The 119,046-nt window shown below is 54.0% G+C and overlaps 3 protein-coding genes, 1 long non-coding RNA gene and 2 other non-coding genes across 10 annotated transcripts; 3 read left to right on the forward strand and 3 right to left on the reverse strand.

Moving 5' to 3' along the window:
- Window positions 1-6,887: 6,887 nt before the first annotated feature.
- Window positions 6,888-6,993, reverse strand: LOC116659341. The gene has a single exon (XR_004314693.1). It is a non-coding gene; the product is annotated as a U6 spliceosomal RNA (small nuclear RNA).
- Window positions 6,994-25,390: 18,397 nt separating this feature from the next.
- On the forward strand, window positions 25,391-74,970 carry NSD2 (nuclear receptor binding SET domain protein 2; the record flags this gene model as incomplete). The annotated part of the gene is given in 23 exon segments (XM_032492494.1): window positions 25,391-25,987; window positions 26,803-26,965; window positions 35,035-35,201; window positions 35,657-36,142; window positions 42,627-42,758; window positions 42,760-42,772; window positions 45,337-45,455; window positions 47,335-47,416; window positions 48,480-48,604; window positions 57,947-58,078; window positions 58,517-58,640; window positions 59,417-59,617; window positions 60,378-60,557; window positions 60,862-61,018; window positions 61,149-61,354; window positions 62,349-62,452; window positions 63,523-63,558; window positions 63,560-63,793; window positions 64,603-64,719; window positions 70,404-70,545; window positions 70,785-70,891; window positions 71,384-71,585; window positions 72,016-74,970. Coding segments are annotated over 23 exon segments (4,098 nt in total), but the record flags the coding sequence as incomplete, so codon positions are not given.
- LOC116659372 lies at window positions 70,169-70,293 on the forward strand. Its single transcript, XR_004314736.1, has one exon.
- A 361-nt stretch (window positions 74,971-75,331) lies between the features above and the next one.
- Window positions 75,332-100,469, reverse strand: NELFA (negative elongation factor complex member A). 3 transcript variants are annotated; one of them, XM_032492540.1, is made up of 11 exons: window positions 100,086-100,469; window positions 81,789-81,960; window positions 80,430-80,591; window positions 79,154-79,243; window positions 78,209-78,339; window positions 78,048-78,117; window positions 77,713-77,804; window positions 76,971-77,082; window positions 76,257-76,534; window positions 76,071-76,170; window positions 75,332-75,965 (listed from the first exon to the last, which is right to left on the reverse strand). In XM_032492540.1, the coding sequence occupies exons 1-11, from the start codon at window positions 100,293-100,295 to the stop codon at window positions 75,781-75,783; spliced, it is 1,602 nt and encodes a 533-aa protein (XP_032348431.1). In that variant the 5' UTR covers window positions 100,296-100,469; the 3' UTR covers window positions 75,332-75,780. The 3 variants fall into 3 exon arrangements, with proteins under 3 accessions (XP_032348431.1, XP_032348442.1, XP_032348451.1); XM_032492551.1 differs by having other exon boundaries at window positions 77,713-77,801; window positions 100,086-100,438; XM_032492560.1 differs by lacking the exon at window positions 100,086-100,469 and adding an exon at window positions 99,672-99,944.
- Window positions 100,470-108,365: 7,896 nt separating this feature from the next.
- Window positions 108,366-113,010, reverse strand: LOC116667566. Its single transcript, XR_004324433.1, has 2 exons — window positions 110,909-113,010; window positions 108,366-109,798 (listed from the first exon to the last, which is right to left on the reverse strand). It is a non-coding gene; the product is annotated as an uncharacterized LOC116667566 (long non-coding RNA).
- A 597-nt stretch (window positions 113,011-113,607) lies between these two features.
- On the forward strand, window positions 113,608-116,461 carry C2H4orf48 (chromosome 2 C4orf48 homolog). Of its 3 annotated transcripts, none has more exons than XM_032492577.1 (4): window positions 113,608-114,334; window positions 114,915-115,073; window positions 115,278-115,366; window positions 116,348-116,461. In XM_032492577.1, the coding sequence occupies exons 2-4, from the start codon at window positions 114,941-114,943 to the stop codon at window positions 116,411-116,413; spliced, it is 288 nt and encodes a 95-aa protein (XP_032348468.1). In that variant the 5' UTR covers window positions 113,608-114,334; window positions 114,915-114,940; the 3' UTR covers window positions 116,414-116,461. The 3 variants fall into 3 exon arrangements, with proteins under 3 accessions (XP_032348468.1, XP_032348476.1, XP_032348462.1); XM_032492585.1 differs by having other exon boundaries at window positions 114,328-114,465; XM_032492571.1 differs by lacking the exon at window positions 113,608-114,334 and adding an exon at window positions 114,516-114,627.
- Window positions 116,462-119,046: the final 2,585 nt, after the last annotated feature.

Raw genomic sequence — 119,046 nt, forward strand, 5'->3', positions numbered from 1 at the left:
AGAGCCTTTGGAGGGAACGAGCCCCTACATGCATTTTGGTTTCAGGCTTCTGGCCTCCGGAACTGTGAGAGAAAGACTTTGCATTGTCCTGTGGTACTCTATCAGCAGCCTGAAGCTGCTAGAACAAGGGGAAACCAAACCTGGAAGCCTGGCACTCAGTCCATCATGAGGTCGCACGGGCACCTGGAGATAAACGTGGGCTGCGTGTGCCCCCAGGGGGACTCAGCCAGCCTGAGAGGGGGTAGAGGAAGGCTTCTGGAGAAAGTCACATCCCAGCTAAGACCTGGCATGGGGAGAGGAAGGGAAGAAGTCCAGTCTGGTACCCTGCCCAGGGGTAGGTGCACGTGTCTGTCCAAGGGGTGTAGTCCAGTGAGGAGTGAGCTTTATTGACTGGGAGCACTGGGGAGAGGGCTGGTGGAAGAGGCAGAGTGTGATGGCCTCCTCATTCCTGCAAGTCTGATGCAAGGCTCGCCAAGAAGTGGGCTTTGTGAGGGGGCACTGGGGAGCCATAGCAGGATTTCTAGCAGGTGGGTGACATGATCAGTTTTGTGGTTTAGGAAACTTCCCTTGGCTGGGTGCAGAGAATGAACTAAAGGGGGAGAAAGTGGTGGGGAACCAGTGAGGAGAAAACTGCTGCCCAATTCCAGATAGGAAGCCGAACTAAGACCCTGGTAGGAGCGGGGCAGGGTGGCAGGAGAGCAGAGGCTGGCTTAGAGGAGGTTTTAGGAAGTGGAATCCTGGGGAGGGGTGAGCCCCAGGCTGGCTGGGGTGGAATCTCCAGGACGCAGCCCATGGCGGGGTGGGGAGGTGGGGAAGATGGCTCTGAGGTTGCCCTTAGGAGGGGACTATGGTCCGGGGCTGTGGTTTGTTCCTGCAGGTGACCACTGAGATTCTGATGACGGGCACCTCAGGCCTCCGGGGCTCCTGTAGGTCAATCTTGAGGCTGATGGAGAGAGGGGCGGGCAGAGAAGGTGGGGAGGCCTCCTGTTCAGGCCTCTCACCTGGGATTTGGGTGGGGGTGCGTGGTTTTTCAGCAAAGCTTCAGTCTCCACGTCATCTCCCTGACAGGGACCCTTGCTCAATGGAGGGTTGGCCCATGTGACCCTGAGAGGCCTCACAGTACTGCCGCTAACTCCTGTGGGCTGGCCCAGTGAACGGAAGTGGTCCTTGGGCTAGGCAAGAACTGAGGAAGAATTGAGCCTTTAGAAAGGCAAACTTCCAGCCTGGGGAGCAGAGCGGTCAGGGCTGGGAAGGGGCTGCCAAGAAGGTCTGGGGGTGTGAGGCTTTGGCCACTGCTTGGCTTGGGCTCTGGGCCTCCCCCACTCCCCTCCTTGGAGGCAGGGGCCACCTGGGGCATGGGAGGAGGGGCGGCTTGAGACCACTGGTTTCCACTTGGAAGCTCTCTTTATTTGGCCAGGGATGGAGAAAGGCTGGGGTCAGAGTGCATGCATCCCCATGGAAACAGCAATGAGCCTGGCCCCTGGGGGACCCTGGCCCTGGTGGGGGATGGGGAGGCCAAACCGGGGCTCAGGGGCTCCTTTGGTTAAGGGGCCTGGGCTTTGCCTTTGGCAGCAGCTCTTGCAGGGAGGTCTCAGCCATGAGCTGCAGGGCCTGTGTGGAGGAGGAGCAGGGAGGCAGAGTGGGCTTTGGCTAGGACCACACAGAGAACATGGAGTGGACTGTGCCCCCTAGAACTGTATGCCCTGAGTGAGCGGTTAATGGCTGCAGACTTTGAGACCAGGGGACTCCCAGCTCCACTTGACCCCTTGTTCTGTGGCTGCATGGCTGGCCTTAGAGCTAGCAGGCAGGCCTGGGGTTCTCTGATTCTAAATGCCTTACCTAGTTCGGCCTCAGCCTGAGAGGCTGATGGGGGCGGGGCAGCAGGGGGGAGCTGAGATGGAGAGCAACTGAACCCCAATAGGCCAGAGCAGGGCAGCCATTGCCCTTGGAATGCCTCTCCTCTGTGGTTGCTACTTGATATCAGTAGATTTCCAGTCCCTCGGTTTCCTGCAATCTCCTCTCTAAGTATAGTTTTCATTCTGAGAAATGTTAAGACTCTCAAAGAGACCCAAACAAGGTTCGGCCCCAGCTGCTGATATCCTTGAGTGCCCTGCACCTCTCTGTGCCCACCAGGCTTGGGTCTTCCACCATCATGGCCCTCCCCCATCTGCAAGGGGGCAAAGGGGCAGATGAGAGTCTCCTCACCCAGGAATCTACCTGTCCACGGCTTCCTTCAGTCCTGTGAGGGGCTCCTGTTCCTTGCACTGATGGAGGGAGTCCTGATCATCAGAAATATGGTCTCCACAGGGTGAGGACCCTGGTGTGTGCAGGGCTGAGGCTGCCCAAATGGCCAGACTGGATGAAAAGGGCTTAGGGCCCAGGGAGGCCTGCACTCAGCGGGAAAATATCAGCCAGCACCAAATAACTTTCTTCAAGAAAATTTAAACACACACTTGCATGTTTTGAATAAATTTACATGTTGATTGCACTATTCTAGAGTTTTTTTTTTTTTTTTTTTTGAAGAGGAGCCTAATTCTAAATCTGTGAAATCAAATGAGATCTGGTGGTACTTGTCTTGTACTGCAGGGATTTAAAGATACTGGGGAGATGGGCAGTTTTCAGGCTTGTGCTGCAGAGGGATCCAGGGCCCAGAAAGAGTACCTACTCTCCCTACAGCCAAGAGATGTGGCAAAATGCAAATGTGAATGGACCACCACCCAGCTAGACACCTTCCAGTGGCACCTGGTGGCCGGAGGTGAGTCCTGGCAGTGACTGATAGGGGAAGGGCTTCTCTTCTGGTCGCTCAGGCTCCAGTACCCTGCAAGGGTGCAGCACACACAGTAGGATCTCACCATATAGCCTTGGATGGGAGGGTGAGCAAGTCTGTAATCCTTTTCCCCTGGGACACTGCGGAGGGCCTCTCATGCTCTGGGGAAGCAGAAGCTTGCCCTGCTGGAGGTAGGGAGTCTGAAGTGCCAACTTCTCTTAAGTGAGTGTGGCCTACCAGAGTCCTGCACTGGCAGAGCTGACCAGGCCTTTGTATTCCATCCCTTCAGTTACCAGATGTGGCTGCCCCAGGAAAGAGAGACCAGCAGGGAGGTGGCTCTCTGCAGCTGGCGTAGACCTTGTAGGAGCTGGCAGCTGGAAGCTGGGCAGGAAGACCTTCCTTGAATGGGCACTTGAGGGGCACATCTCTGTGTCCACCGTAATAGTCCACTGTCCTCACCATAAGCCAGGGTGATCTTCTCAAAGCTAGACCCTGACCACTGGTTGGCACTCCTAGGCCTGCCCTGGGCCTCTTCCCCACCCCAGCCTCACAAGAATGGCATGAACCCTAGCAGTTTCAGGGGCTGGAAGTTCTGCCTCTGACCACGGACTCCCCACTGCACCGAGACCCAGGCCAGATCCCAGCTTGCGAGGTGCGGGGAAGGCTGAATCCACGCCCTGCAGATATTCTGCAGGAAGACCTCACTACCATCGCGACGGCCAGCCTCTCTCCGGCCTGCTTTCCCCTCTCCCACTTGGTGTTTGTGATGCAGGTTCCGGGAGCGCAGGTATGGGGGCCGCTGCACCCTTTTCGGCAGTCCTGGGAGCTCCCCCAATATTGCTTTCCTGCGAGTTCCAGCTGTTTCGCGTCCAGGGGCGGTTGGAACCTGACCTCCGCCTTCCCGGACTGGGGACCCGCGCCAGAGAGCCTCCTGACCTGGGAGCCCTCTTCACGCACCGAGGCAGGGGCGTGTGGGTGACCAAGTGGGTGACCACTTGGGTGTCGGCCTGCGGCTAGCACAGGCCTAGCCCGCGCGCGGCCTTGCGGGCGTAGGCCACGCGGGGAGCCAGGGCGGGAGCGGCGCCGCTGGCCCCCTATCCCGGCTCCACGGCCGCGCGCCCCGAGCTGGGGCCGCGATCGCGCGGGCGGCCTCGCTGGCGACGATTGGGCGCGCGACAGTGACGTCACCACCCCGCGCGCGCGCGCTCCGGACTCTGGCTCCGGGCTTTCGGTTGAGCCGCCTCCTGTCGCGCGCCTGGCCGAGTAGCGGGAGCGGGGCGCGCGCCCGGAGCCGGTCTGAGGCGGCTCGCGGGGTCCCGCGCTCCCCGCCCCGGCCCGCGCCCTCGACCCTAGGCCCCGGCCAGCGCCCCCGACCCCAGGCCAGCGGTCCCCGCCCGCGTCCCCGGCCGCCGCCCGCAGCCGCCCCGCCCCGCGCGGATTTGAAAAGCCCGGCCGCAGCCCCGCGAGCGCGGCAGCCAATCAGCGGCGCTCACTTTCCCGCGGCTTCTGCGAGGCGGCGGCGGCCCGGCGGCGGCGGCGGCGGGCGGGAGGCGCGGGGGCGGGGTCGGCGCCGCGCGCGGAGAGCCTCGGCCTGGCCGCGCTGCGCCCGCCGCCGCCGCCGCCGCCGCCGCCGCCGCCGCCGCCGCCCCCTCCCCTCCCTCGGCCCTCCCTCCCTCCCTCCCCCGCGGCCCCGGCCCCGGCCCCCTCCCCGGCCGCCGCCGCCGGAGCCGCCGCGCCGGAGAGCCGCCGCCGCCGCCGCCGCCGTCGCCAGAGGATGCGCCGCACAACAGGTCACTGGCGCCGCCGGCCCAACCGCCGCGGGTTGGAGGGGCGGAGGGGCGGAGGGGCCGGGGCCGGGCCGGGCCGGGCGGGCTAACGGGGCCGGGCGGCGGGCGGGCGCGGCCATGTTGGGCCCGGGGCCGGCGGCTGCACCTGTGCCGGCCTCCGGGCCGGCGGCCTTTGTTCGCGGCGGCGCCGAGCGGGCCGGGGCCGGGGCCGGGGCCGGGCCGGGCCGGGCCGGGCCGGGTGGCGGTGGGAGGGGCGGCCGGGGCCGGGGGCGCTTTTTGTCTGCGGAGGGTCCGCGCTGACACCCGGACGCCGGCCGTTGGTCAGCGCGGGCGCCCGAGCCGCCTGGCCTTGGCAGGTGGAGGCGCGGGGACCCCGCCCGGGGCTGCGGGCCCTCGGCGCCCGCGCTGGGCGCAGACAGCGGCCCGAGGCCCCCGGGCGCGCAGCGGTGCGTCCCCGGGCCGAGCGGCCGGCTCTGCCCGACTCGTGAGAAGGGCGGTTTAAAATCTCGGCTTTTAAAAAAACTAGTCCGAGTTTCGGCCGAAGGAACAGGACCCGGTGCAGCGTTAGTGTTTTTCTCCTTGTGTGCCAAGACGCGAGTAGATTTGACATGCGAGTGGAAACTTAGTATCACCACGGCGTTAATCACTCCTGGGCTGGTGGTTAGAGCGCGTGTGTGTGCGTGTGTGTCACAGAACCTGTGAAAGGAAGACCAAGTCGGTGAGGGTGAGTGCAGAGCTAGGGTAGGGAAGTTCTTCAGTCCTGACAACCGCGCTCAGACGTTCAAGGCCTTGACTTTTGAATGACTTAAGCGCCAAGATGTGTGTTCCCTAATCACTAAACAACTTAAAAACCTCACGTGGGTACCACGCGTTGAGTATACTGACTCTTCTTTTATGTACTTTAAAATAAGATTATTAAGATGGAAAATAAGTTAGACACCATCCCATCTCATTTATGTAACCAGGACTTTAACTTTTTTATTTTCTCAGCTGTTTTAAAGGTCCTGTTACATATTTAAATATGAGAGCAACAATGAAAAAGCACAGCTCTGATATGCAACGTGAAGGAAACAAGTCCTGAGAGCACAGGCTCTTGGCGGTGTGCTTGCTGTGCGCTCCTGCACCCCACAACCGCCCTTAGTTCAAATCTAAACTGCCGACTGGAAGTGCAGAGGACTCATGCCCTAAGCACGATTACTTTGAGTCATTTCCTTTTCTTTTCTTTCATTTTCTCAGACGCCCAGCAGCCTTCAGTCTTGGGCCGATGGTTGGTAAAGTGGTACAAAAGTCCTCCCCCCGAGACTGCGTGACTACCGTTGAGGCTGGCCTCTGATTCCAGTGGTAAACATTCCAATTTAGGAAAATCAGATAAATAACTTTATGAATTTCAGAAAATCATGAGCTTATTATTCTTGTGTGTGCACATGTATGATAAATGCAATGTGGTTTGTAAATTAACATAATTTGAAGTTATGTGGAGAAACATAGAACAAAACAGTAAGGTAAACAGGCTGCCACATGTGGCTACTAAGGCTCATGGTTTTTATTTAGCTGATTTACACTGGGCTGTTAAAATAGCATTTACTTAAATGTGAGGAATCAGATGAAGATTATGTCAGAATTGCAGGAATTAGAAATGAGAAATTAGAGACCCGTGGCTTAGTTTCGGAGGAGTGAATGGAGCCTTCCACCTGTGTGGGACCTCTCCTACAAGTAGTCCAGTGTTAAAAAGTTTACTCAAAAAAAAGTTAACTCACATGGCAGAATGTAAACTAATTAGTTACTCCCTTTTTTATGGTTTGCTGCTTCAGTGTAAATCATGTAAAAGTAGGTGGGATTAGACTCACTGAGAAGTGCTGGTGAGAGGGTAGAAGACACCAATAGAACGTGTGCTATAGGAGACATGGGATTGTCACTGAGCATGCGTCAAAGGGTGTGCGAAGATGATGCTGAAGTTCATAATCCACATTTATTTTGCCCTGGTCTTTAAATCTGGCAAATAACCTTTCTCAGTAAGTACTATAATTAATCAGCGGGAACTGAAGATGCAAGGCTTTCTACTCACGTATTCTGGTACGCAGGTTTGCTTTGTTTTGATGAACTTCCTGGCTGCAGAGTGTATGCAGTTTGGGATAAGCGTCTTAGTGCTCTGAGCTTCACTCTTCTCCGCCAGACTGAATAAACGTGCCCTTGTCCCTGAATATGTGGTGCCCTGTCCTGGCCCGAGCCTCTGCGTGGACTTTTTTTTTTTAACAGTTCTAAAAGTTTTATTCCTGGAGATTTGACTCTCAAAGCTTTCAAAAAAGAATTCACTGCTTTTAACTAAAGTAATAAAATGTACGGACCGCTTTGCAAATTTGCGTGTCACCTTGTACAGGGGCCGTGCTGCTCTTCTCTGTGGCGGTCCAGTTTTGGTATTTGTGCTGCCGGAGCGAGCACTGTGTGGACTCTTGTTGGGTGTGGACCAGCTGTCTCCCTTTTTGAGCGCAGAGGACCCAGCCTTTGATGGCTGTAAGTGACCTTTCTCCCCTGTTGTATGAGCTTTTGGAGGTAGGATTCGCAAAACCTTGGGCAGCCTGGCCTGCACTGGTGCCTCCTCAGGGCAGGCCTCCAGTGAATGCTGAATAAATGGGCGTATGATTTAGGATAAACAACACATTCTAATACCAGCATCTGGCCTGTTTGTGTTTCTTTTCCTTAAGTCATGTTTGAGGGGAAAGGGACCCCCTGGAAGAAGCTGAGTGTGAAAAGTCAGGGGCTGGCTGTGGCCACTTTACCTGGGGGAGCCAAGACCCTGTTGGCCAGGCAGGGCTATTTCCTTCCTTTTCCTTTTTCCATCATAGTCAACTCAAAGGTTAAATAAAAATTAATGATGAAAAATTGCAAGCATATGAGTACAACAAATAATTGAACAGACCTGTACCTACCACTGAGATGTTTCTGCTGAACCTCTCTGCGTCACTGGGCAAAGTAAAAAGAGTGTAAAATATACAAAATACAAGAGCAGGCAACATGGAAGTTGTAAAGGATTATGTTTATATTTTACAAAGTGTTTTTATGTGATCTGTTAATTTCCTTTTCAGGAACTGTTATTACGGTAAGCACTTTGGGGAGAAAAAGACTTAAATTGGTTACCCCGGGGACTTGTCAGCATTTTGCATTTGTCTCTTGGTTTCAGTATACAAAGGAGCTGATTGATTTGATGAGATTTGGTTGCTAGTTAAATAATTCAAGACAGACCTCAAATTAGTTTTGTTCTTGAGTCTGCCTTCCAAAAAGCAAACGGCCAAAGCTCAATTTTCAAAGCATCTTAATTTTTTTTAATACTTATTGGTTTCAACAAGGTATATGATGATAGAAACTGCTAAATGCTGGCTGAGCTGAGTGCTGGCCTACAGCTCAAAAACCCTAGTAGTGAGACTTCCCTAGTGGGTTTGTAGAGAGACAATGTTTGGTCTTACTGGAAGGAGTTGGGAGCTCAACTTTTAACTTGACTGGTTGTCATTGAAAGAGTTGATGATATGAATTGTTTGTTGTGCTGTTAAGGGTGTATTATATCAGCCGTGTTTTCACATTTTGATTAATTTTTCACGTGTGTTTGCTGTTGTGTTATGGAGGCTGGCAGGTCGGAAAGTGTGTTTCTGTCTCCGGCTTTACTAACCTCAGTCAGTACTCCACACCCTGCCTGGTCTTTCTAGAATGTAGCTGTGATCATGTGAGGCCCCACTCTTCAGGGATCTCTGCTGTCCTTTGGGGTTCAAGACCAGTCTGTCATTGGGCTTCTTGTTTTGACCTCCCCTGACCTCTTCAGCCCGTCTTGCTGCTGAGCTCTTCCCTTGGGCCTCTGCGTAGTCAGATTTTGTCCCTGCTTCCCACTCCTCCCCTCCAGTGCATGTGTGGGCTCAGCTGGCTTTTCCTGTTAATTCCTTCTCATTCAGCTCTCGGCTTGGACCTCCCTGCTAGAAAGCAACCCCAGACTCCCTGCCTGTCTGGAGAGCCCTCATAGGTATGTCTTGAGCACATTGTGTTTCGCCTGCTCCATTCTCACTCTGCTCCGGCCACCCTGGCCTCTGGCCTCCTGGAGCACCGAGGCCATTCCAGGCCCCAGGCAACTGCACCTGCTGTGCCTTCTGCCGGGACACCTGCCTGGCTTGCTCTTTACTGCCTGTAAGGCTTTACTCAAACTTCCCCTTCTCGGCCCCTTCCCTGACACTGATTTAAGACACCCTGCTGCGTCTGGCCCTGCCCATCTGCCTTAGCTTCTATTCCACAGCACTTATCCTCTGACATTCCAGGCATTTTCCTTTTTTGTCTCTCTGCCTGGCTTCATCGAGGTGTCTGTAAAGGCAGGAATTGCTCTTCTTTTGGCTTTGATTACTGTCATATGCCTCGTACCTGGAACAGTAGGTGAGTGACTGTCAGTCAGAGACTGTTTGAGTGAACAGACTCTCAGCCCTCTAGTGTGATGTCTGGCATGGCACAGTGTGTCTCAGCGGTGGTGTGGATGAAGGGAGTGGCATGAGGGTGCTTCCCTGGAGTGAGGTTGGAAAGGTGGAGGGCCATGGGTAGTGACAGGTCAGCGAGGAGAGCTGTGGACCAGTGCTAGAGAACAGTGTCCTTCCCAAGGCACAGGAGATGGGGTAGGAAGAGTGGACAGATGCAGGAGGTGGGGACCGAAGTCTCTTCGGTGGGCTGGGGCCCACGTGGGGCCCAGAATAAGAGGGGAGGGTGGCCCAGGTGCCCCTGCTGTTCACAGGGTGTGAATAGTATGTGAGGAGACTGGGTGGAGAGGGGACCATTTTATCTCACCGTGAACCAGTGGAAGGGAAGGTAGGCCTTGTTTCTGATCTGCCTCTCTTCCTTCCAGAAAGAAACTCTGATCTCACCTGCCAGCTGAAAATGTGTCTGTGGTGCATTCCTCTTCACCCAGAAGAGGAAGCCCTAGGTCCTGAGCATGGCGTGTGGTCCCTTGTGTTTTTCCAGCATCTTCACTGGCCAGCCCCTTGCGGCTGCTCTGTGATCTCATTGTCATGCCGCTGCCGCTCTGGTGAGGAGCTGCGCTGGCCCCACGGGTCTTCCCTGAGCCGTGGCTTCTTCCCAAGCTGCCCTGCTCCCCTTGAGCCCGGCCTTCGTCTCTGTCTCTGCCAGCGTTACCGCCCCTGCACTGCGGCGCTCAACGTGTTGGTTTTCTCTCCCCGGCGCTAGGCCCTGCCTCGGGCATGGGGCTCAGGCTCCTGCCCCTCTGTGGACTGTGGGTGTTTCAAGGCAGCAGCCCTCTGGGCTTTGGGCAGTGCCTGGTATTCACTGAGAGTTAACACATGGAAGAGATACTTTGGAGTCCTCAGTATTCCTAAAGAATTTCGGTTTGTAAAAATTGAATTCCTAGATTTTCTAAGTTAAAATATATCTTAGAAATAAGAGCCTTCTGTGTTGCTTCCCCCAGAAGATTTGGAGTGGGTGCCGTCTGTGCAGAGCTGCTCCCTCTGTGGCTTTGAGGAAGAATCCTCCTTCCCTCGCCTCATGGAGTCCTCACAGCAGGGAACTGATCCCTGAGATGCGAAGTGCTGACCCAACTCACAAGGCTGTAAGCCCTGGGGCTCCTGCAGGGCCTGACCTCTGCTTCTGTGCTCTGGGGACTGACTGCTTGTCCTCTTGGGGGGCGTTTGAACATACACTGTCCACATGTGAATAGGATGGTGTGCCGTTATATTTTTGTTCATCAGTATGGCTTCTGGTGACATTTCTTTGTTCCTTGGGAATTAGCTGTGTGCCAGCGATGGGCCATAACCTGTGTCCTTGGTCCCAGGGACTTTACAGACCTGAGTGGGTGAAACAGGAGAGACAGCAGATGAAAGACTGCATCTCTGAAAAGCCCGTGAGTAGTCTTGCCAAAGGGTTGACCTGAAACTGATCAAGCCTTTATGCCCCATAACCAGTTTACAGGAAACGCAGGGGGAAAGGAACACATGAACCTACCCTGCAGGATGGCCGTTGGCAGAACTTAGGATTTGGGCAGTAACCAGGTCTCTTCAGCAAGTAAAACAAGGAGTCTCTGGATGATGGGAGGTTGGAGGCACATGGACTGACCACACTATGTAGGGCTTATTTGCATCCAAGGCAGGCCAGCTAGGTAGAGATGTAAGTAAACATCACTTCCACTATTTGAGACAGTTAGAAATTGGAACACTGGCCGGATTTGTTATTAAGGAATTCTTTATTATGCTTTTTAACTGCTATAGTGGTTTTAAGAAAAGCATTTATACTGTGTAGAGCTGCGTACAGAATTTGTCAGTGAGCGGGGAGGGTGTAAGTTCAGTGGTACACAGAGCGCACAAGGTCCGGGGTTCAATCCCCAGTGCTGGCATTCTAACTAGCTAACTAAAACCTAATTACCCCCACCAAGAAAAAGAATGAAAGTAAAAGAATTTGCCAATGAGATGATACAGCAGCTGGGATTTGCTCCACAGTTCTATGAAGAAGGGGCAGCGAGGGTGTGACTGGATCAGGACTGGCCTAGGTGGACGCCGGGCTCTACCTTTACGTGTATTCAGAATTCTCATGACAAGAAGCGAAAAGAAAGTCGTGAAGGCAAGGCTGGGCACAGCCAGCAGCATCTGTAGGGAGGTCAGACCTAACTGGGGTCTGGTGTCGGGAAAGGCTTCCTGATGGGATCGCCTCGGGCGGGGCGCAGAAGAGGCCTGGCAGAGGGCGCGTGTGAGGATTCCGGACGAGGGCCTGAGACGGAGCGGACCTAAGGCTGAGTGGCTGGAGCAATGGGTGTAAAACAGGGTTGCGGGGCAGGGGCGGGTTGAGTTCTTTTAGCTGTATTGAGAATTGTCATCCTAAGAGCAGTGTGAGGCCCTTGAAGGGTTTTAAACAGGGGTGTGGGGTGTGTGTGTGTGCGGTGAATCTCTGCTCTGGGAAGTGCGCTTCTCTGTAAACTGGCGATGGGAGGATTAGGGGAGTGAGTGGTGGGCACAGGAGGCCAATCTGTGCTTGCTGTCTCTTTGGGTTAGGGTCTTCCCGGTTGTCCCTGCTTTGGGTGCCTGGGAGGCTGACCAGCCCTGCCCCCTTGAAATCTGGTGTGGCCATGTGACTTGCTTTGGACAATGAGGTGACATGTCGCTTCTGACGAAAGCTCCGAGAGAGACGTGTGCTTTATCACGTCCTCTTTTGCATCTGATTGCGGGAGCACACAGACACGTGCTGTGAGCGAGAAAGCAAGCTCTGGGTTGAGCCGTTACTGCTGCACAAGCTTGCCTAGGGGTTCTCGAGGTCCGGTCCCCAGAGTGGCAGCACTGGTCACCAGGAGCTCCTTAGAAATGCCCGCTCCCGGGCCCCCCCTTGAGCTGCTGAGTCAGGCTCTGGAGTGGGGTGCAGCGGCCTGTGTTCTCACAAGCCCGCGTGGTGCTGCTCCCTGATCAGCCAGTTAGGAGCCTGTGGCGTCAGTCCTTGTGGGGGGTGGGCCCGAGGGGAGAGGTGGTCCGCATATCAGCGGGAAGAGATTCTGGACAAAGCTGATAAAGCCTGTTGTTGGGATAGGAGGGAGGTGTCAGCGAGGCCCTGAGTTTTGTTGGACGAAACCAGATGGCGGAAGCACAGTTTGCTGTCCAGACTGTAGATTTTTGTGAGCGTTTGCATTTACTTCCCTTTCAAGTTTCAGAAACCAGGAAAAGCCGAGCAAGGAGATTTAAAACTCCCACTAACTCCTCCACTCAAGGATCAGGTCTCGGCAGAGCCCCCATTTGTGATGGTGCCCTCCCTGCGCTTCTGACCCTCACTTGCTGTCCCCACCTGCCCTCCCACGTGAGTGGAAGCATGACGCAGGCAGCACCCTTGCCTTGTCCCGGCCCCTGCCGCAGGTGTGCCTCTGAGGGTGAGCTGGTGGTGTGCTTGGGACTGGGGTGGCGGGCAGGGCCTGTGCCCGTCGGTGTGGCCTGGGTGCTGAGGACCCTGCTTCTCCAGGTTTGAAGTCCTCCGCGGTGCAGGCCGGAGCTGGCCGGAGAGGTGGAGGAGCTGTCTGACTTCACACAGCTTCCTCTTCCTCCTGGAGAGAAAAGGCGTGTTTTGGGGGGGAGCAGCTCTTCCCGGAATGAGAGCTGCAAGAACGCTGCTGTTAGGGTTCTCTCCTGTTGTTCTGTGTCTGAGATTGTGTACTTTATTTGTGGAAGAGGAGTTGAGATTAAGTGTCATATTAACAGTTTATTGGATTCTTTTCTGTTGAGTTCTGAAATCCGTATCAAGTATTTATTTCTTTAAAATTCAACTGCTTACAACTTCTTAGAGAAAACACTAGCAGTTCTTGTCAGTCCGGTGCCTACCTCTGGAGGCCAAGCTTGTGCGGTTCCTTGGACACCGTGTTAGGGCTCTCTGTGAGCGAGCAGGTGACACCAGTCAAGGGTCAGGACAAGTCACAGGTGATTACCCTCTCCACTTCCTTTGCAGAGGGCCCTGTTCATTTTTGCAGGCTGATAAACTTCTGAGACAGAGGAAACCTAGGTCTTGCTGGCCCACTAGAAATGAAATGTTTCAGCAAGATCTTGCCCTGGCTTCACTTTTCCGTCTCTTGAAGACTCCAAGGTGACTCCTTGGGGCCAGGCATAGCACTGGTGTGTGAAGGACACCCTGGGTGCTTGTGGGGAGCCTCTGCACTCTGTCTGGTCTGTCCCTGTCTTCCAGAAGCCACTGCTGCCTCCCCTGGTCGGTGCCGACTGCTCCTCTCGTTCTTGCTGTCGGTTTCAGAGCTGGTTCTCTGTCCTGACCGGATTCTGGCACCATCCCCACTGCCCTCCCTTTGTGAGTTCCCAGCACGAGGATGATGTAGCAGAAACTAAGTTCTGAGCTTCAGCCTAGAGGCTGTAGAAATCTTACTTTTATATGTGTATATACTTTATTGAAGTATAATCAGTATACAATGTTGCGTTAATTTCTGGTGTACAGCACGATACTACAGTCATATAGGAACGTATATTCATTTTCATACTTTTTCACCATAAGTTATTGTAAGATTTTGAATGTAGTTCCCTCTGCTATACAATATAAACTTGTTTGTCTGTTTTATATATATTAGTTAGTATCTGCAAATCTCGAACTCCCAGTTTATCCCTTCCCACCCCCTTCTCCCCTGGTAACCATGAGTTTGTCTGTGGGTCTGTTTCTGTTTTGTAAATAAGTGCATTTGTGTGTGTTTTTAAGATTTCACAGAAAAGTAATATCATACGGTATTTTTCTTTCTCTTTCTGGCTTACTTCACTTAGACAGTGATGATCTCCAGGTCCATCTATGTTGCTGCAAATGGTATTATTTTATTGTTTTTTATGGCTGACTAGTATTCCATCGTATAAATATACCACAGCTTCTTTATCCATTCATCTATCGATGGACATTTAGGTTGTTTCCATGTCTTAGCTATTGTAAATAGTGCTGTTATGAACATTGGTGTGCAGGTGTCTTTTTGAATTAAGGTTCTCTCTGGATATATGCCCAGAAGTGGGATTGCTGGATCATATGGTAAGTCTATTTTTAGTTTTTTGAGGAATCTCCAAACTGTTTTCCATAGTGGCTGCACCAAACTGCATTCCCACCAGCAGTGTAGGAAGGTTCCCTTTTCTCCACACCCTCTCCAGCATTTATCGTTTGTGGAGTTTTGAATGATGGCCATTCCAACAGGTGTGAGGTGATACTTCAATGTAGTTTTGATTTGCATTTCTCTGATAATTAGTGATATTGAGCATTTTTTCATGTGCCTATTGGCCATTCTTATGTCTTCATTGGAGAATTGCTTGTTTAGGTCTTCTGCCCATTTTTGGATGGGTTTATTTTTTTCTTATTAAGCTGTATGAGCTGTTTATATGTTCTGGAAATTAAGCCCTTGTCAGTCTCACCTTTTGCAAATATTTTCTCCCATTCCATAGGTTGTCTTTTTGTTTTGCTTATGGTTTCCTTTGTTGTGCAAAACCTTATAAGTGTAATTAGGTCCTATTTGTTTCTTTTGCTTTTATTTTTATTGCTTGGGTAGACTGCCCTAGGAGAACATTGCTGAGATGTATGTCAGATAATGTTTTGCCTATGTTTCCTTGTAAGAGATTTATAGTGTCTTGTCTTACGTTTAAGTCTAAGCCATTTTGAGTTTATTTTTGTGTATGGTGTGAGGGAGTGTTCTAACTTCATTGATTTACATGCACCTGTCTAGTTTTCCCAACACCACTTGCTGAAGAGGCTGTCTTTACTCCATTGTATGTTTTGCCTCGTTTGTCAGAAATTAATTAACCAAATGTTTGTGGATTTATTTCTGGGCTCTCTGCTGTTCCATTGACCTATATGTCTGTTTCTGTATCAATACCATGCTGTTTTGATTACTGTAGCTATGTAGTATTGTCTAAAGTTTGGGGGGGTTAGAAATCTTATTTTCAAGGGTGTGTAGTTTTTTTGACACATCATTAAGGCAAAATAGAAAGCTTGATTATTATTAATAATTTTATAATCAGAAAATACATTTTGTGAAAAATTTGTCTGAATCAGAAAAGTAGAAGGCAACTGACGACTCTGATCTTGCCAATCTAACAGTTAGGTCTATTTCCGGTTGACGCTTTCCGTCATCAGACTGGGCCATGCGCCCTGAAGACAGCCCCTCTGCACGGCCGCGGCAGAAGGTGGCCGGCCAGGCTCTGCTCTCGCAGCTGTTGCTCGTGGCGACTGTCTGTGTTTTTAAATAACTTGCTTAGTTTGCTGAGTTGAGGACTTTGAGGTTTATATACTATGTGTCAAGTTCTGTTGGCGGGAGATACGGATTTAGCTTTCTCATCCCCTGGCCTCCCACTTCCCCCTCCCCACTTCCAGGTACTGTGGCGTCTGGGTTGTCTCTTCCTACCTAATAAGCTATTCCAGAACTTAGTGGTTGAAAACCTGACATTTGTTTACAGCTTGAAGTTTGGACACGGTGTGCCTGCGTTAGCTTGTTGCTGCTCTCTGCTGCCGAGAGCCAGGTGGTTTCATTTGTGCTGCCCGCTGGTATTGGCCACAGCCCACCAGTTCCCTGCCCAGGGCCTCCTGTGAGGCTGCCTGGGCCCCCTCCCAGCATGGTGGTGGCTTCCCGAGGGAGGAGGAGAAGATGCCAGCGCTCTTTAGGGCAAGACTGGCTGCGGCCAGTCATTGCGTTTGCCGTATCTGCTGGTGAGCGTGGTCACGGGCCCAGGCCAGCCTCAGGGTGGAGACATAGACTTTATCTCTTGGTGGGGGAGTGGCAGAGTGTTTTTGGCTGCCTTTAGTCTACCACAGTTTTAAAAGAATTTTTGGTTTAAATGAATATTAATTGTTCTATTATTCAGCTAAACCAAACACTGAGTGCTCTGCAGGATGAATGCAAGAGACCACATGGTTTCGAATGAGGGTGGATAACAGGTCACTTGCAAAGAATCAGAAACCCTGACAGCATCAGCTCTCTTAAACAGACAAAATGTACACAGAAAACCCCAAAGTAATGAAGCAATGCCTTCAGATTTTTGAGAAAAATCATTTCCAACCTAAATTATACCCAGCCAAGCTATCAATCCAGTGCAGGTACAGAGCAGACCATTTTGGCATGCAAGTTTGCAGAAAAGCGCTGCCTCCCACACCTTCTCCAGTAACTTCCACCCCCACTAGAAACCATGTGGGTCTCTTGCATTCATCCTGCAGAGCACTCTTTGAGTCTCTTCTACCTTTTGATTCTGGGATGTCTTGAGTAATTTCTTTCACAATTTAAAAAATCTTGACTCCAGTTGTTTACATTTCTCCCCAGTTTTATTGAGGTGTAATTGACAAATAAGATTGTACATATTTAAAGTGTACCATGTCTAGAGACCTAATGCACAACATGATAAATATAATTAGCACTGCTGTACGTTACATATGAAAGTTAAGAGAGTACATCCTAAGAATTCTCCTCACGAGGAAAAAATATTGTTTCTGTTTCTTTAATGTTGCGTCTGTGTGAGGTGATAGGTGTTCATTAGACTTCCTGTGACAATCACTGCATGAAGTGAGTCAGATCATGGTGTGTGCACCTTAAGCCTGCAGTGCTCTGTGTCGGTCGTGTCTCAGTAAAACTAGGGGAAAAGGCATTAGGAAAACTGGAAGAATGGAGTGCGCAGTGTAACGATTGGACGTGTTGTGAAACAGTCTCCACAGGCGGGTTGATTAACACGTCAGTCCTCTTGCCCAGCTGCCTTCCAGTGGGAGTGTGAGCACGTGCAGGAGTCACCCTCTTGGTTTGTTTCAAGTGTGTTATTAATTGCAGTGACTCTACAGTGTATTTTTAGAACTTACTTTGTCTTAGAGATGAAAGTCTGTATCCTTTGGCCAACAGCTCCCCGTTTCCCCTCCCCCCAGCCTCTGGCAACTACCCGCTGTACCCTCTGCTTCTGTGGGGTGGACTTTCTATTTTATATTCCTCTCTCTGTCTAGCTAATGTCATGTAACATAATGTTCTCTGGGTTCGTCCATGCCTCAGATGCCAGGACTTCCTTTTTGATGACTGAATCATGTCCTTCGTGTGTATAAACGACATCATTTTCATCTGTTCGTGCACTGACGGACACCTAGGTTGTTTCAGTGTGTTGGTTCTTGGGAGTCGTGCTGCGGCGAACACAAGTGTGCAGATACCTCTTCAATACCCTGTTTCTTCTCCACTGATGTGTCCCCATGGGTGGGGTTACTGCATCACCTGTAGTTGTTTTTAATGTTTTGAGGAACCTGCACACCGCCTCCCACAGTGACTGCACCGTTGTGTCCCCACCGGCAGGGCAGGAGGGCTCCTTTTCGCCGCGTCCTCACCAGTGCTTGCTGTTTCTCGTCTTCTTGACGACAGTCCTTCTGGCAGGTGTGAGGTGGTGGCTCACCTTGGTTTCCACTTGTGTTGCTTGAGGCAGCAATGAGCATCTTTGCGTGTGCCTGTCGGCCGTCTGCATGTCTTCGGTGGAAAAATGGTCAGGTCTTTTCCATAATTTTTTAAATCTTCCGTTTCTGGAACTCCTATTATGTGGATATTTTGTTGGCATGATTTTCAGATTTTCTTCCTTTTTCTCTCCTGTGTTTCTCCTTTCCTTTCCCCTTCCTCACTTCTCTTCCCGTCTCCCGTGTCTCCCCCCTCCTTCCTGCCCTGCCCCTCCTTTCTTTTCTCCTTTTGGCAGGACTGTAGTAACGTATGGTATCTGGTTTTCTTTTTGTCCCCTTGGCAGCTGTGGAATGGAGTTACAGAGAGTGCAGGGATTTTTAATTATTTTGGAAATATTTTTACAGTTTCACAATATTCCTTTGAAAATTTGAAGAACTTTAATTAGATACTATATTCACATGCTTCAGAATTAAAACCTTTGGTGTCAAAAGCTCTCTACTTACCTCAGCCCCGGCCGCCGGTTCCCCTCCTGGAGGCGGCGGTGAGGCAGGGGCAGCCCGAGCCCTGTGCGGAGCGCGTGTGGAGCTTCCCTGCTGGTGGGCATGCGCCTGGAAGCTTCTCTCACTCCCTGTGCTGTGTGTTCCTCTAAGCTCCTAGTTCTCTTTTGCTTTAAAATTTTTGCCTCTTACAGTAAGTTTTCCTTGGATGCCTGATGGCCCTCAAGTGCAGCCTCATTGTTAAGCTTGGGTCTTGGAGCTGATGGCTGTGTCTGGGGGGGTCTCCACTGAGGGCCCAGGGCTCGGGACCACCATCAGTGTCAGCAGGTGTTTCCCCGAATCTGGGTGGAGGTCCTCTGGCCGGCGTGTCTGGCAGTTCACTGCCTTGAGTGGCCCTGCCTGGAGTGTACCCTGTCCTTGAACTGGACCCGTCTTGCTGTTGCTGGGGCCGGCTGGCCACCAGGCCGTGCGGAGGGCCAGGCCTGGGACTGCACGTTAGTGGACTGCAGTCCCGGCTCGTAGGCTTCACGTCCCCAGTGTTTGCTGTATGCGGTGACTTATCGTGCTTTTGTGCATGTCTTAGAGGGAAAATAGGAAAACACTCTATAGATACAGGAAAGATATGATTTAATATGTTTAATACCTTTTCATTCAACAAAAGATTTGGTATTTTTAAAATTGAGATAAAATTAGTATCAAATTCGCAAGTTAAACCATTTAACAGTGCGTAGTTCAGTGGCTTTTTGGTACGTGCCTGGTGTTCATGCAGCCATTGCCACCACCCAATTCCTGAGTGTGTTCGTCCTCCCAGGGAGAAGTCCCCCTGCTCCCCTCAGCCCCTGGCGCCCCTGTTCTATGTTCTGCCTCCGGTTCGCCTGTCCCGGACCCTTCGTGTAAACAGCGTCACATAGGACGCAGCCCTTGAGACTGGCTGCTGTCACTCGGCCTGTTTTCCTGGCCCACCCACGTTGCAGTGTGTTCCTTTTTGCAGCTGAATGCCCTGCTGTATGGATGGATCCCATTTCTTTTGTCCAGTTAGCAGTTGTTGGATGTTGAGTTTGTTTTGCTTTTTTGAATAATTCTGTGAAAATTCTGGTACAAGTTTTTGTGTGAACTTAATGTTTTCAAATCTGTGCTGGGAAGATCCTTAGGAGTGGAGCTGCTGGGTTGTGTGGCAGCATGTGTGCGTGTGGCTTTCTGAGGAGCTGCTAGGTGGTTTCCCGCTGCATCTGCATCATTTTAGACCCCCATCCCCACTGTGTGAGACGCGTCGGAAGATTCGACACATTACACTAAGAAGACAGGGAGCGACGGGTCATGGGGCCAGGGACGATACCAGCTCCTGTGTCATCGTAAGGTTAAGGCTGGGGCTGTGGGGGGCTGGCCTGGAGTGTGCCTGTGGCTCTAAGCTTCTTTGCAGGGAAAACGAAACAAGAGATAGGTCAGTTATTAAGTCCTTACTGTCACAGGTGCATTTCTGCAGGAGAAGCAAAACTTCGTGAGTAAATTCCAGATTCTAGAAAATGAAGCTTCTCAGGGAATTCTTGTGGAGGAAGGGGGCCCTCAGCGCCCTCAGCCCCTGTTCTTAGCACGCTCTGTCCTCTGTCACTGTTGTTCACAGACTTCCTTGATTCAGTCATCATCCGGGAAGGCAGGACCAAAATATATTCGAGGTGGACGAGTGTGACACATTAGAAAGCAAGGGGACAGTAGAGAATGTGTGTTTAAACCATATTTGCAGACTTGACTTTTCCATTGTAAGCCTCTCTTCTGCTGCTGGAAGGACGACTTGGAGCTTGGTTCCCTCCTGGTGTGGCTCTGGGCGATATCCTGAAGTCATTACTTCAGTGTCCCGGCATTGAGACTTCTCCACAGGGACTCTCCTCAGTTTGGTTTACAGGGCGGGCCCCGCAGCCTGCGGCTGGACATCTCGGCAGCCTGGAGAGCGGGGCAGTGGGCAGCATGTGCCTGCGGTCGGAGCCTGGGGAGGAGGGCTTTGGGGCTTGCTCAGCTGGGCCAGGAGGGACATTCTTCCCACCAACTTCCCATCCTCCACCCCATCTTTCTCTTTCCTCTAGAATGAAGCTGCTGTAAACATCTGTGTGCAGGTCTCTGTATGGATGGCAGTTTTCAATTTGGGTAAACACCAAGGAGTGGGATCGCCGAATCATACGGTGAAAGTGTGTTTACTTCTGTAAGAAGCCGCCACACTGTCGTCCAAAGTGCCTGCACCAGTCTGCGTTCCTGTGCACAGTGGTGAGGGTTCTGTTGCTCCACATCCTCACCAGCACTTGGTGTTGTCAGTCTTCTGGATTTTGGCCATTCTGATGGGTGTGGAGTGGTGTCTCACTTTAATTTGCATTTTCCTGATGACATGATGTGGAGCGTCTTTTTATATGCTCATTTGCCGTTTGTGTATCTTCTTTGGTGTCTGTTAAGATTTTTGGCCGGTTTTGTTTGGGTGGTTTATTTTCATACTGTGTTTTAAGAGTTCTTTGTATATTTTGGATAACAGTCCTTTGTCACATAATGCCTTTTGCAGATATTCTCTCCCCATCTGTGACTTGTCTCCTCATCCTTTTGACATTGTCTTTCATAAAGCAGAAGGTGTTTTTTTTTGTTCGTTTTTTTACTGAAGTCCAGCATATTAATGATCTCTTTCATGGATTTTTGCTTTGGTGTTTTATCTAGAAGGTCTAAAAGGTTGCTGCTAGACCCAAGGTTCAGGTTTTCTCTGGAGGCTTTGTGCTTTTGCATTTTACGTTTAGATTTATGATCCATTTTGAGTTAATTTTTGTGAAGGGTGTAAAGTCTGTGTAGATTCATTTCTTCTTGCATGTAGATGTCCCATTGTTACAGCACCATTTGTAGAAAAGACTGTCTTTTTCTTGAGGGAACGTTGGCTTATAGTACGTTTCGTGTGTGAATCATTATAATCCTACTTCTGTCTGCCACAGTGTGCTCACCACCAGAAAGTCAGTTTCCATCTGTCACCATACAGCTGGCCCCTTTACCCGTGTCACCCTCCCCACCTCACCTTTTCTCTGATAACCACTACTCTTCTCTGTATCTACATGTTTGGTGTGTTTATTTATTTTGTCTTTAAAAAAGACTTATTTTTGCTCCAGTGTGTCGTCTTTGCTCCTTTGTCAAAGATGAGTTGCCTCTATTTGAGGGTCTGCTTCTGGTTTCTCTGGCCTGCTTTGCTGACCTTTTTTTCTGCCTGTCATCTTGCCGACATGACACCGGCTCCGTCACCTTCACGGTGCCTGGAGGCCCAGCGTGCCAGTGCTCCAGCTTGTCCTTCTCCAGTGCTACATCGGCTGTTCTTGGTCTTCTGGTTCCCCACCTGAACTTCAGGGGCAGTTTTGGTATCTACAGGACAGCTTGTTGGGATTCTGAACGGGGTTGCGCTTGACCTGCAGATCAAGTTAGGACGAACGGACATCATGATGGTACTGAGCCATCCTGTCTGTGAATGTGGAACGTCTTTCCGTTTGTTTAGCTTTTCTTTGCTCCCCCTCACCAGGGGTTTGTAGTTTTCCGCACTGGGGTCTTGTACGTGTTTTGCTGGGTTTATTCTCAAGTGTTCCACTTTTTTGAGTGCAGATTGTACCCGTTCACCACTGTCGTGTGGGGAAGTGGTTGCCTCTTGTGTGTCATTAGCCTTGTCTCCCGAAGCCTTGCTACGGTTGCTTGTAGGTTCCAGGAGTTGTTCTGTTCTTTCAGATTTTGCACACAGATGCTGATGTCATCTGTGAACAAAAGACAGTTTTAGTTCTCCCTTTCCAATTTATATACCTTTTATTCCCTTTTCTTGTCTTATTGTATTAGCTAGGATGGCAGAGTATGTTTTATCTCATTTTGACCAATGCTGTAACTCTAACACCTAAAATTTAGTGTCTGGCACTTTTTAGGTGCATTATAAATTTTTGAAAGAATGAAGTATGAATGTTATGTCTCTTAATCGCTCAAATACTTTTCCTCTCTTTACCAGTCATAGGCCTTGGTGATTTGTTCAGATTTATCTTTTACTCTATTAATTATACATTTAGTTGTATTTAGTCTGCTATATTCAACTCAGCTGTTGAATTTTTTTTATTTCAGTAACTAGTTTTCTTTTTCAAATCTGCGAGTAATGAAAAACTTCCTATGTTATTCTGTGGAAGACCTTGCGTATCGCTCTATGCCTAGCTCTGTGGGCGGCCCTCCCGGGTGGTGGCGGCTGTGTGCAATGTCACCTCTGTCTCCTGGCTCACCTCGGCAGGGAGCGCACCCAGGCTCTGGGCTGTAGAACACCCCCTGAGCAGCTTCCCAGCTGCCATGCAGGGCCTGCCAGCGCCACTCATTTTAGGCCCGTTTTTATCTGGGTTTCTTGGCTCAGGATTTGGGGCACCACGGCCTTGTGAGGCAAGAGTTCTCTAGGGTGATTCTGTCTCCCCAGGGGCGTCGGGTGGATGTTGCTGTGGCCCAGCCAGCCGTGGGCTGGCCAGTGGTGAGGCTCTGGTGACAGTGCTGTGACAGCCGACACTCTGGTCTTCTCTGGGCGGTGCCTGTGGGCTGGCCCTCGGTCCCCAGGAACCGGAGTGCAGGTGAGAGGGTGCAGTCCTATGCCACCGTGAGTGGCGGCGGGGCCAGATTCAAGCGCGGGCTGTGGCCTTCATGCTGTGCTCCGAACCGCGGCAGCCGTGCTCCGCCCTGCCGACCGGCCGCCGCCGCGCAGGGGCCCTCAGCTCCGCACTGGCCGCCGAGCACAGCCTTGAATCCTGTGGTCCTGTCCTGGGCAGCCCGTGCCCTGTGAGGCTCAGTGCTGTTCCTTCTTCGTTTCTGGACCTGAAGATTTCCCCTTTCTTGTTTTGAATTAGGCGATACAGCTAACCTCTTTTTTGTTTAAAAAAATAATTTGGCCGCCTTCACCAGAAATCTCCTGCGATGTGTTAACAGGTGACAGAACGTTAATGGAGTTCCTGACGTTGAGTCGTCATTTCTGGGTAAACCCTCTTTAGTCTTAGTGTCTTACCACGTAGCGCCTGGTGCTGGCAGTCACGCTGCTCCTGGTCTGTGGCTCTTTTCTGCGTTCATTTTCCTGGTTTTGGTGTGAAAGCTGTGCCAGCCTCATGCATCATTTTGGGAAACTCCATCGTTGTCTGTGTTCTGGAAAGACTTAAACAGTAGGAATGGTATGTTTGCGTGCTGGATGGTACACAGCAGCTGGAGAGACCGAGCTGCCCCGTGTGTTGACGAGGGGGACGCGAGGACAGGGCCGTCGAGCCACTGCTGTGAGGGGCAGGAGTGGCAGTGGGTGTGACGTGACTTGTGCGGGGACTTTCCGCCGGGGTCTCACCCTGGTGCCGGGATGACCCGCTGCAGACGTTCTTTGTTCTGCTCAGTGGCATTAAGTACACTCACACTGTGCAGCCGTCACCACCACCCGTCCCAGAACTCTTTACATCTTGCAAATCTGAAAGGCTGTCCCCACGAAAGCCACAGCTCCCCATCCTCCCCTCCCCTGGCTCCTGGAGCCGCCGTTCTGCCATCTGTCTTTATGGACTTGATCACTCACACAGGTGCAGTCACACAGTATTTGTCCTGTTGTGACTGTCTTATTTCACTCGGAATGTCCTCAGAACTCATCCAGGTTGTAGCAGGCGTCCAGAGTGTCCTTCCTGTTTAGGGCTGAGGCGTGTCCTTTGTGTGCATGGACACTTGGGCTGCTTCCGCCTTTGCCTGTTGTGGACGGTGCTGTTCTGTACACGGGGTTCAGATATCTTTGAAACCCTGCTTTCAGTTCTTCTGGGTAAGTATCCAGAAGTGGAATTGCTGGGTCATATTAATTTTTTGAGGAACTTCCGTAGTGTTTTCCACAGCAGCCGCGCCATTTTACATCCTATCAGCAGTGCACAGGGGTTCAAGTTTCTCCACAGCGTCACAGGCACCTGCTTTCTGTCTGTCTGACGGTGGCCGTCCTCGGGTGAGAGTGTTGCTTTGGTTTGTTTTTGTCTAGCAGCTGAGTCTTGCTTCTGGTATTCCCTAAGCTAGGCTGTTTGGACTCTGCCCTGTGCGTGTGGAGACCTGGATTTATTTGGGCGGGGCTCCCCTTCCCCCGCACACCCACTGCGCTTGCCTCCCGCCCGCTCAGGGGCCGGCCCAGCCGCTCCCCCAGCTTGCTCTCTCCCTAGTGCCTTTAGGTGCTCGTCTCCTACTTTTGTCCAGTTAGGCTGATGTGAGCCAGAATAGGAAGCCGCACCGATTTACCTGCAGAAACAGTTCTGCGGAGTCAGAGCTCTCGTGTGTGTGCGGCTAAGCTGGACTTAGGGTGCTAAGTGGGCTCCTCTCCCCGGGCCCCCCTCAGCTGCGCGGCTGCCACCCTGGCTGTTTCCGTGGGCGCCGGGGGTCGCAGCCCGGACAGCTCCTCACTGCTGCACATGGCACGCCAGCGTTCTCTGCCGGATAGCTCTTTGCTGGGAGGCCGCCATGTGTGCTGAGGATGCTTAGCTGCACCCTTGACCCTCCCCAGTAGGTGTCACTGGCAGCCCCGAGGCAACGCCACACGTCTCTGGGGGCAGAGCTGTCCCCACGTGCGGCCCGGCTGCTCCCCGGGTCTGATGCGCCCGCGTGCCGCCTTCTTGGAGGAGTTTCGTTGGTGGCTGTCGTGCACTTGGTGGGTGTCATCCCAGCTGGAACGGTGCCTGCCTGTTACTGTTCCAGGCTGCCCACCGGGTGTCCCCAGCTAGGGCTGTAGCTGTGCCGGGAAGATCCCATGCCCCCGGGCCTCCCTCATCACTTGGTGAGTTGTGCAAAGTAAGGCCCTGTGGTGCCGCCCCGGACCAATTCGTCGTCACAGGAACGGTAACTGGACTTCACTGTTGACGTGGTGCTCCTTGTCAGGGCACTGACTTTGGGCCTGGTGCGGTGGGGGTCTGGGAGGGATTGGCCAGACTGAGCCGTCTCACCGTCCCCGCCAGGGGTGGGAGATGGGTCTTTGAGCTTTGCCGACTGGTTATCTCAGGGTGTATCCTGGTCCCCCTCAGCTGTGACATGAGGAGCTGTGTTTGGTCTTCAGTGCCTCCCGTTAATCCTTCTCACGGGCCTGGCTTTGTGGTCGCTGCCTCAGGCACTGTCCCTGTGGCAGGTGGCCTGCCACAGGTGATCTGGTCTCCCAGGTGAGGGAGCAGATGGGTGGGCATCCATGGCCCACTGCTGGTCAGGATGGCAGCCTGGCCTGGTGTCCGTCCCTTTCCTTTCACTGCACCGTTTTGTGATTCTTGTCATTTTTGTGATATTTGAGTTGCCTCCTGTGACCTAACTCATTATACAAAACACCATAAATTGCCTCGATAAACCCCACAAAGTGGTGGAGAGCTTTGTTGGCATGCTCATTTCGGGATTTAAATGTAGTATGTTTCTCTTTCTTTTTGTGTTCCTGATACCGCAGTGTTCCAAGAACAGGGAGCATCTGGGCTGAGTGGCGTTTAGCCTCGGAAACAGTTGTCTTTCTGCTGGGAAGGCGGTCAGGGGCGTGAAGATGAAGCAGGCCCCGGAGGTCGTTGGCGGCACAAATGGGAAGACGCAGAGCTGTGAAGTGAGCCGTGAGTGTTCCGTGTTCCTCGGCAAAGGCCCGCTCTCCGCAGGCCTGCAGGAGGGGGTGGTGCCCAAGTTCAACGGCCACGAGGCGCTGCCCTTCATCCCGACTGAGAAGCTGAAAGATCTCACTTCCCGCGTCTTTAACGGAGAGCCCGGTGCTCACGATGCCAGGTTGCGTTTTGAGTCCCCGGAAATGAAGGGACTTGGGACACCGCCTAACACTACCCCTGTCAAAAATGGCTCTCCGGAAATCAAGCTGAAAATCACTAAGACGTACATGAATGGGAAACCTCTCTTTGAATCTTCCATCTGTGGCGACGGTGCTGCTGCTGGGCCCCCATCAGAAGAGAACAGACACGGTCCAGAAAGTAAGGCGCGGAGGAGCAGGAAGAGAAGCATGAAGTACGACTCCTTGCTGGAGCAGGGCCTTGTGGAGGCAGCCCTGGTGTCCCGGATTTCGAGTCCCTCGGATAAAAAGGTATTTGAGACGAGGTCTGCCTGGGGCGGGGTGGTGAGCCTGGGGAGCCACGAGGGGACACTCTGGGTATGGAGCACTCCTGGCGGGAGGCCCGAGGTCACGCTGACCGTGCTTGTGCCCCTGGATAGGAATGGGGCCTGGTGTGCAGGAGGGCCCCTCGTCAGGCCTCCAGCCTCCTGGTTGGCCTGGGCTGTCAGTGGAGGCTGAGGCTCCTAGAGCCTCGAGACTCGGATGGTGGAGCCGAGACTCGCTGCCAGGTCCCGCCACGTCCTCGCCACCCGGGTCCTCTCTCCAGAGGAGCTTCAGCAGACTGGGGCTCAGAAGGGGTGGGAGGGTCAGAGTACGGATTCTTTGGCCGGTGGATGAAGACACCCACCAGGCCAAAGGAAATAGGTTTATGTAGAGATCTTTGCAGTGTTGGGCACCTGCCCTGTGCCTTTTAGCTGAGGGCAGGAGACAGTTTCGATGCAGTGGTATCGAGGCTGCCACCTAAGAGCCAGTGAGGAAAAGCACCCTTTGTCAGAGGTGTGTGCGTGTGCGTGTGCGTGTCGGACCCCAGCCTGAGTGAGCCTCTGTCTTCTGTGGACGGAGGGCTGGTGTAGGGGCGGGCACTGGATGTGTCTTTTTTTAAGGTTATTTTTGTTGTTTGTTTTTTGGGAGGGGTGGGCAAGGGAGCCGGTAATTAGGTTTATTTATTTATTTACTTTTTAACAGGTACTAGGGCTTGAACCCAGGACCTCATGCGCGCTAAGCACACACTCTGCCACTGAGCTGTACCCTTCCCCCTGGATGTGTCTTTTGTTGTTCATTGTCAGGTTCCAGCTAAGAAAGAATCCTGTGCAAACACGGGCAGAGACAAAGACCACCAGCTGAAATACACCGTGGGCGATCTGGTGTGGTCCAAGGTGTCCGGGTACCCATGGTGGCCGTGCATGGTCTCGGCGGACCCCCTCCTGCACAGCTACACCAAGCTGAAAGGTACTGCGTGGGCTGCCCTTCCAGCGCTCTGCTCGGCCTCAGTTGTCTGCGTCTCTAGACTTCTCTTAAGTAGCCTTCCTTAAATAGCCCTGCTTTGGTTCTTTCTTTCCTTTTTTTTTGGTGTTAAAATACACAAACATAAAATTTACCATCTTAACCATTTTGAGTGCACAGTTGAGTGGTGTGAAATGCGTTCCCATTGCTGTGCAGCCATTCCCGCCATCCATCACCAGGTTTCTTTTCGTCCTGGGACTCTGAAATCCTGCCCTGTGAAGTGGGGAGCCCTCAGTCCCCCCACCCAGCCCTGGCAGCTGCTCTGCTTTGCACCCGCTGCCTTTCCCTTAAGACTGGTGATGTTGGACGTCTTTTCATGTGTTTACTGGCCATTCATACATCATGGTAACCAGGTTGTTTGGGGCTTTTGTTGTTAAGTTTATTGTGGTTCATCTCGCAACTTTGCCTAAGGTTGGTGATTCAGATGTGACACGTTGCCCTTTCTTTTTATGTCCAAGTCAGGTATGTACCTTATCTGACTGAGTACTGATGGGGTAGCAGTCTTTGCCTTGTATTGCTCCTCAGGTTTTATGATAAGTTTACTATTATTTAGATAGCCTGTGATTGCTTATGTCAGCATGACTTTCAGAAATAGTATTTTATACTAAGTTTGAGTTATAAAGATGTCCCAGTTTATTTTATTAGGTCTGTGGGATGAAGGAAAAAAACTTGAAATAGTCATCTTTGGTGTCAAGGAAACTTGGGAATGTAAACCAGTACAGGACACAGCTGAATAGTATATTGAGAATGTGATACGTTATTGACACAGATTAGAGCAGACACCAATTTAAATGGTAATTAGACAGGTCATGAAGCACATAAAAGCTCACGTGTGTTTGCAGGAGAAAAACAAGAGGTGGTGTGAGATTCTTGTGGAAAGTTCTTCTAGAGGAAAGTTTGCATTTGGTTTGAGGAAGGTGAGATGGGCTGACCCAGTTGGAGCCGACCCGTCACTGCCCAGGGGACCCGTGCCCCCAGAGCCGTGGTGAGCAGAGCTGTTGGTCGGCCCAGTGCTGCCAGCCGGTCAGCCTCGCTTGGCTCTCGCCGTGAGTGCGTGTTCCCTCTTGATCTCGGGCTAGAGGCCTGAGCTCTTACAGGGGCAGTGCTGCTGGGAGTGAGGTACGGCGGTGCCTCTCCTGTAAACAGACCTGTTGGGCATGGATTCAGGAGGAAGAGGACCTTGCCTGGGTCCTAGGGGCCCCTCCCTGAGTCCTGGCCTGGCCTCCTGCCCCTGGGGGCGTTGGGTTCTGCCCGCAGACCCAGGCATGTGCCTGTGGGCCGGCTTCAGCTCTCACTCCATGGAGGACCCCAGAATCATGGGAGTTCTGTCCCAGGGCCTCAGGGACCCCGGGATGCACCCCAAGGTCTAGACTTGGTTGGAGCATTAGAAATACCCGCTGGGACTGAAGCGGGGCTGCTCTGGTGTGGTTGGCGTGGGCCTCTGCCTGCGCAGCAGGGCTGTGCGAGGGGGGCCCTTGGAACCGGGCGTGGGCCGCACTCAGCCAACACAGGTGGAAGCTAAGTGGGTTTCGGGCTTCTCACCACTTGTTCACGTAGCACATCGCAAGCAACCTCTTGTGACTCTTCTAGTGTCTGGGATTTCTGCTCTGTGCATGTGGACCTCTGAGCATCTCAGACCCCTGTGACTGAAGGAGGCCCTGACATCTCTTTGCTCCAGCTACTGAGATTAGTTACCTAGCTGATTGCATTGTGTGTGTCCCCCTGCTTTGGGGTCAGATGAGTCCTGTGGTCTACGCCAGCTGCTCCGAGTGATGTCCACACGACCACCACTCTTACCCAGCTCTCACTTCCCGTTTCTCCCCGCCAGCCCTCACTCTGGCTAAGTGCCTTCACACTTCGGCTTACGGCCTTGCAGCAGTGGCCTCTGAGTGGAGGCGCGGGCTCTGGGCCAGCTTGTTTGGGGCCAGCTCAGCCGGCTGCTCTGGTCGTGAACTGCTTAATGTTTTTAAACCTCAGTTTCCCTTTGTCCGAAGAATGAAGATACTAACATTACTTTTTTGAAACGACCTTAGCGCGGTGACCAGTGAGAGTCAACCATTGTCATTATCGTCCTTTTTTTTTTTTTTTTTAACTTTTAAAGCCTGAATTTTTATTGTGTCCACCCCTCTGCCCTGGTCACCTGTAAGGCTTTTTCCTGTGAACACTGCTGTTTGAGCAGGTGTTTCCCCTGCAGGAGCCTGGTCTTTGGTGATTTAATTTTAATAATTTTGGATCTATTTTTAGTGCTAACGTAAAGTTACCGGGTGCTCTCCCAGTTTTCATAATGCCAAGTGGTTACACCTGGGGTCTGTCTTTTTAAAAAATATTTTATTTATTGTTTGCTTGTTTTTTCACTTAAGAACTTTTCAAGCCCACTGTTCAAAGTGGACAGTGCGTGGACACCTGTCTAGCCTCAGCTGGGTTGCCAGCCTTAAACCCTTGACCTGCCCCATCGCTGTCTTTCCGCACATGAACACCCCCCACTCTGCCAGCCCGTCTGAACGCAGGCTGCAGACGTCGCAGCGCTTTACCTCTACACGTCAGCGAGAGTCCGCTAAGAACAGGGGCAGCAGCCCGACCACACGTGGGAAGCGTCGCGTCGGCAGCTTGGTCCCTTGTGGGGTCCTGGCTTAGGCGTCCCAGGAGTCTTCAGTGTGTCCTCAGGCCTGCTCGCTCCTCCCTGCAGGACCGAGTCGGGGCTGCATCGCGTTTGGCTGTCACGCCTTTTCCAGCCTCTGCGGCCCAGAGCGGCGCTCCCACCCCAGCCCCGCTCTTTGTGGCCACACTGGCCTTCTGAGCAGACTTGAGGCCACCCGGCCTGGCAGGTGCCTTGTGGGAAGGGCTCAGACTTGGCCCCTCACGGAAGCCCTTGCAGGAAGAAGGGGTGCGGCTCCACAGCGTGCTTCGCTAGGAATGGTGTCAGGGCGCCAGCTAGGGCGCCCGTGTGATCACAGTAAGATCAACTGCAGAAGACTGATAATGTGCATCTGAAAAGCAATTCGAAAGGAAGAGAGCCAGGGTAAGCACCTTCCAGGCGAAGGAGGTTCAGATGACCTTTGAAAAGAAAAGGGGTCCGAGGAGCCTATGAGAACAGGGCGGTGGCAGAGGACATGTGGGCCGCCGCACCCCAGGAGGTGGGGGCAGCAGGGCTCTCCGGCCCCTTTTGTCCTCCATGAGCCATCTGTGGCCGCGCTGGGAGACAGGCTCCCTGACTGCCCTGCTGCGGTTGTGGCTCTTCGTGACGACCTGCTGGCTTATCAGGTGGCCATTGTTTGCTTTATCATGTTCTGTGTTGAAGGAGCATTTCTCTTGGAAGGTGAGCTCCCCCTAGAAAGTAGCTCATGCATCACAGTTCTCACTCCTTTTAATGCTCAGATTGTCCCAGGTTTGGCCGGGGCAGCCCATGAAGCCCCTTTCACCTGCGTCCTTTCTGTGCGTCTCCATCCCTCTTTGAGCAGTTCCTTACGTGGGACCCAGCTGAAGACGTTCTGGGCTTCTGTGGCACTTTCTTTGTCTCAGTCCTGGAATTGGCCATTTCTCAGAGGACACCTGGATCCTCTGAGTGGAGAATGGCATGTAGAAGCCCAGGTCTGGGCTCCGGTTGCGTCCACGGCCATGGGAGACGGAGCAGTCACAGGGGTGTGTGAGGCAGGTCTCCGGCAGCGCTGAGCCCGGCTCCCGGGGTGCTCTCAGCCCAGGTCTGATTGCCCAGCCCGTGGTGTGCCGCGCCTCTGGGGAGTGGGAGTGAGGCTGGCCGTGCTGGGGAAGAATGGGGACCTGAGGACAGTTTGCCCCTGGCATGGAGCTGGCTCGTTGTGGGCTCCCTTAAAGCGGGGACTTTTTTCCTCCTCACCCCAACCCAGATTTTCTCCCTCTTCCTTCCTTCCTTCCTTCCTTCCTTCCTTCCTTCCTTCCTTCCTTCCTTCCTTCCTTCCTTCCTTCCTCAGTTCCTCCCTCCCTCCCTTCTTTCCTTCCTCTCTCTCTCTCTCTCTTGCGGTGTATGGCTACTTATTATTTTTCATACTTGGGATTGTAGACAAGCTTGAATCTGGATCAGTAAAAGCGCACTTAAATTTAAAAATTGAAGTATAATCTACATGCAGAAGGGAGCACAGCCCAGCCGCTGCGGCTCAGGCAGGGCCCTTTGGAGAGGGCAGCTCTCCTAGTGGCGTTTTTTGCGACCAGTGGCGGCAGAACTCGCCCCGGCTGCTGTCCACCAGGCGTTGAGGTGGGTGCGCCAGCGGCTTGGAGGCCTGACCCTGTAGCTGGGAACAGAAGGTCAGTGTGTGTTTCGGATGTTAGGCTGTGAAGAAAACTGGGTTCTCTCACAGCTGGGAACGTCCCTGTCTCCCTGGCGCCCTGGGTCCTCCCAGTCTTCTCCGTAGATACTGGCGTCTGGAAGCAGATCATTTTGTGTTGTGGAGATTTCTGTTTTCACCTTTTCTGTGTTGTGGAAGGGAACCTTTATTGCTTTATTTTTAAATTCCAGAATTTTCTAAAAATATTAGAGGTGATCTGGCTTTCTCATGTTCTGGGTTGTTTGATCATGTAATCTGATTGTTCTTCTTCTCTGCTTGTTACATCAGCTACGAAGAGAGATGTGTTAGCATCTCCCCTGTGATCATGGACGCGCCTTTCCCCCTGCTTGACGTTCTGTCAGTTTCTGCTTTGCCTGCCTGGGGGCTCTGCTGACCCCCCCGGGACTGAACCAGGAGACTCGGGCGTGGCGGTGCTTGTTCTCTGTTCTGGGGAGCTCTGGGACTTACCTTCTTGTGGTTTCGTCCCTGTGCTCTACTCTATCTAGTCTTGCTTCTGTAGACCCCTGGCCTCGGCCAGGTCCTCGCGGCTTCTATTCCTTCCTGGAGCTTCAGCTCTGAGGTAGCCTTGTCTCTCTGTGGGTCCCATTCTGCATGTGTGAATGGCTGTTGTCAACTGAAAAGCCCCACAGAATCTGGAGAGAGACTCTGGCCCAGTCTGGCCCAGAGGGTCAGAGCCACCTTGAGTCCAGTGGGCCACGATGGGGGGGAAGGGAACATAGCACAAAGTTAGGGCCCCGGGCTGCTGGTGGAGGCCAGGTTCTCCTAGAAAGGAGCGTGGTGGGGCACCAGTGATGAGGGTTTCCTGCCAACCATGATTGATGGACATCAGAAATCAGCACAGGAAGGAAGAATTACTAATAAATGGTGCTGGGACAGTTGGTTACTTATGGTGGGGAAATAAAATGAGTAATTCACCTCTCAACTTGGGCCAAGATAAAATTCATATGGATTAGAAAAAGCCTTAAAAATGTGAGAAAATTGGGTTTTATATGTATATTTTTTGTTTTGAAAATGGGGTTATATTGTTACCAAATTTCTGGGCAGGAAAGAACTTCAAAAATGTTAAATTAATTTTATAAAGTTGGGTTCAGACTGTCATATTCTCTTCTGCTGTTTTCCAGCTGACATGTGAGGAGCATTTTTCTGTGTTATTACCTGTTTATTTTAAAAAGTGATGTGAGTTTGTATTACTTTATCATACGTACTGTGACAGATTCTCTTCGTTACCCAAACGTTATGACATATCTGCATTCACTTTTACGAAGACGGGAAGTTCTCTCAGGGTGTGAAAGTAGTGAAAGAAGGCACAAATCTCTGGACGTGGTTTTGAATCTTAGCTGTTTTCGAATCAAAGAAGTGAACACACTCACAAACAAATCGAGTTGCATGAGAGGTTACCAGTAAGGAAGAGGCCCCTCCTCCCCCTGGAGGTAATTATTTTTGACTCTTTCAACGTTTTCTCCAGCTTTCACTAGTATTTTCTGATTTATGCTTTAGATGCTTTCTGTTGACTTTCTGTTATGGAAAATGAAGACTGAGCTCTCCGATCAGTTCCTGTTTCCTTCCCTCCCGTCTGACCCGTGTGACTAACTCATTGCCTTTGCTGCATCAGACGCGTGTTCACGTAGTTCTGACTGTGGACGTCGCTCCGTGAGAGCTAAGCTGTGCTCTGTGCCTGTGTTTTCTTTCCTGTTCACCCTTTCATTTCACCTCCAGTTAATTATTGCCTTTCTTCTGAAACTGTGCACCTTGCTATTCATACAGCTTGAAGTTTTTTCAAGACTTTATTTCTCTGTCCTTTGAACTCATCCTATTATATAGTTTGTTTCTCCTGTTGGGCAAGAAAAGGAAAACCTGTGCTTGATTCCCGTTTCCCTTCTCTGCTTCTTGGGTCTCCCTGTCCACCCCTTCTTCCTGGCTGCCTAGACCTTCTCTCGGCATAGGAGGCCCTCCCCGCTCCTCCTACTTGTCCTAATCTGTGCTGCCGGCGCGCTCGACCTTCTGCGTGGCAGCGGCCGCAGCCTTTCTTTAAGGTGCTCTCCGAGTTATGTGACGTTTTCTGTGGGTGCGCAGTGCTCTCTTCCTGCATCAGACTTCCTTTTTTGCTAGAGTGCATTTTTGTCACCCTAAGAAGGCGTGTGGGAGACAGACTTGAGTCCCTGGATTTGGAGGACGCTGCTTCTCTGTGCTCACATTTGATAAATGGTTTGGCTGGGTATCAAATTTTATGTTGAAAATCACCCTTCTCAGAATTTTGAAGATATGAATCCATTTCCTTCCAGCAGCCAGAGTTACTCCTGGAGCACCCTGCATTCTGTTTCTCGTTTCATCGACGTGGAAGCTGTCCCCTTCCCCTCCGCCAGCAGCTGGAATATCACCAGTGTGCCCTGATGGGGGAGTGGGATGAGGCGCTGGGGGGCTCAGTTCTGAGGCGTGTCCTCGTGGGAATTCTCTGATGAGCGTCTCTGCTTCTCCCTCGAGGAGGCTACTTACCTGGGAATTGTACATTCTGGACGGACCCTGTGGCCCTTGTGGAAGTGGATGTTGTTCCTTGTAATCTTTTTCTTCTTTCTGGAAGATTTCTTAACTTTTCATCCTTGCTTTCTTACTGAGTTTTATTTTCATGGTGTATTTTAAACTTTCTGACAGCCCTGCTTTTTCTTTGTTCTCTCTTCCTAGCAGACTAGAGCGCCGTCTGTGGGGTGCCATTCCTTCCGGCATCGTGTCTGTGGCCCTGCAGAGACGCGACTCTGTATTTTGGAATTGCTGCGTAGACGCCTTTCTGGGCCTTGCGGGTCCTGGGCGCCGGGTCCTCAGAGCTGCCTGCAGCCCGTGTTGGGGGGCTGTTAGCTTCTTTCAGAGGGTCTGGTTGGCCGTTGGCTGCTTACCTGGGAGTGTCTCCTCAAGACTCAGTGGACAGGTCTCTCCTCCGGGCGCCTTGCTTCTCTAGGAAGTGTCTTGACTCCTCATGGCCGGTGCTCTGGGTGAGGGAGCAGGGACTGGCAGTTCCCCACTGGGGCTCCTCTTCTCTCCCCTAGCTCTGGCCTGTGACCAGCTGTCTTTAACCTCACTCCATACCGGCCGAGTCTGGCTCCCCCTTCTGTGGGTTTTGGGACCAAGCAGACACTTTCCTCACTCAGATTCCCCCCCCAACCCTTGTCGGATGCGGCAGAGTGACAGCAGTGGACATCTGGGGGTTACTCTGTGGCCTCATGGCTGCCCTTGGAGGCCATCGGTGCTCTTCCCCCTCTTCTGGGCACTGTGAGTGAGTGGCTGGCTCAGGCTGCCCAGCTGGTGGTGGGGGGCTGGGATTTGAAGCCAGACTGGCGACAGCAGCCTGCCCCTCGCTGCTGGGCCCCTCTGTCCAGTGGACCTCCTGCCGACGCCCTCTTGTCTTACTTGTTGGGCGCCTTCTCCAGTGGACCTTGGAAGGGGGGAGACGAGGGCTGCATCTGGCCAGCTTCCTCTCCCGGTCAGTTTTGAACCTTATCTAAGTCTTATGAGCGTGTGTCCCTTTCTGGCGTGGAGCGTGGTGGGGAGAAAGTGCAGGCTGTGTTCCGAGGCTAACAGATTCTGCCGCACCAAGTAAAACAGCCTGAGAGCACTCCCCACTTTGTGCTGTGATGATGAGTACAGTTGCCTAATCTCGCCCTAGGTTCTGACTTTCAAGTTCTAATGTTTTATTTTGAAAACTAGGTCAGAGAAAGAGTGCGCGCCAATATCACGTCCAGTTCTTCGGGGACGCCCCGGAAAGGGCGTGGGTGTTTGAGAAGAGCCTTGTCGCTTTTGAAGGGGAAGGACAGTTCGAAAAATTACGCCAGGAAAGTGCCAAGCAGGCACCCACGAAAGCTGAGAAAATCAAGGTGATAGATGTTCCTTAAGTACGATTTTAGAGGCGCGCTTTTACTGTTGCTCATCACGTGTCTTGTCTGAAGCGCTGTGACGCGTCTCCCGCCTGCCGCTGCCTCTCTGCCGAGGGCGCCGTGCCGCGCAGCAGGACGGGCTTCTGTGGAGACGCAGCTTATCCTTTTTATCCTTTGATAACTTGCAGAGATAATTTGTTTTATAATTTTGTTTTCCCTTGTACATATACAAATGTGTATAATGTATATGTGTCTTAGTTAAATGTGATTGGAATTGATTTTTAAAGAAACAGGAGGGTTATATTGGGCTGGACTTCATCTAAAGCCTTCAAGTTAACTCTTTTTTATAGTTTTTGATTTCTGAACGTATCTGAAATTCTGAAAGGATCCTTCTTTAACATGGGTTAACGTTTATGTTTGTCATGAAACTTAGAATGTCTTATGTCTCTTTCCAGCTGCTGAAGCCCATCCCAGGGAAGCTGAGGGCCCAGTGGGAGAGGGGCCTTGCGCAGGCGGGAGCGGCCGCGGGCATGCCTGCCGAGGAGCGCAAGGCCAAGTTCACCTTCCTCTACGCGGGGGGCCAGCTGCGCCTCAACCCCCACGTGGCGAGGGAGGCGGGCCTTGCCACGGAGTGTGTGGGGCCAGCGCTGGAGGCCTCGGGAGTCGTGGACGACAACGACACTGCTGCCCCCGCGTCCACAGGGGACCAGGGTGTTCCCGTCAAGCGGAGGCGGGGGCCCCGACTGTGTGGCCCTGCCGAGGGCCGGGCTAGCGACCCTGGGGCCGTGAGGAGCAGCCCGCAGAAGGCGGCGGAGGCCGGCCCCAGGAGAGGGCTGGGCTCGCCACCGGGGAGGAAGAAGGCAGCGGCCTCCACGCCCAGGGGCCGGAAGGGCGACGCGGCCTCGCAGTTCCTGGTCTTCTGCCAGAAGCACAGGGACGAGGTTGGTGTTGCGAGGGCTTGAGGGGTGGTGTTTTCACGGGTGGGGCTTCTGTGCTTGAGGAGTGTCAGTGCAGGGCCTCCTGTTTCCCGGCGGTGCCCGCACAGCTCACAGTGGGGAGCCTCGTAGACTGGAGGTGTGATCAGCGTTGGGGAGCAGCCCCTTAAACCCTTGGGGGCAAAGCTGCTTGCCTGTACCCTCTGGGTGACCGAAGTGTTCCTCCCAGCGCCGGGAAGAGGGTGGGGTGCAGGTCGGCGGGGTGGGCGTCGGCGGGCCGCTCTTTGCTTGAGGCTCGGCCTGGTCCTGAACACCGGGCCCGGGTAGCGCCTTCTCCAGGGGGCGGTTCTGAAGCGGCCCGTAGACGGTACCCTCATTTACAAACCTAACGTGGCCACCAGCACTGAGTATGTTGAGCATTTATTTCTAAGATGTTTGAAGGACAATAATAAGAAAATTACTCAAATGACTAAAGCATTTGAATAATATTCTTAATCGTTTTCGTAGAATAAATGATCTCTTCAGACTCAAAGGCTTGATTCCGGTGTAAGAGCTGAAGGGGTCAGGGCCCCGTTTTCGGTCTTGTTCGCTGTCACTTGGAGCGAGTGGGCTGGGGGACTTTTCTCAGGAGTGCAAGACGTGTGACGTCAGAAGATCTGACACTGCGATTCGCTGTCGCAGGTTAAGTGATCATCTCAGTAGGCAGGGAGAAGGCATTTGATAAAAGTCATTGCGTTTTGGTACAAAGTGAGCAAGCTAGGATTAGAAGGGAGCTTCCTTAAGTCTGCCGAAGGATGTCTGTTGGAAACTTGAAGCAGCATCACACTTACTCATGCAGCGTAGAGGCTTCCTTTCTAGACTTGTGAGCAAGGCGGGTTGCCCTGTGTCACCACGCACACGTGTGGTAGGGAAGCGCCCGCAGCGCCGTGCGAGGAGGGAACCGCAGAGGCCTGGCTGCAGCAGGGCAGGAGGCCCACGTGGGAACTGGAGGGTCCACACGAGATCCCCCCGGTTAGGAGAAGTCCGCAGCGCTGGTGGAGAGCAGCAGTGACGTGGAGGGCGGGCGGTGTTACCAAGGCCCTGCCTGTCACAGCAGCGAAGCACGAGGCGCTGAGGAACAGGTGCAGCCGCAGAGAAGAATGGCTGCTCTGGCTGTCGCCCCGTGCAGACGGGTGCGTTCATGTGATAGGAAGGCCCGGTGGTCTGAGGTCCCCCTGCATTAAACTGCGAATCCAGTATCATCTTAATAAAATCCTAGTAAAACTCCACCAGGAGTTTTGGCCCTGGGCCCCAGTGGTGACTTCAGAACTCAGCCGCTGAGGGAGAAGAGTGTTGTCACTTTGGGGGAGGGGAGGGTTCCTTGAGCTAAGCTGGTCACAGAACATGTGGGGACTGTGTTAACACGAAAGGACGAGCTGTGTGCTCAGCTCAGACAGAGCTGAAGGGAAGCGGGGGAAGTCTGTGAACATGACGGCCCAGAGGAGCCTGGTGGCCAGTGAGTCCACAGAGAGAGGCTGCTGAGCCAGCCCAGGAGAGCCCAGGAGTCGCCGTCCTGGCGAGGCGAGCAGCCAGCCCCAGTGCCTTTGGGGTCGGGGGTGAGCGACAGTGGGCGTCCTGCCTGGGCAGGCGGGGGGTCATCCCGTACACTTTGCTTCAAGAGAAAAATGCAATATCCAATGAGACTGAAGGCGCACGTTGTTATAACTTCACTCCTAGGTGTTCACCCTAGAGAAATTTCAGCCCTGCACCCAAAAAGACAACACAGTGTTCAACACCAAGAAGTTAGAGGAGTGACAGGCTTGTATGTTCCCACGGAGTGACTAGACGGCAGTCAGGGTGGACTCACTGCATGTTCAGGAGGCGAGCAAGTTGCTGAAGGACGTGCAGGTCCTATTGCTTAAAGTTTGAAAAGTGCAACATACCTACTATTGGCTTTACCTACCTGTCTACCTGTCCATCCAGAAAGGGTCCCTGTGTAGCTCCAGGTATGTACCTCCGCCCAGGAACTGAACTGTCCGGGGTACCGAGCAGGGCGCGGCCACCCTGTTGGGCCTGCTGTGCACAAGGGCACGAGGGGTCAGCTCGGCGCGTGCACTACGTGTGTCTGAGCAGGACGGCGGTCACGTGTGGGGAGGAGCACCTGCGCTCAGACTTCGGAAGTGGGGCAAGGCTGTGACAGCAGAGAACCACAGCCAGCCGCACTCAGCCTCATCCTCGTCTGTCTCCGTGGCCTTCCACTTGTTTGAAACTATGAAGGAGAGTGGGTACCTGAGAAGTCACACCTTTTTCCAGGGCCACCCTTTTTGCTTTTGGGGACCCAAATTGCTCCCCATCAGTCCTTCTAGCACTAAGAAATGTGCCCAGAGCAGACAGAAGCGTATCGCCCCCAAGGTCGCCAACACTGTGGGCCAAGGGCGCCCTGGTGGGGGCCGTGCACCCAGAGCCCCCGGCTCGCAGCATGGCCTCTCTCTGGCTCCGAGTCCCTGCCAGATCCCGTCCTGCACAGTTCTGCTGTGGGCGTTAGGCTGCATGCAAACTGGCTGGAAGGCCACGATGAGCCCAGTTCCACGTTAGAGACCAGCGCCCCTGCCCGCCCCAGTCTCTGTTGGGTGAGGCCCTCGAGCCCCTCGCTCTCATCTGGTTTGGTGCTGGTTGCGTTTGGTAGTTATGTGTTGTCCGAGAGTGTTGGCACCAGGACGCCTTCTGACCGTCACGGCCAGTGGGCTCCTGCTCCCAGTTCCTCCCTGAAGGATGAGCTCGGTCTTTCTAGATGGTTTCCTTTTGGGCTGGTGCACGCAGGAATGGTTTTTGTTTGGGTGTTAACTGGTGAATCAGTGGCTAGCCCTTGAGGGACGGAGTGGACGGAGCCTCCTTTTCTGGGGACACTCCATGGATAGAAGACCGGGACTCTCAAGGGCATTTGGTTTCCACTTGCTGACTTTTTTTTGAGGTCAGTTTCCAGCTTTTGTCTTGCAAGTGAAGAAGAGTATTGTGCTTCGTGAAATGGTTGAGTTCTTCACTAATGTTCTTTGCTTGTTGGTCTTTGTCCAGCAGACTTACCTTAGACAGGCAGCTCACAGCTGTATTTTGTGATGCTCCTGGAAAACCACGAGAGGGGTGGGGGGCACACTGGGAGCCAGAGTCTGCCGGGGGTGGGGATGGTGGCAGTCCTGGTTTGTGTGCGAGGAAGTGAGAGCAGCTGGGGGTGGTCCACTCGGAGAGTTTACTGAAAGCACCAGTGTTCGTAGCAGTTTTATTGGATGTTTTTCGCTTCAGTTTCCAAATTTTAAAGAATCTTTCCCACCTTCTGTGATCCTGACGTTTGTGGCTCCATGAGAGTTGAACCAGTGTTTCACGACTCGCGTTTGCACTAGGTGTCTGCTGTTGCCTGACAAGTCACTGCACAGCTTAGTGGCTTAAAGCAACAGCTGCATTGACCGCCTCAGTGCCTGTGGGTCAGGAACGCTGGAGCAGCTTCATTGGGTGGTTCTGCCTCAGGGCCTCACGAGGTCGCAGTTAAGGTGTCCCCTGGGGCTGCAACGTCTGAAGCTTGACTGGAGGGTCTTCCTCCAGGGGGCCTCTCCACGGGCTGCCCGGCCGTCCTCACGGCATGGAGGCCCGCGTCCCCCGAAGCAAGTGGTCTGCGAGAGGGCAGGGCGAGGCCTTTTACACCCTCGACTTGGAAGACCTGGACTGTCCAGAGGCTGCACCAGCCAGCGCTGTTCAGGAGGGAGGCGCGAGGACCAGGCGGCCGGGCTCCGTGGAGGCCGCCTGAGGGCGCTCTTCCCGAAAGCTCGCTGTGGGGGGTGCCAAGCGATCTCTGAGGAGCACACGGAGTCTTAGATTGTGCTGGTGACGTTTTAGCCAGCTGTGTGGGCTTGTGGGTATTTGATTCTCCATATTTTTGTCTGAAGTGGTTGATGAAAATAGAGAGGTAGCCACTGTTGAGTGCTTACCACACGTGAGAGACGTTGCCAGTATGTTATCGTGGAAAATCGCGTTCAGTTCTCACAGTAGCCTTTTAGGCTGGCGTATCCCTGTCTCCCAGCTGGCTGCACCGAGCTTGAGGCTGACAGCCACAGAGGCGGCACAGGCAGGAGGTAGTGCTGGGCCCTGCCCCTTGGCCGGCGCCCTCACGCTGCGTGGCGGCGTTATGAGACCTGCAGACTTGAGCGAATGGTCGTTGCTTTATTAACCTGGGATGGTGATGAAGCCACTTCCTCTGCCCCACGTGGGGGGCACGGTGTGGGTGAGGGGCGGAATCAGCTGCTGTTACAGATCTATCTCCTGTCCCACGGCAGAGCCCTCCTTGAACAAGGGCACGCAAGCAGCGTTGTAGCTGGAACCTAACAGGTGCCCGGAAGTCAGCCTGGCGGAGGAGAGTGTCTCAGGGAGCGTGCGGCCTGTGCAGGTGTCGGGAGGTGGAGCCCGCCGTGTCTGCAGCCTGCGGGGAACTGTCCGGTGTGTGGCTCGAGTGCAGAGGTGCCCAGGGTGACGCGAGTGGGGAGAGAGTCTGTGCCGGCTAAAGAGGAGCAGCGGGGGGTCTCAGCCCAGGCGGGGATGGGCCGTGGTTCCCTGGTCACACGAGCGAGACCTTTGGTGTGGGAACGTCAGCAGGTGGACAGACTGGAGAGCCGGGGGAGTGGGTGAGCACAGATGAGCAGATGCAAGGGGAAGGGTGCCTCCAGGGGCGTTTGGCAGTCCTGCTCGAGGAAGCAGCCATGGACATGGTTACACTTTGTTCTGATCCACAACGTCATCGTGCAGGCTGGCTGCCTGAGGGCAGCAGGCCCACAAACGTGCTGTGCTTGGGGGCCTCCGGTGGGAGTTCCGGGAGGCACGTGCTCTGTGTGTCTGAAGCTTTGCACAGAAGCCTTTGCTGCCAGGGTTTCAGACCCTCCATGCTGGAAGTGTAGGGGCCAGGGCAGGGCGGCAGGATAGCCTGCGGGGCTGAGCGTGGAGGGAGCCCTGGGTTGAGGGGAGAAAGCAGGTGTGCGCAGGGCTGGAAACACCCAGGCGGGCACGGGTGGGAAAGAGCACGTTTTCACGTGGCAACTCTCAAGGGACATGGGTGAGGATGCCCCGTGGAGGGTCGGATGTGGAGCCGGACCGCGCACTGCAGAGTTGGTGGGATGCTGGCGTCCAGCAGGGCCAAGGAGGACGTGGTGGAGGTGGGGCACCGGAGGCTGCACGAAGCTGTCCAGGTGACTGAGATGTGAGCTGAGGCAGAGGCTACCTGTGTCACAGGCAGGAGGCAGGTCTCGGTGGTCGTGGTGACCACTGACTCCTTCCCACCGCCAGGCAAGTGTTGACTGTCGCCATCACAGAGCGAGTGGACGCCCCCCCACTGCCCCGAGTTCTCAAAGCTGCCAGGTGGACGAGCCACATTCAAACCTGGGTCTGGCCCCCATGCCGGCAGCCAGCGCGCTGCCCGGTGGGCAGGCCTCTTCTGCAAGGGCCTGGGGCACTGGGGCCCCTGCTGTGGCAGCGTGAGTGAACGCCTGTGGCCGAGTTCCAAGAGACCTCTACTGTGGACACCAGTGCTGGAATTCCCTTTGATTTTTATGGGCTGTGAAATAGTTTTCCTCTGATTTTTTCAACATTTAAAAACAGGAGATCAGTTTTTAGTTCATCGGGTTGTGCGAATGCGGGAGGCGGGTCAGGTCTGTTTTGCTGCCGTGCCTTGTTGACCCACAGCCCCGCTACCGGTGGTTCTCAATCGTGGGGCGCATTGGAAGCCCCTGGGGAGCCTTCAGAGCAGTGCTGCCGGGCCCGCCGGGCTGGAGTGGTCGCGACCCCAGGTCACTGCGGTGGGCAGTGGAGGCCCAGCCCTCAGCCCTGCGCACACGCACGTCCCTTGGGGCCCTTGTGAGGGCGTGGCTCCTGGTTGTCGGCGGGCTCCTCGGGGGAGCGGCGTGCTGCGTTTCTAGCGCTCCGGGCCTGGTGCTGGCAGCCCTGCTGTGCTGCAGGGCCAGGGCTCCCTGTGTCGCGGCCGCGCAGGGCGGCTGTCTCCGGGCCGGGCCGGGCCAGCAGTCAGGGCGTGCTCGCTGGCACAGCGCCTTGCTGTCTTTCTGGAGCAAGTGCCTGAAGGTGGGGTTGTTGCGAGGCCGACAAGGAGGCCAGCCGAGGCTTCGCCTCTGGGTCTAGAGGTGGCGCTCTCAGGGCCCGGCCCCGCGCGGGTCTCTCAGGGCGCCTAGGAAGGTGTCAGTGAAGGGACTTAGTGGTCGGGCGGGAAGTGTGTTTCCTCTTACACTTGTCGTTTCCTGCATTTACACAAGTGCAGTTGGATTGTTTTCACCAGCACTGCTTCCAACCGTGAGTTTTCAAGGAGTTTTCACATCAGTTTACACTATTTTCTTTGAAGCTTTTATGGGGCAGTAGTTTGACAGGTAGGAGAGAAAATGCCACGGGCTGAGTTCTCAGGGCTGGGCACTGGGTCCTGTGAGTTGAGGTGTTCATCCCCTAGAGGCCCTCCTGTGTCTTCCCGCAGGTTGTGGCCGAGCACCCGGACGCACCCGCCGAGGAGATCGAGGAGCTGCTGGGGTCCCAGTGGGACCTGCTCACCGAGAAGCAGAAGGCGCGCTACCACACCAAGTTCGCCCTGCCGGCCCCTTCCCAGGCAGGAAGAAGAGTCTGGTAAGCGCAGCGCTGCACCGTGTCCCTGCCTGGGTGTGGCGTGGGCGGTGGCTGCTTGGTGCCCCGCCCTTCCTAGCCCCGACCAGCCGCCAGAGTTGGGGGTCACAGGAAAGCCCTTCTGCCGGCCTTTCCTTATTCGTGGTTCCCCAGAGCCATTCCGGGCGATCCTCCCGTGTCCTGTGGACCCTCGCTTGTGCCTACTGGGCGGGCACTCCAGCCTCTGCAGCCAGTGGGGGTGTGAGGGAGCAGGAGGAAGGTGGGACCCCAGGGGGCCTCCGGGGCTGCGGGCTCACATGCTGGGCCAGGGCCAGACCAGGCCAGTGTCTCGTGGCCAGGCTGCCCTCACTCACGGGGGCCTCGCCCCCGTGGGCAGCGGCCTTGAATCCGGGGCTGTCCTGTAGGCTCAAGAGCTCGCACGGAGGAGGGCACCGTGGGCTGACCTTCAGTGTGGCTGTCCTCTGCTGCTCCTTTGCTTTGGGCCATGGCCAGAGGAGGGGCTCCACACTGTGAGCTTCAGGGAGACACGTCCCCACAGTCAGGGCGTCATCTGTGCATGCTCGGACACTGTGCTCCGGAAAATGGACCCTTCATGTAAAAACAAGTGTGACATATTTGGGTATCAGCTTAAAATACAGAAAAATTCTGCGTCTCTCAAGGTTGAAGAGTTCTGGAGAGGCCAAAAGTAAAGTGTTTCCAGACTCACCTAACAGGAGGCCGAGGCCCGGAAGTAACTGCGTTTGCTTTGTGTGCATGAGGCCGTGCTTCTGAATCAGCGCCGTGTGTCCTGGCTCTTGTGGCCGCGCACCCGAGAGCCTGCCAGTCGTGTTCACGGATGTTTCCATTTTGACTTCAGGGCTTTCTAGATTTCCACATTGACTGTCTAATTATATTAACATAGAGTTTCATCTAACTGGTTCAGTATTTGTTTCAAATACTACAATTCAGAATGGGGGTGCATCTAGGGTTTGTGATTTCTTTAAAAGGCGGAAGTTCACCAGACTCTTCATCAGTGTGCCAAGTGTCCCTTGTCAGTGACTGTTGACTTCAGAGTAGTCAGGTTTTCTTGAAGCCAGATTCAGTTTGCCCCTGAAGAGTCACTATGACTTGACCGTGTCCCGTTGTGTCCTCTGGGCCGTCCTGAGTGCTCAGTAGACTGGGCACAGTGGTCCCTGCCCTGTGTGTGTCAGGTGTGTGCCGGTCGTGGGAGCATGGTGCTTAGGACGGGACGGCAGGCTGGCCCCGTGTTGGGGATTCAGACAGATGCCCATCTTGCTTCTTCCTGTGAGAAGCAAGCACTGCCTTATCCTGGTGCAGGAGGAGGTCCTTACATAAGGACCACAACTTCGCCTCCGCTGGGGGGTGTCTGTCTGTCGTGCACGTGTGCTGTGGGGCAGGCTCACCAGGTCCCACTGGCCGCCGCTCTGCAGGCCTCTTCCTGGTGCTCCCTCGAGGCCAGCCTGGCGCAGTGGCCAGGGGCAGAGCTTGTTGAGGGCTGCCCTTGGGCTGCTTATGCCAGACTGGGACTGGTAGCTGGTGAGGCCGGCACCCCAGCTATGACTCTTCTCCAAGACACCAGGCCTGGACCTGAGACGGGGCCTGTGCTTGCCTCTGCCTTGGGCTGCTGGATGCCAAGGAGCTCAGTGGCCCTGGCTGGTGTGCTGCGCCCCAGCCTGTGGTGCCCTCCCGCAAGGGGTGTGGTGAGCATCCAGGAGGGAGCCAGGAGTCTCTGCAAAGCAGTCTTGCCGGGGGGGTCCTGGATTGGTGTTAGATTAACATCGGTGTGTGCAGATTCACCGTATCTCTGGAATCTGCAGTCTTACCTTAGGTCTTGCTGTTCGAGGATAGTACTGTTGGGATTAAGTGATATTCCTGGTGCATGGCACAGTTAATCAAACATGTGGAAAGCCCTTAGTTTGCAGATGTAAATGGGGTGTTACTCCTTCAGATGCTTCTTTAAGGAAATGCAAAAAAAGTAGCAAGTTGTTTAAATTTTTGAAGTTGAACATAAATTCCACTAGCCTTTGCTCCTTTCCTTTTTTTTAAAATTGAAGTGCAGTCAGTTACAGTGTGTCAGTCTCTGGTGCGCAGCCCAGTGTCCCAGTCATGCTCGTACGCACACATACTTGTTTTCGTATTCTTTTTCATGAAAGGTTATTACAAGATATTGAATATAGTTCCCTGTGCTCTACAGAAGAAACTTATTTTTAAACATCTATTTTTGTATATTAAATTCCACTTACATTACTAAGTAAAGGATTTTGTCAGGAATACTGGGTTATATTTAAATTTAATGCTAATTTATTGGACATTAAATGTAACAGATACCAGTATGATAATCTCTAGATCAGATAAAGATTTCCTACTGTTCGATGTCGCAGGAAGCAGCCCCTGCAACTGGGAAGACGTGGAGACATTCGATCGGTGACACTTAGGCCCTGGAGCGGCAGGTGCTTCAGGAGGCCTGGCAGGGCCAGGCCTGCGCTGGCCGCCCAGGGTCGTGCCCGTGCTTTGCGGGGCGGCTTGTGGGGTGTTTCTCACATCAGTTTCCCCCGTCCCATTTCAAGGTCACTTAAATGGGAAAAAAAGAAACCACACAAAGAGGAGACAGGACCCTACAGAAAACGTCGAAGTGGAGGACGCACCCAGGAAAAGACTCAGGACTGACAGGCACAGTCTTCGGAAGGTAATCACGTCCCAGACTGGCATGGCTGGAGGCCCCGGGTCCCTCCCAGGGGTGCTCAGCCGGCACTGGTCAGCCTCCCTCAGGGACCCTTGGAGAAGGCCGCGGGGGAGAGCACGTTCTCCTCTGCGGGGGCCTTAGTGCCTCCAGACACCCTGAATAATGCTTGAAGTTTAGATTCAACAACGGTGCACGTGAAGTGAGTCCCGCCTGGGGGCGTGCCATTCAGGGTGCAAATGACGAGCTGACAGGAGCACACCAGAACCCACTGAGTAGCTGACTTTTCAGTAAGAAGCTGAGGAAAAGCCACTAAAGGCATTGAGCACAGATTTTATGAACTCACTCGGTTTATTAGTAATTCACGTTACTGTTCACTTCCGGGAACGCTGATCAAGCTGTGTAGGCCTGTTTGGTGCGTTGAACAAAGCGTAGGTGTAAAGGCCCAGTTCTCTATAAAGGCAGCCCAGGGCCCTGCAGTTCTGGCAGTGCCCGCGGGGTCAAGGGTCAGAGGCTGCCCGGTACCTGGAGGAGAGAGAGACTGACCGAGGTTCCCACGTTGGAGGAGCTGGTGTGGGGCTGGTGCCCGTGGAGGGCGCGGGGCCTGCCCTGTGCCTGTGTGACGCGGCTCCGTCTGTTTAAACCTTCTCAGACACCCACCTAAATAACTCCGTCTGAACTGACTCTGTACCCAGCCTTTGAGTTTATGTTTATTTGATAATAGTTCTGACAAAGGAGTTGTACTCTGATTTATGGTTTTGAGTACAACCTCCATCTGTCTTTTACTGATCTAAATTAAGAAGTTCTTTCATTGTTTGATTTTGAAGGATGGAAAATAAATCTCACGTATTGCTCAAGACCTGGCCACCACATGGTTGGTCTGATTTCTTTGAAGCCATGCCTGCAGTTCAGGAGAGCAGGCAGGCCGCCCCCTTTCCCTGAGGACCTGCAGGTGGGGCTGTCAGTGACCAGGTGTCAGACAGCAGCCTGTTAGCTGAGGTTCACCTTGAGTTACTCTCATGCTCATTCCCTGGAAACACATGCTCGCTTGCTCCTCTGGCGCCTGCTGTTGGACTGGCCTCATCGACGGTCACACTGGCTGGTCGCTTTGGAGTCTCTATGTAGAGGGTTTACCAAAAAAGCGTAGTTTTGAAACACCAGAATTCACACGAAGTAGCTAAATAGAAATACTTTATAAACAGCTCAGGAAATAGCACGTGATTTTAAAAAGAATCAAGGTGTCTTGTTGCTTCGTACAAAGCTGGGTGAGCCCTGTCGCGTGCAGTTCCCCACCTGCGCTGAGTACATGGCTGGGCCGGGAGCATCCCAAGTGCGGTGCCCACCCCACTGGGGTCCGGCAGGTCAGGGTGGGGTGCAGACATAGGAACTCGGCCTCCGGGCTGCAGGTTGACCGAGGTGGCAGTGCTGCCCCCGGGAGGTTTATTTCAACCACATTACTCGCCTTCTGAGCACTAGATAAATGCTCATGATCCCTCTTTTTTTTTTCCTGCTATTTTTCTCTTTTGAAATGTGCTTTTTGATGACTTTGTGAGGTTTACCTGGAGCTTGTCTCAGAATTGGGAATTGTCTGTGGTGGCTCCCCGTGTAGTTGACTGGGCACCCAGGGGAGAAGGGGGCTGCCTCTGGCCCATGTCCACGCGTGCTCAGCATCTGCGTGGCCGCGCCTGCCCCCCGCCGACGTCCGCGGGAAGCGGGGTCAGCTCCGCTCAGGCAGAGAGTCCGCGCCGGCGGCGCTGACGGCTCGCGTGCAGAACACACGCTCTTCAGTCGCCTGTGTCAGTTCACGTTCGGAGATTTCTTTCCCTTTCCTCCCTTTCTCTTTTTCTCTGTTCCTCCCTCCTCTCCATCCCTTTTTTAATAACAGAGAGAGACTGTCGCTGACAAGACCGCCCGAGCAAGCTCTTGCAAGGCCACGGAGGCCGCCTCCTCTCTGAAGAGCCAGGCAGGTAATGTGGACAGCACTCCTGCCCGGGCCCTGCGCTGGGGAGACGCCCTCGGGCGGGGGCGGGGCCGGGGCCGGGGCGGGGGCGGGAGGGGCTCTGGCGGTTGGAAACAGACCGCTTTAACTAACAACTAACGTAGAAGTCGCGCCGTGCCTCGGCTGGCTTCACTGACGCCGCCCTTCTGCGGACTTCTCGGCTTTATTGTTTTCAGTTTAAGTTTATATTGGAGAAGTGATTTAAACCAGAAATGTCCAGGTTTCTGATTGACGGTACCAGTTGTTGCTGTAAATCCACCCCCCCCCCTTAGTACCCAGTCCTCCATGTGTATCAGCTAAAAGTCAAAGTAGTGACTGTTTATTGTTACTTCACGTGGTGAAGAACTAGCTTTTTAAAGTGCTTGTGAAAAAGAACTGTCAAAACAATGAAAGGGGGACTCAGGCGGCCTTTTCATTCATGGTCTTTTTGACGTATCTATCTGGTTGGTCATTAAAGCAAGCTTACCATCTCCACATCTTAATTAGAAAGGAAAATAAAATTCGGGGGAGAAAATTAAGTGAAGAATGGAAATGGCTCTGTTTTCCTTATTTTGCATGAAGTGCTATACTGGTTTTTAAAAATCAGTTGAACCGACTATTAAAACAAAAGACATTTGTGAGAGTTTGAGCACTGAGTGGACATTTAACAATACAAAGTGTTGTTACTTTAAGGTGATAGAGGCATGTGGTTGTATTTGAAACCTTACGTTTTAGAAGTTCAGACGTTCTAAACCCCTCGTGGGTGGGATGCTGTGTCTGGGGTTTGCTGCAGAGGAACCGGTAAGGGATGTGGAGCCCGGTGTGGGGGAGCTGGTGTTGGCCCAGCTTGAGGTCTGGGTCAGGCGGGGGCCGCTGCAGTTCACCGTCCAGTTCCTCACCTTGATTTTTCCACAACAAAAAGTTAACCCTTTGGCATGACAGCCCAGAAAATTCATCTTTAGGAGTTCATTTTTTAGATGGGTACTTTTAGAGCAGGAGAGAGATTGAGCCACGATTTCAAACTTTACTTTACAAACCAAATTATTTCACAGCCACGAAGCATCTGTCTGACGCGTGCAAGCCCCTGAAGAAGCGGAACCGGGCCCCCCCAGCGGCACCCGTGTCTCTCGCGTTTAGCAAGAGTTCGTCTCCTTCTGCCTCCTTCACTGAGAATGAGGTAAAATAATAATAATAGTGACCAGGGCACTCATGTGAGGGCCACTTAGTTACCCGGGGTGAAGCACCACATGGTGTTCTCCACAGGCCTAGGGAGGGTGAGGTGCTCCAAGCTGGGCGACGTCACCAGCTGGGAGCGAGTCACTCCCATAGCCTTTTCCAGTCACAGATGCACACGGCGTCTTTGCAAACGTGCGTGGCTGTACTTCAGTAGCGGTGCATTTGATCATGCTTGAAATTGTGTTTAAAACCTTGGTTCTGTGATTTCTCACACGGTCCCCCCAACTCTGCGACAGCCGGGCTGCCGTGGGCCATCTGTACCCCGGCGGGACAGAGAGGCCCACACGCCGTGAACGTGCTCGAGACCTCCTGGGCCAGGTGCACGGACGGCCTTCCCTGTGCGTCCCAGGGCTGTGGGACCCGGCTTTGGCCCTGTAAATTCTGCCATGTTCTTAGGTCCTTAGAGGCAGAGCTCCCTGGGTGATGTGACTCCTATTTTCTGAACTTGCAGCGTGCTCTTTGCCATTCCTAAAAACGCAGCGAACGGCAGCCTCGGGATGTGGGTCTGACACCTTGTCCAGAGGGAGTTTGGGATTCTGGCTTTAGAGACTATCTGAGGAACTTACTTTCAAGTTTCAGTTTCTTGCTGTGCTGTTCGCTGTGGCCCTTCTTCTCACCGCAGACACGAGTCCTTGTTTAGAGCTTTCTGTGGGAGAGGCTGAGCTTGGGTTTTTTAGGAGTGAGACAGAGTGGGAGAGCCCTCACCCTGTGGGGTCAGAAGGTGGCACTTCTGACATGGTGTCCACCGTGGTCCCTGGGGGGCCCTGTGCTGCTCTGCTTTCTCCCCGTCTCTGGTGTCCCCGCCTGTTGGAGGGGGGCTTCCAGGCGGTGGGGTGTCTGAGCACTGAGGCCAGGGTCCCAGGCAGCCGACGAGGCACGCACACAGAGAGCTGCTCTGCACGGGGCTGCTCCAGGGGCTGGGCCGCCCGGCAGTGGTGCGTGCGGGGCTGTGGCTCCCCGAGAGCTGTAGTGCGTGCAGGCGACCAGATGTGTCTCACGTGTGGGCACACGTGAGAAGACGCAGAGATAATTCTTCACACTTCTGGGAGCTTACTGACACACAGAGAGGCCGGTTCTAATTCTGTGCAACGTAGTTGTCCTTTTCCTTTTTTTTCTTGTCTGAGTGCAGATTAGTGTCCTAGCAAGTTAACTGAAAGGTGGTGAATACTGAAAACAAAGTTGCAGTTCCTTCGCTTAAGTTGACTTTTTTGTTTAGATTTTTTGATGGGTTCTTCTTGCATCCTATTTTGGCCCACTTCCCGGCAGAGCTTCACTTGTCCTGTTGTCAGACACAATGAGGAGAAAAGCGCTGAGGGCTGAGGTCGGGCCTGCTGTCCCCAGCTGGCTGCCTGGGCTGGAGGCTGGGACAGAGCAGCGCCCGGGCGGGGGTGGCAGGGAGGCGGCGGCCTGCTCTGTCAGGTGTGCCTGGCGGTGTGACGTTGATTGTAACCAGGGTGCGGGGTACGTCTTGTGTTTCTGGCGCAGACGTTTGTTCTGAGCTTGGGAAGACTTAGGTGAAGCGTTCCTCAGTCATTAGACTTGATGGATGTTTAATTCTTTAGAACCTCAGCAGTGTATAGTTTATTAAGTACATTACAGTCACGCGCTCTTCTGCGTTGTGGTGGTGACACTTAGATCCCGCAGTGTGCACTAGGCTTTTCCATCAGGCCACTTCTGTGCGGTGCATACGCCGCTCACGTTAGGTTCCTTTACGCAGGGTTGTACTGCCCGCTGAAAGCACCGTGGCTGAGCAGGACAAGTGTGTCTGTGTTAACACAGCGCAGCGCCCCCCACGCTAGTTCCTTTCTGCCGAGAGGCGGTGCAGTGTTAGGGAGAAACGCCCTAGACGCCTTGGGCCCTGTCTGGTGGGCACGGGGTGACTGTGGAGCTGATGTGTGGGGGGCCCACCCTGGCCCCTCATTTGGGTCACGTTTTCTCTTTTCATCACCATTGACTAAGGAATTTAAAAAAAAAAAAGGAATTTTCATAGGGTTGGTTTTTCAAGATGTTTCAGTCATGTCTAAAGTCCCCTTAAACAAGGTGTGTGTGATAAATAAAACTTACATCAAAACAGTTATTACGTAGAAGGAGCTGCGTCACGCTGAGGAGGACAGGTCACAGCCCCACACCTGCATGACAGGCCTGGGAAGGAGCTAATGTGGTTTAAGTGTTCTGTAACTTCATTTCTTATTCCCTTAGTAGAGCGAATTCTTACTTTTTTCGCCTTCACTGGTAACAGCTTTTATGGGAGCCCACATCAGCCAAGCTGGACTTGAACTCAGCTGCTCTGTGCTGCACTTAAGTGGTGCAATATTCCAGGATGTCTGCTGCCGGCGGCGCCCGTGGGCACACTCAGTGGCATTCCTAGCACTTTCTCTCATGGAAGATGTGTGTGATCTGTTTTTTCTGGTCTTGACACACACACAATGAAGAAAACAGATAACAAATTGTAAGACCAAGGTAAGACTCCTGATCAAGGCCATTGAACCGACCACATTCATCTCATAGCAGAGACACATTCACATTCCGGTCAGCAAGGCAGATGTCACCTCGAAGGAAGGCTCTTCCACCAGGGCATCTCGGGCCCGTGATCAGGACTCCGAACAGAAGGGTTTATCCTGTCAGAAGTCATTTTCCTCCTCTAGTTCATAGTTCACTGGATTTTTATTGAAACAGTGTCAGCATCTGTACCTTCAAAAACAAAGAGCGAACCGCACACGTTGAAAGGAGTCCCCTCACCTGTTCGTTGCTGATGGGACGTATTCAGTCCTGTAGGTAGAAACGAATTTCCAACATGAAAGGCAGGAAGACTTTTGATTCTTTTTTTTACTAAACAGTTTTACTATGACACTAGCTGCAGTAAATTTGTAGGAAAAAATGTCACTTCCAGTCTCATTGTGAACACTGAACTGCAGTCCTCTGATTCAGCAGCCGGTCTCTGGGGGACACAGTGACCAGGGTGTTCACTGGCCACTTCACGAACTGCGTCTGTAGCGCCAGCCCTTGTAGTAGGTGTCGGCCCTGGGTGACCACCCGGGGCGCTTGCAGGCAGGAAGGGCCTCTGTCCCTCTGCTCACGGGGCGGGGGCTCTCCCAGCTGACCCCTCAGACGTGTGTTACTTTTGATGAGTTTCTCATGAACACTGTGTCCTAAGCCGGAAAGCAGTGTGGCGCACGTGAAGTGCCAGGTGCCTGGCCCCTTGCAAGGACTTAGTGGTTCATTACTGTGACAATATTGGTTATAACAATAAAGTAATAAAGTCATCATCATTCCACTTTATCCGTGAGTATACATCGTGCTCTGGCATGAGAAGTGGTCCCCGGGTGGCACTGTGCACGCGGGGCGAGGTAACCCTAGTGGCAGACGCTTTGGGGCTCTGGACTGTGGCTGAGGGCTGGCGGGTGGCTCTGCTCCAGTGCAGGGGAACAGGAAGAGCTTGGCAGAGAAGTAGGAGTCTCAAGACACTAGTCACTAAATGTTAAAATGTGAAAAAAAAAAGTTCTTGTAAAACTGACCCTAGTTCAGGAAACCAGCACCCAAAGTAAAGACTCTAGCCTGAAAGGCCTTTGACGAGAATTACAAGACTGCATCTGCAGTCATAGCATGTGGATCTTGAGCGGATGCACTAGAAGTCAGCCAGGAAGCAGGCGCTTTCCTCTCCACCAAGGGTGAGACCGCGGCTGGAGGAGCAGCAGGGTTCGTGCGGGAGCGGCAGGGAGGGGCCTGTGCAGGGTCTCCCAGCTGGCGTGGGCAGCTGTCTTGGCATCCTGCAGTGGTGTCCAGCAGGGGCGGGTTGTCCCGTGCCCGGTGCGCCAGTAGAGGTCTTGCTGAGGAACAGCGTGTGGGAGCAGAGTTCCTGAGGCCCCGGGGCTTCCTGGAGGAGGTGAGTGGACACGGGCCCCTGTTGGATGAGCTCGGTCGTCCGTCCGCCTGAGCTCACTGGGCTGCATCCCGCCCCCCTGCCACTGCACATGCCCGCCGTCCAGCGTCTGGGCACTGCTGCTCGTTCTCATCCTGCGGCCTCTGGGCAGCCTTTGGTTGAGGCACATTTTGCTTCCAGCGTACGTGGATTGACCCCTCCTTCCCACCATGCCTGTGCCCGGCAGGGAGGCGGCTGTGAGAGGGGACTCGAGACCCAAACATGAGGCCAGAGGTGAGAGCTCGCCCGAATTTGCAACTGTTGTGCAGATGAGAGGGCACGTGCGGGCCGTGGAGCTGCCGCCACCCGCCGCCTGGAGACCCTTGTCCTCTTGTGAGCCGCTCCCCAGTGTCCAGTGCGGATGACTTCAGGTCAGGTTGCATCTCAGGACTCTGTGCGATCTGTTCGATCTGTGTCTCCCCACTGAAAATAACCCCAGTACATTAAAGAGGATGCTCCTAAAAACCAACAAGAAACCCAAAGTTTTACTACAAGAAAGCAAAGTTTCAGAAGCATAAGGCAAAGGTGGCTTTCCCAGTGCGCGAGGGGCCGCCTGCCTGCCCGCCCTTCAGGGAGGGGTGCACTGCTTCGGGGGCATCTCTGAGGGCCCCTCCCCAGCTTTAGATGTGCCCGACTCCGTGGTTTTCGTGGGACATTCACACTGAGGCACAGGAATGTTCCAGATGGAGCGCTCAGGGACAGAGGCGCGGGGCAGGGAGAGACCCTTTCCAGAGGTTCCCGTAGTCGTGACATCAGTGCTGAGTACACCCGAGGAAAGGATGGAGAGGTGCGGGGATGTGTCACTCCCTCGGTCTCCTGGCCCCGGCCTGTTCTCCAACTTCGGACCAGAGAGGTGTGAGCCTGGCCACAGCAGGGCCAGTGCCTGCCTGATGGGGCAACTCTCACATCTACTGAGAGTCTTAGAAACGTTCTAAGGAAGAAGAGTCAGACTGTGAGTTAGCGTCTACTTCTAAAAACAAAAACGTGCTCGCATGTGGGTGTGAAGTTAGGGGTTTCGCCCTGAGGCCTGCTGTGAGTGGCAGGCGAGGGCTGTGGGTTTGCTCGTTCTGGGTGCAGTGTAGTCGTCTTTACGTAAAGGATCATTCCAGGAGCGAGAGCAGCACTTGGTGGGTGATCCTCGGATGACTTGGGTGAGGCCGCAGACAGGTGGGCGAGGAGTGGCTCCTATCTGAAAAGGATGACAGAAAATACTGCCACTGTCACTTTGGCAAGTTTACTTGACTTCTTTTCCATTTGATTTCTAACTTAACACGCTTCTGAAGCAAATCTAGCACTTTTAGTAAATTAATTCACTTTTAAGGTAGTTCTGGTCGGGTGGACGTCTACGTGGGCTGGATGAGAGCTGCCCTTACATCGTGTGAAACTGTGGACTTTGTGCTTTCACATCAGTGGTGAGGTAAGCCAGCACCTCGGCCCTTCAAAGTCTACAGACAGAAGGAGTCGTCACTGAGGACCCATTTATCTCTCAGATCGTGGGTCTGAACTAGGGTCTTTGCTGGAAGAATCGAAACATCACTTTTTTTATTTAAAAGATTTCCCAGAATGTTCCCAGATCTGTTACTGGCTTCTTATTGACTTTTTATTTAAAAGAAATATGCTGACTCCTGTATACTTTAGGATTTTTGGTCAGTGAAATTGATTTTCACCCCTTTGTGTATTGTTTTTGTTGTTTTACGTAGAATATTAGAAATTACTACTGACTTACATGCCAGTGACAGAAAGTTGACTGTGCTTAGCAGCTAGAAAACACATACCTGGTACCCCCCTCACTGCTTGTACCACCAGGTCTGGGCACCTCCACCGGCGCGGGCATCCCGAGGGAGACCCCCAGTGGTGCTTGGGTGTTCAGGAACCGGACAGGCCTCCTCTTGTCTGGTGCCTCTGCAGCTCTGTGGTTGTCTTTTCTGGCCGGCATGTAGGTGTTGGGTTTTTGCATATAATTATTTGGCATCTGTTCTGAAGCGTGTGCTACCCACTCAGGGCGTGTTGCACCTTCCGGAAATGACCGCGGTTTGGGAGGGTGGCCCTGCCCAGCGGGTGGGTGGGCCTGGGTCGCTGAGCCTCGAGTGCTCCGGGCAGACACGGCTGTCCCTGCGGCCGCCAGCCGGGTCCCTCCCCAGCCTGTGCTCCACAGACGGCCACAGCTGGGACACAGCTGGGTTGATAGGAAATTTTAGACTCATTTTACCTGTGACGAGGACTGGCCTTGAATCTGGAACAGCAGAGCCACACGGCCCGACTGGCCATCACTTGGTTCTCACTGGCAGCTTCCAGGGCTGTTGGATCACACAGGAGCGACTGAGGTTAGAGGTGGGTTTGAGGACAGGGAGTGTTCTAGAATTTAGGGGCAGCTTGCGTCATCTGGAAGGGCTGGTTTAATAAAAGTTGCTATGAATGCAGTGTTTCAGGTGATGAATGACTAATTTCAAAGTTATTTGAATTCCACCCTAATGTTTCACTGTGATATTAACTTGGAAGACCTGTCTGAGATTAGTCTGTGGATTTTAAGCTCATTAAACCTCCTAAACACAGGCTTCTTACCACCTGTCAATCCACAGTTCTGTGTGAAGGTACTTCTGGTTCTCTGTTTCCTCCTCTGCTTTGCGTAACTTAAACATGAAAGTAATGTTGATTTATAGAAATATTTGTTGTGCAAGGTCTGTAATTGTATTTCACAAATGATGTAGAATTCAACTTGTGAAGGGATGTTTGTTAAAAGGCCTGACATCCACTGTGTGACACCGGCTGAGGTAGGAGACTGCTTTCCGGTCACAGCAGGGAGGACCTGCTGGGGAGTCACATAGTCGCTTCTAGAAGTTGTTGCACTGTGTTCCTTACTGTCACCTGGAAAAACCCCTGTAATATCACGGAGACTGCATTCTCTGCCCGTAGAGGAATGAGTCTCTAAGGCAAGCAGGAGACTCAGTGCTGTCCCAGACTGAGTAGAGAGGAGAGTGTTTTCAGACTGGAGAAAACTGGAAGTGGGGACTAAGCTGCGGGGTCACCGGCCACGGGCGTGGCTCTGGTGGATCTGGGGCGACGGGAAGCGCTTGACAGTCCGTGCCCCTCGGGCTCCGCTTTCTCTTTCCAATGCACCCCGCTGGACGAGGAGTAGACCGTAGATGTCCCAGACTGGGACTGGGATGGTGCTGGGACCATGCGGGTGAGCGTGTCGCTTTCATGGCCGCATCTCGCAGTCAGTGCCGCTGGTGCCCGCGGAGGTGGAGCCTGCAGCCGGAGCGAGGCCCCGCTCTGCCCCAGGCGGGCGGCCGTGGGGGCTTCCGAGCGAGCGGCGCTGGACCCCGCCTGTGTGCTGGCTGCGCGCTGGGCGCGGGGAGGGGCGCGGTGGGCTGGGAGTCGGGCCCCCCGCACCGTGTCATGGACTGTACTGTTGTTAAGTCCTGTATTCTGTATGTGTACCTCCAACCCCAACCAGGAAACGAGCCTCCTGTGTGTCCTTAACATTTATATTTCATTCAAAATATGTATTCAGTGTTTATTTCCTCAAAAAAGACTTTGTTAATTTAGGAAATATCTCTAAGTGGAAACGTGCTAACTTTTTCTGTAAATCTTAAATAAAAGGTGCTGTTCCTTCCTTTGACCCAGGACTGGTCTGTGTTTTCTGTCTTTCTCTCCATGCATTTTTTTCTTTCCTTTTTTTTTTTTTCCTCCAGCTTTTAACTTTGTCCCAGCCATGCTGAGGGAAGATCATGGGTTGGCGGGTCGGGCACGGGCTCCCTCCCCTGGAGCCCACTTCCAAAGCTCTTTCTTTGGGCTTCCGAGTGGCTCCTCTTCCAGTGGGGCCGGGCTGGCGGGGTCGCTCTCTCCCCATGCCCAGCTCTCCCGGCGCTGGCCACCGACTCGCTGAGACACGCAGTCCCACCTGTGACCCCGTATCTGACCCACAGGTCTGGGGCTTCACCTTCTTTCTGGGTGGTCCCTGTGGAGGAGCGGGAGGTGAGCAGGTGGAGAGGTCTCTATCCGGGCAGGCTGCCGAGCCTGAGGACCAGACCTGTAACTCAGTCCCGTTCCCACGGCTTCCTGGGGAGGGTGAGGGAGTCAAGTCTAAACGGCTACCTCTTAAGAGTGTTGAGGTCGGAAAGGTGGCCCACACAGCTGTCACCCGCCACAGACACCAGCATGGCCCACAGCTCCCTTGTAAGGAGTCAGCCGGCTCTGAGACCAGTCTAAGTCAGCAAAATCCCTCTGTTTACCAGGCTTTCTCCTTTCTGCTGCTTCCTGTAGTTTCAGCGAGCAGAATCTGGGGAAAGCTCACTCAGAAGGCTGCGGAATGGGTTGGATGGCCTGCGGGAGTTGTTTTGTTTTGTCGGTTTTTGTTTTAAATATGGCCCGATTCAATTTCTAGCTTTGTGCTCATTGGCAAACGACAAGCCTGTATCATCTTTCCTCGTTGCTGTGATTATCGGGGCGCACAGGAAACGTAGCTCATGCTTTTGCTCTACTTAAAAACTCAGTTTTCAACATTTGTTTGCCTGACAGCAGATGAATACAAATGTGTTTTTAGGGTTTTAAAAAGGTCTGAATTGATATATAAGAAAATTTTCTGATTACAGATTTATAGACTTCTATTTAAAGATTTATTACTGCTGGTCAGGGAGGGGAAGTGCTAAACCCAGTGGTAAGGGAGGGGTTAGCTGTCTTACTGACCGCCGACGAACCAGGGCGAGAGGCGAACGTGAGCTGTGAGTCACCTTGTTTGCTCCAAGATTCAGCCTTTCTCCCAGCCTCTCACTCAGATTGACGAGTGGGCAATTCCCTGCCTCTCCCGCTGCCCCCGCCCCGGTGGGGAGACAGGCCGAGGGAGGCGCGGAGTCACCGCGGTGGGTGGGTCGGGATGGTGTGCGGAGCCTGGCCCCTGCTGTGAGCCTGCGCCCGGAGCGCGGAGGCCCTGCCGCTGCGGCACGGAGGCCTGCATTTGATACAGCGCTTGGGTCTAGTAAAAACTCACTTGGTGTCAGCGGGTTTCCCTTGCCTTGAGATAGTTGAACCTAGCAGACTGGGTAAGAAAAGTCCAGATTCTTGGTTCCAAGCCCACCTTAGGTCACTTGTCTGAGCAGACTGGTTTTTATAAGTCACTTCATTCTTAAGGATTATTGAGAGGATGTTCTCGCATCCTCTGCACACACACACACACACACACACACACGGGAACTAAAGCTAAGTCAATCAAAGTCCATTTCTGAGTTTCTGCGCAGCTCACGGACAGGTGTGTGTACCGGGAAGCAGCTGGTGTGGGTGGGGCGCCGAGAGGCCAAGCAGGACTGGGGCCGCGGGGCAGCTCGCTGCCACTCGTGGACTGTCGTCCGCCCCCTTCTTCCTCAGGTCTCGGACGGCCCGGGAGATGAGCCCTTGGAGTCCCCGTACGAAAGTGCGGACGAAACACAGACTGAAGTGTCCGTCTCGTCTAAAAAGTCTGAACGAGGAGTGACCGCCAAAAAGGAGCACGTATGTCAGGTGAGGGGCAGCGGGCTAGCCTCGGGCACCCCCTCCCGGCCCTCCAGCCGCCAGCAGAGTTCTGGGGTCCAGGACCCGCGAGGATGTGTCTCTTGTGGCTCACGTGCAGCGTGCCTTGCTTGCGTGTGTGTGCTTCGGTGTGTGTGCACGTGTGACGGGGGCGGCCCTCCCTCCATTAGAGCTGAGATACGTGGTCAGCGAGTGTGCGTGAGCTTCCTTGTTTGTCACGTGTGACGTCGCACCTCCCGAGCGTGTCCTCCAGGGTTTCGATCCGTTTGTTTCCTTTGCGGTTCCTGGGGCGCCCCTTTCCATTTGAACCTGACGCCGGCTGTGCTGCGGCTCCCTCGCCGGCCCCTCCGAGCAGACTCTGTCCCTCTGGGGGGTGCGGGGCCCCCTGTGGCGGGCTGTGAGGGCCTCACATGCCCCTTCCGCCTGCAGCTGTGCGAGAAGACTGGCAGTCTCCTGCTCTGCGAAGGGCCGTGCTGCGGCGCCTTCCACCTTGCCTGCCTGGGCCTCTCCCGGAGGCCGGAGGGGAGGTTCACCTGCACCGAGTGTGCTTCAGGTACGTCCGCGCGGCCCTTCCCCTCCAGCGTGGGATCCTCCCCCCGGGCTCTGCGTCCACCTGTCCCTTCCTGCCGGCCTCCTTCGGGAGCCAGCAGCCCTGCCCCCAGACGTGTCCCCTCGGTGCCTCCCATCACGGGTAGAAAGAGCGTCCCTCGTCCCTCCGAAGCTAGTTCGGGATCAGGTGAGGGCGGGGTGATGGGGAGCGGCTGGGCCGGCGCGAATCAGAATGTCTCCCAGCTTGTTGGCGAGTTGTCGCTGCTTCAAGGTTGTTTCCGAGTCTCCCCAGCATGGTCTGGGGAGGTGGACGCTTGGTGGCACGGCACGGCTGTGGTCACACTCCACCTCCTGTCCGCTGGCCAGGCCAAGGGTCTCCTGACTCGTGAAGACATGTCCCAGGTGCAGAGGACACCTGGAGACTTCCGGGGAGCCACCCAGGTCCAGGCCACCCCACACAGCACCTCCCCCGGGCGCCTGTCCTCCGCCGTCATTGCTGTTCTTTCCCGCAGCCGGCCGACTGCCCGGGCGAGAGTAGAGGCCTTTCTTTGCAGGAGCCCCTTCCCTCGAGCTTCTCGCTCATTCGTGGGGATGGCCTCGCCCGGGCTGCCCGGCCAGACTGCCCTGGCTTGTCCTCCCATGATGCTGGGGCTCGGGGCCTGGCTGCTGCCCCTGTCGCGAGGTTGGACAGGTGCTCGGCCGCGGGGGGCTGCTCAGTCCCGCGGCCTCCGGGCTGCCGCTGAGGTCTCGTGCGTGCCCTCTCCCCCCGCCCGCCGTCAGGGATCCACTCTTGCTTCGTGTGCAAGGAGGGCGACGCGGACGTCAAGCGCTGCGTGGTGTCGCAGTGTGGGAAGTTCTACCACGAGGCCTGCGTGCGCAGGTACCCGCTGACGGTGTTCGAGAGCCGCGGCTTCCGCTGCCCGCTGCACAGCTGTCTGAGCTGCCACGCCTCCAACCCCTCCAACCCGAGGCCGTCCAAAGGTGCGGGCGCGTGGGGGGATGGCGGGGCGCGCGGTGAGGGGCGGGGGCGGGGCGCGCGGGCTGCGGGCCGGGACGCGGGCTCCTCACCCGGGGCTTTCTCCCCTCTGTGGTTGGAGTCACAGTGTTCTTGCCGCTGGCTCAGTGCGGGGGCGGGGTGGGGGTCAGAGCTTTCCCTGACATTCTCCCTTCTTCCTGCCCTAATCGCCATCTTAAAGGGTCCTGATTTTAGGAGGGGAGGCTTTGAGTCGTTCATGGTCCGCCGTGTAGGAGGAAGCGTTCTGAAATCAGACGGTATCTGCTCTGGGCCGCGTTAGGTCTGCGGGACCAGCCGGGGTGGGTGTCCCTACATCCTGACACCCGCGGTTCTCAGCCAGGGTGGTTTGGTCCTCCTGGGATGTTTGGCCGTGTCTGGAGCTACTTGGAGGCATCTGCAGGCACCCCGGGGGAGGCCGCTAAGCATGGCCCCGCGCCCGGGACAGCCGCCCACGGGCCCGCAGCGCCCGGGCGGCGAAACCCGGGTGTGCACTGTTTCAGAGTACAGCATTTTAGCGCTCGGTCGTTTTCTGACGGCGTCTTGAGCCACCTTTGCCTTGAGGAAATGTGTCTCCGTGTCGTCGACTGTGTTCTCACGCTCCCTTCTCTTGACCTTCTCACCAAATGTCAGCTTTATTTCAGCACCAGTGTTAGGAGCCTCTGGAGGCTTGGTGGTTTCTGGCTCCTGTTTGCTGTGTGGGGTCTTCAGGTGTGTCTCTGCCTCCAGGTAAAATGATGCGCTGCGTCCGGTGCCCGGTCGCCTACCACGGCGGGGACGCTTGTCTGGCAGCCGGCTGCTTGGTGGTCGCTTCCCACAGCATCGTCTGCACGGGCCACTTCACCGCCCGGAAGGGGAAGAGGCACCACGCCCACGTCAACGTGAGCTGGTGCTTCGTGTGCTCCAAAGGTGAGGGCCTGCCGCCTCCACGCCCCGATCTGTGGGATCCGTCAGCGAGGGTGGAGTGCGCTGCTCCCGGGCTCCCCACGCACGAAGCCCTCGTGGGCCTGCTTCGGGGGCCTTGTGTCTCCGTCCTCCTGTCATGCCCGCGTCCCCTGTTGTCTCTAAGTTACCTGTGATCACTTCCCGGACTTAGGGGATATCGTTAGCGGTGGCAGTAAGATCCGCTCTTCTGTGTACAGGCCAGGTTAGACTGTGAGAGCTGCGGGTGGCGGGGCTGTGGCGGCCGGCTGAGCACTGCCCTCCTTTGCAGGGGGGAGCCTGTTGTGCTGCGAGTCCTGCCCCGCGGCCTTCCACCCCGACTGCCTGAACATCGAGATGCCAGATGGCAGCTGGTTCTGCAATGACTGCAGGGCTGGGAAGAAGCTGCACTTCCAGGACATCATCTGGGTGAAGCTGGGGAACTACAGGTGCGGGGCGTGGACGCCTGTGCTCGGGCTGCCTGTCAAATGTGTTCTTACTTTGCAGTACTTACAGTGTTGAAATGATTGTCACTCTCTCTGAAGACTCTGTGAACCCTGTTTTTAATATTTATAATAGATGGTGGCCGGCAGAAGTTTGCCATCCCAAAAATGTTCCCCCAAATATTCAGAAAATGAAGCACGAGATTGGAGAATTCCCTGTGTTTTTCTTTGGGTCTAAAGATTATTACTGGACGCATCAGGCGCGAGTGTTCCCGTACGTGGAGGGGGACCGGGGCAGCCGCCACCAGGGGGTCAGAGGGATCGGAAGAGTCTTCAAAAACGGTACGGAGGTTCCCGGGCGGATGGAGGCAGGGAACTCGGGTGCCCTTGCTAAACCTGATTCGTGCTTTCGAAAGTTTGATTTCTGTGAAAAACACTGGATTCTGCATCCTGGCTGTATTTTAAGTAAGAAAACAGCAGGTTTACAGACTAATGTATCGAGGCATAAGACAAGACATGATGTTTAGTAACTTTTCTAACGCTGGTTTGTGACGGCTTTCACTAACACACTTTAGAGCTTTCAGGAGGTTACTCTAGTGCTGACTGAGAGACATCTCTTGTGGTTGCGTGTGCGCAGTTGGAGATGTGGAGGAGGCTTGCTGCTGTCGGGCCTTGTGCTCGGGCTGGCAGGATCCCTCCACCCGTCAGCAGACGCTGGGTGCCAGGTGGCCCAGCTGCAGGCGTGGGCAGGGAGCTAGGATGCCCCGCCCTGGTCCTACAGCCCGGTTGGGGGACAGAGGCTGGTGTGTGTTGTGTTCAGGTGACAGCCGGGGATGGGGGAGGACGGGGAAGGTGGTGCCCACGCACAGGGCAGCCCCGGGAGTTGTTCTTCCCTAAGGGCAGTTCAGGCAGGCAGCGCTGCGCTGCCTGGCCTTCTCCCGTTGGGGTTCTTAGCAGCGGGGCACTCAGATCTGAGTGGGAGTGGGCCGTCAGAAGATTTTCAAAAATTATTACGAAAGAGAGGATGGAAGCAAGAGGTCGTGGACTGCATTCAGGTTAGGGTCAGCTGGCGAGGGGTGAGTTGGGGACGGTGAGTGGGGTCCTGAGTGCGAGACCCAGCAGGAGACCTGACTGTGTCGGGCAGGCCCAGGGCCTGCGCCCAGCACTTCCCAGAGCATCCCAGCCCCTTCTGTTCAGGACACTGCTACCACTATGTGTGCCTCTAGTTTTACAGAAACCAGAAACGTTGCTTAGCAGAGCGATGACAAATTAGAGTAAACCATTAAAACACAGAGCTTTCCAAGAGTCTCTCACTCACACTTTGTTGACTTCTTAGCACTGCAAGAAGCTGAAGCTCGTTTTCGTGAAATCAAACTTCAAAGGGAGGCCCGAGAAACGCAGGAGAGTGCGCGCAAGCCCCCGCCGTACAAGCACATCAAGGTGACGCAGGGCCGGGGGCACGTGCAGCCAGGGGTCGTGCTGGGCCAGGGGGTTGCGTGAGGCCGAGTCCAAGGGCCCTTCCTCTGGGGCTGGGGCTGCGGGGGGTGGGAGGCTTGTCCCGAGCGAGCGTCTCCCAGGTGGACAGCAGCAGGGACATGCTGGGTGGGTAGCAGCGCTGTCACCACCCAGCCTGTGTCCTGTGACAGGAAGGGGATGGCTGCGGGCCAGCAATTCTGCACAGAGTTTCGGCTTTGCCTTGGAGTGTGAGGCTCAGCCTGATGGTCAGCAGGGGCCTGACTGCAGTCCTGGCCAGACCAAGGGGCCAGCTGACCTGGGCCTCCCAGTGTCGCCAGATGCTGGAGACCAGCTCAAATGAGAGGAGGTCAGCCCAGCCCGAGGTTGGCCGGAGCCCGTGACACACAGACACCTTCAGCCTCACAGGGTGTGTGAGCAAAGAGGGTGGGTGGCGTGTTCCTGGCCGGGCCGGAGCCCTGTGTCCCGGAGGGTCGATGGGGGGACCCTGGCGTGTGCTGGCGCCGGGTGGCTGGTCGAGGGCTTGTCCTGGCTGCTGCGATCCAAGTGTGAAGGGTGCAGTCTCTGTGCTGACTTGTAGTCTCTTCTCTGGGGTGAACCCAGAGCTGGAATTACTGGGTCAGAGTGACCCTGGGCTTCCCGAGCCTGCTCCAGGTCAACTTCCGACTTGCTGCACGGCGTCTCCCACGTCTTCCCTGGACTCACTCGTTCCTTTTCCATCCTCTCTGCTGCCTCTTGTCCACGTGGCCTGGTTCCTTAACAAGGAACTGAGTGTGTGAGGGCAGAGGCTGCCCTGTGCCCACACGTCAGGCAGCCCCGCCAGCTGGGGTTGGGTCTCGTGGGCGTCACGCTGAACGGTCCACATGGTTCTCTGTGTGACCGCGGCCCGGCTTCCGGAAGATAATGGGGCGGGGGTGGGGTGTGTGTGGCCACACTGCAGCCCCCTTGTGAAGCCCCGGGCAGGGTCCCCGGAGGCGGAGTGGGACTCGGGAAGCTGGCGGGCAGCTCGGGGCTGAGGTGGCTGGTGCTCCCTGCAGGTGAATAAGCCGTACGGGAAAGTGCAGGTGCACACAGGCCGACATCTCTGAGATCCCCAAGTGCAACTGCCGGCCCAGCGACGAGAACCCCTGCGGCTCCGACTCACAGTGCCTCAACAGGATGCTCATGTTCGAGTGCCACCCGCAGGTGTGCCCCGCCGGCGAGGCCTGCCAGAACCAGTGCTTCACCAAGCGCCAGTACCCTGAGACCAAGATCGTCAGGACAGACGGCAAGGGCTGGGGCCTGGTGGCCAAGAGGGACATTAGAAAGGTGCGTGTGTATGCCTGTGCACGTGAGTGGGCCCGTCCACCCCGGCCCCGCCCCCAGCCCCCTCGCCGCCCCCTGGGGGGGCTTTGCTGGTGGTGCGCCCGACCTCCTGTGAGTCCAGAATTTCAGAAACAGTCTCTGAGTTGTTGGCGCTGGAGTACAAACCGTTGAAGGAAAGATTGCTCTCAGACTAGGACTCGTGAATTCCTCGAAACCTGCCTCCCCTCAGACCCTGATGGCTGCTGTTAGAAGTGAAAGATTTGTGAAGGAGCCAGTTTGCTTGGCCGGGCAGCTGGGAGGGCTGCTGTCCTGGGACAATGTGGGACCCCATTGTCTGGAGGGGAACGCACCCAGACTGAGCGTGGAACTGCCCTCTTGTCGCAGGCGGCCTCAGACCCGGGCTGTGCTCCCAGTGGCGTTGAGAAGGCTGCTTTGAAGCACGCAAAACCCCAGCAGCCCCACTGCCCTGTGCACTTTGACCCCTGGTTCATCCAGGCTCTTGCAAGGGAGTGTGTCATTCTTTCCACCCCTTGCTCTGCTGGGGAAATGGCTGGTGATGGTGGCTTATGCAGAAGCCAGCGATCACCACAGGGTCCTAAGACACAGAGCTGCGGGAAGAAGGCTTGGGGTGCGGTCACTTCAGGAATTTTCGGGTCGAGTCTTCACCGACGGCCTTTGTAAAGCGCACATCAAGGCACGGACTTGACGAACCTGTAGAGCTTTGCAGCACCCCCCACCCCCACCCCGAAGGTGTTGCAGTCCGCCCGGCGTGCCCGGAGCCGGCCTCGCATCCCGCGCTCTTCTGTCCGCAGGGCGAGTTTGTGATCGAGTACGTGGGCGAGCTGATTGACGAGGAGGAGTGCATGGCTAGGATCAGGCGTGCCCATGAGAACGACATCACGCACTTCTACATGCTCACCATAGACAAGGTAGCGCGGCCGCTCACCAGACAGGGCAGCGCGGCCGCGGCCGCTCACCAGACAGGGCAGCGCGGCCGCGGCCGTGCCGGCGCTGCGTCTGCCTGGTCGCTTTGTTTCCAACACCTGCACTCTTCTCCTGGAGTGCATGTGCCTTCTGGCCATTGCCTGAGGCCAGGGCGGCTGTCCTGGGGGCGCACTGACCAGCCTTACCAAGGAGAGAAGCGCCGGTTGGGGGAGTCACGCTTCCTTTCAGGTACATAGTGCAGTTTTTCTGGTTGGTTGGTGCTTCTCTGCAGCCCAGGTTTGTCCACAGTTTGGAACATTTGTCTGCTGGGGGGTCCGCGTTCTCAGAAGGTGGGAGAGACCACGTGTCACGAGTTGGGTGGGTGAAAGAAGGGACACTGGGCGCCAACTGACAGGCCCTCTCGGGCGGTGCCTTTGGTGACAGCCACGCCAGGAGGTGGCAAATTTATGCTCCCCTCTGCCGCCGCCCCTCCTTTTTGGGGGTGTTGGTAAGGGAGGTGGTTTTGCTGGAAATGGAAACTCTCGGCCTGTGCCCTACTGTGTTTTGAGCCTAGATTTGAACTGCTCGTGTGTTGTGGAAAATGCTGGGTTGATCACAACACTGAAATTGACCCCTGAAATGATGATTCACCAAAGCAAAACAGTCCGTGCCACGTGGGACACTGAGCACGCCACACCCCGCCCACTTCCTGTCAGAGCAGAACCGAAATGAAACGAGAAGCCCCACCCACCCAGAAGTGTCCAAACACAGCGGGACGGGGTCCCCGTGAGCAGGCCTCCAAAGCTGAGCTCAGCTCTTGATAAGAACAAATCTGAAAACCTCGAGTGAGCGGGTGAGAAATGGTTAAAGCCATAAAAGGAAATTCAGAGACACAAGAAAAGAACAAGGCATCGAGGGGTAAATCAGGCAGACTTGAACAAACAGTTAAAACTGGGAGTTTACATACAGTCCTTGCACCTGGCCCAGGGGCCAGGCTGAGAAGAGTCAGACAGCTGCAGAGCAGGTTCCCGAGGTGGCAGACGTGCCTCGAAGCCACCTGCACTGCGGCTCAGAAGGTGAAGCAGTGAAGCTGTGGAGACAAACGTGCAGTGGGTGTCCCAGGAGGAAAGACGGAGACCCGGGGGGACACCATGCGGACAGAGACTTCTGGCGTCTGTGTGACACGGGTCATTGACTGGTGAAACTGACTACGTTTTGGGCAGGATAACGTAAAAATAAGTCTATACCTAGATAAGATGCATTAGAAACACCTGTAAGATCCAAAACGCTACAAAGATTAAAAGCAGGGAAGGTGGCGCACACTCTCGGGAGTGACGGATGGCAGACGCCTCCACGTGCAGCGGAGCCCGGAGCCCGAAGCCCGAGCTGGCTGACCGTCTGCGTAGCGCTGCTGCAGGGGCTGATGGAGGAGGCTCTTCAGGGACCTGAGAGGCCCCGCGTGAGCGCCTCGGGGGTCGCCAAGGGACTGGCCAGCGTGGACGGCTGGTGCCGCGTGTGGACGGGGAGAGATTTTGCTCACTTTATACTTCGTCAAGCGTGTGTTCAGTCCACCTGGGAAATCAGTAAGTGGGTGGAAATGGAAAGTGTAACTTCCACATCATCAAAGAGGGGAGAAGGCATACGGAAAAGTCAGTCTCTAGAGAGGGAGGGGAGGAGGGGGGGGGGAAGAGGCGGCGTTCAGAAGCACAAGGTGACAGAGCAGGTGTGTCTGTGGCCACAGTCAGTGTAAGTGGCTGAGTTTGTGAGATAAGGTTTAGGTTGGCTGAAGTTTAGGAATTTAACCTGAAGCTGTGACTTACGTAATTAAAATGAACCAGAAAGGCTGTTACGAAAGATTACTTAAGAAATAAAAACTTAGCAAATCCTACTCCAAACAAGGGTGCTGTTGGCTCTGTTAACATCAGATAAGGAAGACTGAAGGAAGCACGGCCCCCACAGCCCGGCTGCCTGCCCGGTGGCGGTGGCACATGAGCGTGAGCTCGTGGATGTGTGTCCAGCAGCTCGGAAAGATCTTAAAAAGTGCAGAAACTTTAGTCTACGAAAAGTAAAAATCTGTACATAGGATTTTGGTAGAAGATGGTGGTGCTGGATTCCAAAGCAACAAGGAAAAAGTACAGCTTCGGTGGAACCCCGGGACCTCCATGAGCAGAGCAGGCGGGGCCCCTTCCCGTGCCGGCTCCCAGGAGGGGAAGGAGGGCCCTGGGGAGCGGCGGGAGCGGCGGAGATGGTTCCTGGAGATGGTGGTCTTCCCCGTGTAAGGCAGTTTGCCACAGGGAAGCAGAAGGGCCACAGGCTGACCTCCGGCCCCTTGGCCGCCCCGGATCTGGCCAGTAAAGCTCCGGCAACTCCAGCGCGTCTCGAGAGTGATAGTGAAAGGTTACAGGAGAGAAAAGCCCGATGAAGAACAGCAGGGTCCCCGCGGGTGGGAAGCAGGCCCCAGAGCAGAGGCGTCCACCCAGCAGGCAGCGCGTTCCTGCGAACGGGGCTGGGGTGGCAGGGCCGAGCAGAGCGGCCCCGAGCCCGGGAGCTGCGCGGGGGCGGGGGCCCGGGTACGCCTGGCCAAGGGTCTGAAGCTGGAGGGACGTTGGAGGAGGCCGGAGTGTGGGTGTTGAAGGAGCACCTTGGGCTCCAGGGGAGATCCACCTGGATGGCCGACGTCAAGTGTCTCATACAGAGTCCTCTGGCCACCCGGGCCAGAGAGCCGGAAGACTTGTTCCAGGAGGGGAGTGAGGCTGTCTGGAGGCTTCTCCCAGCAGGACCCAGTGCCCAAGGACAGGATTTTCAGGAAGAGAGTGGACTGAGGACTTTGTACTCAGCCCGCAGTTCCTCAGGTGTAGATGCGGGATGGACGTGAGAGGAGGCCGCATAGCGTGGACCCAGAGAGCCCAGGGGCCGGCTGCAGCCCGGTGACGGTTCAGAGCAGTGCAGGGGTGAGGACGAGGGGGTCCTTCCTAGCACTGCGGATACGGGAGGAGGGCAGGGAGTGGAGGCGTCCGCCCCAGACACCCAGGCGTCGGAGCTGGTCAGCCCCAGGACAGCAGTGCCCGCATCTCCGAGGATAAAGGGCAGTGTTACAGAGATGCTCCTGATGAAGACAGGGCTGGAGGCTGGGTGGCGGCGGAGCCCAGCTGTTTATTACTGGCCCTGGATGGGGCCAGCGGTGACCAGCCCAAGAGGAGGTCGGGGGTGTCACTTCACCTGCAGGCGCCCGTGCCCTTCTCTAACGGGCAGCCGGTGGGGAAACTGAAACGAAGTTCCCAACGTTAACAGGAAAATTAAAGCTTAAAAAAACCCGCTGCTTCATAGTGAAAGGCTTAAGACCCACGTAAGCAAACAGAATAGACTAATGTGTTAGAATTGTGCCCAACATGTCAGCCACATCTGTGGAAAGGAATTGGATTAACTCATTAAAAGAAAAAATTTCCAGGTTGGTTCATAAAGCAAAGCCTAATTCTCTGATGTATAGGAGAAGAAGACCGATCCTGAGAGGCTGAAAACAAAATCGTGTGCAAAGTGCCAGACGGAGTCGGGTTTTCTTAAACCTGTGTTCAGACAAGGTAGCATTCAGGCACCAGGGCGATCAGTAACACAGGGGAAGGCCTTTTAAAGCTGAAGATGCCACCAGGGACCGAGGTGCACTCTGCCAGGTGTCCCACAGAACCCGCAGCTGCCCCCGGAGCGATGTGGGGGTCTGCCGGGCCTTCCCCCGCCGGAGCTGGAGACCCTGGGCAGACAGCCCGAGTTCAGCGCCTGAAAAAGAAGAACGAATTAACAAGGAGGAATTAAAGACAAAGCAGAAGCTAGAAGTTAGAAAGCAGAAACCGTCCAAGTCGTGGGTAAATCACTTTTTACAAACATACAAGGGGGCGCCTGTGTTCCCTGGACTCTCATGTGTTCCAGGGACGTCCGAGCCGGTGGGGCGTGGGGGCACTGGGCGGCGGGCACCTCACAGGAAGCCCAGCTGGGCTCGCTCCAGGAGTGCAGGGGTGGCTGAGCACCCCAGTAGTTTCCTGAAAGAGGAAAACAAATCCACGATTGTAATGAATGTGGAAAACTCGTTGAAGAATATTTAAGTCTGTTCCTGATTAAAACCCCCCGGGAGTTACGAATAGACAGAAACGTCCTCAGCTTGATAAAGGCTGTCAAAACCTGCAGACCTCCCGCTTCGGGTGGAGTGAGCGCTCCAGCTCGATTCAGAACCCGGGGTAGACTCGGGCCGCTGCTCCCGGCCCTGGGGGGCTGGGCGGGCGCATGGGAGCAGCGGGTTCCTGGTCGAGACAAAACGCCGTGAAGACGAGTGTTCCGAGATGTAGATTCACTGTGATCGCAGTGTAGGTACCAACGCCGTAAAAATCAGCCAGGACAGCATCCCGAGGCCCGGGCACAGTGATGCGTCTGCGAGACCGGCCTGTGCTGTCCCAGATGGGGTGGGGGCCGGGGCACCCCCGTGGCAGTCCCGTGACGGCGGCAGCAGGTGACGGGGCGGCGGGCAGGCTTGGTGGCCGTCGTTCTTAGCAAGCTCGCTCCACTGACAGAACTGTATTCCAGAAGGATTAACGAGCTGGGAAGACGGGGACACCGTTTACAGCTTAGGGAAGGGAAGGCTGTGCTGGGCTCGAACCCTGAATGCAGAAAGCAAGTGATAAAACTGAAAGTTCGGAGTGAGAAAAGCTTCCGTGAAGTTGAAATTCAAGTGTTACCCCGTAAGAAGGTTGTGGGCACGCAGTTATCATGGGCCTGGTATTCAGAGTGAGTGGCGAGAACATCTCACCAGAGAGAGACCGGGTGACAACACGGGGTGAAGACCCGAGTGGGCCGGGCCAGCTGGAGCAGCGCAGCGCCCGGGCACCAGAGCGGCCAGTGGCCCTGAGGCAGCACGTTCCGTTGGGTGCGGGTGCGGGCGCGGGCGCGGCACCGTCACCGTGAAGTCGGGAGCAGCGGGAGGTTCCAGCAGAGCGTCGCCAGTCTGGTGGCTGGGTGTGGACTGGACTGTGGAGGAGACACTGGGGCGGCCTGTCCAGGCAGGGGCGCCTGGGTGCCCTGGGGGGGGTCCCCACGCACAGACACCAGCTGGCCTCCAGGAGTGCTCCCTGTGGGGTTCCCTCCCGCTCGTGCTGTGGATGGAGAGGCTTCCAGGGTGAGGTCAGCCTGTCCTGGTGGGGCCCGTCCGGGGTCTGGCCCAGTAGCCGAGCATCCCGCCGGGCGAGGCCCCGCTGTGGGCTGCCTGTGGCCCTCCCTGACCCCTCCCATCGGTCTGCCAGCCTGGTCCGCCTGGACTTGCTCGTGTGTTTGTGTCATAACCGAGGCGTCTTGTTCTGGGTGGCGTTTTCTGTGGGCTGTTAGCGTTGACCACGGCATCTTTCCCCGGCCCCCTTGGTCGCTGGCCATCTGCTGGGTGGGGTTGGGTGGGAGCAGGGGTCCCTGCCCCCAGCCCCGCTCACCAGCGCTCGGTCTTCTCCACATGGTCCTGACCTGCCCTCTGTGAGCCAGAGAAACAGCACTGGTTTGGGGGTGTCCCATTCGAGTGAACGTGGGAGACCACAGTTTCCAGGACAACACTAGCTATCCTGCGTGTCTCGGCTGGTGAAAAGCCCCTTTAAGTGAGCAGGTGCCGGCCGCGGGGTGGCCGAGCCTCGCTGCCCCTTGACCGCCGAGCTGTGCCTTGCAGGACCGCATAATTGACGCCGGCCCCAAGGGGAACTACTCGCGGTTTATGAATCACAGCTGCCAGCCCAACTGTGAGACCCTCAAGTGGACAGTGAACGGGGACACGCGTGTGGGCCTGTTTGCTGTGTGTGACATTCCCGCAGGTACGGTGCCGCTTGGGCAGGCGAGGGCCGTGGTCAACGCAGCCCTTGGCCGCGGGGCTCCGGGGGGGGTGGCAGGTGGCCTGGAAGTTCCATGTTGTCCAGAATGCACACTGGACAGTGGGGTGGCCGGGGTAGGGGGGTGAGGACGGTGGGGACAGGACGTCCCGTGAGCTCACACAGGCTCCCCTGGCAGGCTCGGGGGGGTCAGTGTTTCCAGTGCGTTTGTCTCCCTTCACCAGGGACGGAGCTGACCTTCAACTACAACCTCGACTGTTTGGGGAATGAGAAGACGGTCTGTCGGTGCGGAGCCTCCAACTGCAGTGGGTTCCTCGGGGACCGACCAAAGGCGAGTCTTCGCCGGGGGGGCCGGGGTGAGGCTGCCTCGGCGGGTCGCCCCAGACTGGGGACTTGGCAGGCGGACCTGAGTCTCCCACAGCCTGGGGACCAGAATTCTGTCAGTGCCACACATCCCCCGACGGCCCCTGGGGGCGTGGTCTCCGGCATGTCGCTGCCTCACTCCCGTCCAGCACGCCCCCGATCCCAACTGTCACGCCTGCAACAGCCCTGTCCCCACATTCAGAGGTTCCTGGAAGGACCTGGATGGGGGGACACTCCCTCCCTCTCTGTGCTGCCTGGACTTGGGCCTGAAGTCTCTGGACAGCCGCAGGCACCCAAGCCCAGAGCCGGTCTCGGACGGGAGGAGGTGTCGTTGGGTTGTCCTGTGCTCAGCTCGTGCCTTTCCCCGGGGCTCCTGCAGCCCCGACCGTACCCTGGCCTCGTCCCCTCCCATCTGCTTCGTCCGTGCGGCTGAGTGCACGCGTTTGCCTCTTCACTGCAGGCCTCAGCAGCCCTTTCTTCAGAGGAAAAGGGCAAAAAGACCAAGAAGAAAACCAGGCGGCGGCGCACGAGAGGCGAAGGGAAGAAGTCGGAGGACGAGTGCTTTCGCTGCGGCGACGGCGGCCAGCTGGTGCTGTGTGACCGCAAGTCCTGCACCAAGGCCTACCACCTGGCCTGCCTGGGCCTGGGCAAGCGGCCCTTCGGTGCGTGCGGGCGGGTGCGGGCGGGCCCCGGGCATCGGTGCCAACTGTCATCTCGGCAGGAGAGTGGAGGCCCTTACCAAGCAGGGGACCCAAGAGCTGTAAAAAGAAAGGCCAAACACGTTTGACTGTGAAACAAAAATGCTTTTTATGGCAAAAGATGACAAAACTGGGTTAACAGACAAAGGTAGAAACTCTTGCGTGAGTGTGATCAGACCGGACACAGGCAGCCAGGAAGAGCAGCTGCCCCAGGACACGTGCGGCGCCGGTGCCTGAGCGCCTGCCTCTGCTCCTCCTGGCTTTGGCAGCTGCCTGCGGTTGGTCTGTAGTCATCTGACTAAACTAAGTTTTAAAATTGGTTTCCAAGCACGAAGATGTTAAAAGTTGTTGTGGTTCCATCACTTCTGTCTGGTGATCCTTTCTTTCGTTGCAGGGAAGTGGGAATGTCCGTGGCATCACTGTGACGTGTGCGGCAAACCTTCTACTTCATTTTGCCACTTTTGCCCCAATTCGTTTTGCAAGGAACACCAGGACGGGACAGCCTTCAGCTCGACTCAGGATGGGCAGCCCTACTGCTGCGAGCATGACTGGAGGGCAGAGCCCGCGAGAGGTGCAAAGACTGAGTCGCCCTGCGCGGAGCCCGCCAAGACGAAGGGGAGGAGGAAGCGGAGGCGGTGTTGGCGGAGGGTCACAGAAGGCAAATAGCGCCCGCGTGGGGCTTGGTCTTGGTCAGATCAGGGGCGGCCTCGGGCGGCTGGCCCGCCTGGCGGGCAGGGGGCCGGGCGTGGGCCTGGCCCAGAGGACGCAGCCCGCAGCCGCCAGGACAGACAGACAGACAGGCCTCCCAGGGAGGGAGCGCTTCCCTACACTGAGCCATCGCTGCAGCGCCCGCTGCGCCCGCACTGACGCCGTCTGAGGACAGACCAGCCAGCGACCCGCATTCCAGCCACACTTGAATCTGAGCGCCAGGCCTCCCTCCCGCTCTGTTTTTTTAGGTTGAAGTTATGATTGGAAGTTAATTGGCATATGAAATGTTATCTTACCTGGAATATATAGATTAGTGTCTTTTCTAAGGATCACTCTCCTCCCTGATCTTAACGACGGCCCTCGGCCTGCCTGCCTGTCGTCCGCACTCAGGGGAGACCAGGGTGGGGCCTGGGCAAGGACTCAGACCCTGAACGCCTTGGAAACCATGATTTTGATCATTATTTTGCTCTTATGAAACAGCCGTATGATTTTTTTTTGTACTAATGTGAAATTTTTCCTCGAAATGCTTCCTCCCGTCCTGTTGAGAAGCCGGCCCCAGGATGGGTGACAGCGCTAGTGTCCGGCCTCCTCGGAGGCTGCTCCCCACGGATTTGACCCAGACGCTGCCACCGTGCTGGCCTTCACTGCACAGGCCCGCGGAGCAGCCTCCCCCTGGGGTTCTCACCAGTGCTTGGGGGAAGAGTTTGTATATTTTTTCAGTTGGCTTTTTACCAGTTTCTGGCTTTTATTCTCAGTATATTTTTGCTAAACTTGTTTCACAAATTACCACCGACTGATATGCGTGTTTACTGATGCGTCCTGAGTTCTCACTGCAGAAGGAGTGAGGTTTGCGGGGCACGGCCCCCCTGCTGACTCCCGTGCCCAGCGACAATGTAGGGAAACGGTCTGTCCGGGACCAGAGCCCGTGGGACACATGCAGTTCCAGAAAGTACTCCTTTCAGGCTGAGGAGGGACCCAGAGGTCAGAACCACTGCCACCTGAAGTGACTTTCCGCACTCGTGGGTCTGCTCCTGGGAAACGTGAGCTGCGCTGGGCACGGGCGCTGGTCTCCTGACCGCGGGCCGCCGCTGACCCCCGAGGTTTCCACCAGCTCTTCCTTGTTGAGAGGCCCTGCCGCACGAAGCGAGCCACCCCGTGAGCACTGCGTTCAAGGTGGAGACCAGGCTCCTCTCCTCCTGACCCAGGAAGTTGGGAGCGTCCCCACAGTCGCGAGGGAGGGACGGGATGGTGGCGGCAGGTGCTTCTCTCTGGCCTCTTCTTAAAATAACCTAAGGAGAACGTCTGTCCTGCAGAAGTCCACACAACTGTTCTCGGAAACTCCTGAGGCCTCCGGTTTGTCTCTCACTGTTTGTGCCTCGTAGAACTGACTGCAGGACGTACTTGGACTTAAGTTCACGACCTCTCCGTGGTTTTGTGACGTGAGTTTTTGGGGGTGGGGTGGGCTCTGCCAGGCCAAGGCCGCAGGGTCACAGGAGACGGGCTTGGTCCTCCGCTGGGGCTTCTGCACGTGAGGCTTAGCTGTGTCTGGACACATGCCGCCGGTGGGACGCAGGGACCGCAGAGCATCTCAGTTGAGAACTGCGGCTTCTCCCCGGTGGTCGGGGGAGGTACTGGACTGACTCACAGGTCGACGCCCCAGGCCCCCCCCCCCCCCGGCCTGCACTGCTGTCACCCGTCCTCCCTCCAGGGACCGCCTTCAGCCCAAGTCACAACACCGGACTGGTTTTACAGTGCACTTTGGGGAGCAGATTAACTTATTTTTGTGTTGACAGTCATAAAACTTTGTGGCTTTTGAGTCACTCTGACATTATTTCCAAATTCTTCTATGATCTTTCTCAAGGAAATACTGGAAAATCTATTTTTGACATGGCTGCCTGCTTTCCAAAAACTGCTAAACTAATGAGCAAATAACACTAACTTTGAGAATCTCCAGAAAACCAGTTTACGGGCCGGAGGGGCCTTCCCGACGGGGCTGCACTGGGGCCTTGGCTTGCATGAGGGCAGCTTGCGCTGGGGGGCCAGTGTCAGGCCCGTGTCACCAATGTGCAGTGGAAGCGAGGAACACCTCCCGGGTGCCTCTGGGCCCCCCACCCAGACGCGAGCGGACGCCCTGCCTCACCCTCAGGTCTGCACTCCCAGCGCCCTCCACACACTTACCACGACAGCCAGACCGCAGCGCACGGTGCCCTTCTAGAACTACCTTATTTTCAGGAACTGAAGATAAGCCTGTTTTAATGAAAGTCCATGCAAACGACTGTCAGTTGCCAAATTCTTGACCCTATGAGATGTGTAGCGTTTGATGAAGGTTTGAGCAGAACGCCGAGTCCACGGGCGTCACATCCCCGGACCCTGCCGAGATGTGAAACCACACGCGACACTGCCCGCCGGGGTCTGCGCTCCGGGCAGCAGGTCGGGCGCCTCCTCTCAGGGTGCCAGGTGCTACCGCCAGTTCTGACAGACGACCGAAAAACTTGAAGTTCACTTCTGGGGAGAATATACTAAAATGTAGATTTGAGAATTGCCAAAATAGCAGTGAAAGCATTTAAAATGGGAAGTTGTATCTGGAAAACTGTGTGTGAGTATTTTTGTATTAAAAGATTTTAAAGGCTTTTTTCTTAAACTTGTTTTGTGTGGGAGTGCGTTCTTCAGTCTGGGGCTTCCTTCCACTTCCCTGGTCGGCGGCTGTCATTCCGGGGGGCACAGTCCTCGGACGTCCTTGGAAGTTATCCTGCTTTTGACTTTCGGGGCGAGGCCGACATGGCCTTGGACGTGCAACAAACACCAGAAACAGTGTTGTTCTGATTTTGGAAAAAAGCTTTTTTCCCTATCATAAATAACTTGGCTCCCAGACTCCCCGTAAGAGTGAAGCGGCCAGGAGAGGAATCGCGGACGCCCCTCACCCTGCAGTGGGCTGGCCCCTCCCCCAGCGCCGACCCCCCCGAGCAGAGCGGAGGGTGAGCTGGCCAGAAACACAGCTCTGGTGCTTTCTTTAGAAAAGCTGAACTTTAATTACTCAGTTTTTACAGTGGAAACAAGTACCCAAGGCCTGGTCTTAAATGCGCACGTCCGTACGAGAGGCACGAGACTGCGGGCGGGGAGCGCAGCCTGGCGTCCCTGGCGCCGCCCCCACCTGTCCTCAGCCACGCTGGGCGCCACCCACGGCGCCTCATGAGGCAGGGGCTGCACGAGCAAGGAAGAGCCCTCCCTCAAGGCCAGTGGAATTTAAGAAGAAAATTAAAAAAAGAAGTCGAACTGTCAGAGCTGTCCCTAAGATTAGGAAATTACAGCTTTCTGGGCTAAGTTTGACATTCAAAAATGTAATATTGAATCCAAAAAAGTGTCTTAAATCACACAAAAGGGAGCCCATACTAAAACTTAGAAAACAAGTCCGAACCCCGAGACAGGGCCTGCAGCGCGGGCGGCCGCGGCCTCAGGACACGTTGGCCATGGGCTTGTACTTCTTGAAGCGCGTCCACTGGCCCGTGGCGTAGTTCATCTCGAAGACGGTGTCCACCAGCATGGTGGTGCTGCCCTGGCCGTCCGACTTGGGCAGGTCCTCTGTGTGCTCGCTCAGCTTGATCTGGATCACGTCGCCCTGCTCCTGGCAGGGATTCTCTGCAGGGGAAGAGGCTGCTGGGCGGAAAGGGTTGGGGGCCAACCCCCGACCCCTCACCGGAGGACCCGCAGCCCCAAGCCCACCAGGCTGGCCACCAGACCCACCTCGGGAGCCGGCCATGAAGCCCAAGATGAGGGCCTTCTCGGGCCGCGTGACCTTATTGGCTGTCTTGAACATCTCCTGCGCGGCAAACATCTGCTCCCTCTGCAGTGGGAAGAGGGTGTGGGTGCCCGGGCCCCGCTGCAGTGCTGGGGGGCCAGGCCATGTGCCCCCCCGCCGCCTACACCTACCGTGAGTGACAGGTTCTTCTTGGGCTGCTGCTGGGCGGGGGGCTGGGCCTGGGGGGCCACCATGGCCACCGGAGGTGTCTGGGCGGCGGGGGTGACAGCTGGGGGCGTGGTGGGTGTCAGGGGCGAGGTGGGCGCAGTGGGTGTGGGTGCAGCAGGGCTCGGGCCGCTGTTGTACAAGGGCGCCCTCTGCTTGAACTGCGCGGGCAGCGCCGGGCTCGCAGCGCTGGGCTCCTCAGGCGGCCGGCTGGCCTGCAGGCTGGCTTCCCGGGAAGATGGGGCTGCAAGCGGAGTGAGGCCTGGTGAGGGGCCGGGGGGCAGGGACCCCGCCCTGGGCTCTGCGCCCAGCCTGCGGCTCCTAGAGATGTGGACGGGGTCTGCTCCGCTGCCCGCTGACCCCGTGCCACCCCAGAACCCAAATGCTGCCCGGCTTCTGTGACCCTGCACTTCCCGGAGGGTAGGGAGATTGTAGGGGTGGGCCCTGGCCCCAGGAAGGGAAAAGCAGGGGAGAACTTTGGGTTCGTTTCTTCAAGTTCACGCCGGCCAGGAGGGTCTTGGGTCTCCGGCCGGCTCCACTGAAGGAGAGGGACGAGGGACAGAGATGTCCTGACCCCCAAGGAAGCACCACATGGGCAAGTCCTGGGGAGATGCTGCTCCTTCCTGGCGAGCAGGGGTCACCCAGACCACGGAACACCGCCCGCGTGCGGCGCCCCTCACCTGGCGGGGCCTCGGAGCTGGGGGCATAGGACGAGGCCGGGACGACACTGGGCGTGGCGGGTAGGTAGCTCGTGGAGGGCAGCGCAGGCTCATTGTTCAAAGACCCGAGTTTCTGGAAGAAAGAGTCTGTGGTTCCTCCCAGAAGAGGCCGGGGGCTCAGCACGTGCTTCCCCCAGACACTGGGCGGGTGGCTCTTCCATGGCCTCAGTGCCTCACCCCACTGGAGGGGCCCCAGCCCTGGAGCAGGACAAGGACACTGCTGTCCCCAGGGTTGGGGAGGGGACCTCTCTGGGCCCCACACTGGGCAGTGTGGGACCCCAAGTGTCCAACCCTGGCCCCCGGCCTGGAGCTGCTGCAGCAGAGGGGCAGGGGCCAGACGGTTCCCATTTGGTGAAGGAGCCTCTCGAACAGCTGTCTGAGGAAAGGAGAAAGCTCGACCGTGTCTTCCCTTCCAGGAAAGCACACGATACAGGATGCGAGAAAACAGCTCTGCAAGAGGAAGAGTCACCTGCTGCCCAGAGACGGGCCTTCCCAGGCCACCTGCAGCCACGCCTCCACAAGGCGCACATTCGCCGTGCCCGGCGGCCCGGCCTCCCCACCAGCAGAGGCCTCTGAGCGGGGACACCGCCAAGGAGCCCCCCGCACAAGATCTGCGCAAACACGTGTGCACACGCACCCTCCAGCAGCCACAACGCGAACAGGAGGGACCCCGCTCCGGCTGCTGGAGGCGCTGAAGTCCTACCTGAGTGGATACCAGGCCGGCTGCATAGTCGGGGGTGGCGTTCTCGATGACCGTCTCCTCCTTGGCCGGCTTTTCTGCCACTTCTGCGTCTGCTGAGAAATCGGAGCCCTCAGTGGCCCGGCCACCATCCTGGCCCCAGCTCAGAGCAGGTCACCCAGGGGCACGCAGTCTCCAGGCGAAGCCGGCAACGAGCCCCCAGGGAAGGGCCGTGCGCGGGGCTGACTCTCTCCAGCCAGAGATGAGGGAGACACAGGCCTCCACGAGCAGAGGAAGCGGGGCCCCTGGGCAGCCAGCGCCCCCTCCGCAGACCTTGCCCGGAGGCCCCGCACACGCACCCAGCGTCTTCCTCCTCCTCTTCGCCTCCCGGCCGGCACCAACCATATCCAGCTCAGAAATGTCAAGAAGCTGCCAACACAGACAGAAGGCCACCCTCAGCCACAGCGAAGGCGTGCTGGACCGGTCCTGGGGGCCACAGAAGCCAGAGGGGCATGCTCACCTTCACGCCCCTCTCCTTCCGCAGGGGCGTCCTGGAAGGCGGGATGGGAGTCCGGTTCCCGGTGGGGCTGAAGACACTGGGCGCGGTGGGGCTCCGGAAGGGCGCCTGCTTCGGGATGCCTTTGAGCGGGGCTGCAAAGAGGACGGTGGCTGTCAGGGCTTCAGACACTGTGACCAGCAGAGATGGCCCAGGGCGAGCTGCCCTAGGGGAGGACCACAGGGACCGCTCATCTGCCAACTCCACAGCCCCCGCCCAGGGCTCCCATGGACAGACTGCATCTCAGGGCAGGGGCAGGTGGCACCCCCGGGACGCCTGTGACCAAGGGCCTGTCCTGTCCCCCTCCCATGAACTTGGACACCAAGCTGGCCTGCCCAGAAGGGCAAGGCTTGGAAATCAATGATGCCACAGCCAAAACGTGGCATTTTCAAAGACACTGAACAAAGGCCACCTCTGCAGCCATCAACCCAATACATGGACTCCATCAGCTCTGACAACTGTGGGTGCTACTCCTTTCCTGTGCCTCTTGGTGAATGGACCTGTTACAGGCTGGACAGCCAGAACTACCCACCCTCCGTCCCCACGCCTGATCCCCATCTCCCACAGAGGACGCAGAGACCGCACCCGGCCAGTGACCCGAGCTGCATGGCAGCCCGCGCCCGCCGGCTGCTGAAGACGTGTGAGAAACCAAAACAGGCGTCTCCCTCTGCTGTCCTTCCTTGTCTCGTGGGTTCACATGCAACCTTCCAGATCCTACATGGAAAAGCTTCTGAAACTAACCCCGAGCTCGCCCCTCGTTCCACACTCACAGGCCCGAAAGCACCCTCAGGCCTGTCGCCACCAGATCCCAACCCTAGAGGACTCTGCTGACGAGGGAAGAGTGTCTTTAGGGCAGACACACGAGGCAGCCGGGGCTGGCAGGCAGGGGTGGTGGGGGCGCGGCCTTACTCGTGGTGTCCATCTTCCGGAGCAGCCCCCGGCCCTTGGCGTGGAAGGGTACCCCCGCGCTCCTCTTCAGCTGCTGGGCAGTCTCGGTGGCTGCAAGGACAAGGGTGGCGGGTCAGCGCTCAGCTGCATGGCACCACGGAGCGAGCCCGCCTCAGTCTGATTACAAGGAAGGCCGAGGTGCGAGTGTTCGAGCATAAACACGGGTCTGCCCCCTCACGAAGCGTCATCTGTCGGCTGAGAAACCCAACAGGGTACGTACAACTACGTTCTCCACCTTCTGTAAGTACAGCCGCTAAGGCCGCACCTCCCAGGGGATGGCGGGCAAGCTGGGCACAGGAGGAGGCACAGCCAGGCCGGGGTCTGGGAGGGGCCTCCCCTCTCCCCAGGCAGCTGCAGGGAGGCCTTGTGGGGACCTGGGCGAGGGCCCGAGGCGGGCGAAGGTTCCTGGTGAAGTGTCCTCACTGGTGGTCCTCGCTAACTGAGCATTTCTCTTCACAGAAGCATAAAGACAAGGGGTTTTCCTGACACAGCTCAGGGAGGACCAGAGCCCCGCGCCCAGCACCAGGTTCTGCTGCCAGAGGGTGCGTGGAAGGGTCTGAGGCCCAGGCTGCATGCTGCCAGCTCCACAAAGCCACACAGCAGTGCTGACCCGGACACTGTCCATCTGCAGCCAAGGGTCATGATGCCTGCTGTGTTTCATCTGGATTCTTTGAAAACCGGGCATTAAGATCAGTATCATAACTATTTACAAAAGAAGTTTTGCTGCCACCGGCCAGAGGAATCAACTTCCTTGCCTTCTTCCCAGCAAGTATCCCTGCACAGACACATTACAGGGCACCGTCCGAGAAAACATCACGTGAAATGACCCAGCATCTTTAGGGTCAAACTGAGACCGTGTACAACTGAAGGGGTGAGGAGCTCCGGAGTGAGGCCCAGCCTGTGGGAAGTCCCTCCCAGGCTGCCAGTCTCATCGCCAGTGTGACACAACCGGTACAGAGGTCACTTTTGTATCAAAGATTATAAATACCGTAACCTGGAAATTGGGAAGTTTCTAAAGCAGATTTTTAAACACACAGTTTAGCCCGGCGTCAATAAATTTCAAATAAAAGAAACAGCAACTACGTAGGATTCTGTCTTTAAAAGACAGTTTAGGTACCAAAAACCTAGAGGAAATTAAACAACTGCAGACATAAGACAAAAGCACAGTTTGCTGGGCAGTCGGCGCTCCCCAGTCCGCGGGCCCCTGGCGGAGCGGCCCGGCAGGACAGGCACTCACACTTCTGCAGGAGCTCCGCCCTCAGCGTGGCGCTCTTCGGCTTCCTCTTCAGCTGGAAGTGCTTCACTGGGGGGGTGAGGGGCCCCGCGAGGGTCGTCAGGGCGTTCTTGTTCAGGTACTGGCACTCCAGCGGGAGCATGGCCGACGCCTCACACTCGCTCACTGCTCGTTCAAGAACCAACATGTTAGGGCGGTGTCCCTGCCTGGGCCTCGGCTCTCACCGCTGATGCTAAGAGGACCCAAAATGCAGCTTCCTGTGTACAGTCTTGGAGCTGCTGCTTTGATTGCAACGCAGAAAACAGGGGTCCACAAACTGTCTGCCATCACTCAGCCATCAAGGCCACTGACCTGGGCAAGGATGGAAGGGGCCCATCGGAATCCCCAGGGAGCTTTTAAAGGCAGAGGTGCCTGGGCCCCACCCCAGACTTGCTGGGCGGGAAGGCTGGGGCCACAGGTTCCCATCAGTACAGCTATTTCTGGAGGGCGTTTCAGGCACCCCAAGAGCAAGCGGCGGGAAGGGAAGGTCTGCGGCCAGCACGGTTTCTCCCCCGCAGTCGTCCCTGCTGCCCAGGTTGGTTAATGGGCTGACCCGGAGGGGAGGGGAAGCACAGATCAGCCCCAACCCTGCCCTTCCTGCCCCAAGAGGACCAACCTCCCACCTAAGAGATGACACCCAGGTGGGCGTGGACCTGTCTGGACCCTCGTCAAGGTAATCATCAGCACAGAGACATCTTGGGTTTGCTCTGGAAGAATCTATGTAGTTCGTGGGCAGTTACAAAGCAAGTGAAAATCCACAGAGTAGAGTGAGTTCTTGTGGTTGAGAAGAAGCTTCAGAAGCGACAGGGGGGTGGGGGTGGCCCCGCAGGGCAGCTTCCATCTTTAAGGGCTGCCAATTCCAGTCTCCAAACCAGGAGAAGAGCAGTCCTTCTCAACTCTGTCCTCTCAGACCACCTGCAGGCGTCTGCTAAGTGGGCTTCCAGTTCACGTCCTAAACAAGGGGCCTACTGCTACTTCCAACACACGTCTACTCTGCGCCAGGGCGTGTCCCAGCGCCCGTGTCCTCGTGGGGCTGCGTGCGGAGAGGGGGCGTGTGAACATGAAACGAAGTCAGTGATCCATGAGACAAAGGAAGTGCAGTGAGGGGGCAGCTGGGGGCAGCTGCTTTTTGCAGATCGGCAACAACCCAGACGGCAGCAGCGGGCGCAGGGGAGACGTGTGCACACAGTCAGCGTTTCAGGAACCACAGCGCACCACACAGTACACACATAGCCCCTCAAAGTCACATCCGTTAGAGAAAAGGTGCTCTAAAGGAAGGCGTGTCTCCCCCGTCCCAGCATAAACCAAGCACATGCAACCTACCCTTTTCTCTAAGTTCTCCTAAAATATCCTGAACGTTGGGATTCTGCTCTTCAAGATCAAGGTTCAGCGATCCGGTGTCAGGAAAGGACTTCAGAATGTCAGCTACCATGAGAACCCAGGGGTCCGAATCCAGGGTGGCAAGCTGGATGATCTCCGTGAGGGCGCCCTTCATCTGCCGAGAGGGAGGTGACAGTCCTGGGCGCCTAGCCCCCACCGCCACCCGGAGCCCCACGTGCACTCTGGGCGGCACCAGCCCGGGGCTGAGCAGGGCCTCTGAGCACCTTTGCTTTTCAACTGCCCCCATACCCGGCCCCACCCCCGGAGGAACCTACCCCAGGGCCACCCCACATCCCCAGGCTGCCACAGTCTCTTCCGGGTTGCAGCGCCATCTACATCCAGTGCCCCGACCTGGGCCCATGGCTCGCCCTCCCCTGGAGCGGTTGTCTCTCCCCACTGCCCCCACCCGGCTCCCAGCAGCACACAGCCTCCGGTGGGCGGACACTGGAGGAAACTGGTCTCGCTCTGGCCCCTCCGAGAGCCACCAGTGCCCCTTAGGAAGCCTGCTGAGGGGGCCAATGGGGTGTGGAGAGGTGGGCCCGGTCGTATGGGGGGCCCCGAGGAGGCAGGTGGCCCCAGCATACTCAGCAGAGCAGAGGCTGCAGGCGTGCAGGGCAGGGACCATCTCTCACGCCACGGCCAGAATTTAAGATGAAGGCGACGCCCCGTGTGGCCGAGGCCAGGAAAACTGGGGAGGGGGTGCGGAAAACAGGAAAACTGCCTGGCGGCTCCTCAGAGAGACAAGCACCGATCGATCACCACACAGCCCAGCAGCCCAGGCCGAGGTGCTGACCCGGGGGACAGAGACACACGCCCCCCAGGCCTCGTGGGTGAAGGGCTGCATTCAGCAGAGCCGAAGAGCAGAGGCAGCCAGCTCCATCGTCTGCTGGATGGACAGACAGAGCGCTGCTCACTACCCTGCGGAGCAGCGCCTGGGACAGGCGGCAGCACTGGCACCCGTGACAATGTGGAGGAGCTGCCAGCACAAAGTTCGGAAAGAAGCCGAACACCACAGAGCACGGCCGGGGGGGGGGGGAGGTCCCCGTACACATGCAATGTCCACCACAGAGAAATCCACAGACGTACAAAGGGGGATGGACGGTGGTCTCGGAGCTGGAGGCAGGGGGAGCAGGGAGTGACTGGCGAAAATGTCCCGGTATCAGATGGTGGCAATGATCGCACAGTATTGTAAACATACTAAAAACACAGAACTGTACACTTTAAAAGAATGAATCCTCTGTGAATATTTCAATCTGAAAAATTGTTATGAAGCCAAAAAATGTGGGGTCCCCGGAGCACCTGAGCCAAAGCCCACAGATGTCTCCACAGTTGGCATCAGCCTACGCTCCGCCTGGAACCAAAAGAACCCATCCTGGAGGCGGGAGTGCCCCTGCCCGGGCTGGGTGCCACGTCCCCAGGTGCCAGAAGCTGGATGCCCAGGAAGCACAGCCCAGCCGTCTCCAGAGGCAGCCTGGCAGCAGAGACAGGAACTGGGCAGGACAAGGACAGGCCTCTGTCCGAGGGGCAGTCCCTGTCACCTGGAACAGCTCTGGCCTCCTTGACACGAAGCATCTCCTCAGCCCAGGGGAGCCATGGTCCCAGAGGGACCGGCGGAGGAGCAGCCCAAGGGCCACACAGGACGAGCAGACAGACGCCTCCGCTGGGCACAGGACCCCTCTGACCAGGCACAGCGCCGTGAGGTTTTAAAACTCTCCAAAGCAAGGGGGAGCGATGAGTTCAAGATACAGCAGGACAACAGGAGGTGGCCCAAGCGACACAAGAGCCCAAACCTAGAAACAGACCTGAGACGTCACGAAACCTCTGAGAACACGTTACAGGGTGTGAGTGGACGACGAGCTGTGGTGCTTTCCACACCATCCAGAGGTCACTGCCCTCAGTTCACCTGCAAGTCTGGGGTGACCCCACTCAAAGCGGAGAAATGTTTCCTTCACAGAACTGGACCTGATTCTGCACTTTCTATGAGAAAATCAATAAACAAAAATAATAAGAAAAATGTAAAAGGTAAGAGGAAGATAGGTTTTACCAGACGTTAAAATGATAAACGCTGCATGATCAAGTATGTTCCTCCCGTCACTTTATCGCCAGGTAGACTTCAAGTGGACCAGACGTCAACCTGAGGCGTGAGGCCGTGCGGCTCTAGGAGAAACCACAGACAGCCTTCCTTCGTGGACTAAGGAGGCCTCTGTAGTTGTGACTCCAACCAAGGAGCCATAAGAGAGCAGAATCTGACTTCTGCTACTCAGGCACTTCTTGCCTGGAAAACCACACACAGTAAATGAGGGGAAACACACCTGCAACCCCTATCACGGGCGGCTAGCGCGACACGCAAATACAGACCTAGAGGCTGGTCCTACAGGGCAGGTTTAAACGTTTACCGTTACAAAAAAATGTCTTAAAACTCTTAAAACAGAAAGGCTACTCAGCCTCGTCTGCCTTAAGAGAAGTGCAGAGTAACCGCTCGCAATGCCAGCCACGGGCGTGCGTTCATGGCGGTGGCGCCGGGTCTCCCTGGGCTGCAGCACCCGGGACAGAGTCGTGAAGACGGCCAGGGAGCACGTGACTACACGCACGACTGGAACTCAAAACGGGCATCGCCTCCACTCAGTTTATTTTGGTGACACTCATCTCAATTTATAACGTATGTGCTGTCTGCCTGAGCAATTAGTACTTCCAAGAATTTATCCTCTGGTTACCTTGCACACCTGAGAGAATTCTCTGAAGCAAAAGGCAGGAAACAGCTCCACGCCCACCAGTGTAAACGGGAGCCCAGGTATAAAGCAGGCCCTGCCAGGCAGTGGCAGACACGGCGACCACACGTGCGCTGCGCACGAGCATCCCGAGGTGGCCTCACAGCTACGCCAACCTCTAGGCATGCATCCTACGGGCACCATGAGGGGCCAGGCCAAGTGAGGAATGGGGGACACAGAGACAAACAAGACACAGGGCCTGGTCTCAGAAAAGCTCACGGGTGAGCACCAAATAAACTGAGAATTCACCTGTGTTCACAGAAACCTGCCGCCACAGGTTGAACTGTGCCAGTCGGAGGATGCTGGCGTCCTAGCCCAGGGCTCAGGCGCGCCCTCCTCTGCACAGACGGGGCACCCACGTGTGCCAACCCAGCACAACTCATGTCCTGGTCAAGAGGGAGATCCGGACAGAGACCACCGCATACGGGGGAAGACGCTGTGCGGACACGAGGAGCAGACGGCCGCGGCCCAGGCGACGCCCCACAGGCTACAGGTCAGCAGAAGCCACCCAGAGCCGGAAGACAGCACGCTTCTGTCATCCCAAGACACAGGCTCTAGAGTGCAGTGACCCCAGCAAACTACTACAACCACCACTGGACGACCCTTTACAGAAGTATTTAAGGGGAAAGAAAAGGAAGGGAAGGGGGTTAAAGACGAAAAAACCACTGTTATGAACTGAACGTCTGTGCCAAATTCATCCGCTGAACCCCTGATCTCTGGGAGGGGACCGGTCACAGGGCAGGGCCGTCCAGCGCAGACCAGCATCCTTACAGAAGAGCCCCCAAGGCTCCCTCCGCCGGAAGGCTGCAGCCAGGAAGGGCCTCCCCGGACCGCAGCCAGCCTGCCCAGAGGAACGGTGCGTCCCGGACGTCCCCTCAACCACAACCGCAAGAAAGTGAAAGTCTGCTGTTTAATCACCAGGTCTCCAGTGTTTTTGTGATGGCAGCTCATAGACCGGGACAGCCGCCTTCAGGTTAAAGACAGTGCCTCAGCCGCGCCCCCGTGCTAAGCTTCTACCACGTCTCTGGGGGAGACAGCTGCAGAGCAAGGAAGGGGTTTCCAGTGCTCGCCAACACCGCACGCACACACACACACGGCACCGCACACACACACCCTACACACGCACCCCCCCATGCCTCACACACGACACCGCACACACACCCCACGCACGCACGCACCCCCCACGCCTCACACACACAGCACTGCACCCCCCCCCACATGCACGCACACCCCCCACACGCATGCACACACACAGCACCGCACACCCATGAGGAAAGAAGAGCCAGCTTGCATTCAGGTGCACGGCTGAGGGCCCCGGGCTCAGAACTCAGAGAAAAACAAGCTCCCAGTCCAACAGCACTAACCAGCGAGTCCTCCTGACGTGTCAGAGACCCACCTGCGCACAGGGAACCAAGGTGAAGAGAAACCAGAGAAGCATAGCTAATGACTACTTAGACAAAACTTCAAAAGCACAAACTATAAACTGAAAAATGTACTGCTCTGTATTAAGACGCATTTTTTTGTTCAGCGAAGGGCAAATGGAAAATTTAACAGGCGGGTAACAAAATGGCAGATACAACCCATAATGTTCAAAACCAGCAGTGCTTAATACCAAAATATACAAAGAGCCCCCACAAATCAACAAGAGGACAGCCACCCCAATAAGAGACAAGCAGATGCTATTAACAGGCAGCGTACATAGGGGGAATTTGAGAAGGCAAGGACAAAGTGACCGATGTCCCAGAGGAGCCAGAAAAACCCAAAGGAACACAAGCTGGCACCTTCCAAGCACCTGATATGCAAAAACAGCAAAGTGGGCAAAGCCAAGTGCTGGCTGGGGCAGGGGAGACGGCGCAGGTGCTCAGGCCCTGCGTGTGGGAGTGTGACCACCACTTAAGCACATAGTCTATGACCCAACTATCCCACCTCGGGCAAAGATTCCAAATAAATGTTCACAGTGATTTGTGCATAAGCAGCTCTGTGTCACAGCGCTACTGTGGGGGCCGAGCGGGAGGCAGCCTGCCACCCAGCACGGGAGAGTGATGGGGATGGGGACAGTGCCCGTGGGCCCCTCGGTCTCCGTCTCGCTTTTTATCAACAACCGTTTACCAACATTCAAAACATTCTTAGTCAGCAGGTCTTACAAAAACAAGTCATAGACCTCCGTTTTCCAACCCCAAGATTGCACCCACAACAGCAACATGGGTTAACATGTTTTGTTAAAACTGATCAAGGTGCAAGACGATAAAACTTGTATCACTTAAAAATATATGCCCCCGGTGGGGAGGGTACAGCTCAGCAGTAGAGCGTGTGCCTGGTGTGCATGAGGTCCTGGGTTCAGTCCCCAGCACCGCCATTAAAAAAACAAGTAAATAAATAAATAAACAAACCAGATTACCCCGCCCCCCAAATAATATATACACCCCCCCCCCCCCCAGTCTGAGCGACCCTAACCAGAAAGACTCAGGACGACAGGACAGGCCAGAAGTGGCGCTGACAGTCACCACGGGCACGGACTCTGGGACCTACTAGAGCGCCCGGCGCCCACAACCACCACGGGCGCCGACTCTGGGACCTACTAGAATGTTTTCAACTAACAAGACTATTGTCAAACGTTATCCAGAACACCTGGGACCTCCGTGCTCCTGGTGGGAAAGCAGGGTGGTGCCGGCCCCACAGAAAGCAGCCCTGCAGTTTCTTACAGGTAAACACATGCCTAGCACGGGCCTGGCCATCCCTCTCCCAGGTGTCTCCTCCGGAGAAACAGAAACAACGGTGCGCACAAGGACATGTCCACTCCGTGAACACGTCCAGACAGAGCAGCGTCACTCAGCAGTAAGCTGCAAGCTACTGATAAACAGAACACACGGGTGAGCCTCAACATGAGGATGCTGAGCGAAAAAAGCCAGACCAAAAAAGCACTCTTTTTCTAAAAAAAAAAAACCCTGATACCTTCTTCAGTTTTTTAAACTGTGATTCGATTAATATTCTGGAAAATGCCAATTAATGTGTGGTGACAGAAAGCACATCAGTGATCACCTTAGGGCAGGGAGAGGGCCAGGAGGGGCGGACCACAAAGAGGCAGGCAGAGATTTAGGCTGTGAGCCCTTTGCTATCTTCATCGTAACGGTTTTACAGGCGTGTACATGTCACACTGCGCACTTCACATGTGTGTAGTTTGAGACAACAGGCTTATGAAAAATGCTCACTATCACTGATACAGAAATGCAAATCAGAACTACAATGAGGCATCAGCTCATACAGGTCAGAATGGCCATTATTAAAAAGTCCACAAGCCATAAATGCTAGAGAGGCTGTGGAGAAAAGGGAGCCCTCCTGCACTGCTGGTGGGAATGCAGTTTGGTGCAGCCGTTATGGAAAACAGTATGGAGATTCCTCAAAAAACTAAAAATAGACTTACCCTATGATCCACCAATCCCACTTCTGGGTATGTATCTGGAGGGAACTCTAATGTGAAAAGATACATGCACCCCAGTGTTCACAGCAGCACTATTTACAACAGCCACCACCTGGAAACAACCCAAATGTCCACTGACAGATGACTGGATAAAGAAGATGTGGTATATTAATACAACGGAATACTACTCAGCCATAAAAAAGAATAAAATAATGCCATTTGCAGCAGTATTCTTACTTCATTAAGTATGATAATCTCTAGCCCCATCCCAGTGAAGTAAGTCAGACAGAGAAAGACAAATACCACATACCACTTATATGTGGAATATTTTTTAAAAGACACAAATGAACTTACTTACAAAACAAAAACAGACTCACAGACATAGACAACAAACCTACTGTTACCAGGGGGTAAAGTGGGATGGGAAGGGACAAATTGGGAGTTTGAGATTAGCAGATACAAACTACCATACACAAAATAAATATATAACAAGTTTCTACTGTACAGCACAGGGAACTATATTCAGTATCTTGCAGCAACCTATAACGAAAAAGAGTATGAGACTGAAACATGATGCTGTACACCAGAAATTAAGGCAACACTGTAAACTGACTATACTTCAATTAAAAAAAAGACATTTTTAAAATAAATATGGGTAGTTTATGTCAATTATACTTAATGTGAAAAAGAGCCCCTAAAAACAATATGTATCTTTGAAGGACACGTACCAAAGACACGCCAGAGACACGGAGGACGGGGACGATCCCACCCACGGGGAAAGCGGAGCGGGATGCAGGAGAGCAAGAGGCCAGGAGACAAGAGAGACCCCACAGAGACATCAGCGAGTAAGTTTAACAACAGGAGAAGGAAGGTAAAGAGTCAGACACTGCCCAGACTGTCACAAGGCGAGGAAGGGAGTCTCGAGAAAGCACCCCGGAGGCTGCACAGAAAGCAGCGGGAAGCCTCACTCGCCTGACCGGAGATTCGGAGAGAAAGGGAACAAAAACCGGGGCAAAGGCAATGTGTGAGGACATAATTGTTAAGAACGAGTAGATGAGAGATCATCATAATTTCAGGAAGCCCAACGAATTTTGTAGGATAAGTTAAAAAAAAATTTTCTTCACCAAAACATGTCATAGGAAACCGCAGAACTAGAATGAAGCCAGTCGCAGGCCAGTGGGCCTGGGGCCACCAGCGGCAATCCTCTGGAGTGACACCAGGTTACTCTCAGTGACGACAGTCGCACACCACAGGCACCTGACCACAGAAAGGAAACAGCTGAGGGACAGTGGTGTTTAGGTGAAATTTCAATGAAGCAGCCAGTCTATTATAAAAGGTCAGTGTGAGAACTGTCACCTGGACCTGGGACAGTTTCCTTGCAAGCAACAACAATGAGAGAGGCGGATGTCACGTGGACACTCTTATTGGATCCTCTGCACCTGGGCTGGAAATTGAGCCTACTTCTCTGTTTGTGTCTAAGTGTCTTAGAGCCTCCAAGCAAAAGTGGGAGGTTTCATTCCTACTGACGTGATTTCAAACAGCAAAGTTTCTGAGAGCCTGTGATTTTAGACAACAGAGTTCTCAGTGGGTAAGACAGCCACGTGATTAAAAGGCATTTATGACATGACGACCCACAATCGCGCTGTGCCCTTGGGAGAAACACTTTCCTGTTCGCTTGGCAGCTGGCCTCATTACCTGTTTGTTACTCAGGGTGATAAATACATAGCTATCCCGGTCACTGACTACTGGAGTCCCTAAGCTCTCCCATGGCAGTCTCACAGGTGGGTAATTTTACAAGCCACACAACTATCTCACAGTCACCCCTAACACCTCCTTTGGCAGCAGTGTCAAGGCCTTGGACCAGAGGGGTCACTGGTTTTACTCAGTAGCGGCATTTATTATTTTCTCAAAGCCCTTTCAAATAGAGCTGAAACATCAAAGTCAGCATCTGCATCTCACAACACTGTAGTTGTTACTCCCGATGTGACTCTTCCTTCCATAACCAAATGACACATTCTTAGAGAGCAAGGCTCTAAACCACCTCTGGTCCCGCACTGGACAGACCGCACTTCAGCTGTCCCGGGGCTCAGACTTGCTGGTGCAGATCCTCAGACTGTTTGGATTCCATCATCACGTGAGCCAATTCCTTTTAACGGAAACCAGTATCTCTTTCTCTGTACATACATGGCGTTTTTAGGTACATACCAGGTACACACACACGTCCTACTGGTTGTTTGTGCGGAAAGCTCTGTGTCACACAGTGTGGAACTTGTACAGCCCAGCCATCTAGTCCCCTGTACCCATGCTCCTACGTAAAAAAAATTGATCTGCAGAATAATATCCCCTAAGGTACCAGACCTGTAAACAACTGATGAAAGATACCGAAGACCGCTAGGCAGCCCGCTAGGCAAATCGGGATGTCCTGGGGAGTTTTTAATTATCAAAAATACACATAAAAATTCTTTTCAGAAAAGCGCAGTATCCAGAGTGACCCAGTCTTTTTGCATTCTAGCTAAGTAAGTTCTTTATTATAATTTCTTGTAATATGGGTAAAATCCAAGAACTACACATTTTGAAAAAAATCAATGAAAGAAAGCTGGTATACTTATGTCCGTGCTGGACAAGAACAGACAAGATGTTACCAGCTACAGAGCCGTCCGTATAAAGGTCCATGGCTCAGTCCCCAAGTCAGCAGCAACAACTCTAAACTTGCACACGCCTCAGAATGTATAAAGCAAAGTTGACTAAACTGTAAGGCCTGGACAAACCCATAATCTTAACACAGGTAAACATACACCTTCTCACTAGTTGATAAAATTTATGTTTTTTACATCATTAAGAACATAGTAGATCTCTACAACATGATTTAACAAATTTGACCTAATGAACATATACTAGGCAATGGATCACAAAACCAGAGAATAAACATTTTCTCAAGCTCACTTGCAATGTTTACAAAATCTGACCATGTATTTTGCCATTAAGCAAATCTTAAATTTCCAATGGCTTAAATAATATAGACTATATTCTCTGACAAACACTCAATCCAGCTAGAAATCACTAGAAAAACATAACTTAAACCTCTCCCCCTCCAATGTATGGGAAGAAACATTCCTAGATTACAAAATGGATCAGTGAAGAAATCATCACAGTAATTACAAAATATTGTGACCTGGTAATCATAATACTATCAAAATGTGTAGGATGCAACTAAAGTTGTGACTGAAAAAGAATACCTAGGACTTAATACGTATATTTTAGGGAAAAAAAGGCTGCAAAACAAGGTGAACGTCCATCATAGGAGATTACAAAAACAAAATAAATACAAAAAAATAGAAGGAAGAAAATAATTAAAGCACAAAAATCAGTAAGAGAACAAACACGTAACAGAATATCAACAAATTCAAAAGCTGGTACTTTGAAAGACTGACAATCATCTGGTGAGATAAAACAGAGAAAAAAAAAATGAAAAAGGGAACATCATAACATGTACTTCTAATACCAAAAAAGGTAAGAGGATGTTATTATCTACTCACTGCTAATAAGTTTGAAGTTTTAGTAGAAACAGCCAAATCACTAAAAAAAATACGTAATACCAAAATTTCACTTAAGAACATAAAACCAAACATCAATATTCAAAAATACACCCACAGAGAAAACCCAGGTCCCCCACACGGCTTCATTACTAAGTTCCAATTCCATTATTAAACAAGCTTTCCAAAGAGGAAAACAGAGGATACACTACCACACCTTTTATAAGGGTCGTATAAATTCAATAACCAATATGTAACAAAGACAGTCTGGGAAAGTAAAATTAGAGGTTAATCTCATCCATGACCATAGATATAAAATTCATACACAGAAGTATCAGGACAACATAATCCCACAATATAAAGTGACCAAGTTAGGTTTACTTCAGGAAAGCCAGGTTGCTTTACAATGAATGCTATTCTGTAAATGTGGTAAACAATGTGTCAATAGATATTTTAAGCATTTAATAAAATACAGTATTCATTCATGTTCACATCTACCATGATTACCACCAGAAAACTGGGTCTGCCTCTTGTTGGTGTCGAGCCAAAAGACACAACCAATTTAGAGTAATGATGGCAAAGATGTTCAGAGAACTCAAGAGAAGTATAGATGCACAGAGTGAAGTCTTTAGCAAGAGAGTTGGAAAATGTAAAGAATACCCAAACAGAGTTGAAGAATAAAATCACTGAAATGAGTAACACACTAGAAAGAATCAAGAATAGATTAAACAAGGCAGAAGATCAGCTCACTGGGCTAGAAGACAGATTGGTGGAAATTACTGCAGAACAGAAAAAAGGATGAAAAGAAATGAAAACAATTTAAGAGAACTCTGGAACAACATGAAGCACACTAATATTTGCATTATAAGGGTCTCATAAAGAGGAGAGAGAGAGAAAGGACCTGAGAAAATCTGGGGGGAGATGACCACTGAAACCCCCCACAACTTGGGAAAGGAAACAGTCACCCAAGTCCAGGAAACGCAGAGAGTTCCACACAGGATCAGCCAAAAGAAACACACCGAGGCACACAATAATCAACTTACAAAAATTAAGGATAAGGAGAAAATATTAAAATCAGCAAGAAAAAAGCAACAAATAACATACAAGGATCCCACTCCTGGGCACATATCCAGAGGGAACTCTAATTCGAAAAGACACATGCACCCTAATGTTCACAGCAGCACTATTTACAATAGCCAAGACATGGAAACAAACTATATGTCCATCAACAGATTACTGAATAAAGAATTCGTAGTATATTTATACAATGGACTACTACTCAGCCATAAAAAATAAAATGCCATTTGCAGCAACGTGGATGGACTAGAGATCATTGTTCCTAAGTGAAGTCAGCCAGAAAGAGAAAGAAAAATACCCTATGATATCACTCATATGTGGAATCTAAAAAGAAAAAAAGAGGACACTAATGAACTCATCTACAAAACAGAAACACACCCATGGACATAGTAAACAATCTTATGATTACCAGGGGAAAGGCGGTGGGAAGGGATAAATTTGGGAGTTTGAGATTTGCAAATGTTAGCCATTATATATAAAAATAGATTAAAAAAAATTTCTGTAAAACACAGGGAACTATATCCAATATCTTTCAATAACCTTTAATGAAAAAGAATATGAAAACAAGTGTATGTATGTATATGCATGACTGGGACATTGTGCTGAACACCAGAAACTGACAGACTGTGTCTGACTATATTTCAATAAAAAAACTAACAAACAAACATACAAGGGAACGCCCATAAGGTTATCAGCTGATTTTTCAGCAGAAACTCTACAGGTCAGAAGGGAGTGGCACGATATATTTGAAGTGATGAAAGGGAAAAACTTACAACCAAGAACACTATCCAGCAAGGCTCTCATTCAGACTTGATGGAGGAATCAAAAGTTTGAAAGATAAACAAAGCTACAAGAATTCAGCACCACCAAACCAGGTTTACAACAAATGTTAAAGGAACTTCTCCAGTCATCAAACCATGAAAAGAGAACAAAAAGGGAAAAAAAAAAAAAGATTGCTTTGGCAGTTCTGGGTCGTTTATGGTTCCACAGGAATTTTTGGAACTGTTTGCTCTAGTTCTGGGACGAATGTCGTGAGCAGTTTCACAGGGGGTGCACTGCTTTGGGCAGTGTGGGCACTTTGCTAATGTTGATTCTTCCAATCCAAGAGCACAGGATGTCTTTCCATTTCTTTGTATCATCTTCAATTTCCTGCAATTGTGTTTTATAGTTTTCAGAGTATAGGTAACCTACTTGGTTAAGTTTATTTCTAGGTATTTTGTTGTTTTTGATGTAATGGAAATGTTTATGTCAGTTATAAATTTCTGGTTTTTGAAGTGCAAAAAAAGTGAATAAAGGCCGCAGATGGCAAAATATCCTTTTTCGTGGGTGAGTTATATTCCATTGTGTATATGTGCTACATCTTCTTTACCCAATCATCTACTGATGTGCACTTAGGATGCTTCCATATCCTGGTAATTATAAATAATGCTGTTGTTAATAGCAGAGTGTATGTATCTTTCCGAGTTAATGTTTTTGTCTTTCTTGGATATATGCCCAGGAGTGGAGTTGCTGGGCCATATGGTGGTTCTATTTTTAGTTTTTTGAGAAACCTCCATATTGTTTTCCATAGTGGCTGCACCAATTTTCATTCCCACCACCAGTGTACAAGGCTTCCCTTTTCTCCACATCCTTGCCGACATTTGTTATTTGTGTTCTTTTTGATGATGGCCATTCTGACAGGTTTGAGATGACGTCTCACTGTGATTTTGATTTGAATTTCTGATATAAGTGATGTTGAGCAACTTTTCATGTTCCCGTTGGCCATCTGCATTTCTTCTTTTGGAAAAATGTCTGTTCAGTTCTTCTGCCCATATTTTAAATGGGTTGGTTTTTTGTTTGCTTTTTAATTGAAGTGCAGTTGATTTACAATGTTGTGTTTGCTTACGACGTACAGCATGGATGGACCTGGAGGGCATTATGCTTAGTGAAATAAGTCAGACAGAGAAAGACAAACACTGTAAGATATCACTTACATGTGGAGTCTAAAAAAATACAACAAACCAGTGAACATAACAGAAGAGAAAAGGACTCACAGATGCAGAGAAGGAGCAAGTGGTGCCCAGTGGGGAGAGGGAGGGGGAGGGGCAAGATGGAGGCGGAGCACTAAGAGGCACAAACTACCAGGTGTGAAATAAGCTGCCAGGGTGTACGCACAACGTGGGGAATACGGCCAACAGGGCGTAGTCGGTATAAATGGAGTATAGCCTTTAAAAAAAAAACCACAACCCAGCCAAAGAGCAGAAGGAGGAAGAATTTATTATTACTCGCAACAAGTAAAGAGAAGACCAGGAATCCTTCCTAAAGCAGTGTCCCCTGGAACAGCAAAACTGGGAAGCTTTTAAGCTAAGGGTACATGCATATTCAGAAAGTGGCTTGACTGGTCGCCAGAGTCCCAGCTTTAATAGATTAAAGTAACCAGGGTCAACACCATCATCCCACCCTCCACCTGTGTGCGTGTTGGCGGGGGGGGGGGGGGCTCATTTCTTGCAGAACTCAAAGGCGTGTATCAGATTAGGTGTATCCCTTGAGGAGCAACCAGAACTCTGTTTCATCGCTGAACTATTGGTGCTTCACTGCTTTTCCTTTTTTTCTGCATCCCTCACTTCCCTTAAGATCATTAATTACTGAGCCCCGTTCAAGGGCAAGCACCGTGGCCAGGCTTAGACCACAACGGTGCCCCTTATGTCAAGAAAGCCATGCTTGGCTCTCTTTCTCCAGGGACCCCCTACCCTATCTGCTTACACAATGGCTATATCCAAGAACAAAAGCAAACACACACACACACACACACACACACACACACACACCCAAAAGAGCCCCATTACAGCAAAGGTCGGCAAGGACGTGAGGGACCGGGGCCGCGGCGAGGGCGTGAGGGACCGGGGCACTCAGAAGCCACTGGTGTAAAGAGCAGAAACGCTGCGGCCGCTGAGGAAAGTAGTTCGGGAGCCCCTGAAGTGGTAGCCGCACGGCCACTGCAGACCCAAGTAGCCCTCCTAGGTACACACCTGAGAACTGAAAATGCACGCTAATAAAAGCCTGCCGTGAATCTTCACAGCAGCGCTACTTACAATGGCCAAAAAGTGGAATCAACACAAATGGCCACCAAATGATGAATAACTGATGAATGAAATGTGGTGTATCAATAAAACAATTAGCGGTCACAAAAAAGGTACAAGTATTGACACAAACTACATGGATGACCTTTAAAAATATCATGCTAAGTGAAAGAAGCCAGTCAGAAAAGACCACATAGTGTATGATTCCATTCACATGAGATGTCCAGAACAGGCAAATTCACAGACACAGAAAGATTAGGCCTTGGGGGGGAGGGGGGATAGGGACAGGAATGCTAACCCAGAGTTTATTCTGGGGCTGATGAAAATGTCCTAAAGTCAACTAGGAAGATGGCTGTACAACTGTGTAAGAACCACTGAATTTTCATTTTAAATGGGCAGATTGTACGACATGTGAATTACACCTCAATAGAGCTGTTTAAAAACTTCATTCACTATTAAACCAGACAATACTCTGGAGGGTCCTGCTGAGTAAGGTTAGGCAAGACAAAGAAAAGCAATTGGAAAGTAAAACAAAATAGTTACCTACACAGAAAAATTAAGGAGTCTACAGGAAGATTATTGCAATTGGTAAGACTTCAGTACAGATGTCATTCACAAACTCATCTAAAAACAAAATTTTAAAAGACACCACTTACAACAGATTGAAAAAATAAAAATTATCTAAGAATATATCTAACAGAAGACAGAAGGACTCAATGGAGAAAATCATAAAACCCTACAACAAATATTAAAGATTTAAATAGAGAGATATGCCAATATTCCCAATTTGTAAGATTCAACATTAAGATGATTTCACCCCAGAATGAAGTGTAAATTCAACTCAGTCTTTTTTTTAATTGGTGATGTGATTTTGCTTTTATTTTTTTAAACTTCAAAAAATGTTATTGAAGAATAGTTGATTTATAGTGTTGTCTCTGGTGTACAGCATGATGATTCAGTTATAGATACACATATATAATTCCTCTTCACATTCTTTCCCATCACAAGTTACTACAAGATCTTGAATATAGTTCCCTGCGCTATACAGTAGGAACTTGTTGTTTATCTATATTATATATAGTAGTTTCTATCTGCTAATCACAAACTTCCAATTTATCCCTCCCCATCCCTTTTCCCTTTTGATAACTGTAAGTTTGTTTTCCATGTCTCTGTTTTGTAAGTTCATTTGCATCTTTTCTTCTTAGATTCCACATATAAGTGATGTGACTTTGACTTACTTCACTTCACTTAGCATGACGATCTTACTTTACTTAGTAGGACGATCTATGGTTAATTCATTTTGCTGCAAATGGCATTATTCTTTTTTTTTAATCACTGAGTAGTATTCCACTGTATGAATATACCACAACTTCTTTATCCAGTCATCTGTTGATGGACATTTAGGTGCTTCCATGTCTTGACTATTGTACACATTGCTGCTTTGAACACTGGGGTGCATGTGTCTTTTCGAATTAGTTTTCTCTAGATATCTGCCCAGGAGTGCGATTGCTGGATCATACGAAGAGTCTACTTTTAGTTTTTTCAGGAATTTCCATATGGGTTTCCATAGTGGCTGCACCAAACTACAGTCCCACCAGCAGTGTAGGAGGGTTCCCTTTTCTCCACAGCTTCTTTAGCATTTATTGTTTGCAGACTTTTCAATGACGGCCATTCTGACTGGTGTGAGCTGATACCTCATTGTACTTTTGATTTGCATTTCTCTGACAGTCAGCAAAACTGAGTATCTTTTCATGGGCCTACTGGCCACCTGTATGTCTTCACTGGAGAAATGTCTGTTTAGGTCTTCCGCCCATTTTTCATTTGGTTTTGTTGTTGTTGTTGTTACTGTGTTGTATAATATATTCCGGAAATTAAGCCCCTGTCTGTCACATCATTTGCAAATATTTTCTCCCATTCTGTAGGTTCTTTTTGTTTTGTTTATAGTTTCCGTTGCTGTGCAAAACCTTGTAAGCTTAATTAGGTCCCATTTGTTTATTTTTGCTTTTATTTTTATTGCCTGGGTAGACTGCCCTAGGAGAACACTGCTAAGATTTATGTCAGAGAATGTTTTGCCTGTGTTTTCTTCTAGGAGATTTATGATGCCTTGTCTTATGTTTAAGTCTAAGCCATTTTGAGTTGATTTCTGTGTATGGAGTGAGGGAGTGTCCTAGCTTCACTGATTTACACACGGCCGTCCAGCTTTCTCAGCACCACTTGCTGAAGAGATTGTCTTTTTCCATTGTATGTTCTTGCCTCCTTTGTCAAAGGTCAACTGACCATAGGTATGTGGGTTTAACTCAGGCCCCCTTTTTTTTTTTTTTGAGGGGAACATAATTAAGTTTATTTATTTATTTTTAGAGGAGGTACTGGGGACTGAACCCAGGACCTCGTGTGAGCTAAGCATGCGCTCTACCACTGAGCTATGCCCTTCCCCCTCAACTCAGTCTTAAAGCCCCAAATAGTTCTATGTACATACATAGCTGAAAAGTGAAAATAAAGTACGGAGGCGCAAACGGCCAGGAATGGGCCAAGAAGATGCTCCTGAAGAATAAAAGCTGGAGGGTCTGCCCTCTTCGCTGTTACAACTTGCTACCTGTGAAGTAGCAGCAGTTAGCAAGTTACCAGTGATACACAAATAGCTGAAAGGCACAGAGCAGAGCCGAGAAACAGACACACACTAGAAATAACAATGCAGATCAATGGGAAAAGACATCTGTTTCAATAAATGGTTCTGGACTAATTAGACATTCATACAGAAAATAATAAAATTGGACTCCCAGCTTCACATAATTATCACTTTTGCGTAGACTGAAGACTCAGTAATAAAAATTTTTTTTCATTTCAGCTTACTTTTATTTCCTCATATAAATGGGTACAGCAGGAGATGTGATTAAAAAAAACCAAAAACCCTAACAATTTCTTCACAAGGCTGGGACAAGTGAGCACCCACAGCTGGGCGGGTGCCTCAGTCCCTTTTTCCAGTCTTTTTCCATCACTTTTTCTTATTTAAAGTTTTGGCCATGAACTTGGGACAAATACGGTTAATAAACAGGTTATTTGAGAGACAAACTTCCATCTACCCCATGCCAGATTCTCAGAGAGCTCTGTGCAGGTAAGAGGCAAAACTGTGCCCCTGTGACACACACAGGGAGTCCCCCCACCCCTCAAGCAGGGAAGCACATCCTAAACCAGACAAAATCGGCCCCACCCATAGGGGAAGACCAGAGGTGTACGCCTGTCTAGTTACAGCTAAGTTTCTGTGCATCCAGAGTCCGTGCAGAAAACTTAAGTCAAGCCACACCTGGAAGACATCTGCAACATATATAACTGAGAAGGGACTGCTAATCAACAACAAAAAATTCTGCAAAGCAATGGGGGAACAAAAGAGAATGGGGGAAAAATTTGAACAGACAATTCACAAAAAAGATCAAATAATAAACACAGGAAAGATGCTCAACCACGCGCATACTCAGAGTGGAAGACTTCAGCAGTGAAAACTAAAACCTCAGGGGCTGCAACTTGGATGACGCTGTCAAGGAAGGTGTCAACCGAAGACAACAGACACACCCACATCACTCACACGAAACACGACACGATACACAACATTAAATTCAAATCACGCAAAGCCAAACTGTTCTACTGAAAAATGCATACACACAACCGGTAAGTTATACAGAACGGCAGAGAAACGAACACCTCCCAAAGTGAGGGAGGGGCTGCGATGAGGAGGGGGAGGCGTTTTGTTCCACTTCTTGATCTGCATGGGAATCGCAGACGCCGGTGGCTCTGCTATTTTATTCGTCACACCGACAAACGTGCACGTTTGTACACGTTACCGACGGGAAGCAACTACAAACTGAAAAAATGTAACAGTAAACTGCAATGGTAGGCGGGTACCGTTTAAGCAAGCGTGGTGCCTCAACATTTAAAAAACACTTCGCTTATTTTGCGTGAAAAGCGATATAACTTACCGATCAGGAGAAAAACAGAAAACGGACCTCACGTGCCCACGGATTAGAAAGATGCAGAAACGCGCGTGGAAAGAAGCCTTTTAGAACACAGGGCGCCACCCCGGAGGGCACGAGTCCGCGGAAAACCGCGATCCCAGGCCGCGCCGAGCCGGACACAGCGACCGCGCAGCCCCGGGACCGCCAGCCCGCCCTCCGCGCCCCCGCACGGCCCGCCCGCCGCACGGGTGCCGGGGCCCGCGACTCCGCGCCTCCTCGGGAACGCCGGCGGGGGGAGGGCGAGGGCCGGGGGGCCCGAGCGTGGGGGAGGGGCGGGGGAGGGGAGGGCCGGGGCCGGGGCCTCGGGGCGCAGGGAGGCGCGGCCCCCAGTGGCAGGCCGGCCCCGCGCCCGCTCCGCCGCCCGCCCGCCCGCCTCACCTCGTCCACCGTGCGGCGCGGGAGGTGCAGCGTCCCGAGCAGCAGCTTGAGCTTCACGGCCGACGAGAGGCCGTGGAAGCAGAGGCGGATGTTGTCGATGACGGCGGCCGTGAGCAGGGACGCGATGCTGGGCGGCGCCCACAGCTCGTCCGTGGCCCCCAACTTGTTGTGCAGCCACAGGCCCGTGTCGCTTTCCCGCATGGACGCCATCTTGGGGGGGGGAAAGCCGGGCGCCGCCGAGCCGGCATCTTATGGAGACACCTACGCGCCTGCGGTGAGGACCTCCAACATGGCGGCGCCGGCCGGGCGCGCCGCGGTGACGTCACAGGAGGGGGCGGGGCCTCGGAGAGGCGCTTCGCAGGACGCCGAGGAAGGCCCGCCGGCCGCCGTAATGTAAAATGGCGGCGCCCATGGCCAGCTCTCGAGGACCACGGAAGATGACGTCATCAGAGGGCTGGGCGCGGCGGCTTGGGGTTCGCGCTTGAAGTCGCCAGTGGAGCGAGATGGTGCTCGCTCGGTCGACTGTCTCCTGGGTGTGCTTTCCCCTTCAGGCTCGATGCGGATGGGAGCCCGCCAGCGCCGGCTGCCACGGGACGGGCGCCTGGGAGCGGCCGGACCGCTGCCCGGTGGGGGCAGTGGCCGGGCTCTTGCGCGCCCTCCTCGCGGCGTCCGGGGCTGAGCAGCAGGCAGGGTCCGGTCGGCTTGCGCTCCGCTGAGTCCCAGAGGCGCAGGCCTTCCCGCCCGCGCCGCCAGGAGCGAGGTGGTCGGAGTCGACAGACAGGGAAATCTTTACCGGAGAGCCGGGTGGGGTCCAGCCTTCGTCCGCTCCCTCAGCGGTCCAGGCGCCCGGCACTGTTCCAGGTGCTGGGGACACGGCGGGGTCCCCACCCTCGCCCTCGCGGGGTCGGCGGTCAGAGGGAGTGGGCAGGCGGGCGGCGCGGTGCTCGCGGTGCGGCTCGCGCCGGGCGGGGCACGGAGGTGGGAGTGCAGGCTCGCGGTGCACATCATGCGTGGAGGCACTCGGGCGAGCCTCGCAAAGCTGGCCAGCCTCTCTGGTCCCCAGTGCCGCTGCTTTTGCCGTTTGCCAGGCCGCTGTCCCAACGGACTGACTGTGCCTGTAGCTGCTCCGCGTCCTCGGGGTCCGCTGCGGACGGCCTTCCTGCGGCCTGTGCCTGACAGCCGCACCTACCTTTCCCGGGGCCCAAAGCGGAGGTGAGCCGTCAGGCACCCCTTGGAAGGAAGTGAGCCCTGCTTTAGGGGGTTCTTACCACCCACAGGCTCCAGCCAGCCTCGGGCATAACCAAGGAAGGCACAGAAGCTGAGAGCCTCTCTGCCTAGAGGGGGTCCTCCCGCCCTGGCCAACCAACCCCCTTTTCCCCACCAGGCCAGCTTCCTTGCCTGCCTCTAGCAGTGTCTGTTCTGGTGCCCAGAGTCAGGGCTGGGCCTCTCCTGGGCCAGGACAGCAAGCTTAGAGGTGCCCCTGAGTACGGACTTGTTCATCACGGCATGGCCAGGGCCCCTGCGGGAGGGGACACTGCAGCTGTTTGAAGAGGCTGCATACAGTGAGCAGGAGGAAGGGTGACTGCACAGGGAGCAAGTCAGAGGCTCAGGAGGGGCCGCCAGCCCCAGCCTCCTGGTTCCTCACCTCCCTGCCATGTATCCCTTACCTCTGCCCCGCCACGGTCACAGCCTGGACCTCATCATCTCCGGGAAGAGTCCCTGTGTCTAAAGCTCCTCTTCAGACCTCACCCCCTGCCCATCAGGACCACAGGCTCCATCCTTTCCGCCTCTTTGAGACCACTGAGGGGAGAGGGTCAGGAAGCACCCACTGCCTCACCCTTCTCTGTGCACCTGGTCCTTGCAGAGGTCAGCCACCCAGACCCTTCAGATCAAGGCCTGCTCTCCTCACTGGGGCGAGGCCCAGCTCTGGTTTTATTTTACTTGAGTCAGTTTTTCTTCCTTCCACCACCCATCCCTTGGCTCACTTCTCTCCCCCAGCACCCCACCCCCTGCTATAACGTGCTGAGGATGTGTCCTGATGGGTGCGTCCTTGACAGAGTAGAGTGTTGTTACGAGTATGTGGGTGTCTTCACTGGACAGAGATCTTGCACCACATGGTAGCTTTCCATTCCCCTGGGAGGAGACCCTCACATGCTCCTAGTTGCCACCCCCTACAGACATCTACAAAGAGGACCCTCATTCCAGTCCGTCTAGAACTAGAGGGGTCTGGGTCTGGGAGGTGTGTGCCCCAGAGGAGGGGTGTTGGCCAAAGGGCACCCAGGTAGAGTTACAGAGGGCTGCCAGAAGGTTCTCTAGGGAACTGCACGAGTTACCGTCCCAGGGCTGTGTGCTGGGGCCAAATTACCAGGCTTGCAAGAGCCAGTTGTTCAACTTTCAGGAATTTTATAAGCTTGTCATTAAATATCGCCATTATGAAAAGTTTAACTTCATTCTACTGTATTTATTTTTCTACGCTTTTTACAAGGTGTTCTGCCACGTTTCAGTGTTGCCCATTTCTTTATTTCTGTCTACTATAACTGAATGGGATGGTGGAGATGCTCTGTAACTCGGTACTCCTGCCCTTCTCACCCCCACTCCGCTCTCATTGGCGTCACACTGGCAGCTTGGGCTCAGCAGAGGTGGGAGTGTTTACGTCATGGACAATGGCCAGTGCTACACGCCAGGGCCCGACTGTTGTCTTGACTGTCTAGACTTGTAGAGAAAATGCTAACAATGAAGATTAAGCTTAAAAATATGTTGTGTCTATGGTCATTGCATTGTAAGCAGCTCACACGCACTGTGTGAGCACACACTGTAACCTAATTGCTTTCCTCAGTGGGGTGCAGTTCATGTCCAATGAACCCACGTGTATTTAGTTTTTCTCTAATAAGAAGCAAAAGTAGCAAGACTGAGGCTTTTTTAGCAATTAACATTCCAATGTCTTACTTGGAAGTGGTCTGGATATTCAGTGAATTCCCTTCATTTAAGTTGGCAGTTTTGAGACAGGATGGAAGAGGGCAGGGCAGAGCCATTCAAGGAATGACACCAATTTAACACCAAAATGGTGGAAGATTCAACTCCCAGTTGGCCTGGAGGATTAAGAGGTTTGACTTCTAGTAGAACTTGAGCTTCATTATGTGCTCATTGTAACAGTGGGATGGAATAACACGCCCGCAGGCACCATGATGGCCCTAAGGATGACCACAGAAGGCCCATGAATGGGCGGTGGCCCAGTCCCTGGGTATCCCAGCCCCTCCCCCAGGGCAGCTGGATTGATCCCACCTGTAGGCGTGTGAAGCTACTCAGCCCATAAAAAGTGACACCACCACGCCGAGCGGCCCTTGGCGCTCTGCCTCCCCTTTGGAGACGCCCGCACTCTGTCTATGGAGTGTGTGCCTACTTTGACTCTAACCTGAGCACCCGATTCCCGCACCTCTTTTCTGGCCTTTCTCTGGCCTTACACTGTGTGTGTCTCTCTAAACAAATCTACCTTTACTCAACTGTGGCTCGCGCTTGAATTCTATGCTGCGCGAAGCCCAGGACCCACACTTGGCGGGGCACGTCCCAGGGGCTCAGCTGAGACGTGGGACTTGGCCCTGCTCACGCCCCACATCCGTTTTCCTGCATCAAGACCTAAGGACTGACACAGCCATCTACCTACATTGGGATGTTTTACTTTCCCTCATTTAGCTTCAGGGGGAAAAGGAAAAAAAGAATGCTATCAGGCTCTGCATATCAGCTGTGGTCAGTGTGGTCAGACCGGCTGGCCTCCTGTCTTGGCAAACCACTTACTGAAACTTAAGGTTCCTCCCTGGTCTTAAGAAAGTCTTTAACGATGGCCCTGGGCTCACCTCTGACCTGAAGAGGCTCCTCTACAGCCTCGGCCAGTCCCACTTCTAGAGGTAGCCGCGGAGTCTTTGCGGTAGAAGGCAGTTCAGGCAGGCTGCAGTACCTGGAGGCGGGGACGGAGGAGCTGTCTTAAAGGGCTGGTTGGCCTCTTAGGAGCTTCCATACAACTACTTTCACTCGCGTTCTACAACAAATCCTTCAGTGAAGATGTTTTGGAACTTTGAAGCCTTTGGGGGCTTCTGCATACCAATTAAGGTAGTTTAAGTTGTGAGCTCTTTAACAACTTAGAAGTTTTTACAATTCAAAGGCTGCACGGAGCCGGCCCTCCACTTCCTCCTGCTAATCTAATTCTAGAAAAGAGGAGAACTCTACCACCCTTGTCTCAGTAGACCCTGCAGACAGGGGCCCAGGAGACTGACCGACAGGGTAAGAACCTACCTTCCTCCAGCTTTCTCTACCTGTGCGTGCAAAAACCCATTTTGGAGGGCCAGGAGAACCCCATCCTGGCCATTTCAGGGCCCAGTTTCCTTTAATGCCCAACTAGGGACGCAAGCATATATAAGCCAGCTGGTACCCCCATAGGTGGCTGCCTGAACGGGAGCTGTTTGGACTTCGAGGCTCAACTTCCCAATATCAATTTGGTCACCTAATTCAGAGATGAGATGATCTGGACAGCTTTCTGAGACAGTGTGGTGGAAGGGATGGACTCTGCTTCTGAGTGTAGCTCCCGAAGGTGGGACAGGAGGGACGGGGGCAGGACCCAGCCATTAAAGGAATGACACAGCAATTAGCACCAAGATGGGGGAAAGTCAACTCCCAGTAGACCTGGAGGCCCAGGATGGCAGGAGATCCAACCCCTAGTGGACCTTCAGCTTCACTGTACACACTGTAATGTCCTGCCTGGTGAACGACACACCCACAAGCACCAGGACAGTTCCGAGGCTGCTCCTGGAAGGTCAAAGAGAGGGCCGTGGCCTGATGCCTGGGGCTCCCCGCCCCTTCCCCACAGCAGCTGGAATGATCTTCCCACTTGTCAGCATATACGAACTAGCACCACCACCCCTCACAGCCTCCCCCCTCCTCGCCTTCCTAGACACCCACGCTCTGTGGGGCATGTCTACCTTTAACCACCCCCAGCCCCCCCACCTCTCACCCCCCGGCCTCCTGGGACGGCCCACACTCGTGTATAGAGTGCATCTCTCCAAATAAACCTGCCTTCACTCAGCTGCGGCTCGCTCTTTCATTCTCTCCTGCAGCAGCCAAGGACCCTCACTTGGCGGCAGCTGCGTCCGAGGGACTCAGTTGAGACCTGGGACACAGCCAGCCTCTCGCACCCCATTTACTTTCCTGCATCAAAGGCAGCTCTTTGGGTTGGCTGACTCTCTCCACGCGTCTGGGTTCCCACCTCCGGCAGGAGCTGCCGTGAGCACTCGGAGCACCGGGTGTCAGGCTAGGCTGTGTGTCCCAGGAAGAACAGCATTCGCTGAGTGCTGTGGTGGGCTCCCCTGTGGGAACGCTGCACATCCCGAGCAGTGACCCGCAGACATGTCCACCAGGTTCTGTCACCTAAGAACCCCTTGTGACCAGGAGGAGCAGGTGTCCCCTGTTCTTCGGAGCTGAATGAATTCAGCCTCCCATTTCACTACCGAAGGGTTTGTTCAGACCCTGTATTAACTTGTCCTTCTCAGTTAAGCCGCACATAACAAAAACCGGCCACTTGTTTCCCTGGCCTCCTGCCCAGCTCCCTCCACCCCCACTGCCCAGGTCCCTGCCTAGGAGATGCATGTGTGCCCCTGAAGGCTCCAAGTCAAGTAGAAACAGCTCGAATAAGACGTTGAAGATCAGCACTTAGAAGCAATGAGATCGAGTTATCAGAACTCGCCGGAACCCCCAAGGAGCGCTGAGAAGAGGGTACTGAGCCCAGGTCCGGGGTGGCCTCCTGGGTCCTCTGGCGGGGGGGTGTCTCCGGCATCGTGCCAGCGACGCTGATCGGAGGATCACGACCCATGAGACAGGCTTCCAGGAAGCTCTCAGGACTGTTGGGCTTACTGGAGTTCGAGGCACAGTTACACGAGCTTTTGCGACAAAGGGTTGTAGTCTCGCGACAGGCTGCCAGGGTATGCAGTCTGACCATGCACAGAGCGAGGAGGGAGAGCGCGGGGGACGTCACCGCCTAAGGACGTCCGGTGACGTCCAGCACACACGCAGGGAGAGTGGGGAGGCCGAATGGGCAGAGGAAGACGGTACATTTAAATCTTCCTTGTTTGCTCATAAAATACGAGTTTTATTTCATCACATTGATTTTCTCTATTATTTTCTCCTTTCAGTTTCTTTCATTTCTGCTCTGATTTTCATCCTTTCTTTTCTTCGGCTTACTCTGGGTTTCCTAGTTCCCTGTGGCACAAGCCTGGATTATTGGTTATAGAGCTTTCTTATTTTCTTATACATGAAATCAATGCTGTAAATTTCCCCCTGGGCACTGCTTTTGCTGAATCCCACATTTTGAAAAGTTATCTCTCATTTTCATTTAGTTCAGATTATTTTTAACTTCTCTTGAGATTTCTCCCTTGATTCACATGTTATTTAGAAGTATGTTTTGTCACCTCCAGGTACTTGGAGATTGTCCAGCTGCATTTGTTACTGATTCCCAGTTAATTCCACTGTGGTCTGCGAGCAGACACTGTGCTCTCTGTACCTCTTCATGTGTAAGAAGTGTGTTAAAGGAGGAGGGCACAGCTCAGTTGGTAGAGAGCTTGCTTCGCATGCAGGAGGTCCTGGGTTCAATCCCCTGTACCTCCATTAAAATAATAAGCAAATAAATAAGAACCTAGTTACCTCCCCCCAAAATTAAAAAAAAGAAATGTGTTATGGCCCAGAATGTGGTCTGTCTTGGCGTTTGCAGTGAGTTTGGGAAGAATGTGTGTTCCACTTTGTTGGATGCTGCAGTTGGCGGATGTCACTACAGCATGGCGATCGATGGTGCTGCTGAATTCATCTGCATCCTCTGCCTGCTGGACCTGCCGCTCCTCGGAGAGGGGCAGTGAAGTCTCCGTCCAGCTGTAACAGTGGATCCCTCCTTGTCTCCGCTGTTCTTGCCTTAGAATCTGTTTCATCTAATATTAACACAGCAGTGCCAGTCTTGTTTTTATGAGTATTTACATAGTATACCTTTTATCACTCTTTACTTTCAACCTTTCTGAATCCTTACCATGTAGTTGTGCCTCTTATAAACTCTCTGTTACCTGGAACAGTTTGTTGATTATCATTGACTGAAAATCATTGATATGTTACTTCTCTCCTTTTGTGTCTTCTTTTGGATTGATTATTCCTTGTCATTCACTTCATCACACACATATTATTTTAAAAGTTATTTACTCTGCGGGAGATGGGTAAAGCTCGTGCTTAGCATGCATGATGTCCTGGGTTCAATCCCCAGTACCTCCACTAACAAATAAATAAAGAAATAAACCTAATTACTTACCCCTCCCCCCCCAAACAACAACAAAAGTTATTCACTCCCTTTCTATTTTTTAAGCAGTTTCACTAGAAATCACAATGGAACAACCTGTCCATTGACAGAGGACTGGATAAAGAAGCTGTGGTATATTTATACAATGGAATACTACTTGGCCATAGAAAAGAATAAAATAATGCCATTTGCAGCAACATGGATGGACCTGGAGATCATCATTCTAAGTGAAGTAAGCCAGAAAGAGAAAGAAAAATACCATATGATATTACTTTTATGTGGAATCTTAAAAACACTCACAAATGCACTTACTTACAAAACAGAAACAGACTCACAGACATAGAAGACAAACTTATGGTTACCAGGGGGGAAAGGTGGTGGGAAAGGATAAAGTGGGAATTTGAGATTTGCAGACACCAACTACTATATATAAAATAGATAAGCAACAAGCTTATACTGTACAGCACAGGGAAATATATTCAATTATCTTGTAGTGACTTATAATGAAAAAGAATATGTAATACTAATTTCCACTTATGGTCACATGGCCTACCACTTTAAACACCTGAAAAAAACTGGACAAACATGAAACAATGCTTTCCAGGCTGGACAAGGGCAGTGCAGACCAGCAACCCTTGAAAGGAGGGAAACGAGGGGAATTCCACGGTCGGTTGATCCCCGGAGAGATTTTCCCAGGCTGCGGGATGGGGAGGGGGAACCCAAATCCATTCAGGCAGGGTCCCTGATGTGAAGAGACAGAGTTCAGAGCCCAAGGTGACTAGAACTTTTAGGACAGACTTGTAAAGAGAAAAGGCAAAGCTCTGGGGTTCTTCAGCGTGTTCCTCTCCAGTTCTTAGCGTGTGCAGAAACTCCCCAAGGCTGGGAAGTTGCCACTGGGCCAGAAATAGGTTGTGTCCCCAACCCCCATCCGGCACTGAACAGAATGCTCAGAAAGCCATGGCCTTAGTAGTAGGGTCAAGTTTATCTAGACCAAGGAGTCTCCTGAGCCCACCTAACAAAACTTAAAAGGAAGAGCCAAAAGGATCAAATTATTTCCAAGTAACTTAACTGCATTCCAGAACAAAGCTCAAAAACATAAAAAAAAAAAAAAAAACCCTCAATGATCCAACATTATAGAATTTGCAGTATCTGGCATCCAATAAAAAGTACCATAAACTCAAAGGAGCAAGAAAATTCAACTCATAATGAAGTGGGGAGAATCAATCAATCAGAACTGCACCAGAAGTGAGACAGATGATCGAGTTGTAGACAAGGGCATTACAGGTCATCCGAATGACCTCAAAGATTCAGGAAGCCAGGAGAAAGACTAAGGGATGTTAAGTAGGGATGGGAAAAGCCCAAACGAAAGCACATGTCCACACAGAGGCTTGTATGTGAACATTCAGCACAGCTTTATTTGTAAGAGCCAGATACTGGAAGTGACCCCAGTGTCTACCAACAAGTGAATGTGTAAACAAACTGGTTTTTCTGTGCAAGAAATTTTAAAAAGACCACTTGTATGATAACCCTTGTCATTAACGTACAAAATGCTTTTAAGTGACTTGGAATTTGAATACTTGTGATCTATACCTGCTTTGCTTAATATACGTGGGCAAAGCAAAATCTGCTGTAATAAGTAACGAAACACTACTTACCAATAAAAAGGAACGCGCCCAGCAACACAGACAAATCTCAAAGGAATTTCACTAACTCAAAGAAGACAGACAAAATACAATATATCGCATGAGTCCACTTATGTAAGGCTGTAGAAAATCAACCAGCAACAGAAAGGAGACTGGTGCTTGTCTTGGGGGCAGGTGCCCACGAGGGGCCGGAGGGAGAGGTTGCCAAGACACGTGGGGAGCTTCGGGTGCTGGTGGTACTGCACGTGTATGTGGACCTTAAAGAGAAAAACATTCAGTTACTTTTACCAACAAAAGTGGATTTATTTGGAAATAGCAGAAAATTACAATTTGGGACAAGCAAGCTATAGCAAAAGTCACAGGCAAGTCCCACCAACAAAGGAGAAAACCCTTATTTTATAGAGAAAAGAGAGGAAGTAGGGAGGGGTTGTTTTGAGGGAACACAAGTCCACTGGAGAAAAGTGAGAGTTCAGGGTGGTTTGGTTTCCCACTGGCTGAGTTGCTGGGGCAGCTGGTTTCTTTTGGAGACACAGGGTACATCCTGTTGGGACCCGTAAGTGATCTTTCCTGTGATGATGCATCTGTTGGGGACTGTAACTGATGATTCTTCTGTCATTGACTGTGAGTGGTGCTGCCTGAGAGCTCCCTCTTCTGGCCTCCTGACTCTACTTTAGTGAGGTCTCCCTTTGTTAAGTTTCACATGTGGAAATATATCAACATCGATCAAATTGTTTACTGCGTGTCAGTCATACCTGAATGAACGTGTAAAAAGATGACACAACAAACCATAAGTAAAACAAAACGACAACCTACGGAACGGGAGAAAACTTTTGCAAATGAAACCGACAAAGGCTTCATCTCCAGAATATATAAGCAGCTCATACGACTTACTAAGAAAAAACCAAACAACCCAATCCAAAAATGGGCAAAAGACCTAAACAAGCAATTCCCCAAGGAAGACATACAAATGATCAATAGGCACATGAAAAAATGCTCAATATCAGTAATTATCAGAGAAATGCAAATCAAAACTACAATGAGGTATCACCTCACACCGGTCAGAATGGCCATCATTCAAAAGTCCACAAATGATAAATGCTGGAGAGGCTGTGGAGAAAAGGGAACCTCCTACACTGCTGGTGGGAATGCAGTTTGGTGCAGCCACTGTGGAAAACAGTATGGAGATTCCTCAAAAGACTAGGAATAGACTTACCATATGACCCAGGAATCCCACTCCTCAGCATATATCCAGAAGAAACCCTATTTCAAAATGACACCTGCACCCCAATGTTCACAGAAGCACTATTTACAATAGCCAAGACATGGAGACAACCTAAATGTCCATCAACAGATGTGTGGATAAAGAAGATGTGGTATATTTATACAATGGGATACCATTCAGCCATAAAACCCAACAATATGACACCATTTGCAGCAACATGGATGCTCCTGGAGAATGTCATTCTAAGTGAAGTAAGCCAGAAAGAGAAAGAAAAATACCATATGAGATCGCTCATATGTGGAATCTAAAAAAAAAAAAAAAAAAAAAAAACCCAAACAGAAACAGACTCATAGACATAGAATACAAACGTGTGGTTGCCAAGGGGGCGGGGGGTGGTAAGGGACAGACTGGGATTTCAAAATGTAGAACAGATAAACAAGATCATACTGTACAGCACAGGGAAATGTAGACAAGATCTTGTGGTGGCTCACAGCGGAAAAAAATGTGACAGTGAATGTATGTATGTTCATGTATAACTGAGAAATTGTGCTCCACACTGGAAATTGACACAACATTGTAAACTGACTATAACTCAATAAAAAATTGTTAAAAAAAGGTGACACAACAAATTCAGTAATACCTTCACGCTCCGACCAGAAATACAGATCCTTTGGGTATCTCACCCGGCGCGCTGTAGCTCCATCGGCTGCTTCTGGACTTGTGGGCTGCCACACACTTGACTCTCTTGGCAGTCGTTTAGTGGATTCGTGACTGCTTTACATTCACTCCCAGCTTTTCCTCTTATGTGGCCCTCACTTAGTTACAGACCTTCCACCCGGGAGCTCTTCATCTCAGCCGGAACTACATCCTCTAGACTCTCCTTTCTAAGGACCTTCTGTCTCTGTCTGAACATGTGTTTATTTTGTCCGATGCTTTGTTTAAAAATATAAATCACTTTATTTTTAGTAAACACATAGAGAAACGTGCACAAATCACAAATGTACAGTGGAACTTCCACAAAGTAAGCACCCTGTGTCTCCAAAATCTGAATCAAGAGCTAGCCACACCCTGGATTCACCCCTGCACGCACCTTCCAATAGTATCCTTTGAGGGGGAAGGGTATGGCTCAGTAGGAGAGTGTGTACTTAGCATGCATGAGGTCCTGGATTCAATTCCCAGCACCCATTTAAAATAAACAAACCTAATTACCTCCTCTCAAAACAAACAAACAAAATTAAAAATAAAAAAATTAAAAGGTGGAAGCATCCCCAGTGTTCACTGGTGGATGAATGAATGGAAACAACATGTGGTCTATACACACGATGGAATATGACTCAGCCTTAAAAAGGAAGGACATTCGGACACCTGCTACAACGTGGATGAACCCTGACATTCTGCACAGTGAAACAAGCCAGTCACAAAAGGACAAATACTGTGCATTTCCACATATATGAAATCCCTAGAGGAGCCAAATCCATAGAGACAGAAAGTAGGATGGTGGGTACCAGGGTCTGGGGGAGGGAGGCGTTAGTGTTTAATGGGGATGGAGTTTCAGTTTGGGAAGATGGAGAAGCTCTGTGCATGGGTGGTGGTGACGGCTGCACAGCAGTGCGAATGCACTTAATGCCACTGAGCTGCACACTTGAAAACAGTTAGGATGGTAAATTTTGTGTTATGTTTTACCACAATTTAAAAAAGGAAATAAGAAAGGTCCCTCTGGCTGTCTTTGGGAGACTGGGCCACAAGTGGGAGGACAACAGGGAGATGTGAGGTGAAGTGAGAGTCCAGGTGAGGTGAAGCGTGGACCTGGTGACGCTGAGGGTGGAGTGCACAGGATTTCTAAAAGGACTGTTGTGCGCTTGGTCTGAGCATCTGCCAGGGTGGGGACGGACTGCCCTCACCAGAGATGGGAAAGGCTAAGGATAGTTGTTGAGTTTTATCTGGGGGAGGAGAAGGGGACAGCAGATGGAGGGTGAAATCAGGACATCAGTTCTGGACATACTGACCTTGGGAAGTCTGTTCTCCAAGCGGAGATGCCCAGAGCAGCTGGACATGGGCACCTAGAGCTGCTTGGCTGGTTTTCACAGCCCTGATTGGATAAGGTCACAAAGTACAGGGTGTAGGTGGAGAAGACGCCCAAGGATGTGGCCCTGGGGAGGGGGCATAAAGAGGTGGGAGGGCGAAGTGCCCCCAGGGTGTAGGCAAAATGGAGCTTGGACAGGACCGGACTCGGGCAGTTGGGGGAGGGCTGAAGACTGGTCCTTGGATTCTGTAGGTGGGTGAGTGCAGCGCCAGGCGCGGGCTGAACAGGTGTGGGCTCAACAGAGAAAGGCAGAGAAACCGGACAGCGAGGAGAGGTGATGGTAGCCGTGAGGGACTCAAGGAGTTTGTCTTATTTGCATGCGGAAGAAATCGCAGCCCGTTTGCTGAAGTAAAGATCCAATGGAAAAAGAAAATCCGGCGCCCTTGGGGAGGCAAAAGGGAGGAAGAGTCAGGTGTGGGTGAGGGGACACCGGCGCCCGGCGGGGTAAGGCGGAGAAGAAGCTCACAGCCCGGGCCGGCTCTCAGCATCCAGGCAGCCCCGAGGTTCCGCCCTGCGGACGGGGGCGCGGTCCCCTCGGGAGTGGCGCATGGTGCCACGGGCTCCAGGGTGTGCGGAGTAGGGATGGCCCGGCTGGGATTAAAGAGCCCGCCCGAACTAGAGTACCACGGCGTGCCGGGGAAGCGGGAGAAGATGGATCCGGTGTGCAGGAGGTTCCACGAGTCTGCAGCTGCGCAGGGAAAGGCGCGGTTCCACCGCACGGTCGCCCAAGGTCTAGCCCAAGCCATGCCCCGGCGTAGGCTTGCTCTCCTTCCCCGGAGGACGCGGCTGTACGCGCGCGGGGAGAGGTGGCAGGAGCCCGCCACAAGCCGGAGGCAGTGTGGGACTGAAAAAAGCCTGTGCCCTGTGGCGTCCTCCAGGCGCACGTCCCAACCGAATGGCCCCGCAGGGCCGCTGCGCACATCCGGCCGCCGCTCTCCGTCCCACTCGGTGGCTGTGACCTCGCCACCCGGGCGCGGGGCTCCGGATAAGGAGCACGGAAATGGCGCACGTCCGGGAACTGGTCCGCAGTCCCCCGGCCCCCACGCGGGGCCTGCCCACGTTTCCGGACGCCCCCCGCCCAGGCCCGGACTGCAGCGCGAGCCTGTCTCCGAGCCCGACCGCGAGAAGTGGCGGTCACGAGCACTGCCCCCTCCCCAGGTCAGCAAACCTGCCTCCGACCGGGGCCACCGACGTCTCATTCCGTGGCAGGGCGACAACCGACCCCAGGCCCGGGGCAGAGGACGTCTAGGCTTGGCGCTGCCCAGCAGGAAGGGGGCCCGGCGCTGCCCGGCACAGCGCAGGTTGCTGGCGGGCTCCGCCCGGCACTCCGGCGGCCGGGACGCGGGCCTAGGCGCATTCCTCGGCGGTGGCGGCCCCCGCATCGGCGCGGGCCTTGTAGAGACGAGGTAGACGCCAAACGGAATCCTTCCCTCTTAGAGGGACCGAGTCTCTCCCGCACGCGTGGGCTGGCAGCCACCTGAACCCCGTGCTTACCGCGGCGCCCGCGAGGGCCACACTAGGCTCTTCCAACAACCTTGTGCGTCCACGGATAGAAAAGGGGCCAAGCGACGGCTCAGAGGTCACAAAGCTGGGGGGTGCGGGGAAGTGGCCAACAGGTGTCAGGGCACCGGAGGTGGAGAGGGAGAGCCCAGCAGGCCGGCCTCTCCCCTGCCCTTCTCGCCTGAGGTGCAGGGGCAGGGGCAGGGTCGGGCCGGAGTGACTGGCGGAGAGAGTGGATCCTTCACGGCTCACGAGCCCAGGTCGCTCCTGGCCCGGATCTCGCCCGAGCAATCCGACCTGACTGGACCCCATTGGCCCAGGAGCAGAGGCCGCGCTTTTGCATTCACTGGACCCTGGCCCTGGCGTGCATCGAGCCCCTCCCTCAGGATCGGCGCAGGGACACCCCAAGTCCCCGGACCGCCAAGCTCCAGCGGCAGATTTCCCGCTTCCTCGGCTTTGCTCCCGCCCGCGGTGGCTCTGGAGGTGCGGTCCAGACGCCGCCGCCTCTAGGCAGCCCCTCCATAGCCCGTAGGCCTGACGGCACTCCACAGCAGACGCCGGCCGTGGCTGGGCGCACGGAGTCCAGGAGCCACCTCGGTCCCTTTAAACCAGAGGTTCGCTCAGTCCCGGGGTTTCCATGACGACGACGTCGGATGGGGGGACCCGGGGCGGGGGGTCGGGGCGCATGCGCGGTGCGCGCCGGACGCAGCACGTCTTCCCGAGTCGCCAGCGCTGCTGTCGCGGGGTTCCTGAACCGCGGTAACGGCAGGCTGGGGGTTCGTCGGGTCCCGGGGGGGCGGGAGAAGGAAGTGGGATAGCTGGGCCCGGGGAGCGTGGCGGGGATGGAGAGGAAGGGATGCGGTGGGCACTAGCGAGACCCGGTGGGCGGGGTGGGGGTTCGCTGGGCCGGGGGGGCGGGGCCCTGGAGGTGGTTTGCTGGGCCGGAGAGGTCAGGGGGTACTAGGGGTTCGCGAGCCCGGGGGCCAGGGAGGGGCCGGGGGCCGGGTGAGGGTTCGCTGGCCTGAGATGGGGCGCGTGGGGTGCTGAGCCTCCTCTGCTGCAGGACGCCCGGGCTCCCTCCGCTTGGCCATGGCTCCCCCGCCGCTGTGCAGGCTCCCGAGGTCGCCGCCGCGGCTGATACTGCTCCTGCTATTGAGCGTCGCGCTGCTGGGCGCCCAAGCCCTCGCCGAACCCGCCGCCGGGAGCGCCGTCCCCGTGCAGAGTAGGTGCCGCGCGCGCATGCGGAGCGGTCTCCGCGGGCCCGGGCCCTGACCCCACCCGGGCGTGCTGGAGGGGCGTGGCTCCCCTTTGTTCCCCTGCGGTCCCCGCACCCCCTTGGGTGGGAGGTGGGGAGCGGACCGAGGCCGCCGCTCGGGTGGGACTGGGCTGGCGGCGCGCCCTCCGCCCTGACTCGAGCCCCTCGCAGGCCGCCCGTGCGTGGACTGCCACGCTTTCGAGTTCATGCAGCGCGCCTTGCAGGACCTGCGGAAGACGGCCTACAGCCTGGACGCCCGGGTGAGCCTCTGGAGGCCGGGGAGGAGGGACCCGCCATCTCCCGGTCCAATGCCCCACACTCTGTTTCTAGCCCCAGTGAGAGAGGGTGCAGGCAGTTCTCCTCTCCAGGACTGCACTGGGCACTTTTCCCGGCGACCCCTACCCAGGCCCAGAGGGGGGACAGGCAGTCCCGATGAGGCACTCCCCAGGTGTGAGGGCAGAGAGGAGACTGAGGCCGGGAAGAGGTCGTTGAAAGGGAGCGCAGGGGCAGTGTTGGGCGTGGAAGGTCAGCTTGGGCACAGCTGTCTGGGAGGTTCTTCAGCCCCCAGCCTCATTTGGGGAGGGACTGGTACGCATACAGGGCGCCAGGGGTCACCCCCCAGGTCTGGAATGAGCAGTGAGCACCCACTCCCCGAAGTTGCTGTGCCCCAGCCAACGGAGTTTTCATTTATAACAGAAATATGTTGTCTTTCTGGAAAGCAGAGAGCATTCCTAGAAATAGGAAGAAGGGGAGACCCTACTCTGGTCTCCTGACCAATTTCCAAGGATCCAGACTGCTCTCTGTAGCGACCCTTGGAGGCTACGGGGCCTGAGGCTCCGAGCCTGGTGCCCTGGCCCTGAGAGGAGCAGCCCCCACCCACCTCCAGGGATTGGGAGAGGTGTTAGGGGACGGAGGGGGCCCTGGGAGGGGTGGATGAGGTGAAGGAGAAGCAGGGAAGGTAGTCCAGGTGTAGGGACCAGGGAGGCAGGGCTGGCCCATGGCAGAAACTGCAGAGGCTCCAGCAGAGCGGAGGGGAGGTGGGGAGGAGTGGGGAGAGGATGCCTAGAGGGCAGCGGGGGAGAGGGTGGTGTCACAGTGCAGGTTCAGGCTCTGAGACTCTTGGGAGCTGGTGAAGACCGGACTGTCAGCAGGTTTCGGGAAGCCAGGAGCTGGAGGGCCCTCGGGAACTGGTGGGTGGGGGCCACCGTGCAGCGCCCTCACGGCCCCTTGTTGCTTTTCAGACGGAGACCCTCCTGCTGCAGGCCGAGCGCCGGGCCCTGTGTGCCTGCTGGCCGGCTGGGCGCTGAGGACCTGGAGCCAGCACTTTCCTTCATCAATAAACACCTGACCTGGCATGCCTGTGTCCTGTCTCCCTGCTCTGGCCACCAGATTCCCCCCTTCCTTGCCCCCTGGAGGCCCTGGTTGGGCCTTTCTGTGGGCCTTGGTTTCCCCAGCTGTTCCATGTGGGCGGAGGCCCTCTCGGCACTTGTCCCACTCCAGGGCCTGAATTGAGTGGGGCTGTCTGGCTACACTTGTGGACCTGCACCCACAAGCACCGGGTCCTCAGGGAACCCGCCTTCCAAGGACCACCTCCCTTGCCTGCCTGCCCTTGTTTGGAGGCTGGGGGAGTGTAGAGGCCAGCCTGGTCTCTGGAGCAGCTGCCCCAGTGCCGAGCCTCCGAGGGCTCTCCGGCACTGCCGAGAAGACGGCTGCGGTCCAGGGCTCCCTGGAGGTCCTGCTGGTGGGCCCACAGAGCCAAGCCCGCTGTAGCCAAGAAGCCTGAGGCTGCTGGAGGGGGTGGTGAGTGGGCGGGGTGCGGGGGAGGGCCGGGACCCTTCCCCGCCCTTCTATCTTGTCTACCGCATCCCTCCTGCAGACCCCAGCCTGGGCCCTGCATATCAGGAACTCCTGGATAGTGACATGGGCCTGAAGACAGGCCCAACCCCCGATCCACACACGTGTGTGCGCAGCACCAGGTGGGCGGCCTCCGTCTTTCTCTTCCTCTGTGCATTCTGTACATGTTTTTTTAAGTAAAAATTATAGCCCTTTTTCAAAGGATTGCATGCACATTGTTAGAAGTACTCAGTAGCACGGCAGGGCTGCAATTGGAAGTGGCTGCTGGGGCACTTGGCCTCTCTGGGGTTTTAGTTCTCTGGCTGTGGCGCCCTTGTGCTGCTGCCTCAGGTGGGTAAAGCCAGACCTTCCTGGTCCCCACCTCGGCCCGTCGTGTCCTGTCTTTGTGATGCGATGCACATATCTATTCAGATCCTGGCCCCCAGCCTTCCCTGGCCCCACTGGCCTCCCAGCCATTGAACTTGACCACGACAGGTTCCCTTTTGTTGGAACCGCCTGGCATGCAGGTGCTGATCCAGGTGTCTGGGCCACAGTGAACAAACCAGAGTCCTTCCTTGGTCACGGTGGGAGGCTGACTAGAGGTCTGGGGGTGATGACACATGTGAACTCTGAAGCCGGTCAGAGAGAGACTGAAGAGTGCTGCAGCCAGGGCAGATCTGGGCTGGCCGCCCCCCCCCCCCACCTGGGCGTGAGTGGGGTGCAGTGGCAGGGACCAGGATCCACCTGTTCAAGGAGCAGGGGGTGACAGAGGCAGGTGCTGTCTGTTCAGGGCGCTGCCAGACAGGCTCACATCCCATTGCTTGGCCTCAGGCAGTGACCACTCCTGGCTGTAAGTGAGGCAGGATGCCGACCTGTGTTGTTGACTTGTGGCCAGGTTCACAAACACACTTAGAACACCAGTGAGCACTTTTTAGTGTGAAAAGTACAGGTATTTCTAGTGTAAGTACTTGGTGTAAGTATGTCCCATGTAACGTTTGGGACACGTTTATACCAAAAGTCATTTATCCCGGGTTTAAGTTTATCTGGGCATGCAGTGTTTTGTGGACTCTGGGGGTCAAGGACAGAACCGGAAGTGGGGGGCTGGGACTGGGTGGTGGCAGCAGCAGGGGTGAAGAGGAGTTGAAATCCAGGTGTATTTGAAAGTAGAGCCCGCGGGAATTGCGGGTGGGTTTTGAGAGAAAGGGAGGAGGGGAGGGGGGAAGAGGGATGGAAGCAGCGGGGAGGCCCGAGAGGCTCCTGGACAGGTGCACCTGGGAAAGGGCGGGACCCGAGTGCTGGCTGAGATCCCTGCGGACAGAGGAGGGCTGTGTGCATTGGGAGGGCAGGCAGGCACGGGAGACGGGGCAGTTGTTGGGCAGGAAGAGAACAAGATGGGTGGGGGCTTCGGGCAGAAGGGAGGGCTCAGCGTGTCACATGCCCCCAGGTCAAGCAAGACCCGAGGCTGGACCACTGGATTTGACAGCCTTGGTCGTCATCAGCCTTGACAAGAGCAGGATCAGTTGAGGGTGGGGAAGGCCTGAAGTGGGGTTTCACTGGAGAAGTGGATTGGAGAGTCAGCATAGACAGCTCTTGCGAAGGGTTTGGCCCTGTGTGTGGTCAAGGCCAGTGGCATTCAGGTTTGTCCTAGAGCTATGACACGGCTTTCTGGCTCACCTGTAGGCTGAATGGATCGAGGGCGGCTATTATGACTCCATGTCAGTATAATTCTTGGAGGCTGAGAGAGCTGGAAATGAGTTACCTTTGGGACAGCTTTTGTTTTCTCTGGAGATTGTGTCTGCCTTCTCTTTCCCCCTTGTCTGCCTTTATCACATTCTCTAGCAGTCAATTCATTCCCCACGTGTCCCTTCCTGGGCCCTTGCCCTCCTGCTCCTAGCCAACTGGGCATGCCCACTGCCCACCCTTCACTCTTCTAGTTCGGATCCACTGTTTCCTAGATCCCATGCCATCATCTCCCTGTTACATGCCTTCAAGTAGCTTCCTAGAGAACAGTGTGGTAAGTAAACTTCCTAAGCTCACCTGTCTGAAAATATCCCCTGCTGGCACATTTAATTCAAAGCCCCCACGGCCTTTGCACATGCTGTCCCTG

Source organism: Camelus ferus, chromosome 2 (assembly GCF_009834535.1).
Source record: "Camelus ferus isolate YT-003-E chromosome 2, BCGSAC_Cfer_1.0, whole genome shotgun sequence".
Lineage (NCBI taxonomy): Eukaryota > Metazoa > Chordata > Mammalia > Artiodactyla > Camelidae > Camelus > Camelus ferus.

Excerpts from the sequence above, each read along its gene's own strand:
- NELFA (XM_032492540.1), bottom strand. The coding sequence starts at position 100,295 with ATGGCGTCCATGCGGGAAAGCGACACGGGCCTGTGGCTGCACAACAAG. Across the intron at positions 81,961-100,085 it reads CGCGCCGCACGGTGGACGAG|ATGAAGGGCGCCCTCACGGA; the intron begins GTGAGGCGGGCG and ends CCCTCTCGGCAG. Across the intron at positions 76,535-76,970 it reads CAGCTCCGAGGCCCCGCCAG|CCCCATCTTCCCGGGAAGCC; the intron begins GTGAGGGGCGCC and ends CTCCGCTTGCAG.
- C2H4orf48 (XM_032492577.1), top strand. The coding sequence starts at position 114,941 with ATGGCTCCCCCGCCGCTGTGCAGGCTCCCGAGGTCGCCGCCGCGGCTG. Across the intron at positions 115,074-115,277 it reads GAGCGCCGTCCCCGTGCAGA|GCCGCCCGTGCGTGGACTGC; the intron begins GTAGGTGCCGCG and ends AGCCCCTCGCAG. Across the intron at positions 115,367-116,347 it reads CCTACAGCCTGGACGCCCGG|ACGGAGACCCTCCTGCTGCA; the intron begins GTGAGCCTCTGG and ends GTTGCTTTTCAG.